The sequence below is a fragment of the Anolis sagrei genome, chromosome 5 (genome assembly GCF_037176765.1).
Source record: "Anolis sagrei isolate rAnoSag1 chromosome 5, rAnoSag1.mat, whole genome shotgun sequence".
Taxonomy (NCBI): Eukaryota; Metazoa; Chordata; class Lepidosauria; order Squamata; family Dactyloidae; genus Anolis; species Anolis sagrei.
Window position 1 is genome coordinate 183,021,139 of NC_090025.1, and position 144,179 is coordinate 183,165,317.

General features: G+C 41.0%; 3 protein-coding genes across 3 annotated transcripts in view; 1 reads left to right on the top strand and 2 right to left on the bottom strand.

Moving 5' to 3' along the window:
- Window positions 1–9,532: 9,532 nt before the first annotated feature.
- Window positions 9,533–69,958, bottom strand: LOC132775663 (1-phosphatidylinositol 4,5-bisphosphate phosphodiesterase zeta-1-like). The gene is made up of 14 exons (XM_067468515.1): window positions 69,836–69,958; window positions 67,900–68,001; window positions 62,917–63,075; window positions 60,232–60,463; window positions 46,293–46,494; window positions 43,595–43,739; window positions 40,907–41,059; window positions 35,916–36,119; window positions 33,351–33,507; window positions 30,750–30,866; window positions 27,967–28,139; window positions 22,736–22,868; window positions 17,749–17,898; window positions 9,533–9,621 (listed from the first exon to the last, which is right to left on the bottom strand). Exons 1-14 carry the CDS (start codon window positions 69,956–69,958, stop codon window positions 9,533–9,535), a joined length of 2,139 nt encoding a protein of 712 aa, XP_067324616.1.
- A 2,548-nt stretch (window positions 69,959–72,506) lies between these two features.
- On the top strand, window positions 72,507–75,855 carry CAPZA3 (capping actin protein of muscle Z-line subunit alpha 3). Its single transcript, XM_060779695.2, has 2 exons — window positions 72,507–72,516; window positions 75,011–75,855. The coding sequence occupies exons 1-2, from the start codon at window positions 72,507–72,509 to the stop codon at window positions 75,853–75,855; spliced, it is 855 nt and encodes a 284-aa protein (XP_060635678.2).
- Window positions 75,856–92,734: 16,879 nt separating this feature from the next.
- LOC132775662 (1-phosphatidylinositol 4,5-bisphosphate phosphodiesterase zeta-1) overlaps window positions 92,735–144,179 on the bottom strand; it is a 60,241-nt gene continuing 8,796 nt past the window's right edge. The window contains exons 3-10 of the mRNA XM_060776410.2: window positions 140,616–140,768; window positions 129,223–129,450; window positions 126,621–126,777; window positions 124,103–124,219; window positions 110,600–110,772; window positions 103,902–104,034; window positions 98,708–98,857; window positions 92,735–92,820 (exon numbers count right to left, since the gene is read on the bottom strand). Of these exons, the coding sequence (XP_060632393.2) occupies window positions 92,735–92,820; window positions 98,708–98,857; window positions 103,902–104,034; window positions 110,600–110,772; window positions 124,103–124,219; window positions 126,621–126,777; window positions 129,223–129,450; window positions 140,616–140,768 (1,197 nt within the window). The remainder of the gene's footprint in view (window positions 92,821–98,707; window positions 98,858–103,901; window positions 104,035–110,599; window positions 110,773–124,102; window positions 124,220–126,620; window positions 126,778–129,222; window positions 129,451–140,615; window positions 140,769–144,179) is intronic.

Consider the following 144,179-nt stretch of genomic DNA (forward strand, 5'->3'; position numbering starts at 1 on the left):
GCTCCTAAAGAAGATATTCCTACAGAAAACGGTGAGTGAAATTGACAGGCTATGCAAATTTTCCCAGGACAGGTATTACTGGAGTTTCAAGATCTGGTAGAATTGTAGAGAGAAATCCAAGTTTCAAATGGAAACATTGACCTGAGAAAGGCATTTGCCCAGAATAGTTTTTGTATTACTGCTCTCAGAAGTTAGCATTCTGTTAATGAAGTTGTTGTATTGTCAAAGGCTTTCATGGCCAGAATCACTGGGTTGTTGTAGGTTTTTCTGGGCTATACGGCCATGTTCTGGAGGCATTTTCTCCTCCAAAAAATGCCTCCAGAACATGGCCAAATAGTCTAGAAAAACCTACAACAACCCAGAAGTTGTTTTTGTTTACCTTCAGATCATTTTGACTTATAGTGACTCAAAAGTGATCCCATCAAGGGGCTAATAATAATAATAATAATAATAATAATAATAATAATCTTTATTTATACCCTGCCACCATCTCCCCAAAGGGGACTCAGGGCGGCTAACATGAGGCCAAGCCCAAAGATACAATACAGCAAAATAAAATACAAAATACAGAACAACAAAAATTACATCAAAATAAAATACATACAGTAGGAAAATAAAATAAATGAAGCAAAATAACACAATGAGAAATCAAAACACATGGGCGGGCCAAATCCACAAGATAAAATGATCAAACCCTGGATGAGGTAGGGGTAGAAAAGGTGTATTTGAGAGGACCCCAAAAAGGATGAACAGTGGGGTTAGGCCTTCAGTTTAGGATGGGGGAAAGTGCAATATAAGGACAATGGTCACTCTCCAAAGGCACATCAGAATGGTCACTCTCCAAATGCACATCAAAAGAGCCAAGTTTTCAGATCTTTCTTAAAGGCTGCTAGGGTGGGGGCTTGTCTAATCTCACCAGGTAGCGGGTTCCAAAGTTGGGGGGCCACAGCGGAGAAGACTAAGAGTATATGACTCATCTAGTGTGACCTAGTGGGTTTCTATGACTAGGTGAGAAAAAAATCCTGATCTCCAGAGTTGTAGTTCAACTCTCAAATGACTACACCATGTTGACTCTCAGTCAGTGATATACAACACACATTTAAGTGTGGCTTACTGCATGCATGTCTCTTTCTGGACAGGATACAGGAGGATTATTTCTCATTCTTTGTGACTCATCCAAAACTTCCCACAGCAAGTAAAGTCTCTGAGCAACAAGGAGAACATTGGGAGGCACTCAGTGTCCTGCTCTGTCCTTCTAAAGGCATGTTTAGATTATAAATTATGTGCAAAGGGGAGAAAGCCATTCTGGCTATGTATTGTGGACTTCATAAACCATTTTTTTTCTTGCTGGCAATCACAAACAATTCCGGACACTCAAACTCACAGATATCTGCAGAATCTCCTACTGTAACATCCTGCTCTGACCTTCTTATAGAAGATATTGCAATTCTCCTTCTGAACCACAACCCTTCAGTATTTGAAATTCAGACCAGTACTTCTTAACTTTTTCCATTTACACCCCAGGCTGACCTATGGGGAGAAGAAGATGCAGTCGGTAAATGTGACTGATCTAGACTCGAGGCTGGGTCAGATGGACTTGACCCAGAACTGAGACTAGATCAAAACCAATATGCCGAGCCCATCTTTAGCATCATATGACTTTACAGAAAAGGAGGCAAGTTGAAAGAATGTGCTAAAAAAGGTCCCATATCTTGGGAACTGTCTGGTCTGCCTTCCGCTTCCGTGTCTTTTGCTGATCCCCTGGTATCTAAAGATATAGAGATAAAGATCCAGGAGTAAAAGGATGAGACCTTGTTATAAACCAAAATGCATTTCTTCTTGTTTCTCTTTTTTTGCAAGGAGGAAATGAGTAAAAGTCCATGTCATTAAATCATAGAGATGAAATTAATATTCATATTTTATTCAGTTCCTATATAAGAAGCAGTATATTTTGTGCAGCAAGCACTGTGTTTTCTAGGTCCTGAAAGAATATTAATAACTAAGTTGAGAAATTAGTTTGCTGACAGTTGGAAAACCCCACTCGAAATAATAACCTGCCAGCAAAATCCTAGATGATTATAATTGGTCTTGGTTTGTGTATGGGGACAAATGCATGCCAAATGCATATCTAGTGTCACCATATTTTCCACCAATCAATATATGGCTCAAGGTGGAAAGGCTACAAGAGTTAAATTGTTAGCTGAAGGGTGGTAGGGGAGATGTTGTGATATCCAGATGTGGAACATCTATATGATACAGTGTATTGTGCAATCATGGCCACAGAAAGATAATAAATATACAATGAAAATATTTTGCTTCCACATCAAAATAGCCTTCTGGTTTCAGAGTTGTTTGCCATTTGTGCCCCAATGTTTCACCAATTTCATAAAGGCCAAAATCCTTGTCTACACAAGCCTATAAACCCATGATCACCATATGTTTGACCTTGACTGGCCTCACAACTTTCTCTCCCTTTCAGTGAGTATTATCAGGTAAAGCCCCACATTAATAAGAGTTGGGGGGCCCTTCCATACAGCCATATAACCCAGAATATCTAGGTAGATAATCCACAATATCTGCTTTGAATTGGGTTGTCTGGGTCCACACTGCCATATAATCTAGTTAAACATGGATTTTATACAGCTGTGTGAAAGGTGTCTTAGATGCTCCAGTATTGCCCTGAAACTGTAGAGCAATCTCATCATTCTAGTGCAGTGTGGACAGCAGAATCTCATCCGACTCAGGCCAATCTATTGTCCACACAGGCCACCACTGCCATCCCCATTTCCCTGCACTCATCATGGGGCATATTTATTTATTGACTTACTTACTAACTATATATATATCCTGCCCTTCTCACCCCAAAGAGAACTCAGAGCAGCTTACAAATTGGTAAGATTTCAATGCCATATAAGCAAACATGTACAAGCATATACATTAAAACATGAAAATAAAAAAGCATTAAAAGGTAATTATTAAAACCACATAAATCCAAAGTCATAGTACAGGAGCCATTCAATCGTGATTGCACCTCTTTCATATCCACATATTGCACTGAATTACTCTGCTTGGTTCCACAGCCAAGTTTTTAATTTCAAAAAGCCAGGAGGGAGGGAGCTGATCTGATTTCACTGGGGAGAGAGTTCCCTAGCCAAGGGGCCATCACTGAGAAGGCTCTGTCTCTCATCTTCACCAATTGTGATTGCGAAGGAGGTGTGTTTGAGAGCAGGGCCTCCCCAGAAGATCTTAACCTCTGAGGTGGTTCATAGAGGGAGATGTATTCTGACAGGTAATCTGGGCCAAAACCATTTAGAGCTTTATAGGCTAAAGCAGCACTTTGAATAGTGCTCAGTAGCAGACTGGCAGCCAGTGGAGCTGGCGTTACAGGGAGGTTGTGTGCTCCCTGTTTCCTGCTCAGGTGAGAAATCTGGCTGCCGTCCATTGGACCACTTGAAGCTTCCGAACAGTCTTCAAAGGCAACCCCACGTAGAGCACATTGCAGTAGTCTATTCAGGATGCAACTAGGGCATGGGCCACCATGGTCAAGTCTGGCTTCTCAAGGTATGGGTGCAACTGGTGCACAAGTTTTAATTGTGCAAAAGCTACCCTGGCTACTACTAAGACCTGGGGTTTCAGGCTCAGTGATGAATCCAGGAGAATTCCCAAGCTCCAAACCTGTGTCTTCAGGATGAGTGTAACCCAATCCAGCACAGGCTGTAACCCTATACCCTGTTTGGCCTTTCAACTGACCAGGAGTACTTCTGTCTTGTCTGGATTCAGTTTCAATTTCTTTGCCCTCACCCAAATAGTCACAGCTGCCAAGCACCAGTTCAGAACCTGAAAAGCCTCCTTAGCAGCAGGTGGAAAGGAGTGATAGAGTTGGATATCATCTGTGTACAGATGACGCTGAACTTCAATACTCCAGATCAAGCCCATGTCATCACTGCCTCCATTGTCGGATGGCCTACAGAGATCCATGGGCTCCAGGCCATTGTAGGCATTGTGTTGTTATCAGCAGAATAGCTCACATGATCAGGGAGGAGGAGGAGGACCTGGATTAACCAGCAATGTTGCTAAGCCCTAGTCCAGATTTCCATGGAACTCAAGAATGTTTTAGAGGGCTGTTCACATCAAGCGATCCTATATAAAAAGCAGCTGCACTTGATAAGCACTATCATCTTTTCATGCACTTGGTGTGCAGAGAGGAAATCTTTTTTTTTATTAGCAAGATTAGATTTCTTTGTGTGCTTTTCAAGTCATTACAGATCCCATTTGGTAGCTGCATGTGTTCCTGTCCGCAAGCTCCAAGGATCTGTTCTGCCTTTGATTATCAAAATCAAAATGATTTGGATGATGACAGTGGCACTGTTATTGTTCAGAAACAATGTCCAGTTAAATCCAGAAAAGCCCTGCCCACTGGAGAATGGTGCAATTTTAATGTTGCCATAGGCAATTGAATTATTTGTTCATTGGAACGTTCCTCTCCCCCGCTTTTCCCCCCTCATAAACTCTTCTCCCATATTAACTAACTCATTCCTCTTAGACAATATAAGTGTACAGGAGGCTAATAACAGCACATAGCAAACTGCTAATCATGAGGAAATTATAATGAGTTTTTCTCATGGTCCATTGTCATCTAGTTATCTTCATGGAATTACTACCCTCCATTTGCACAATGTTCCCATTAGCATGGGTGCAGAAAAGGCCTAGGTTATGTGTATCTTCTGTAGCATGCAATTGCAGTGGAGGTGAAGGATCATAAACAGATTACAAGTTTTGAGGTGGAATTCTTCATGTGCTACTTAGTTACAGAACTATGTTGGCTGCATTGCTAAGTAGCCTCTCCTGGCCCAACTTCCCAACCACATCCTAACTTATTGATCAGCAGTCACTGTGAGCGATGATCTGTTCTCTAATTGATCAAGATGCAACAGACTGATGTTTTTACCTTTATGAGTGATTTCCATTAGGTCAGTCAAAGGTAGAATCCCTTTCTTCCTCACACTGAGATCATTTGTGGCAGCCAGATTATTCACCGGAGCACCATACAGGGAGCACACCACCCCCCTGCTATGTCAGCTCCACTGGCTGCTGGTCCACTTTCGAATACAATTCAAAGTGCTGGTCTTGGTCTATAAAACCCTGTATGGTTCTGGCCCAGCTTACTTGTCCAAACATATCTCCCTCTATGTTCCACCTCGAAGTTTAAGACCTACTGGGGAGACCCTGCTCTCGGTCCTACCGGCCTTGCAAACATGTCTGGTGGGGATGAGGGACAGAGCCTTCTCAATGGTGTCCCCCCACTTGTGGAATTCCCTCCCCAGTGAGATTAGATCAGCGTCCTCCCTCCTTTCCTTTAGGAAAAAACTAAAATTGTGGTTTTGGAACCAGGCTTTCGGCAAGTGAGCACAGCAGCACCAAGGACTTCGAACTGGACCATACAACTGTTATGATCATTGGAAACGGCTATGTGATGTAATTGGAAATGGCTATGTGATGTGATTATTTAACTAATGTTACTGTTTTTAATTTTGTATATATTCGTGGTTTTATATTGTTGTCTATTTATATTGTGGCATTGAATTGTTGCCTATGTTAGCCGCTCTGAGTCCCCCTTCCCCGGGAATTGAGAAGGGTGGGGTAGAAATGCTTTAAATAAATAAATAATGGAGTGAAAATATCCTGCCTATTGCTGCAAACTAATTGGCAGGAGAACAGACCTCCTATCACTCATAGCAGCTACTGTCTGGTATATTAAAAATGGAGGACTTTTCATGATCCATACTATTGAATACATAGGGATCATGAATAAGATTAAGTTATGGGAATGCACAACTCTAAGATATGCACTTGTAACTGTGAGCGTGAATTCCAACCATGTGACATTAACATTATTTTGTATTAGTTGGGTGATTCAGGACCAGAACAACAAATCCTGTCTGGATTTAGAGGAAATATCCAAATTACAGGAATTTTCTTTTTTGTTCTTGCCCCAACATAAAATGTGCATGTTCTGAGAACTGTGGAAGCTAGAGAAATAGTGGTTTGCATTATCATTATCATCATGATCATTATCATTATCATTATCCATCATGAAGGGTACTTTGATGGTGCTTTTTCTACATGGTAATGGGTTGGAATAGATGGCTCATGTGGTCTCTTCCAATTCTATTATTCAATGATTCTATGATCATCATGGATAATCCCTTGTCATGAAGGATAATTTTTAAACCAACATTTTAAAGCCACACACAAACAAAATACAAATTAGTATATGCCTTTCCTTAGGAGATCTTAAAAGGCTGTGGAAGTCTTGCTTCACCTTTGAATGTTCCTCTACCATCAATCCAGGATCATTAAGTTTGCTTTGAGATGGCTGACTTTTGGGACTACCTAGAGAATTTCTAAGAGTACTCATAAACAAAGCCTTGTTGGGTCATATAGCACAAAGCTGGCAGCACTATGATATAAAACATGGCTTAGGACAAGAAATAGACTTCATATCAAGCTGAGTTCTTTGCACTGACAGAATAACTGGCATTCTCTTCCTCCTTGGTCCTGTCTGGAAGGCAAAGCAACCATATAGCCAGGGGAAATCAACCTCTCGGTCAGTGATGGAAGTAATGAGAGGCTACTTGAGGAAAAACCTTCATACGCCTCCACATTTCTGAGAACCTTGTGCCATCTTTATTATTTCATTTTTTCCCCCCAAAAAAACCCCATCTTGGCTGTAAAAATGCACACATGGAGAATATGATCATCAAGGCCAAAATGATGATTATGGGTTTGGGAGAATTATTTTTCCCTCCTAACAATAAAGAACACTTGGCATCCCACTTTGGCTGTTATTCAAACTTCCTGTCCTTAATGCTCAATAAATATTGATTTTGGATGCTTCTCTGTATACTCAGTGCTTTTTTTCTCTCTTCAAATTGTTGCCTTAATGTTTACTGGAGATAAATATAGACATTTGATTTCGAATAGCACTGTGACCCAACACAGTTATGTGATGTTACTGCTCTGTTGAGCTTGGATGGCTATTTCAAACCCAAAATGAAATATCCAAATAAATTAAATACAGCAATTATTTTTATGAGGGAAGGAGGTAAGGTGCTCAAATATATTGTACTTGTAAATATGCTGCTACATACACATTCCACAACAGCTTCAAAATTAACTGAATTACCATCTTGGCAGGGGATTGGACTGGATGGCCCATGAGGTCTCTTCCAACTCTATGATTCTATGATTCTATGATTCTATCTCTATCTTTCTTATAAGATGGTCTAACTTATATCACATTGATTTCAATGGATCAACAATAAGGAAAACTAAGGGTCTATCTATATGTGCTACAAATACTGAATCAGGCCAAAGGTTCCTCCTGGGTGTCCAGGTGATGTCCAGGACTTCCAGCCCCTGATGCAGAGTAAAAATGTTAATCCAGTTTCACATTGCATTAAGAGAAGATTGAGAATGCTCCTGAGCGTTTCTGAAATTTGGGAGAAGTCCTGTATTTTGAGGCTGGTGTAAACAACTGGCCAGTTCTAAATTCAACTACCCCAACTGTTCACACAACCAGTGATGCCATCCTATTTTTTTCCATGCTCCGTGGAGCAGGAGAAGAAAGAAGGCACTTCTCTTTTTTCATTGTTTGTCACTGCACTTTTTTCATTATTTGTCACTGCACAGAGAGGTACTGGCCATTGGCATGTGCTTTTTGCTGATGTTAGCAAAGGTGTTTGTGCAGTGGAAAAACAAATAGGGAAGGGGGGAATCTCCCTCCACTCCCACCCCTACTTTTTCTAAATCAAAAAAGGGTCTTTGTGGACACTGGCAAAGGTACCCAACAGTGGTCAGAAATTCTCTAGAAATCTGTAGTGGTGGCTGTTGTAGTGACAAACAACCAAAGCTTGACTGTCCGGCAGGGCAAAACTGAGTTCAACCCAACTGAATAGCTGGGACTCTATCTCACCGCCATAGTGGGATAGAAGTGGGCAGCATGGCCACTCCTGGACCAGTCTGGATGATCCAGATGAGTCCCAGCTTTAGTAGCCTATACAGATGGGTCTTATGTTTTGCTATAGGTCAGTGGTTCTCAACCTGGGGTCCCCAGATGTTTTTGACCTACAACTCCCAGGAATCCCAGCCAGTTTACCAGTTGTTAGGATTTCTGGGAGTTGAAGGCCAAAAACATCTGGGGACCCCAGGTTGAGAACCATTGCTATAGGTCAACATTTTCTCCATTAAATAAAATATTTAAAATCCTATAAGATACATAATCAGTCTGCCTCTCCAACCATCCAAACATCTAATTCCATCCCAATCCAAATTCAGGCACTGGATACATGTTGCAAAAAAACCCCAGTGTTCTTAGAAACTGTGGAGTAAACGGGGTTTTAAAAATGCATTAAAGCTCTCAGGCATCTAAAAGTCATATTTTCACTTCAATGAATGTACATTCAAACAGGACTCTGATCAAGATAAGGACAAAACTTTTTTTAGGTGTGAATTCAGCCTGTCAAATTTTCTAAGCCATTGGAAGCTAAAATACGTTGACAGTTTTGATTCCATTCTTTTGCCATTGGCTCTCCCTCCACTGAATGTGGTGCCTCTCAAGAATTTGTGTTCAATTGAATTTGGCTTTCAAGATGAAACAGATTTCCCACCTACATTACATTGAAGGAAGTTCTTGCTTGAGTGGAACAGGAGGACTGATATTATATGCAGTATGTTGTTTTCATGACCCATTGTAAACTGAAATACAGAGCAGTAGCCACCACATCTTTGTGAGTGTGTGTATGCACCTTCACATCACCTTTCGACCTCTGATGACACACTGTAAATTCCATGAGGTTTTCTTAGACAAGGCATCTTTAGAGGTGGCTTTGCTAGTTCCCTCCTGAAATATAGACCACAATACCTAGTGTTTGTTCGTGATTGCCTATCTAAGTACTAACCAGGACTGTCCCTGCTTAGCTTCCAAGATCAGACAGGATAGTGCCTTTATGATATTTAGACTCTCACCACATCTTACTATGCAATCATTCTGAGAACCAGAAAATATATTTCCTTAGAAAGAAAGGATGAGTTTCCAAAAAAATAAGTTCCATATATAGGGTAGTGAGCACAATGGTCAGCAAAACCTTCTTCTTTCTTCTCAGCATTTGCTTGTGACTACATAGGGAAAAAGCAAGGCCCCCATTATTGTTCTTGTTTTATGTGTTCAAATAAATTCCAACTTATAGCAACCCTGTTCTTACTAGGCTAGTTTGGTTCAGACAAGTTTGCCATTGCCCTTCTTTGAGGCTGGCAAAGTGTGAGTGAATTGGGATTCAAACCCTGGTCTTGAATATTGGAACCCAAATGCAATTCAATAACTCAAGTAGACGATCCCATTAACTTCTGTGAAACAATGGCAAACATTTAGCATGAGGAAAATGCTAAATGCTGGAGGAAAAACTTCACTTGCTCTTCTATTTTGATGATGGTTACTTTATTGGTACATGCAGCTGGGGGAGCAGCAGTGATATTACTGTTCAATGTACCAGGCGTACACAAAGAGTGAGGCAGGCTTGAGGGAGACCCCAAGTTTGGAGACAAGTGGAACATGGCGATAACCTAGAAACAAATCAACAGGAAAGAAAGAGTTAAAATGAATTGAATGTAACAGAAGAAACCAGGGCTAGGTAGAGTTGGATTGGAGCACTGAAAAGTTACATTTTGGAGAGTATAACTCCCAGAATTCCCCAGTTAGTGTGGTCACTCCAACAAAAAAAAACACACATTTTTAAAGTTCTACCCAGCATGTATAGATAGATTTCTGAAGCAGTTTGCAGATTTGTAGCCAATCTTTGGTCCAGACAGCAAAGTGGATTTGTAGTATCTATAGAGTTGACATCAATGTGATACCACTTTAAGTCTTGTGACTCCATCCTCTCAATTGGATGTGTTCATTAATAGTCTTTATTAGAGAGATCTAGTTCATAGCGAAGGTTGCTATTGTGCCTTCCAATTGAATTTGACTCTAGGATAGCTCTCTCTTTTGAGTTATTCTTGGCAAGATTTCTTCAAATTCCCTTAGGTCTAAGGCTGAGAGAGTGTGATTCCCAAGGTCATCCAATGATTTGAGAGGAAATTCAAACGCTGGTCTCCTAGAGCAGTGGTTCTCAACCAGTGGGTCCCCAAGTGTTTTGGCCTTCAACTCCTAGAAATCCTAACAGCTGGTAAATGGGCTGGGATTTCTTGGAGTTGTAGACCAAAACACCTGGGGATCCACAGGTTGAGATCCATTGTCCTAGAGTCTTAGACCAACAATCAAACCGCTACACCATGTTAGCTCCCAGCCTGGGCACACCCAATGGAACAGTGGAATTTAACTCTGTTTTAACTCTCAATTCAATCATAAATAGGTCTACTCTAGCCAATAGACAGTAGATCACTATATGCCATAAGCATTGTCTAGAAAATGAATGTTAGGGGGGGGGGGTTTGGACTACACTTCTCAATCTTCTCATCCCAGTTTGGACAGTAGCCAAGGAGCTGAGGGACAAGATTTTCCAAGCTGTGGCCCTAGATAATGTGCATCCAAAATGTGCAGATGCACAGAAGTTAGTCTGCAAAAATTCCAACAAACTGAGAAGGACAGACAGATCAAGTGAGGCTGGCAAGAATACCAGCAAAGCAGAGGAAATTGCTCTGACAATGCTTAGCTCATTTCGATTCTCTGAACAAAAAGTCAGGGATGCAAAGGGACACTAAGTTGACAATCTTCACAAAGCGCCTTTAGAACAGAGTGGTGATTCTAATTTAGATTAGCTGTGGAGGTATTCCTTATGCATTAAAAAGCCGTGGTGTTCAGAACACCTATTACAAATTGCGGAACAGAAAAATGATTCATTCTCATAAAAGCAGAATGAGAAGACTTTAAAGGCCCCAACTAAATCCTGTGCATAATTGCATGGAAGAGTCTGTAAATGAGAAGTTTGCTTTACTTGGAAGCAAGTGGGAGCAGAGAGGTGAAGGAAGGTCCAAAGTCGTAACTCATTCACCAGTTCTCTGTTCTAAATAAAATATTGTTGTTGTTGTTCATTCGTTCAGTCGCCTCCGACTCTTTGTGACCTCATGGCCCAGCCCACGCCAGAGCTCCCTGTCGGCTGTCACCACCCCCAGCTCCTTCAAGGTCAGTCCAGTCACTTCAAGGATGCCATCCATCCATCTTGCCCTTGGTCGGCCCCTCTTCCTTTTATCTTCCACTTTCCCCAGCATAATTGTCTTCTCTAGGCTTTGCTGTCTCCTCATGATGTGGCCAAAGTACTTCAACTTTGTCTCTAGTATCCTTCCCTCCAATGAGCAGTCGGGCTTTATTTCCTGGAGGATGGACTGGTTGGATCTTCTCGCAGTCCAAGGCACTCTCAGAACTTTCCTCCAACACCACAGTTCAAAAGCATCTATCTTCCTTCGCTCAGCCTTCCCTAAGGTCCAGCTCTCACATCCGTAGGTTACTACAGGGAATACCATGGCTTTGACTAGGCGGATCTTTGTTGCCAGTGTGATGTCTCTACTCTTTACGATTTTATTGAGACTGGACATTGCTCTCCTCCCAAGAAGGAAGCGTCTTCTGATTTCCTGACCACAGTCTGCATCTGCAGTAATCTTTGCGCCTAGAAATACAAAGTCTGTCACGGCCTCCACATTTTCTCCCTCTATTTTCCAGTTGTCAATCATTCTTGTTGCCATAATCTTGGTTTTTTTGCCGTTTAGCTGCAATCCAGCTTTTGCGCTTTCTTCTTTCACCTTGATTAGAAGGCTCCTTAGCTCCTCCTCGCTTTCGGCCATCAGAGTGGTGTCATATTACACACAAATAAACACACACACACCGTGACCTGTCCTTTGATTTTTTTATATATATGAATCTGTGCGGTTTCAGCTTTTAAAAACAAATCAAAACTTTAAAAAATTACTTTAGAGAGGTTACAGTTACTGGAAACTCCCTGCCAGTCTGACCACTGGTCAGATTGTCTGGGGAAATTAAATATATGTAATACAAACAAGTAACTTTTCCAAACTCTGAGACAGATGGGTACATAATATGCTCATTATGAATTACTACTCTGCTTCATGGAGAGTTTTTGGCACATAGTCTGGTTCTTAAATACTTTCTGTTTTGTGTGTCTTGAAGTCATGACCCTAATATGAACCTATAACGGGGTTTTCTGGGGCTGAGAGGGTGTGACTCACCCAAGGTCGCCTGGAACCAAACCCTGGTCTTCAGAATCATAGTCCAATAGTCAAACCACTACACCAAGCTGGTTCCCATATTAGGTTTCTAGGGGTCCTTTCAAATGGCACAATTATCGCACAATAATTTCAAAATATGTAATCTTGACTTGCTCCATCCTATTGATTTACAGTTTAAGGATAGATATTTAGAATTCTTAGCCAGGGATATCTGATGCATCTGCAAATGAGATGTCATCTACCATACATTGATTCCTAACAGGAACCATTCTCCCTGGTATCCTTAGGTAGAGATGGTTGACTGGAGTACAGAAGTTTTCACAAAGATACATAATGAACAGCAAGAAGGAAAATGTGCTGCTTCAGCAAAATCATACCCTCCATCATTTCATAGCTGTGTAAACCAGAACTCATGTAGCCAAACAACATCAGAGTACAGTCAAGGTGGCAAACGTTATTAATGAGGAACATACAAGCTAGAAGAGATGGCAAAACTTTGCTCTTGCCTAAGCCTACTGAGAAGACTTTTTGTGTGAGCCTAGTCACTTTGCAGCAGTTTGTATTCTGTAGCAGCTGGTGGCTTTCAGCTCAGTGAATCCCTTCTGGGTTTTAATCCAAACTTTACATGTTGGAGATATGGTTCTACATCTTGGATGGCTCTGTTAAAGTTCAAACTGCAATAAAGAATGAATCCACTGATCCATTGATATGAAAGACAGTAGATTAGAGATAATAGAAGCAAGATTTGATTTAGACATCCATAAGAAGGAGAAACATGTTTCTTTTTGTGCTTTGACAAACAGAGGGGAAATTAATTTGATTTAGTCTTTCTGGAAAATCATGCTTGCCTGCCATTTAGTTGGATTGCGGCCATCCTATTGGTAAATTTAAGCATATTTTTTTATTTGTGTCTGTACAGATATTGATGAATAGGGACCTTTCTCTTCTGCAATAACATTTTCAGATATAGTATGACAGCACACAGGCTTTCCCATCTCATTGCAGCCTAAATATTTCATAATGGTTCATGCAGTGTGAAAAACAACTTAATAAATTCTATGGATATTTTATTGTGTTTGTATGTAATATTAAACTCATACTAATATTTTATAAACTGAGTTTTATGCCTTTGTACGTTTATTGCTACGTGCGTAAACACACACACACAATTTGAGTGACTTCTTTCACATAAATTCCTGAAGTCTCCTGAAATAATTCTTATTTGTTAAAGTACTGCTTTCATCTAATCTAACATTTTAGCTGTTTTAATTCCTCTGAACAATCAAGGTATTTGTTATAGGAACATAGGAAAGATTACTTTACTAGATGCTTGCATTACAATCACAAATAGTAGGATAAGGGGGTATTTTGGTCTTTGTAGAAATTCCATTCTCTTCTTACCTCTGCAACATCAGAAAGAGCCCCCAGAACTCACTATTTTATTGTGAAAGCCCCTCCTTGTGGACATTATATTACTGTTGAAGAGTGGGAAGGGAAAAGAGAAGGCTCTGGTTATGTTCCCATAGGCAGATGCAAACCAATGCCACCACTGGCTGAGACCTTAGGAGGATCCCTGCAAATCTTGGGGGAAGATGTTTCCAGGAACATGGCTAGATGCTTTCCCAGTTCCCTTTGAAATAGAATGGCCAAGGCTGGAAACAAAACAGTGGGTTTTGGAGGTTATAACAGGTGAGCCAAAGGATAGTTCTGCATGTGGAACTGCTATACTATACTCAACAATGTAGGATCTTGGTCACTGAGTTCAATTGGTCAAGATCCTACAGTGTTAAATGTAGCATAATACTTCCACTGTTGTCAACCCTTGCTTCCCAATATTGTGAACTGTGATTGGCAGTGCCTCTCCAGGATTTCAGGCAGAATTATTTGCCATCTCTCCCCAAATATGCATTTTACATCCAGGTAAACCCAATCCAAACTTGCTTAGCTTACAAAAGTAGACAGAATTAGGTAGGTTCAGGGTGTGATGATGATATCTGTATAACATTCAGCCCAGAGAAATGCTGCTTTTAGGAAATACAGCTTCTGGAAGCTTTTGCCTATTGATTGGGGATACTTGGAATTTTAATCCAAAACAAAAAACAAAAAAAACCACAAACCAATTTTCCTAGGCTATAATTTTGCCTGATCCAGAACTTTGCCAGCCCTTCTTTGAGCTCCAAGTGAGTATTTCTTGCAACACAGATGTAGAACTCTTTGCAAAGGCAATACCTGAACATATGCTCAGAGCAAGAGGAAAAACAACAAACAGTAGGACTGCTGCATGAAGATGGTGAAAGGCTATTAATAGGGGCTGAGGAAAAGACAGAGTTGTCTAACACCCTCTTCATCTCAGTGTTCTCTCCAAAGAAAAACAGAGTAAACCTGGTCAAAACAGAGGAAATGATCCAGCAAGAGGACTGCAGCCTGGAATAATAATGAGGTAGAAAGGGAGAATCTATCTATTCTAGATGAATTCAAATCTCCAGACCAAATGAATTACATCCCAAGGTTCTTAAGAACTCTGCAGATGAAATCACAGGAACATTGTCGAGAGTCTGAAAATGGCTGAAGAATAGGGGAGATCTCAGCAGTCTGGAGTACAGCAAATGTTGGACCCATCTTCAGAAAGGGGAGAAGGAGGCCCCAAATAATTAGCTTGACATTAACTTGACATCAATGCCAGAAAAGATTCTACAGCAGATCATTAAACATATAGTCTGTTTGGTCTATCATGTGACTTCAGTATGTGGTCCATTTCAAGGGTTGGAATGATGATTTCAGCTCAAAACTTCCTTTTGCGTTTGATCCAAATAGGTATATTTTTTAGCAGAGATCCTCAATTATTTGTCCTGAAAATTATTTGGGCTTCATCTACCAGAACTTCAACCAAGAAGATCAATGATTCAGAGAGCTGAAGCCCTATATATGTGGGGGATCAAAGGTTGTGAACTGCTGAAATGGAATTGTAGCTACTAGCTACCTTAAAGAACATCTAACACATTTTCATTAATGAATATTTGGGGCACAGAAGTCTGACATGATGCACCGAAATGCAGAAGTGTTTATACATCCCATATTGCGTCTGCATTTACTCTGTGGCGTTATGGGACCCTTTCATGCTACAAGGTTACAGTGCTAGATCCCATTTTTGTTGCCATGGCTCCATTCTATGAAATCATGGGATTTATACTTTGGTGAGAAACTAGAGCCCTTGGACAAAGAAATTTAAGAGTCCATCTCAAAACTGCAAGTCCTATAGGATACATCCTTGACAGTTAAGTTGGCATCATACAACTATAATTCTATAGTGTGAATGGACCAATGATATACACAGTTATATTGAAGAGTTACATGTGGTCATATTGAAAACACATATTTAAATATAGCAATCTTTTGATGACATTATCATGATGCATGAACCCTAATATCACAGCCCCATCCCCCCAATTAGGATTCAACTGAATGGCTGCACAAAGTCATTCAGCTGAAGGAAGAAAAGACCAGAATCCTAGTCTCACAGTTCCCCTCATCATGATCCTATTGAATAGCTGCATAAAGCCAAACATGTATCATAAAATTCCTGTAGGCTCCCTATAGATACCCAGTTGGATGTGCATATACTTCTAATATGTATATTCCCTCACTACCCTTAAAAGAGTTGGAGGCATCTTTCATGCACTGTTCATACAGTTGAATGCAAAGTTAAATGCATAGCCCATGTGTCTGACTACAATTAGTCTCCCCCATATATTTTAATGAAAACTTGGGGGTTTTTTTAGAATTTCCTGCATGACTATTTCATATTTCATTCCTGTAGAGATACCAGTGGGGATACCATCTGGGCATTTATTTACATTAGTGTACATAATTAGATGATCTAGACTGCAAAGTGATCGGAGGAAGGCATTAAACTTAACAGTGGGAATCAGTGAATGCATTTGCAAACAAAGAGACACTGTGTACTGATTGTATGCAAGCATATTTGTAACATAACTAGGACTTATAACTCTTTCTGCTCCAAAAAATCACCTACAACCCATGCATTCAATGAGAAGGACTTGCAGAAACATTATAGAAATGTTATTACATAGCACATGTAAGGAACTAGTCAATAGTTCCCAAACTGTGGCCCTTGGAGTGTTTACATTTTAATTCCCATAAGTCCCAACTTGGGAATTCAAGTCTAAAACACCTGACCAAAGCATGTGGACAAGGTAGGAAATCAACCATTACAAGCCAGCAGTCAATGGGCCTCTACTAATGCTAGACTCATCAGTAGTGGATTAGACTTGGTCTGGTGGGTCTCAGGTTATGCAGGAGTAGATCTTACTTTTCATTGTCCAGACTGATCATACTATAACGGCAATATTATAACTATTCATTTCTAAATGGCAGGAGTTGGGGATTTTATGATCAGAATGAAAGAGGGATACTTGGAGGAGGTAATGGTCTTAACTGAAATGTGGGATTTTGTTGATTGTTGTGTTATCATAGTTTTATCTGTTTTGTTCTCCTGGTTGAAAGGTTTTAATGTTTGTATTCTGTTTGTAAGCCGCCTTGGTGTGCATCCACTGACAATGATAACACAACTGCAATGGAATAGTGGGTTTGTGTTATGATAAAGTTCTTTAAATTTCAACCACACTACTTCTTTTGCTTCTTGCCTCCTTGAAATTGTCAGATTACAATGATGGTAGAGAAACTTCGAATGGAAGAATACTTGTGCTGCGGTGAAAAGATTAGAGACTAAGCTATGGTGTGACACCTTGGTTCTGTCTTTTGCCTGCTTTTTTCTCGGCCGTGAGCTAGCAATTTTAGACCTAGGCATACACGGTCCCTGAGAGGTGCTTACTTCATTCCAGATTCACAACAGATTTTCAGAAACACCAGTCTCTGGAATTTTTGGTTATAGTCACCATGCACAATTATATCTAATTGCTGTGGCTCCTTCCTTTGAAATCTTGGGATTTGGTGAAGTACTTAGATTTCCCTGCTCGAAAGCTCCAGGTTGGTAGTTTAAGATGGAGTGAACTCTCTAGCGGAGAGAATGTTAAGCACCTCACCCAACTATAAATCCCAGGATTCCAAAGGATGAAGCCATGGCAGTATTGAATTGATATAATTGTGCACTCTGGCTAAATCTTGTGTTTGCCTGAAAAGCTCTTGGGAGTGAAGAAGATAAGGAAGATCAGGAATGTCTTCTAAGTCAACATTTGCTTTTCCAGTAACAGGTGCTATGTTATCACTGAAGGTTAAGAGTGTGCAAATGCCATAGCAGAGGAGAAATGAATATTTTTGAGGGTGGGGGTGGGTATGAAAAGGCATGAAGGAGGAGTGGAAGGGCACGTTCTCTATTCGTATAGCATCAGATACCAAATTTTGTTGTTACAGATTATAATCTGCCATCCACCTTCTCTGTTTTCACAACAGCAGTCATGGGAGCAGGTCTAGGCAGTTCCTACAGCTGCTAACTCCTATTGTACTTGGTTGCTGCAATGTTGCTCTTACCTTTATTCATGCTCAGAAGTGGTAAAGTAAATTGGCCAAGGAAGTCATTGGAAGTTATTACCATCTGATCCTCTACAACAAAACGTATTAAGGCAAGATCTGGGACCTGGATATTAAATGTGAATGTTTCATTCCATCTTGGATTTAAAGCTGAAACAGAAAAGAGAGTAATACTTATCTGACATGTTTTCAAGGTAGCTTTAAATGTAACCACAAGTAGCGTTTTTGGTTTAAACACACATACACTTGCACTAGCATCCTATTAGTGGCAAGTTCACCTGTGTGTGTCTCTTTCTGTTTCATGCAGATGTTGATATTTCCTTCCTCTTTCCAGTTACCAAAGCCCCTACCCCAGATCTCCTCACTGCAACCCCACTCCTCAGGCCACTCTGTATCTATTGGAAGGAGTAGCCATCAGAGAAGCATCTGGCTACGTCCCTGAAACCAAACACAAAATTATTACATCACCTGCAGAGACCTCCACAGCACTCCAACAGTCTTTAGCAAGACACCTGAAACTGTGGGACCCATATCCATGGTTTCACTTACCTGTGCCCTGGAGGGTGATGTTCTCTCTGGAAATTTTCTAGGACTTCCAAGCAATTATCTACCATACATTGGGACTGGAAGTCAGATAATTGAAGGGTGTTCGATTTGTGGTTTCATATAACTACACTCCAGCCAGGAACATATTCCTCATAGATACAGGAATCTTCCTATAATCATTTTATGTATAGCTACTGGGACTTAGCAAGATGTTTCTTCAACCTCCACCCACCCCCACTGTTATCTGACATAGAATAAGGGGGTTGAATTTTACAATAAATTAAGAATTGAAAGCTATAGCATAGCTCCACAGTTTAAATCTGAGGAATGGGGTGAGCTCCCGCTCTTAGCCCTAGCTCCTCTCAACCTAGCAGTTCAAAAACATGCAGATATGAGTAGATAAATAGGTACCACTTGGGAGGGAAAAGGCAAAAGACACTCCTAGCAGTCTTGCCAGCCACACAACCAGAAGGTAACAATGCAGTTTCCTCTGCTTGAAAATGGAGAAGAACGCCTCCAGAGTCAGAGCTGAGCACCACCTCCAGAAGCCAGAAATGAAATAGGAGAATCCTTTTTCTTTTTCTGCCTTTGTGTGTTTCATGGTATGTGATTGTAAGGCATTGAATGTTTGCCTATGTCTGTTGTAAATGCTATAATCCGCTCTGTGTCCCCTAGGGGAGAAGGGCAGAATATAAATAAAGTGTATTGTTATGATGATTATGATTATTATCACAAATTTTCACTATAGTTGACAGCAATTTACAAAAGAAGGGTGCCTGAGCATCATTTTTTTTTTCTGTATGTGTGTGTGACACATATTGGGAGTTGCAAATAATCACAACTGTGCAGTTTTAAACGACTTTCTCACAACAAAGAGAAAAATGTGAAATTACTCATTCTTGCTTGAAAGAATGAAATTTGTGAAAATGTAATTAGTAAACAGGGAGCCCCCGGTGGCGCAGTGGGTTAAAGCACTGAGTTGCTGAGCTTGTTGATCGAAAGGTCGCAGGTTCGATTCCGGGGAGCGGCGTGAGCTTCCACTGTCAGCCCTAGCTTCTGCCAATCTAGCAGTTCGAAAACATGCAAATGTGAGTAGATCAATAGGTACCGCTCCGGCGGGAAGGTAACGGCGCTCCATGCAGTCATGATGGCCACATGACCTTGGAGGTGTCTACGGACAACGCCGGCTCTTCAGCTTAGAAATGGAGATGAGCACCACACCCCAGAGTCAGACATGACTGGACTTAATGTCAGGGGACTACCTTTACCTTTACCTAATTGGTAAACAAGAACACAGAAAGAAAGGAATGGCTGCTTTTGTTTGTATGGAGTGTTTCTCCACCCATACATTCGTTCTTTTAAAATGGGAGCCCAAAAGAGCAGGAGCATTTCTGGGATGATAACACACTGTGTATGTAATCCAGCAAGAAGTTCTCATCTACATCTGTCGTGTGTTCCAATGGGGATATTCAAAAGAGCCTCCTCCTTAACTTCACTGAGTGAACTCAAGGAATAAGGAAGGTCATAGAAATTACATTTCAGATAATGGATTCTCCTGTGATGCTTCTGTTTAACTAGTTTCCAGAGCAGAATCAACACATTTTAAACTCCCCATTGATCTCATTTGTATTTCCAAAATGTTACGCTAATGTACTGATGCACAAATGCACTTGGGTGTACTGATAAAGTACTAGCCAAAGGAAATTCACATTAGATTTGAAAAATGTGTGCTTGCATCCAGATTAATTTGGCTCCAGTTGTACCAACTTCTGTAGAACACAGCACGGAAAAACTCTCACTGCAATCATACAACTACTTTAAGAGGCAACGTTAGATTTTTTTTATTACATTTATTTTTTATTACAGCTATGTTTCTTTCAGCTGTATTGTTTTTATATTGCTTTCAAATGTGATGTTATTTGTTTTATCTGATGTTTTAATTGTTTAAAGTGTTTTACATGTGTGTTTTAATTGTAATCTTGGGTGTGTCCCTTGTAAGCCAGTCTGAGTCCCCTAGGAGAGATGGTTGGTGGGGTATAAAAATAGTGTATTATTATTATTATTATTATTATTATTATTATTATTATTGGAGCCCCCGGTGGAGCAGTGGGTTAAACCCCTGTGCCGGCAGGACTGAAGACTGACAGGTCGCAGGTTCAAATCTGGGGAGAGGCAGATGAGCTCCCTCTATCAGCCCCAGCTCCTCATGCTGGGACATGAGAGAAGCTTCCCACAAAGATGATAAAAACATCAAATCATCCAGGCGTCCCCTGGGCAACATCCTTGCAGACAGCCAATTCTCTCATACCAGAAGCAACTTTCAGTTTCTCAAGTCGCTCCTGACACGACAAAAATTATTATTATTATTATTATTATTATTATTATTATTATTATTATTACATGCATACATACTGATGGAAAATAAATGCAATTGAATTCATGGAGGCAAGATATGCATTTTCCAATTCAGGAACTGAGTTGTGAATTTATTCTGGGTAAAACAGAAAATAGGAGAAAAGTAATATACCAAAGACTGAACCACGGGATTAAGAGAGATTGAGAGAGAAAAAATATTTCTGCCCCTAGGAGTATCAGAGAAGAACAAATCTACCAAACCCAATATTGCTCTTGTTTTAATGTGTTCTACAGTCACGTTTATTCTGTCTCGTTTCTAACTGGCTTGTGACTTATTGCGGCAGTGAAGGTTGATCTGTATCAAGTTCATAATATAATGTATTTTTTTCAAAATATATAGATTTATGTACACATTTTGAGCTATAGATTATAAGATCATTTTGCCCATTTTTTCACACATACAGTCTTTATCGCAAATTCAGAAAATGATACTTTTTAAGAAGCAAATATCTTTAAACTGATATTCTACTTATGGAATTTGCAAGATCACTCTGAAGTATGAAGGTAATTGATTTTACAGTCTTCTCTAAGCAATTTAAAGAAACTTTAATAGTACAACTTATTGCTCTATTTATTGTTGTATGCGCAGCTCGCTGTGAGTCAGCTGCATTAAGATCACTACTGACCGAAAGGTCATGAGTTTGAAGCCAGCCCGGTTGGAGTGAGCTTCCGACCAAGTTTGTGTAGCTTGCTTTCAACCTTTGCAGCCCAAAAGACAGTTGCATCTGTCAAGTAGGAAATTTAGGTACCGTTTATGCGGGGAGGCAAATTTAACTAATTTACGAGGCCATAAAAATCTCCAGCAAGCATGCAAAGAATGAGGAAGTACTTCATCAGTGTCACAAATGGTCAGTGAAGGGACAGCTCCCCTGGTGGCCAGAATACCCTCAAGAAAAAGCTGGAATGTTAAATTACCTCTGTGTCTGTCTATATATGTTGTGTGTCTATGGCATTGAATGTTTGCCATGTATATGTTCATAGACTTAAACTCACTGGAAGAAACCACAAACACTATCAGTTCAATTTCCTGCCATGCAAGAATATATAACCAAAGCCATTTAGCCTCTGCTTTAAAACCTCCAGAGAAGGAGACTCCATCACATTCAGGGACAGCATATCCCACTGCTGAACACTTCTTATTGTCATAAAAGCTTCCCCTAATTTTCATGTAGAATCCCTTTTCCTATAGTTTGAATCCATTGCTCCATCATTCTGTCTGAGTCTCTAGAGCAGCTGAAAACAAGCTGGCTCTATCTTCATTATGGAATCATTTCAAATATTTCAACATGGCTATCATATCTAATTTTAACTGTTTCTTCTCCAAGCTAAACATACCCAGCCCCCTAGGACGTGACTTTCATAACTTTTATTATGTTGGTCACCCTTCTCTAGACACAGTAAATGTGATGTCAATAACTGGACACCATATTTCAGGTGAAGTCTGATCAAAGCAAAACAGAATCATTACCTCCCTTGATCTTGACACTGGTGCATTGCATTGACTCTTAGCTGTTTCATCACATTGTTGACTCATGTTCAGCTTGTTCAGACTCCTAGATCCCTTTCACATGTATTGTTGTCAAGCCAGGTATTGCTCCTCCTATATCTATACCTTAAATGTTGCCCTTTGAAATACGTTTTGTTATTTTTGGCCTATCTATCTAATCTGTTAAGGGTATTTTGTAGCCTGATCCTATCCTCTGGAATATTAGCTATCTGTCCCAATTTGATGTTATCTGCAAATGGGATAAGCTTGACCTCTATTCCAAATCATTGATAAAGGTGATGAATAGCACTTGGCCCAGAACAGAATCCAATGGTGCCCCACTGGTCACTTCTCTTCCAGGATGAGGTGAATCCATTGAGCCTAGCCAATTCACTTAACAGTAGCATTGTCTTGTCTAGCTCCTATTTTACTAACCTATCTGCAAGGATGTCTTGGGGGATCTTGTCAAAGGCCTTGTTGAAATCAAGATATGCTACTCCACAGCATGGAGTTATTGAATTGCTTTTCAGTTGAACTTACCATTGTTCTTTATAACAGAAGTCTGCTGTTTTGCCATGTCTGCGGCAACACCATGGATTTCGATTTTGACTAGAGGATCAGCCTTATTACTCTTGGAAAGGTTACTCGGAGGCAGCTGATAACCACTGATAACCTGCATAAAGAAAACCACATTTCACTACAAATTTATAGCTCATATTTATGAAACTCAACATCTCATTTCCAGGTTCACATAATACACCAAATGATTGTTCCCCACTGGACAACCGGGCCCAGTTTTTTATTTCTTTTCTGCATACATCACAGCACTCTGTGGCACTTTAATGTTTAAATTTCTATTACTTTCACTGTTATGACCATTAGCTTCACTAAGAAGATTTCTATAACATTGGTTCCTATAAAGTTCAGTTTCACTCTCAATGGAAACATCAGGAGTTCTCCACTAACTGCCACAGAAAAAGGGAGACCATTTATAATGATATATTATACATATAGACTTTAAAAAGAACATACTTTACCACAACCATAAAAATTGAAATGTTATAAAATAAATCACAGAATCATAAAATGTATAGTTGCAAGAGACCACGTGGGCCATCTAGTCCAATCCCCCTGCCATGCAGGAAAAGCACATTCAAAGTACCCCTGATAGATGGCCATCCAGCCTCTGTTTAAAAGCCTCCAAGGAAGGAGCTTCTACCACACTCTAGGGCAGAGAATTCCACTGCTAAACAGCACTCACAGTCAGAAAGTTCTTCCTAATGTTCAGGTGGAATCTCCTTTCCTGTAATTTGAACCCATTGCTCCAAGTCCTGGTCTCCAGAGCAGCAAAAAACAAGCTTGCTCCCTCCTCCGTATGACATCCTTTCACATATTTATACATGGCTGTCATGTCTCCCCTCAAACTTCTCTTCTGCAGGCTGAACATACCCAGGTCTTTAAGATGTTCCTCATACGGCATGGTCTCCAGAACTTTGATCATTTCAACCATCTTCCTCTAGACACATTCCAGCTTGTCAATATCTCTTTTAAATTGTATTCCAGGGAGGTCTGACCAAAGCAGAATAGAGGGGTACCATGACTTCCCTCAATCTAGACACTATGCTCCTTCTGATGCAAACCAAAATCTTATTAGGTTTTTTAGCTGCTGCCTCACATTGTTTGCTCATGTTCCACTTGTTATCCATGAAGACTCCAAGATCTTTTTCACATGTACTATTTTCGAGCCAGGCTTCGCCCACTTTGTCTCTTTGTCCTCCTTAGATATCTCCAACAGGATGGTGTCCAGCTGACAGTAAAAAATATCTTTAATGTCTTCTGCTTTCAACTGGATTATCTGTGTCTATACTGCCATATAATCCAGTTCAGTGTGGATTTTATACAGCTGTGTGGAAGAAGCCTAAAATAGGATCCAAGCATTGCCTATTCGACAGCTATGGAAATGTGAAGACAACAGCTTTCTAATCTTCATTGTCCTACACATGCAGAATTGGCTTTATCTCTTTTCTCTTTCTGGAATACAGTTTTTCTTAAACTAACCCAAATCCCTTTTAAAGTTATCAAAGATAGGCTTCATCATCATGTTATGGAACGGATTTCTCCCTGAGTTTACTGGGAGCTGATGTGGTGTACTTGGAGTACAGAGTTTTTCTCCATATCTGAGAAATGAAACCAATAGGGTGATCTTAAACTAATCATTTTCTCTAAGCCTAAGGTATTTTATTGGGGTTCTGTAAAGCTAAAATGCAATAAAAGAAGGAGAGTAATAAGCTTGTGGAGAAAAGGTGATCTGTAAAAAATGAGTCAGATTCTGCATCATGGTTTGTGTTTTCTGATTTTATGAATTCTCAGCAATGTTGCAGAAATGCAATGAAATCCTGGCAGTGGTTCTCAACCTGGGGTCCCCAGATGTTTTTGGCCAACTCCCAGAAATCCTAACAGCTGGTAAACTTGCTGGGATTTCTGGGAGTTGTAGGCCCAAAACATCTGGAGCCCCCAGGTTGAGAACCACTGAATTGGAAGGCAAACATCTTGGCAGCCTCAAAGTGTTCTGGTGAGCACTGGGTGCTTCTAAGGGGCACCAAATTATCCTGATCAGCAACAGGCACTTCTGAGATGCACTGGCATTCCTAGTGCATCTTGGGTATTCCTGTTGCACTCCAACACTTCCTAGTTGTTTGCAGGGTGCACATCAGAAGTACCAAAATGCACCGTCGCCCATTGCACATCAGGGTCATGGCACATCAGTCATTCCATTGCCTATCAATGCACAACGGATGCCCATATATTGCAATTTTATGGCAGCCCATGGGTAAATAGAGGCATTGCCAAACTTCTTGGGGTTTTTTTTTCCCACACATGTAAGCCCAGTTATAGAAATATATAAATCTCATGCTGAATTCCAGCTGTCACTAATAAATAAATAAAAATACCAAGTGAGAACATATTTATTTTTCCATGTCTTAAATCAATGGCTGTCCATCACTTTCAGTGACCAGCCCCCAAACTTTAGACTTATTAAAGGTGAAGGAGAGCTCTTGCTTAGTTTAACAGCACTTAACAAAATGGTGAGCAAAATATTTGTTAGAAGATTAGTACAGATATCAGGAGAGAATGTTGATTTTGTGACTAGATCAGACAGAACACAAGCAAAAGAGAAACCTTCCGAAACACCCCACGATATTGCTGCGTCTATTTAATAACCTGTCAGAAGCGTTTGATAACTATTTGCAGCCACCCAGCCATGGAATTTATAGTATTGGAGGCATTTTTCAACAGCAAAAGTACAACTAGGAAACAACTAGGAAATTTTACAGATAATAAATCAAAGCTGTTTGATTTATTTTTGTCCTAAGAGGCAGTTCTCTAGAACCATCTCTGTACATGAAAATTGCAGCTTGCCCTGAAAGCTTTAATTCAATTTGCCATTATTTTTTATATCCTCACAGTAAATGTTCCAAATTGCATCTGAAGAATAACCTAGGTGTGCTAAGAATAAGATTCACACAAATAGCAGTGTTTAGGACTAGTTGGCTCATATATGAAGTTTGGAAAATTCAAATTAGCTCTTACATGTTACATGATTTGGCTTTTATCCCAAATCAGCAATATCTTTCCCAGATATTTTCCCCCCCCAGCTATGCTCCAAAACCAATTCTTGCGCATTACCAATGTTCCCTAACTAGAGATGTAGTGCTCTTTTTACAATGCGCACCATTTCCTAACTTTGTCACCTGGTTTCAGCACTTTACCCACCGGCCCTATCATTGTAAATGATTTGCACCAGTCCAACTGCCCGAGCTCAGAATTATGCACTACTCAGACCATTGGTCGTCTGTTCAATGATTGTTATACGTTGTATTATGTGTGGTTTATTTTATATTGTTTGAAATTGTTTTTATAAATTTTGCTGTGTTATATTTTAACCATATTGAATTTGGGCTTATCCCCACGTAAACTGCTCAGAGTCCCTTCAGGGAGATGGAAGCAGGGTAGAAAAATAAAGTTCTTATTTTACTGACACAAAACCACAGTATGATATAGCAAACGAGATATATATGCTGATTTCAGGTCACAAAATCACAAATCGAACACTTCCCAAGTGTTTAGGACTGTGTGATGTATCTTTGAATGACACAGGGAGATAGGGCAAGCACTAGGGGAAGAGAGAGAGGAGAGAATTATGAGTGCTCCAGTAGCTTTTGGTCTCGCACTGAGGCAACATAAAGACAAGACAATTGAGTTTAAGTCCAGTGGTTCACTGCAGTTCTTTACAACATCAAGAAAACACCCCACCTTTGGTTTACATAATAAATGGTAATTTGGTATGTCAAAATACACAAAGATTCCATTTATTTGATGAATCTACTACACTTAAGGATTGAGATAAGGTTGCATGAAGGGATCAGTGTCCCAATCCTCGGCATGCGAGTGCAGAGAAGAACAAACCACCGACCACCTGCTGCAATGCACCCTGAGCCCTGCCACATGCACAATGGAGGACCTTCCTGCGGCAACACCAGAGGCACTCCAAGTGGCCAGATACTGGTCAAAGGACATTTAACCAACTACCAAATTTGCAAAATCTGTGTGTTTTTTTCTTTTTTTCTTTTTTTTTCTTTTTCTTTTTAATCTGTGTGTTTGTTTCGCTCTGTTAGAATTATAATACAATGGTATGGTTGCTGATATTTATTTATTGTGTCATCCGCAACCAGAACACTGTACCACATTTCTAACAGAATAAAGCAAACAAACAGATAAAAAACACACACACATTTTGCAAACTTGGTAGTTGATTAAATGTCCTTTGACCAGTATCTGGCCACTTGGAGTGCCTCTGGTGTTGCCGCAAGAAGGTCCTCCCTTGTGCATGTAGCAGGGCTCAGGGTGTATTGCAGCAGATGGTCAGTGGTTTGCTCTTCTCCACACTCGCATGTCATGGATTCAACTTTGTAGCCCCATTTCTTTAGATTGGCTCTGCATCTTGTGGTGCCAGAGCCCAGTCTGTTCAGTGCCTTCCAAGTCGCCCAGTCTTCTGTGTGCCCAGGGGGGAGTCTCTCATCTGGTATCACCCACGGATTGAGGTGCTGGGTTTGAACCTGCCACTTTTGAACTCTCGCTTGCTGAGGTGTTCCAGCAAGTGTCTCTGTAGACCTAAGAAAACTATTTCTTGATTTAAGTCGCATGCCCAGTGTGAAACACATCTCACCACACTAAAACAGTGGATGTGGCTCTTAATGAGACATGCCGCATTATCACAGGGTGTCTGCGCCCTACACCACTGGAGAAATTACACTGTTTAGCCGGTATTGCACCACCTGACATCCGCCGGGAAGTAGCAGCCAATAGTGAAAGGACCAAGGCAGAGACATCTTCAGCCCATCCCTTGTTTGGGCATCAGCCAGCACACCAACGACTTAAATCAAGAAATGGTTGCTGATGACACAATAAATAAATAGTGTCCCAATCCATCACAGCCATACAGATGAATGCTAACTGGAATATAATCTATAATTAACTTGGAAAGTATAAAACTGACAAGGGGGCTTTAAATAACTGCTTTTGAGAAGTTCAGAATTTTGACAGTGTTGGACTAGGAATCTGGAATAACTAGTTTCAAATCTTCCCAGGAAGGCAATGGCAAATCCTCTCTGAATAAATCTTGCCACAAATTGAAGTTGACTTGAAGAAATGTAACAAATCAACCATTAAAAATAAATGCCCAGTTAAAAATTTCAACAAAATCATCTTACCTTTATTGTCAATGTAACTGGGTTATATTTCCCAGTTACCTGGAATGGGTCAAAACATGCATCTCTCTTCCTCAAGAATTCTGGCTTTAAGATATAACCACAGCCACCATTGTCCATAAACTTTCCAATTAGAAGGTCCATTTGAGTTCCAGGTGTCTGGAAATTCAAGGCCACTGCAGAGTGGGAGGAAAAACATATCTTCAGGATGTTTTGCCATGGGCAGGGAAAAGCATGTCACAGAAGTAGAAGCTGATTTTCTTTGCCTCACCTCCCTGACCCGCTCTACTATGTAGCATGAACAACATTATTGAAAATATTGGGTGCAAAGTTATCTTCAGACTAGGGTGTATATAAAACATTTTTGTGATGAGACTTGGGTCCTATCTTTAAGATACCTAATTATAAGTGTATGTGCAAATACAGGGATTCCAAAATTTTACACAACAGGATTCCAATTCAAAACCCTTCTTGTCCCAACCATTTCAGATAAGGGATATTAATTTAACCTGGAATAATTCTGATACATTTTCACTTCTCTTTCTGCAACTATTTTAACTGTATTTCTTTTCTAAGCTAGCATGTGCACCAATTCTGGGGAAAGATCAGGATAGAAATAAAATCATTATCATCAGCATCAAATTGTGTCATGGTGGTGCATGGCTGCCATGTCTATGTGGCAAAAGAATCCATTTCAAGGTTTTTTGGGCTATATGGCCATGTTCTAGAAGCATTTTCTCCTGACCTTTCACCTGCATCTATGGCAGGCATCCTCACAAGACCTCACAGACCTCACAACCTCTGAGGACGTTTGTCATAGATGCAGGCAAAACGTCAGGAGAGAATGCTTCTAGAACATGGCTATATAGCCCAAAAAACCTACATCAACCCAGTGATTCCGGCCATGAAAGCCTTCAACAATAAATCCATCTCAAGTTTTAGTCTGAACCATAGAGGAGCTATCCAAAGTATCAAACCTATTTTGGAAGTAGGGTTCAGCTTGGATTTCTTCTTGAAAGTTCAGAGAAAAACCCAGAATGCATTTATTATTCAACAGCCATGGAAACCACCAGCCACCACTAAGTTTCATGGAGGACAAGACATCTTCCATCACTTCAAAGAAGAGGCTTTCTTGTTGTTCCTGTAGGACACGTTCAGAGACTGGCAACATGAATAGAGCTTTGGCTATTTATATCTCAAAAGGAATGACTCTCTGGCTCAGAGCCTTTTTTACAGAAAAAAATATCATAGAAATATAGTTACTGCTTTCACACGTCACCCATTCAGTTCTGGCTGCTGTAGTGACATTTATAAAGCATCCAATTTTCTGCCATGAAGGCTGCACGAACTCAGAGTGGCACTCAATTAATGAACCTTTCATTCCATGGAAATGTCCACTGCCAACAATGCATGCAGTCAAAGCTTGGTGGTGCCAAGAAGTTAATATCACAAAATAGATCAATTTGTCTTTTGTTATATGTTATATGTAGATGCTTTTAGGGAGGACTGAATGTAAAAGCAGTGACTGTCGCACATTGCTTGAAGAGGACACAATTAGTTTTCCTCTTCTCCACCCACCTCTGTCACATCCAGACTTGCTCTTAGAAGATGAAACAAATTATGTGAGTTTGTGTAAGTGTTTGTTGCTATCTTTCTCACAGTCTTAAGCAAAAATATAGAAATAAACTTTTCAGTAATGTGCGAAAGAAAGAGCACCAGAAATCTGTTTGAAATGAAGTGCAATGAGGATTTGTGGAAGAAGCCATGGCTTCACATTCCATCAACAGTATATGCAGTGGCCCAACAAGGACAAAGGATGTAACTTTCCCCCACTCACAAATACGCAACCCCAAATGTCTCCATTTTCCACTGAAGTCTCTTTCACAATGGCGATAGGAGGTGATGGATGTTACTTACTGATACCACTTTGAGAAGGACAGCAGAGAACAATGGAGCTATTTGGAAGTAACACAAGGTTCTAGGGTCTTTGTAAAGGTGGGGTATTTTGTGTATTTTCCTGCATTTGGAGAACTTTCTGCCAGAGGTTACCAAAGACTTGTTATGGAGGACCTGAAAATTTCTAGAGTGGATGCCTAGAGAGTCTTCCAAAGTGACTGTATGATAACTTCCAGAGGAAGTTATTCATTCCAGTAGGATTCACTATTATTCACAGTTTCTTGTTTCCACTGTAAGTTTAGGAATGGATATAGGGGCTATACTGTAATATCTTCTAGTCCAGGCATGAGCAAACTTCAGCAGTCCAGTTGCTTTGAACTTCAGCTCCCACAATTCCTAACAGCCTGCTGGCTGTTAGGAATTGTTGGATTTGAAGTCCAAAACATCTGGAGGGCCAAAGTATGTCCATGCCTGTTCTAGTCTCAGAGTAAATCTGGATTCCAAGGATATCATGAGGCAAATCTTCCTCTGTTCCAGCTCAACATATGCATTGTTTTCGAGGAACAAATTTTTATCTGTTGGTCCAAGATGAGAAGTTATTAAATCCAAATCTGTGCTGCTCCACATGTGGAGATTTTGGTCCCAAAAGGTGCCAAGTCCAGACAAAAAGGTGGAAAACAAGTTATTGTTGGCTAACAGTGGAATATTAAGCACTAATAAATGTATCACACCAGGGCTTGGAAAATTTCATTTTAAAGCAAAGGAATGCATATCCTCAGAAGCACTCTTTTTCAATTCGTGTAACATTTATTCATATGGATTTGGTACCTTTTGGATACTAACTCCACATATGCAAACATAGGATACAATGTGATATGAAGGAGACCTACCTAGCTGGCACCCAACGTTCCAGAATTCTTGTGGGTCATAATTTGAAGAGTCTGTCCTGGTTCCTTTGGGGTAGATTCTTGTGAGGAAGTGGAGGGTGTGCAACACAAAATCAGGGGCTGAAAAGAGATATTTCCAACATCATATTACAGATCGAATCATGGTTGATGTGCACAAAAGGTTTTAAATGTATATGCATTTGTTCCCACACAGTGAGTCAGAGTGAAATGTACAGAAGAAGAAAAACAACAGTTCTGTGTGATTTATACCATCTTTGTTTGATGAAGAAACCAGTGCAGTTCGTAAGCTTGTGTGATATTTTTCTGTATTTTGGTTGGCCACTAGAATAATCAGTCTTTTGTGCATTTTGTATTTTCTTGTATTTTGCTGCATGACCAATATTACTATTCCTCAGCAGAGGTCCAAAGTTAAAACTTTCAACATCTCATTGATTTCAGCACGAAGGTTAAACGTACTGAATTCTCTGCCACTGAAATAAATAACTGAAAGATTTAGAGGATTTGCAAAGTTTGCCTGTTAGTATAAATTCACAATTCTGGCTGAACAATACAACTTTATATGTAATGTTTACTGAAAATGTTTACAGAACTCTATTTTGCTTACCTTTTATAATTAATATATGGGTGAAGATGGACAAAGGGCTGGCTTGGTCGTAAGGCAGAGTGATCCAAAAAGATGGCTCCAAAGTATTGGAGAAGAAACCTTGCTATGTGGCATCTAAGGCAGTGGTTCTCAAGCTGTGGGTTCCCAGGTGTTTAGGCCTTCAACTCCCAGAAATCTTAACAGCTGCTAAACTGGCTGGGATCTCTGGAAGTTGTAGGCCAAAACACTTGGGGACCCACAGGTTGAGAACCACTGATCTAAGGTAACCTGATGCCTCCATAGGCAGTGGAGAGTCTACAGCCAGTTTCGTAGGCTTCCAGGCCTGTAGCGAGGGGGTGGTTTTAGGGGTTCAACCCCCCCCCCCCCGAAATGTTTCAGATTTTTTTTTAAAAAAAAACTGGTTTACTCATGAATTTTAACTGGTTAACCAAATCCCCATGCTAAGTCTATGAGATGCAAAAAATTAAGAGTCCCTCCAGAACTGTAAGCACTATCTCAAGTAAATATTGACAATTTATTCACACTGTCATTACTTGCAGCAATAGCCGATGTAGTGAAGCAACCAAGTTGGAGGTGTGTGTGTTGAATGCTCTCATTAAGGAGGCCAGACTTGGTGGAGGTGGTTGACAGGTTGCTCTGCCCCCTGCTGTGCTCTTTGCTTCGGCATGAGTTAGGAGGCAGGTTTCAACTCCCCCCCCCCCCGAAATTTTCAACCCTCCCCAAAATTTTCACCCAACCCAAATTTCACCCCCCCCCCCCCCCTGAAATTGTCAACCCTCCCCGAAATTTTTTTCTGGCTACGGCCCTGTAGGCTTTGCTTGTGAATTGGAAGGTGGAACTTGCTCTTTGACAGATTCTGGCAACTGGACTGATTGATAACTGGGGAATAGAGGGAGAAAACGTGGGGGCAGTAAGAGACTTTGTATTTCTAGGTGCAAAGATTACTGCAGATGTAGACTGCAGCCAGGAAATCAGAAGACGTTTACTTCTTGGGAGGAGAGCAATGACCAATCTCGACAAAACAGTGAAGAATAGAGAGACATCACACTGGCAACGAAGATCCACATAGTTAAAGCAATGGTACTCCCGTAGCAACTTATGGATGTGAGAACTGGACCATAAGCAAGGCTGAGCAAAGGAAGACAGATACTTTTGAACTGTGGTGTTGGAGGAAAATTCTGAGAGTGCCTTGGACCGTGAGAAGATCCAACCAGTCCATCCTCCAGGAAATAAAGCCTGTCTGCTCATTAGAGGGAAGGATATTAGAGGCAAAGATGAAGTACTTTGGCCACATCATGAGAAGACAGGAAAGAGTAGAGAAGACAATGATGCTGGGGCTGACCAAGGGCTGACCAAGGGCAAATTCACCACATTTGTAAGTTTATGTTTTGATTATTCATGGATGCCATATGTTTTCTTTCAGAATATCTAGGTCCTCCTGAGTGGTTCTATCGACAACATCTCCCTAAGGCTGATCATAGAATTATGCTGGAAGACCTAGAGATTTTGAGAGAGGTGCTTTCTCAAGTAAAAAATATAGTGAGTTTTTTTTCATACTTTTTCCAGTTTAATAGGAGTCTTGCATCTCAAAACCCTTTAAAAGTTGAGAGCCTGTATTCTTCATTTATTAGACTTGGCTATTTAATTTTATTATGTACAACTATGGTTGATACTTGAGGTATTATGTCCTTACTAGGGCCTGAATTCTTCTTTATGTCTCAGGTTTGGATCTTGCAATGAGAGCCCAAAACAGTCCTAATCTCGCAAAATCTCTTCAGCAAGGTCTGTACATGCATTGACTGAGTGTAAGTTCAATATGTGTTCAGATCATGGCCAATGAGAGCTTAACTCCTTTGTGGAAAACCTGACCATTTGATAAGAAATTGTGTAGACTGTAAGGGTATAAACCTTGTCAGGTTTTCTGATACACAAGAAAAACGGAAATGTTCTATCCAAAGAGATCAAGTTGTTTAAGTTACCTCTCCTTTTTATGAGCTTTTGGCCTTTCACCTCTCCAATAGAATTATTTTGGTAAAATTTCTGCTTCTCCTTCGAATCTTCAAAGCTGGAAAACTTTCGGGATGCGGTGTAAATGATAAGTTCTGACAGCATCATGGCCACTTTTACCTTGTGCTCCTGAGAACAAAGTTGAACAAGTTACAGTTCTGCAAAGTGTCAAGGGCAAGAGGACTTTCCTTCAGTCCTTTGTACTACAGAATAAGCTGAAGATCTTGACACTAATGAAAAGATCCCCCATGCCTGCATTAAGGGTTTTTAAATAAAGTGATGCTGGATCATCACTTTACTATCTGTATTGCCATTGCCACTTCTACATAAACGCAGAGCATGATGTGAGCTCCTGATTGTCACAAGCATCTGTGTTGGCTTTAGCAGTGATGCCTATGGAATCCCTTTCTTCCTCGTTATGTGGGCACATCTGTTGGTGTCAGCAATGGGCACCTGCAATAACCAGGAGCTCACATGGACCTCTGTGGCTATTTTGGGGGTAGTGATGAAAGGGATACAAGTGTGATCCATTTCCTTTTCACTGCATTGAAGTGTGCAGGTAAAAGGGGGTGGCAGCAGTGTTCCATGTGGACATAGGACCAATCTAAATCAGATCCGATTCTGTAGTCCCCAATACCCTGAATCCATTGATCAACTTTACTTAACATGGGGCTAAATTAGATTAACCCCGTTTATTCCAGTTTACTGGAAGTGCCAAAATGTTTTAGGGACAACCACAAGCAAACTTAGGACAAAGCTTATAACACTTCTGGAGAGGCCAGACCAGTGGTTTTCAAATGTTGGTTCTAAGATGTCTCACGCCTTGATTTCCAGAAGTTCCAGTCAGCTTGCTCAACACTCAGGAATTCTGGGAACTGAAGTCCCAAATATCTGGTGAACTGAAGTCTGGGAAACATTGGGCTAGACTGATTCCCCTTGAACTGTGTGTTTTGAGGGGGGGGGGGGGGTGGCAGCTGGCAAAGACTTTATTTATTTATTTATTTATTTATTTATTTACAGTATTTATATTCTGCCCTTCTCACCCCGCAGGGGACTCAGGGCAGATTACAGTGTACACATATATGGCAAACATTCAATGCCAATTTGACATACAACATATACAGACATACACAGAGGCTATTTAACTTTTTCTGGCCGCCAGGGGAGCTGTCACTTTCATCATCCATCTGCGACACTGATGAAGTACTTTCGCATTCCCCGCATGCTTTTTGCTGGAGTGCTTTGCTGGAGTCTTTTTTATGGCCTCATAAATTAGTTAATTTAGCCTCCCCACACAAGGTGGTACCTAATTTTCCTACTTGACAGATGCAACTGTCTTTCAGGTTGCAAAGGTTGACAACAGGCTACACAATTGGTTGGAAGCCCACTCCAACCCGGGCTGGCTTCGAACTCATGACCTTTGGTCAGAGGGATCTTAATGCAGCTGACACTCAGCCAGCTGCGCCACAATCCCGGTCTTGACATTTCTTTGGGAATGGATTGTTCATTGGGATAGGCCTTTTAACATTCCATATCTTTGCCTTTTTAATGGTCTTGCATGTAGATATATGTAAATCATAGAATCATAGAGTTGGAAGAGATCACATAAGTCATCTAATCCAACCCCCTGCCATGAAGAAAGAGCACATTCACAGTATCCCTGGCAGACAGCCATCCAGATTCTGTTTAAAAGTTTCCAAGGAAGGAGCTTCCACATGCTCCAATAGTTCCACAGTTGAACAGCTCATAGGGTCAGGAAATTCTTCCTAATGTTCAAGTGGAATTTCCTTTCCTGTAATTTGAACCCAATGATAGTTGAACTGGATAGATAGATAGATAGATAGATAGATAGATAGATAGATCTAGATAGAATATATAGAGAGAGAGGAGGGGGGAGAGGGAGAGGGAGAGAGAGACAGAGAGACAGAGACAGAGATTGGGACTGAGAGTATATTTTTAGTTCTGTGAAAAATCCAAACAAGCAAATATTGAATTGCCATTTTGGTATATCATTGCATAGCAAATTTGAGTCTCTCTTGATTTTGGGATCCATGGGACTTCTGGAACCAAAGCCCAGTAGATACCAAGTGTTCACCATAGTACTAGTACTAATGTTGATGTAAAATAAGAATCAAAGATGTTAAATCTATTTAACATCTGCATTAGATATTGCTCACAGGCATTTGATTTTTGTCCCCGTATCTCTGAAATTCTATACAAAACCGATGCTTGAAATAGGTTTTATCTATCTCAGCCATTTTGTTGTGAGTAGGTTGTATTGAAACCAGTGATAGGACTTAGCCTAAGCTATTGCATCTTGTCTGTTTGCCTTCCTGCTTAGTTTCAGGGCTCATACCAGCTTCATATCACACCTGGCAGAATATAATTGGGCTGGTATTTTAGTCCTATTCAACAGTAGCAGTAGCAGTACTAGTACCAGAAACATCCAATGTTGAGAAAACTCACTAATCTGTTTTTGCTTAAAAAAATATTGCATGCAAGGGGAAACAATGTAGGTGCCTTGGAGCTCCATTTACCTTTTCCTTCTTGCCCTTTTTAGGAGGTTTCTGAGCAAGTTTCTTTAGCAATTGCTCAGATGCTTCGTCGTCCTCCTCATCTGATCCGGAGGTATCTTCCGCATCTCCCGTTTCTCCCTCTCCCTTACAACCACCCCTCCATCGAAGAGTATCTTCCAAGGTGCCAACTTTTTTATTCTTTATCAAGACCTTCAATTTCAGTTGCTGCAGCAAAAAAGATGCATAACAAACATTCAACATGATGAACATTATGGCAAACTCCTCTCCCAAGTCATTAATTTCACCTTCAACGCCAGGTTTGTTTTTTTAACATGGAAACTAAATAGGTATATTCCATAACTAGGAAAATTAAAGCCTGAATCCTGTTTGTTGGTCACAAGGAGACATAATGTATTTATTGCTGAATGTGTCAACTTATAGATAAATACAATTAATTAAATGGGTCTATTCTAGTCAGGACTAACAATAGAATTTAGATCTATATCTCTTCTGCAAATGCCATTTAGATATCAACATCCAAGCCACCAATTGCATTTATGTCAGCAAACACTGACCACATATATATATAAGGAAGGAAAAGAATTCTCTGGTCATTTATCAGGTACAGCCTGCAGAAAGTTCCTCACCCAGATAAGACATAACTGGGTGTTTATTGTATATATCCATAGTTTCCAATCTTTGGTCTTCCAGTTGTTTTGGACTTCTATGAATGATTATTGAGAGAGTTAGCACCTTTACCTTTGCAAAGTTGGGTTATGATTGGGGGGGTTGGAATTTAGTTCTTTACCTACATCAGGACCATAAATCTATTAAGCAAATTAAAGCAGATCAAGCCAGTGTGGAACACATCTCACCACGTTAAAACAGTGGATGTGGCTATTAATGAGACATGCTGTATAATCACAGTACATCTATGCCCTTGACCACTAGAGAAATTATACTATTTAGCCGGTATTGCACCACCTGACATCTGCCAGGAAGTAGCAGCCAATAATGAAAGGACCAAGACAGTGACATATCTGGCCTATCCCCTGTTCAGATACCAGCCAGCACACCGGCTTAAATCAATAAATAGTTTTCTAAGATCTACAGAGATACTCACAGGAACACCTCAGCAAGCAAGAGTCCAAAAGTGGCAGGCTAAAACCCAGAACCGCAAGCCACGGCTGATACCGAATGAGAGACTCCGATACCGAATGAGAAGACTGGGTAACTTGGAAAGTGCTGAACAGACTGCGCTCTGGCACCACGAGTTGCAAAGCCAACCTTAAGAAATGGGGCCACAAAGTGGAGTCCACAACATGCAAGCGTGGAGAAGTGCAAACCACAGACCACCTATTACAATGCAGTCTGAGCCCTGCCACATGCATAATGGAGAACCTTCTTATAGCAATACCAGAGGCACCCCAAGTGGCCAGCTACTGGTCAAAGGACATTTAGTATAGTGCCAAGTTTTTAAACTTTGTGTTTTTTAAATTCATTACAACTGTACCCTCAGTCCGCTTCTGATACAATAAATAATAAAGGCATACTCCCAAAAGCTGGATTTGAGATGTTGGAATTATTTGATTTGATTGATGTTTGGAGACTCAGAATAGGATCAGAGACAGAATTTACCTTTTATTCCCATATTCATAACTCATTTGCAAGATTAGATTTTTTTTTTTTTGTTACAAAATCATTAACAAGATTGATATCAAAGTTAGTCCCTGAGTTTTGTCAGGTTATAATCCAATAGTGGTGATTATAATGAGAACAAATCTGCAACATGGAGATTAAACTTCACTATTGCAAAATGAAAACAATAGAGAATTCATAAAACAAAAAATCAAGGAATATTTCAAAATAAACAAAGATAAAGGGACAGATTTACAAATCATAGGGAATGCTTTAAAAACTTATATCACAGGATACTTGATTCTCATAAATGCTATCAAGAACAAGAAAAAAACAAGAAATATTTCAGAAATTCGTGAAAAACTTGAAGGCTCAAGAAAAAATGATGTGCAAAAAAATAATGGATGTAAAACTTAGCAACAGTATTCTCACTACAAAATCAAATTGTGACTTTGATGACAGATGAAGTTGCCAAGCAGATGAAATGGATGAAAGTTCACAATTTTGAATCTGCCAATGAAGTGGGAAGATGCTTGGCACATAAATTAAGGAAGGATGTTGCCAGGAGAATGATAACGAAGATTAAAGGAAAATTGAGAGAAATAACATCAAATTGTCAACTAACACAAGCATTTTCAATATACTTTGTAAAATTGTACAAATGTACAAACTGTGAAATACTTGAAACAGAATAAAACAATGGAACTGATATAAAGTCAACAGAAAATTTTGAATGCACAGACAGAGGAAGCTCAACTGCTGACCTGTCAATCAGTAATTCTGCCGGCACAAGGTTTACCCCACTGCGCCATCAGGCGCTCCACTTACCAAGATAAAAAAACAAACAAATGGAGAATAAATGTTGGATATGTAAGAGAGAAAAAAAGGACTTTTTTCACATGTAGTGGACCTGTCATCAAGCCCATGCATATTGGAAAGCTGTTAAGGAAACAATCCAAAATAAATTTACAATAGAGTATACAGTTTCCACCAGATATATTTTTGTTTTAATGTCATCAACAAGGAAAATATTGTTTTATTTCAAAACACTATTACCACTTCTCAAATAATTTATCCCAGATACTGGAAAGAAAATATTATTCCATCTGTAAATTGTGAGGGCCCACTTATCCCCCTACCAGCCCCAGAGATTACTTCGGTCCGAGGACCAAAATTTGCTTGAAATCCCCAACATCCGGACTTATCATCTGTCCTCTACTTGGCAGAGAGCCTTCTCGATTGTGGCCCCTTATTTATGGAATGCCTTGCCAGTTGAAACCCAAACCATCCGAGAACTACTTGCTTTTCGGAAAGCCTGTAAAACCTTTCTTTTCTGACAAGCTTTCTATGGGTGAATAACTCGGGACTATGTCAGTTCTCATTTTTATTGTATTTTAAAGTTGGTTGTATTGTTTTAATCTACTGCTGTAAACTGCTCCGAGCCAAACTGGGAGTGGCAGTATACAAGTCAAATAAATAAATAAATAAAATGAATAGTTTACCAAACCGCTATGAGAAATGTTGGTGAATTATCATTAGCTTTAAAATATAACATTGTACACAACAAACACTTATATTGTATGCATATTTTTACAAATTTTTAAAATTAAAAATTAAATAATACACTTTCATCTCCATTGTGGCAGAGAAAGTGTCCTGCAATGCGTCCCCTCCACTTCCAGAGGAATGGGGGCAAGGCCAAGCCAGCATCATCTGTTGGCACTTGGCAGGGCCCCATCCAGAAGAAGACAAGGGGGCCAAAAATGCCAATTTATTTCTATACCGCTTTTCTCAGCCCTCAGGCAACAATGTGATGAGGTAGTAAGTAACAGGCAATAGCAAACATCCTCCTTTGAATAAATCTTGCCAAGATCACTCTAAGATAGTGCCATCAAATGTCATGGTCAACTGGAAGGCATATAGCTAGAATAAACAACAACACAATCTGTAAATAACCTCACAGAGACTGACATTGTGACCTTTAGCATGCTGTTGCATGACTTAAGCTGTGCACTTCTCTACTGAGATGCATAATTTGCAAGCAACTGCACTGCATATTTTCCTACCTGTTGTGTATAATCTTGATGTGCACTTGACAGGCTCTTGCTAGGTTGTTGCAAGTAATTAATTGGGATGTACATTTTGGACACTTTGCATGAAACAGGGTTGTACATATTGTAGATACTGCAAGCTGTTTTATGAAGCTGATCTGTGTAATTTTCAGGGTGAGCTCTTTTTGTGCTCTGAGAGAATATCAGCATTAAGAACAAGTATGCCTCTCGCTCCAGCCATGCCTACTGGCCTTGTTGATCCCCACCCACACTGTCCCCATTGATGGAATGACCCCCCCCCCCCTCCCGCTTCTTCTCAGAAGAGTGCTTTGAGCATTGGACTATGACTCTGGAGATCAGGGTTTGAATCCACACTAACCATGGAAACCCACTGGGTGATCTTGGACAAATCACAACCTCTTAGCCTTGGAAGAAATCAAAAGCAAAGCCCTTCTGAACTAATCTTGCCAAGAAAAACATGTCATAGGTTAGCTGTGAACTGGAAACAACACAAGAACAAACACAACAGCCACATTCTCAAATTTATGTTCACAATGTTTGCCATTCTTTATGAATAAGGCCATAATAGATTCACAGAGTTGGAAGAGACCTTGAGGGCCATCCAGTCCAACCCTTTGCCAAGAAGAAGGAAAATCACAGGATGATCTTTTCCAAATATATGTTTGCTAATAGTTGATTTAAAGGAGTATCTATGACTTGAGATATTTTGAAAATATGTTGCACATTTGTAGTGATCCCCCCCTAAAAAAAAGAGAATAATATTCCTAGTCAAACAGGCACTTTGTCAGCATAGGTGACTGTGACAGCCAAGAACTCTCTTGAAGCTTGGAATTATGGGCCTACACAATTATTCCGCTACACTATGAGCAAAGGGAAAATGGGGTGGCATTGGTGGCCATGTGAACAGCAGTCAGTCCACATAGGACCTTGCTGTTTTTTCACACTGTGCCCAAACAGTGAGGCTGCTCCACAGATTCGCCCACAAACTGGAATATTTCCTTAGCAAGATGCTAAAGCAGTTTAACCTGGTTTACCCTTCAATAGGAAGAGGGGCCGACCAAGGGTAAGATGGATGGCAGCCTTGAAGTGATTGGACTGACCTTGAAGGAACTGGAGGTGGTGACGGCCGACAGGGAGCTCTGGCGTGGGCTAGTCCATGAGGTCACGAAGAGTCGGAGGCGACTGAACGAATGAACAACAAACCCTTCAATAGTGACTGAAAGTCTCTGGATATCATATAAACCAGAAGCAACTTCTCAATCGGTGCAGGGTGTTGAGCTGGTGTAGACAAATCCAAAGTACCTCTGGGGAGGGTAGATGAGTCGGCATAGTATCATCAAGTGTTGAAACACAGAGTGTATCTCCAAACATGTGTAGCATGTGAGCTGCCATTCTCTCCTGTTGTTTAGGACTACAGTGGTTCTCCAAAGATACGATAATGGGATAATCTGATGCCTGAAATATAAAAAAATAATATTATAAAGAGGATTTGCACCCTCTGATTCATACCTACACATACATGACACCATGATATTAAAAAACAGCACCGTTGTTGGTAAGTTTTTATGTGTTTAGTACATATAGTGAACTGTGTTGATAAAACTTTTATAGAGAGATCTATACATCATATGAGCTCAGAAAAAAATGTATTTGATAGGGAGGACTTGAAAGGTGTTTTTAACCTTTTAAAGTTTACAAAAGGAGCTCAATAACTTATTTAACAACACATAGCTAGATGGGCTCTGGTTGACAGCCGAGTCTGGCCAGGAAAATAATATGTCTTGATATTTGTATATTAGCATATTATAATGTTATGCTAACATTTTTATATTAAGCCACTTTGAGTGAAGTCCAACCCCCTGCCAAGAAGCATGAAATTCACATTCAAAGTACCCCCGAGAGATGACAATTCAGCCTCTGTTTAAAATACTCCAAAGAAGGAGCCTCCACCACAGTCTGGGGCAGAGAGTTCCACTGCTGAACGGCTCTCACAGTTAGGGAGTTCTTCCTAATGTTCAGGTGGAATATCTTTTCTTGTAGTTTGAAGCCATTGTTCCATGTCTCCAGGATAGCAGAAAACAAGCTTGCTCATAGGGAGGACTATGACTTCTCCTCATGTATTTATACGTGGCCATCATGTCTCCTCTCAGACTTCTCTTCTGCAAACTAAACATGCCCAGCTATTTCAGCCGCTCCTCATAGGGCTTGTTCTCCAGACCCTTGATCATTTTAGTCACCCTCCTCTGGACACATTCCAGCTTGTCAACAGCTCTCTTCAATTGTGGTGTCCAGAATTGGACACAGTATTCCAGGTGCAGTCTGATAAAGGCAGAATAGTGGGGTAGCATGACTTCCCTGGATCTAGACACTAGACTCCTATTTATGCAGGCTAAAATCCCATTGGCTTTTTAAGATGCTGCATGACATTGTTGATTCGTGTTTAACTTGTTGTACATGAGGACTCCAAGATCTTTTTCACACGTACCTCTATCAAGCCAGGCATTCCCCATTCTGTATCTTTACATTTCATTTTTTTCTGCCTAAGTGGAGTATCTTGCATTTGTCACTGTTGAACTTCATTTTGTTAGTTTTGGCCCATCTCTCCAATCTATTCAGATCGCTTTGAATTCTGCTCTTGTCTTCTGGCGTTTTGACTCTCCCTCCCAATTTGGTGTTGCCTGCAAACTTGATGATCATACCTTCTAACCGTTTATCTAAGTCAGGGGTCCTCAAACTATGGCCCGAGGGCCGAATACGGCCCTCCAAGGTCATTTACCCGGCCCTCACTCAGGGTCAACCTAAGTTTGAAACGACTTGAAAGCAAACAACAACAACCATCCTATCTCATCAGCCAAAAGCAGGCCCACACTTCCCATTGAAATACTAATAAGTTTATATTTGTTAAAATTGTTCTTCATTTGAATTATTGTATTGTTTTTAAGTGTTTTTGCACTACAAATAAGATATGTGCAGTGCGCATAGGAATACATTCATGCTTTTTTCAAATTATGACCTGGCCCTCTGTTTAAAAAGTTTGAGGATCCCTGATCTAAGTCATTAATAATGATGTTGAACAGGACCAGGATGGAACCCTGCTTACAGCACTCCACTCGTCACTTCTTTCCAGAATGAAGCGGAGCCCACCCACTTTAAAGCAGATAATGTGGGATTCTATACAGCTGTGTGAAAGGGGTCTCAGTTTACCCCACAATGATCTATAAGTGACCGCACAGCTACTGGGGATTATTGGGTCCATGTAGATGAGTCCTCAGAATGCTTAGACAGGGTTGGTTTCTTTACTATTCTACTAAAGAATTCGACTCAGCATTCAAAGCTGCCATTGCTAACTGGGCCAAAACAGTTTTTGCACAAGAACTTTTTTCAACAATCACTTTTATCCTAATCCGCCTTACTATATAACATATCCACCAACATTTCCTAGATGAAAACTGAGAGATTTGTGGACGAACATTATCAGAGAATGGTGAAGACAGCAAACATCATTAATGAGGAACAGCATACAAGGTAGGAGAGGCTGCAGAATTTGCTTCATCCTGAGTCTATTGAGAAGGGTGAAATTCTCGGGGGGGGGGGAGGGAGGACACCATATGCAGCAATTATAGCAGTGAATGATGGAGGAAAATGAAAAGAAGAGAGATTTTAAAAAGCAGCTGAAATATGAGACAGCAAAGTAAAAGGGCTACCCTGCCAAATCAGGACAGTTGGTGGATATGCTATGATTGCATCCAAAGTCTGACTGCCTGGTTATTAAGTTGGCCACTCAAGTCCATTCTTTAAAGATCTTGAAGATCAGCAGACCACTTGATATTTCTGTTTGGCAAGTTAGCACCCAAGACACTGCATTATATTGTGTGAGACAAAATGTCTCCATAACATTTCATGCTGATAGCGGTGGTGGTGATGGTGGTTGCTGCTGGTCAAATATACACCCTGTATTTCCAAACAACCCTCAAAAGTGCTCACACTTACCTCAAAGGCATGCTTGTGAACCACACTGATGACATTCCTGAAGGTGATCTTGCTGGTCAAGGTATGTCCATGGTACACAATGGGCTCACCATCTGGCCCATCCCAGCAGTCAATTTCTACACAGCGGCATCCCCTCTTCAGGGAACTTTAAAAGTGAAAAAATGGAATTTACTACTCCAAATACTACTACTTTAATGTAAAGAGATCTGTGTCTTGCTTGTTAGAATCATAGAACCATAGGATTGGAAGAGACCACACAAGCCATCCAGTACAACCCCCTGTTATGCAGGAAAAAGCACAATCAAATCTCTCATGAAAGATGGCCAAAAGCCTCCAAGGAAGGAGGGTCTACCACACTCTGAAAAATAGAGTTCTACTGTTGAACGCCTTTTACAATCAAGAGGTTCTTCCTAATGTTCAGGTGGAATTTCCATTCCTGTAATTTGAACCCATTGCTCTCAGAGCGCTTCCAGACAGGACTTACCCTTTCCAAACACCCAGGCTTTCCTGGAGGCTGTCCCCATTCCAGCATGGTAACTTGTGTGCTAGAATCCTCCCCCCAACAAAGCCTTAAAAATTTAGAAATCATTACCAGGTCACCAGAAGAAGGAGAAGGAGAAGGAGAAGGAGAAGGAGAAGGAGAAGGAGAAGGAGAAGGAGAAGGAGAAGAAGGAGAAGAAGGAGGAGAAGAAGGAGAAGAAGAAGAAGAACTACTTTATTTCCAATCCATCCTCTCTCCCTGAAGAGCCTCAGGGTGGCTTACAAAGATATACCAGGAGGAAGGGGAGAGGAGCAATTCTATCACGCTCCCCTGCCTCTTGGCTCATCATTTTGGCAATCTGGTAAGGTCAAAGACTTTCATGGCCAGAATCACTGGGTTGTTGTGAGTTTTGCTGGCTGTATGGTCATGTTCCAGAAGCAGTATCTCCTGATGTTTCACCTGTATCTAAGGCAGGCATCCTCAGAGATTGTGAGATTTGTTGCAAACTAGGAAAATGGGCATTATATATCTATGGAATGTCCAGGGTGGGAGAAAAAACTCTTGTCTGTTTGAGGTAGGTGTGAATGTTCCAATTGGCCACCTTGATTAGCATTTAATGGCCTAGCAGTTTCAATTTTGGCCTGGGGTGAACGCACAAGCTAGGACAGGCTGCAGCAGTTTGCTTTTGCCTGAGCCAACCTGGAAGTGCAAGATTCTTTTCCTTCTCTCCTTCCCACTGGATTGATTGTGTTCAAGCTATTTTAACTGAAGTAAATTGAAGACAAAGACTAAAAGTGGAAGTAAAGACTAAAAAGTGGAAGGAACAGAGAATCGGGGATATTTGAAAAGAAGCTTTGAAATGGGACAGCAGAGGACTGCCTCTGCCAAACTAGAACAGTTGGGGAATGTGTTGCAAACATAGTTTCTTTTCCACTCTGGCAGTTCTTTTCTACTCTGGCAATTCCATCTATCTGATATTGACAATTTCTACCAGTTTGGTTTAACATTCAAACCCCATACCAAGGAATACTGTGTTGGGAATGCACTTATTTGTGATTAGCAGCAGTGGTGAGCAGCTTTTTCAGGGAAATGACAATTGGCAGCAACACTTACGTTTGCAAACAAACAAACAGTGCCAAATGCCTTATCTCTTTTTACCAATTTGCAGCAAGACAAGGGGATATGGAGAAGAGGGAAGAGCAAAAGGAGGTGGATCAGGGCTTAGAAATGCGGCTGGGGAATATTAGAGAAAGGTGAAAATAGAAGTTAAAGCTTGGTGCTACTGGCTGGGGAGGATACGGAGTTGAGCAAGAGAACAGAGCAGAGCAAGGAGGACTTGAGCAGCCACAATTTTTAATATCTTTGGGGGGAGTGATGTCTCGGAACCAATCTCTGCCAATACCACTGGGCCGCTGTACCTAATTTTAGTTGAATCCATTATATTTCAGAAAGATTGCTTTCTTTCTGGCACTGATACTTTTTTATTTCACAGATCTTAATATTGAGGTTTTTAACCCTGCACCATCCTAAACCAAATATCAAGAAGGCAATAGGAAATATCCAACAGGCCAAGAAAAAATAAATCAGTTAAGACAAATTATAAGGAGTTAGAATCACTCAATGATTCTATAGAATTCAATAGAATTTAATTATTTTCATGTCTCCTTATTGATCTCCTACAGTGTCATCGAGGTTTGGACAGAAAGAGCATCCCACTGAATTGTTTCTTCAGTTAATCTAAAGCAGTGGTTCTCAACCTGGGGTCCCCAGATGGTTTTGGCCTACAACTCACAGAAATCCCATTCAGTTACCAGCTGTTAGGATTTCTGGGAGTTGAAGGCCAAAAACATCTGGGGACCCCAGGTTGAGAACCACTGATCTAAAGCAACTTCTCCCATAGCATTATTTAACTTTTCTTTATCTAACCCTACAGAATTAAGCATCCATTAAAAATTATAAACAGAAAATGTATCATTCACATCAGGAGCTTGAGAGCATGGTTACATTAAGTCTTCCAGTCCTCCAACCAGAATGGCCATTGGCCATAGAAGTATATTTCAGATTTGGTTGACCTGTTGCTTTTAAAAAATATACTCATTTTTTTTTCTAAATCACATAAAACATTTGTTTCTTTGTTTTTTAAAAAAATATAGAAAAAACAACAAAAGCCATGTTGTACTGTCTACCCCATCCCATACCCCAGAGAGATATACATACTTGGCATAGCCCCATAGATGGCTGGGCCCTATAAGCTGGTCTTGTATCAAGTAGGTATTGTGTGATGATGATATGTAATAATCACACAGTGGGCGGCTCATATCTTGGTAAACAGTTTTGTTCTCTTTTTTGAATATGCTGCACTCTTCTGAAAGCATGTATCGTATGAAGCCTTCAAAGGTCATCTCCTTTCGTTTTCTCGCTAAAACAGGGAAATTTTAAAAAGGTGTTATAGCATTCTGCTTTTGAGGTGAACCTTTTCCTTTCTTGGTTGGGGAAGCTGTAATGAAAGAGTTGAGAAATACCCATTCGAATATAACTTTGACCCATCTTTCTCAACTAAACATCTTCAAAGATTGTCCCTAAGTTGAGGAAAAATGCTGTTTTCTGTGTCAAAAATGCTGTTCGGCATAAAATTTGCACATGTCAATTTTATGCAGAACACATTCTCAGTCATAGATTTTTCTGTGCAAACAATAACATTTTCAAGCACAAGGATTAATATTTCTGCACTGAAATATTATTTCCCACGCAGAAAACACTAAATCACCACATGTATTTATTTTTCCGCACAACCAGTCCCAAACTGCAAAATTTCTCATCCATCCAGAATTCTTCACATCAAGTTTTTTTGGCATTTGAAAAACAAAGTGTTTGACCATTTTCCAAATATTATAATATTCTTTCCATCCTTTCCATTCTATGACAAGGTTGGGACATTTGATGTGCAGATGCTGGTAGATCACTGGCTCAATTGCTGAGCATTGGCTTAAGTTTACGATTTTGTTATTGTTGCTGTTCACAGACAGGAACATTTTAAAAAACCACTCTTCTCCCTTTCACATTACCCATTTTTATAATAGATGTCCAGATCTGGTACCAAGCATGGTAGAAGAGGGATTTTGTCACTCCAGAAAAATAATATTTCTACGGGGTTTTTGTTTGTTTTGTTTTGTTTTGATGAGAGAAACCATACAGGTCTGGTCTTGTGGCATATTTTTGCTGACTTTGCAAACCAAATGTGACAAATTTAAAAGCAGAATTTCTGAAGTGATATAAACTTTGTAATGTAAACTTTGAAGTTCTCAATCAGACCATTTTTTTGCCATATCATTGTTGTATTCTCCTTTTCAATATTCCCTTTCCCACCCCATTTCTAATCTATTTCCAGAGCAAAAAAATATATGATTATTTGCCTAATAATGTCTGCCTTTCAGATCTCCCCATTTCCCAGCTTTAAAAAAAAGATGATAATTATTCTATAAAATGCCACCATAAATGAATAGCATAGTAGCAGGAACTTTACAATACAACACTATTGTTCTTTTATCTATCCAGATAATAATTGCTAGTACTCTATAGCTTGCTAATCATTAAAGTTGAGTTCCTTTTCTCTAAAGCTCTCTTTCCAACATTTCACTTTAGTCAGTGTTAATTTTCTCCCATACTTACTTTTAAGCCTTTTGGGCTCTTCTTTTTATGTTCATGATGGTATCTTGTCACGTTCCAGTCCTTCCTTTCTTCTCTGCTTATATCTGCCTATGTCTCAGAACTTTTGTTCTGTCAGACATTGCCACCCCTTTCCTTTTTGCCTTCCTGAACCTATTTCACACTTCTCTTTTCTTTAGTGAGAGCTGTATCAGCATTTATTCTTTTACCTCCTGAAAATTGCATGGGTCATATTCTTGAATATACTTAAGCCCCAATGAAATAGGGCATACCTGTGAGACTGTAGCTCAGTTAACGAAGCATGTCTTTTACTGAGCATGGTTTGCTATTAGAGACACAAATATCATCAAAATAAGGAGAGTTTCCTCCACCACAGAAAAGAAGAGAACACGTTTTAGAAAAATATTACCCAAAACTTACAATATTCTCATGTAAAATGAAACAACACACTCAGGTATGCCTGATATAAATATCCAAAACCACTTTGAACCTTTAAGAGATCACTTGAAAGCTTCTTCTTCGTCTGTCCAGGGAAGATTGTTTTTTTTTCTTTCAATAACCTCCACATTTCATATCATTTTCATTTTGGGATGCTGACCTATATATACTGTACAATCAGCCCATCAAATTTGATGGACTGGATGACCCTTGTGGTCTCTTCCAACTCTAACGGTTCTATGATTTCCAGGTTTCACTTTGAAGATTTGACATTTATGGATATACTACTCATCCCCTGCCATGTTTGTTTTGGCCCAGTCTGTGTATATGTGCTTTTGTGTGTTTATATGTGTATGTGTGTGTATCTGTATATATGTGGTTTTGTTCATGCGTTGTAATATATTATTTATTTTTTGCTTTTAAGTCCATTCTGTTGTGTTTTTCAGTGTTTCTATGAGTGATGGTCACTCGTTGGCCTGATAGGTGTAGTGTATCCAAATTTGGTGTCAATTCGCCCAGTGGTTTTTGAGTTATGTTAATCCCACAAACAAAAATTACATTTTTATTTATATAGATTATCCATTCATCTGAGCTGCTCTCTGGCAAAGAAGCCCCACGTGTCTACCTGAACAAAGCCTAGGATTCCAAAGAATGGATCTGTAGTAGATAAAAGCGGGATTAAATTGCTACAGTTGTACAGTGTGGATACATCCTAACTTCCATATATCTGTATATGTTAGTAAATTCATATTATATGCAACATTGCTATCTAAATCTGCAGTGTTAAACATACCCATATTTACTTGAGTATACTATGCCAAAGAATGTAATGCACACCTCAATTGTGAAAGTGCAGGATCTACAGCTAAGTGGCAGGAATGATTGGATCCCCAATCTGGCGCTCTTCCTCCTTCTCCAGGTGCTATGGAGCCCTGAGGCTGCCGCCACTGCTGAAAATGACCTTGCACTCCTGACTCCCCATCCAGCCTCTGGGTTCCAGGTTCTTCCAGGCATTTTCACACAGGTGGGTTTATGTGTGTGATTCTAACACACCATCAAATCTAATGTGCACCTCAATTATGACAACATAATTTAACCAAAAAAGGTAAACATTTGACTTGAGCCAATATGGTCCCTAAGACCTACTGTGTTCCCTATAAATACATCTTAGATTGGCAGGCTCACCTATGTATCTTTTTTCTATATTACTTTTTATTACTTCCTCATATTGTGAAGCTTCATCCCCAGACTATGTTTTGTAAACCAAAATGCAACACCCCCTGCCCCCAATTTTTAATCTTATGCTATTATTTCCATTCTATTGCCATTTCCATTCCGCCCCCACCAGCAATTCCTTTTGATTCATGTCTATTTAAGCTGCTTTAGACAGAAACCTGTTTATCTGACCCTTTTGTAAAGAGCTTAGTATATTTCTGGTGCTGTATAAGTACGTGGTAATAATAATGCCATATGTCACATTGAACATTCAAGGCTATTATCCAGAATTCCACCCAATTGCAATTATTTGTTTATTCTATAAATATCATTCAAGTACCGAGAAAACAGACTTGCTTCCAACACCATTAGCCACTTAGAAAGCAATGCCTAGAGGTTGGAAGGCACACTGAAACCAGGCAATAAAAAGTATCTGAGCACTTGAAAAACTTTAAAATAACCTATTTTCTTTTTGCACGATAGATAGATAGATAGATAGATAGATAGATAGATAGATACAGATAGATAGATAGATAGATAGATAGATAGATAGATAGATAGATAGATAGATAGATAGATAGATAGAGATCCCTAGTATGTTTCTAACAGCACTGTCTTGGGAGTTTGGATGTTTAAGGAATATATGTTCTACCTCATGCATTTATTTGACTATAATCTCCATTGTGAACCAATATGTGCTTTGTGATCTGCTAAGGCCTTTTCTCTGTCTCATTACATTCAGAAGTGCATCTGCTGAGAATATGGAAAAGGGCCTTCTCAAACTCTTGAACTCTCTTCTCAGAAAAAAATAGACTTTCACCTTTCCTTGTTCTCTTTCCATCAACTTCCAGTAAAGCTCCCCATATTAGATTCCTGTTTCCCTAGAAAACCATTGTTTGACAGATAGACGTAGGAAATGTGGTCATCTCTGCCTTCAAGATCCATATTGACCAAGGAGAGGGGATGTCAGACCCTTCGGATATTTTCGAACTACAGTTTCCATCAGAGAATGGTAAGCAATACTATGGATTCCAATTCATCCACATCTAGACGACTATCCATTCCCTGTCCCTGATACATGCAACACAGTTATACAGCAGCTTTTAATAGCTTGGAACAAGGTGGATCCAAAAGAGTAGGACTGGGATTCAAATTTAGGGTGTGTCTACACTATAGAATTAGTGGTTTAACTGTCATGGCTCCATGCTACAAAGTCTTGGAGTTTATAGTTAAAATATGTACATACCAATATCTGTATTTCCAGAATTCCATTTTCTCCTTCTTTGTTCCACACTTACCTTTGAGAGGACACCTGACAGCATCAAGTAAAAACAGCACCTTTAATGTAAATTGCCTTTCCAAAGAATATCAGTTACAGGAGAAGAATATAGTGTGATTATCTCCAACATACACAAAAATGCACATTATATGCAAGCATATGTAACAGAAAAGAAAATGTGTTTTCTGGGCAACTGTCATCCCAGTTCTCTCACTTTACTCTGTAAACCCAGTAGGACAAAGATCTGTCCTCTGGTACTCTTAAGAGCATATATACTGATGAGGAAGGAGGAAAGAAGATTAAAATGTAAATTTGGGCCAGAGGAACCATGGACTGTGTATGTATGGGCTGAATCCAGTGCTACTGTCCAGACGACCTCCACTCGAGTGCATGGCTATCGCTTACCACGTCAGTGATGTTACAACAGGATGCCTGCATGACCAACAAAAAGAAGAGGGTGGGTCTCCCCTTCTTCTTGCCTGCCACACAGGCATCCGTCCAGACATCACATATGTAATACATGATGGTGATTATTATTTAGAATTATATTTATGTCCTGCTTTTCTTTCTTAGTCGAGACCCAAAGTGGTGCACAACATTAAAAACAACGCAATTTGAGATCTGCAACATATAAGTATTAAAATTAAATTAAAGCTACAATCGTTTTCAAAAAGTCAGTTAAAATCACTTATAACAAGTAAAATCTTAAAATATTTAAAACAGTATAAAGCGCCTCCATCCAGTCCAACCTTCTGCCATGCAGAAAAAGTACAAAGTAACCCTGACAGTTGACAATCCAGCCTCTGTTAAAAAGCCTCCAAAGAAGGAGCTTTCACCACACTCCATGGCAGAGAGTTCCACTGTTGAACAGGAAGTTCAACAGTGGAAGTTCTTCCTGGCTCCTTCTTTAAAACTGCTTTAAAAACCTGTCTGAAAAAAGGAGTTAGCCTGCTGACAGAAGGACAAGGGGGAATGCGCCATTCTAGCTTCCTGAGGGGCTGGATCTACACTGCCCCATATTCCAGGATCTGATCCCAGATTATTTGTTTTAAACTGGATGATATGAGTCTACACTGCCAGATAATCTGGGATACTCAGATAATCTGGGATCAGATCCTGGGATACAAGGCAGTGTAGATTCAGCCTAGGAAGAGAATTACAGAGCCTAGGGGAGCCACAAATCTGGTGGTAATCTGGTGGCTATGTTCTCATACAATTATAGAACCATAGAATGAAGATAAAACAAGGACCATCAAATCCAGCCCTTTGCCATGCAGGAAAATACAATCAAAGCACTCAAGAGAAGGAAGATACAGCACACTCTCAGGCAGCATATTCCATGGCCAAACAACTCTTACCATCAGAAAGTTCTTCCTAATGTTTAGGTGGCATCTTCCTTGCTGAAATTTGAATCTACTGCTCCATATAGTCACTAGATCAGGTAAAACAAACTTGCCCCCCTCCTCAGTGTGCTATCCTTTCAAATATTTAAGCATGGCTATCATGTCCCCACTCAATCTTTTCCCCAAGCCAAACTTGTATGTAGTTGGGAGGGAGAAGAATTGGTGATGACACCATCATGGGGACCTGATTTAGGTGTCCAGGTTGTCCAAAGCCCTGCAATATTCCAGAATTTCAAGCGAATTCTGTAGTATCTCCTAATGTTACCTAAAGCAAATTCAGATTAAAGCCATAAAATCTGGTATTCTCACTAGAAGTCATTGTGTTCTGAAGACTGCCAGTGGTGCACCCACAGTGAGTCCAGCCCTTTGACCCGTGTAGACAAGGAGAAGTTGTTCTTGAACTATGTTTTCAAGTTTTCTCAGCATGGAAAGTGATAAAAGTTGCTCAGTTTTTACTACTAGCAGTAGTAAACACTATGGCCCTTTATTACCCTGCATGCTGAGAAATCTTCAAAACATCAATGCCGTACACCAGAAGATAGCAAATGTTAGAAAGAACCCAACAGATATCCTGTTAAGAGGAGGAAAAAGACAATCTCATTAGGCTTTTTGAACATTGAAGGTCAACAACCTATGAATTCCACATAGGCTTCCTCGCAGTTTAGAGACATTTTTACCCCTTTGGTGTGTTTCTATTAACTGATGTTCAGGCAAGAGAAATAACTGCCTTTTAAACATAAAGCAGAAAGTAGCTTTCTCTTAATCCTTAAGGTAGTAATGATTCTCACCTTTGAACTTGTATTATCACACATAAAAACTTCCTGTACAAAAAATTGCCTTTTTGTGAAAGAAGGAAAGTCAATATGATAAAGGTGGGAAATTAGCACTATATATTTCTGCTTCCCTTTTTAGCAACTTTATTATTTTTCTCCCTATTAAATTAGGTCAGTAATACAGCACCACTAGCCGGACACGTTAGCTAAATAACGTATGCCTCTTCCCTGCCTGCTTTAGTGAGGGAAAACTTAATTTTGTACTTGAACCACAACATGGTTTAGACATATTTGGACAGAAATAATAACTACTTCAAGTGAATATCGAAACAAGATCACAGGTTGAGACATACAATCATCTTACCACTCAGTACTACTTTTAGTGGGGCTTATTTCCTAGGGAAAATGGAGCCTACAGCTATAATCTAGTATATTTGCACCTTGCTATAATGTTTGTTAAATACAGTGAGATTAATTTCTAACTTCTTAGGATAGGACTGTACTGAATTCACAATTTCCTTGAAGTAATCTCTATTGAACATCGTGGAATGGGCTTCCAAATACTTATGGGTAGGATTGTGTATTTAATCCTATTTTGGAGAGCATCTACATTGCAGAATGACTCCGTTTTACTCCACTTTAACTGCAATGGCTCAATGGTATGAAATCATGGCAGTTTTACAAGGTCTTTAGCCTTCTCTGCCAAAGAAACCTGTTGTGACTCACCAAATTTCTAATCCCAGCATTCCATGGCAATGAGTAGTTAAAGTGCCATCAAATTACATTCATTCTACCAGCATACAATACAGATGGGATTGCTGAGTTCTTTGCAAAATGAGAATACCAGTAGAGAGGCCATAGTAGCAAGAGAATGCCATGGTAGCACAGCATTAAAACTGTTAGCTGTAGGAAAAGCTGCTGACCAGAGAGTTAGTAGTTCGAAGCCACGAGTCAGGGTGAGCTCCTGACTGTCAGGCCTAGGTTCTGCCTACCTATGAGTTCGAAAGCTTGCAATGTGAGTAGATCAATAGGCACCATCTCAGCAGGAAGATAAAAGGGCAAGTTGGTCAAGATGCACCCCATTAATATATGCAGACATGCCAGCAAAAAGATTGAAGATGTTTTAGAACAGCAGGCTCCTCAGCATGGAAAATGGAACAAGAGTACCTCCCTATGGCTGGAGTTGAGCATTGCCTCCAGGTGTCAGAGATGAAAAAGGGAAAGGCCTTTACCTTATTTGTGTCTTGTATGTTGCTGTTTGTTGTGTAAAAGGCATTTAATATTTGCCTTATGTGTATACTGTAATCTGTTCTTAGTTCCTCCAGGGAGATAAAGCAGAATATAAATAAATTGTGTTGTTGTTGTTGTTACAGTAGGCCCTCCACTTTCAAAGGGGTTAGTGACACCCATGAAAGTGGAAAGACCATAAATTAAAAATTGCTGTGAAGAAACACTTCTCCAAGAATCTCTCAGGCTGGATCTTCTCTGCCCTATATCCCAGGATCTGATCCCAGCTTATCTGCTTTGAACTGGATTATATGAGTCTACACTACCAAATAATATGGGATAAGCAATCAGTTCCTAAGATAAAGGTCAGTGTGGAAGGGGCCTCAGTCTTCAGGGGTGATTCTATGGCCAATGGCTGCTGGAAGTTGGTCAAGATGCACACTGGAGGGCCATACGTTTCTACAGAGAACATATCAAAGCTGCAAATCATCAAATCCGCAAATCTCACAAATGTGGAGAGCTTGCTATATTTCCCTATAGATGCCCGTATGTGTTTAATATTCCCATATCAGTGGTTCCCAACCTCATTTTGACCAGAGACCACTTTGACCAGGGACCACTCTCCAACATTACTACCAAAAGGGTTAAGAATCGGTTTTTGGTCAACTTTAGATTCATTTTGGGTATTTGAGGTGATGATTCAGAAAATTGTGTTGGATAGACCACATCAGCTCTAGTTTCTGATACAGAACATATGTCATCCAGTAGTCACCATCTCATTGCCCACAGAAAATCATATTTAATAATCTAGAGCTGATGTGGTAGTAGTAATCTTTCGTGGGTAGTCAGCCTCTCCCCTCCCAACATCCCTGTTGCTTCGGCACTATAAGAGGGTTTTGAGAGACCAGTTGCTCTTGTTGCCATGTGGTTTCAAGGCAACGCTGTAGTAATGGTGAGGCTGCGGATCATATTTTTGTTCTTGCAGACCACTGGTGGTCTACGAACCACAGGTTGGGAACCACTGTCCTCTATGGATCCAATCTACACTGAAGAAAGATTAATGAGACTAAACTGTTACATCTAGTTTCATGGTGATCCCAATATATCCAAATTGAATATGTGGGGTATCTATGCTGTGTAGAATGAAAGCAGCTTGACACCACTTGGCTCTTTGTTATGGATTTATGGAAATTGTAGTTTTACAGGTATTTACTAAGCTTTCTTTGTTATATAGTGTTGGTACCTCACTGAACTACAGCTCGCAGGATTCCATAGCATTGAGCCACAGCAGTTAAAGTGGTGTCAAACTGCATCCATTCTACAATGTAGATGCATCCCGAGACACCACGGTGAATGTAACACTTTAGCACATGAGCTGAGTCCCGGTTCTCTTATATGTGTTTTTCTTTTACTGACTAGAAGCACCTCTGCCGTTTCTGGATTAAGCATCAATTTGTTCACCTTCATCCAGCCCACAGTTAGTTGCAGATGGCAGTTACGGATTAGTGTGAATCGCCAGGTGTAATTGCAATATACCCCATAATCATTGGGAAAGCGTTTATTTCAGCAGCTGTACATCACCTGTACACTGTGATTGCTGCCTGCTACCCGGGGCCTTACACAAGGTGTAAATGCAAGAAAATAAATGTAACAATCTTCGAAGCTATAGGATACAAAGTATAGCTCTAAAGTCTTTGGTGTGGGTCTAAATTTGGGTTTAAACACCTTGTACCAGGTGGCCTAATATGATTTTGGAGCATATCATAAATCATAGCATGGAGCTCTGAATGTAAGAAGTAGCTCTTGACCATTGTTTAACTGATCATGGATTCTGGTAGAATATTTAATATCTACAGAAAGCTGCTCATTCAAGCAGCAGTTTGTGAATTGAAAGAACTAAAAACATGAGAGAACAGATTTTATCACAAGCCATCTGGCCCCGAAACTGTACTTCTGGTGATGTACATCAGCAATTTAAGTCTCACACCCCAGTGGTTTCCCAACTGTTGGATACCAAGCACAGCAATCAGGGGCACAATGTGAAAATCATGTTGTCTTTCTGTTTTCTTTCCTATTTTTGTCTGTTTTCTTTCATGTAAGCTCCTGAATTGGCAAACAGAGCACGGAGAACTCTGATGCAACACTCAGTCAGAAAAAAATGATATTTTTTAAAAGCATAGGGACTGATTTTGAAAAGAAAAAGAGACCCAATATAACAAGTAATAATTAGAGAAAGGAATGTGCTAATCCATAGGGGAAAACACATAAAACAACAATAAAGGTATTTTGTAAATTGTATAAGGAATATGATCATTCTGAATTAAATAGGTAGAATCTTTTATATACTAAATGTTAGCACTGCTCTCTATAAATGTCCTTGTATGTATGTATGTATGTATATACATATGTATGTACCACAGGCTGTTTCTAGATGAACTGGTGCACTGTGATGTCAATTAGGCCTGGGTAACAACGGAAAAATTTGTTTCTAAAATCGATTCGTTTTTTGGGGGGTTTTGCGTTTCGATATTTAAAAGAATTCCGAAATTTTCCTTTAAAAAAGTTCGATATTTACGAAATTTCGTAAATGGTAAAAAAATTACAAAACAATAACGAAACAATAACGAATCAATTCGTTAATGGCAGCCGCGATCGTGCAATACGCTAAAAAAACTTCTGAAGCTTCCCTCTCTGTTGGTGTGATATTATAATTTTTTTTCACTAATTAAACAAAAAACAACTATAAAACTTGCCCCAGACATGCAGAAATAATAACGAAACGACCTCAAACCAATAACGAAACGAATACATAACGAAATACGAAGCATTTACGAAACGAATTGAAAAATTCGTTTCGTTTTTAAGTTGCTCCAGAATGGTTTGTTATCGCTTCGTTAACAAAAAAATAACGAATTTTTAACGAATTATGAATTAACGAAACGAAACCGCCCAGCCCTAATGTCAATGGATTGGCTGTTGCTAGGTGAAGTGGCCCTGTGTGATGTAACTGGGAGAAAAATATGACATCTATGAGGAAAAAGAAGGGAGAGGGAGGAAGGGGAGAGGGGAGGGGAGGGGAGAGGGAAAGGGAAGGGAAAGAGAAGGGAAGGGAATGGGAAGGGAAGCAAAGGAAGGGAAAGGAAGCGGAGAGAAAGGAAGCGAAGGGAAAGGAAGCAAATGGAAAGGAAGAGAAAGGAAAGGAAGAGAAAGGAAAGGGGAAAAAGTATGAGTTGACGGGAGAAAGGAAATAAGGCAAAGAAAGGAAGGGGTGAAGGAAAAGAAGGAAATTAAGAAAAATGAAAAAACAAGATGGTAGGAAGGTATGGAAAGAAAGAAAGAAAGAAAGAAAGAAAGAAAGAAAGAAAGAAAGAAAGAAAGAGAGCAGAAAGAGCCACAAAGAGAGACCTTCCACTGTTGCCAAGGTGTTGCCATGAAGGCATTGTGAGGTAGTCCTTCTCAAGAGCTGGAGAAGGGAGAAAGCAGGTAGGCAGCAATTTCAAAGAAAGAAAGAAAGAAAGAAAGAAAGAAAGAAAGAAAGAAAGAAAGAAAGAAAGGGGAGAGGAGAGGAAAGGAAAGGAAAGGAAAGGAAAGGAAAAAGGAAGGAAGGAAGGAAGGAAGGAAGGAAGGAAGGAAAGAAACGACACCTGGACAACACTGGGTTCCATAAGCTCAAGTAACAAAGTTTGAGATGACCATATTCAAAATAATGTTATTTGCTGGTTTTAACATACAGGAAACCTATTTGTGTGTTTCATACATGTTCCATGAAAAAACACATATAATAGTCTTTTAAAAAAATTCATAATAGGATAGTATCATTATCAGGGTAGCCTAAATGTTTTTAAATAGTGACCTATAGTTCTCCAAAACAAAAAGCTGAAGATACTCTAGTTGGCGTCAAAAAATATACCATGTTTTATTAGTATTAAACAGTTTTGAGTCAAAGCATTTCTAGGTTATGTGATGTTGTGTATGTGCAATATCATAAAGGACTGGAAGAATGTTATTATTGGGATTGAACTATCAATAGTTAAAAATGAAATGTTGTATCTCAAATTGTGCTTGACAAAAGAAAGTTTTTCGCATATGATATATAACACTGAATTATATTCAGAACCTGTTAGGGCTGTTTTGCAAAAAGCGCAAACATACCCACTATTTCACAGAATGCTGAAAAAGCACAAATGTCATTCAAACTAATGAGGACTGCGACAACATTGGTAAAATCAGAGCATAAATACATACTATACTTACAATAGCTGATTGTGATTTAAATAGAAAACAAAATGAAAATAATGTGAATTACTACAGAAAAATAATTAACTTACTCTTTATTATTTAAGACATAAATTGTACATCATAGAAAATAACAAGAATATTCATTCAACATACAGCACGGTCTTATATATGTTCATTCACAGTTATGTCCCATTTAACTCAATAGACTGGCACAAGGTCACTAATAATCAAGTTTGCACTTTTGCTTACACTGTTGTGCTAATCCGTGCACAAATTGTTTGTTTGTTTGTTTGTTTACCACATTTGTACCCTGCCCTTCTCAACCCCGAGGGGAATTCAGAGCAGCTTCACACATCGGCAACAATTCAATATCATAAAAACAACATACAATTAAATAAACATTTACATTAAAAAACAAAGAATTGAAACATTTAAAACAATGACATCAATTATTAATTGATTCCAAGGTTACATTCCAAGGTTACATTCCATTCTTACATTCCAAGGTTGTAATCCAGAGTCATATTCCAGTTGTCACTCCACAGATTCTACAATCATTTATTGCACTGCAGTTATTGTCCAAAAGCTTGGACCCACAGCCATGTTTTTAGTTTCTTTCTGAAGGCTAGGAGGAAAGAAGCTGATCAAATATCACTGAGGAGGGAGTTTCACAGCCAAGGGGCCACCACTGAGAAGGCCCTGTCCACCATCCTCACCAACCATACCTGCGAAGGAGATGGGATGAAAGCAGGGCCTCCCCAGATTATATTACTCTCTGAGATGGTTCATAAAAGGAGATACATTCAGACAGGTAAGCTGAGCTTTATAGGCTTTTTAGAGCTTTATAGGCTAAAGCCAGCACTTTGAATTGTGCTCAGTAGCAGACTAGCAGCCTGTGGAGCTGACGCAACAGGGAGTTCTGTGCTCCCTATACGACGCTCCAGTGAGGAATCTGGCTGCATCCCGAAGGACCACTTGAAGCTTCTGAACAGTCTTCAAGGGCAATCCCACACAGCACCTTGCAGTAATCTATTTGGGATGTAATAAGAGTGTGTCATCCTTGTGGGAGGCTTCTCTCATGTCCCCGCATGAGGAGCTGGAGCTGATAGAGGGAGCTCATCCGCCTCTCCCCGGATTCGAACCTGCAACCTGTCGGTCTTCAGTCCTGCCAGCACAGGGCTTTAACCCACTGTGCCACCGGGGGCTCCTTATAATATTTATTTATAATATAAACGAAGCATACCTGAATGAGAAATGAAACATACAAGACATCTTGAGGATGGGATCCAAGTCTAAACATGAGACTTCAGTCCCATCTCCACGACATTCCATTATATAAAGGAAAGTATTCCAAAATCTGGGGGGGGGGGGATCCAAAATACAGAACACTTTTGGTCCAAAGCATTTAAGATACAGGATACTCAACCTGTACAGTTCAGTCACATCCTGTATAAGGTTCAATAATATTTCAATAAAGAAATATACAACCCATTGTCTTGTTTATTTTTTAGGTGGTGCATCCCTTTAATGTGAAAAACATAACAGAATGAATTGACACAATTTGATTTTATACAGACATGCATAATAACATGCATTATACAGACTGCTTCAGAATTACAACTAATAAAATACATTACTGCAATGCTTATTTTACAATAACATTGGTCTTCTAATAGAAGTAATCATTACAGCACACACAAATGGGTCTTGAATGCATTTTTCCCTCTTGTTTTCAGGTTGAATGTCCATAACCAACCACAAATCTAGAACATTTATAGGCTTGTTTCACACAATATATCATTTTTTTCAAAGAACCATTACATAAAGTTACAATGATGTATACATTCACTTAAAATTCATTCATTATTTCAAAGTAAACACAAAGTTGTGGTACCAAATTAAAACTATCAGTGTACCTTCTTCAATGGGTTCGTATCTACTAATGAGAGAGCCAGCTCTTCGTTCATCAGCCTTCATTTCAAACTGTTCCTTTTTTAGAAAGTCCACAAAATTGGCCGCTGATAGGACTTTTTTGTTTTGCGAGTAACTGTTGAAGAGTTCGCTAAGTTCGGGCCTGTGCAAAATCGTTCGGTAAATGGCGCGGAAATCTTCCATGGTGATGAGTCCCTTTTTCTGACTGTCATTTTTCTAAATTAAAAGAAAACATTTCGCAAGATGGTAAGCCTTCTCTGCAAAAAAAAGTGCTGATGCCTCACCAAACGACAGATCCCACGGATTCATAGAATTGAGCCATGACAGTTAAAGTAGCATCAAGCTGCATTATAACTAGACAGTGAAGATGATGCACCTTGGGATGCTGTTTTGTTCATTTGATATAGCTGGCTTGTGCAAACAGTCAGGCTGTCCCTTGTCTCTCACCTCCCCAGTATGCAAATTATTGGATTAATAGCTATAATTAATGGAGCTATGCATTCTATTTGAGTCTGGCAAGGCTGAGAAGAAAACTCATATTGCCAAATCTGCCATCTGACTAAACTTATTTCATGCCAGTTCTCTATTGTTTATGTATTGTAGGCATAGCCAAACGATATCCATCTGAATAGGAAAACAGTCAGTTACCAGCACCATACAAAACTATGTGTTTCAGGAGCCTCCAAAATTCTCAGTTTCTGAGAGAAAAGGGGCTAGTACAGGGGTGCCAAACTTTTTTCACCAAGCCTTATGTTGTCTTCAAAGCAATGGTTCTCAACCTGTGGTCCATGGACCACCACTGGGCCCCAAGAACTAAAATATGGCCCACAGCCTCACCATTACTACACTATTGCAACAAGAGTGACTGGTCTCATGAAACCTTATAGTGCTGAGGCAATGGGATGTCGGGAGGGGAGAGGCTGACTACATATGAAAGGCACGACAACAAGCCTCCTGACTGCTGCTTCTCCTCCCCAAGCAGAGCCATTCCTTATGGCACCTGCAATTTTCTGAATCAGCACCTCAAATAACCAAATCTAAAGTTGCCCAAAACTAGTTTGTAACCTTTGTAACCAACCATATTGGAGAGTGGTTCCTGGTCAAAAAAAAAAGGTTGGGAACCACTGCTTCAAACTGTCAGTTGTATTTGCAAGTCTGTATATAAATGTAACTTTGTCATCCTGGTATTGAAAGCCCTGCAAGATGTGGTGGGTTTGATTTGTCCCCATCCCTGGTATTTGACACATGTAGCCCAGTGCCAAAGTTTTTGAATCATTTCACTTTGTAAGAGATTGACTGATTCACTCCAACTGTAGTTTGCTCCTGAGAGGAAAACACCACAAAAGTGCACTCTGCTTGTAGATAAAATATAGAAATTGAACAGTAAAACATTTCACAAGATGCAACTGGCCTTTGAGCAGTAATCCCCAAATCTCATTTAGAAAAAAATTCTTTCGCAACCCCACAGAGGTTTCGAGTAAACACAAAGAAATCCGAAAAAATTGGTTCTCCACTGTCCTGAAAGGCTCCTTCCACACAGCTGTATTAAATGCACATTTAACTGGATTATATGGCAGTGTGAATTGAGATAATCCAGTTCAAAGAAGACACTATGGATTATCTACATTGATATTCTGGGTTATATGGCTGTGTGGAAGGACCTCCAGTCTAGTGATCACTTAAGTGTTAGACACATTCATCCATTCCTTGTCTATTTGAATCTTTATAATCCATACTTCAATTTAAAAGCCAAAAAATGTGATGCAGCAGCTTAAAAAGCCAATGGGATTTTGGCCACCATAAATAGGAGTATAGTGTCTAGATCCAGGGAAGTCATGCTACCCCTCTATTCTGCCTTGGTCAGACCACACCTGGAATCACACTGTGTTCGATTTTGGGCACCGCAAATGAAGGGAGATGTTGACAAGCTGGAAGGTGTGCAAAGGAGAGTGACTAAAAAGATCACAAGTCTGGAGAACAAGCCCTATGAGGAGTGGCTTAAAGAGCTGGGAATGTTCAGCCTGCAGAAGAGAAGGCTGAGAGGAGACATGGCAGCCATGTATAAATATATGAGATGAAGTCATAGGGAGGAGGGAGCAAGTTTGTTTTCTGCTGCCCTGGAGATTAGGACACAGAACAATGGCTTCAAACTATAGGAAAGAAGTTTCCACCCGAACATTAGGAAGAACTTCCTAACTGTGAGAGCCATTCAGCAGTGGAACTCTCTGCCTCGGAGTGTGGTGGAGGCTCCTTCTTTGGAAGCTTTTAAGCAGAGGCTGGGTGGCCATCTGTCGGGGATGCTTTGGATGAAATGTTCCTGCTTCTTGGCAGGAGGTTGGACTGGATGACCCATGAGGTCTCTTCCAATTCTATGATTCTATTGAAAGACTCCCTGGGCAGCAAATAAATATTTAATTTGCCTTACATTCAGAATAAGACATGACATATAAGGAAATGGGAATGCAGGGGGAGAAGGGATTAGGTCCAATAGCTGCTGATTCCTCCCCTCCCTTATTGCTTGTGAATTTTTGCTACTGGGGTACAAACCTCCTCTGGAAAAAAATGAAAAGTATTACTCAAAAGGTTATGTGCATTAGACATACTATACATTTATCTTGGTTACAAATTCTACTCTGTATTTGGAAGGAATCAAGGGACTTTTTCCTCACCTTAAACACTTTTTTCACATGAATGTAGTCATAGCTGATTTCCATCTTATTGAAGAGTTTCAAGACCTTATCTAGATTAATCTTGCCATCCCTAAATTCATCAAAGATGATGTCCATGAACCACGTAAAGGAAAGCGAATTAAGGAAACCTTCAAGACACTGTGGCAGTCTTCAGGCAGCATTTGCCATAAAGGAAATCTTATGAATTAAGGGGGTTTGGGTATTGGATTGCTGTGAGTTTTCTGGGCTGTATGGCCATGTTCCAGAAGAATTTCTCCTGACATTTTGCCCACATCTATGGCAGGCATCCTCAGAGGTTGTGAGTCTGTTGGAAACTAGGCAAGTGAGGTTTATATATCTGTGAAATAATGTCCAGGGTGGGAGATAGAACTCTTGTCTGTTTGAGGCAAGTGTGAATGCTGCAATTGATCTCCTTGATTAGCTGTTGACAGCTTGTTTAATTTATGTTGCACTGTGGGTTGTATGCTGTACTTGTGTGTGTTTGTCAAATGATTTTGATATGCCCAATGGGCTAATCAATAAAACATACCATTATTAGCATTGAAAAGCTTTTCAGCTTCAAAGCTTGGCTGCTTCCTGCCAGGGGAAATCTTTGCTGGGGTGTGTGTGATTAGCTGGCCCTGATAGTTTCTTGTCTGGAATTCCTCTGTTTTTGAGTGTTGTTCTTTCTTTACTGTTCTGATTGTAGCGGGGTTTTATTGCTGGTTGCCAGATTTTGTTCATTTTCATTGTTTCCTCCTTTCTGTAAAGATGCAGATGAAACATCAGAAGAGAATGCTGCTGGAACATGGCCATACAGCCTGGAAAACACACAACAACCCAGTGATTCCGGCAATGAAAGCCTTCGGCAACACAGAGATACACACCTATTGGATGCTTTAATACCATTTGGCACCACTTTAGCTTCCATGTCTCAATGTAATGGAATCCGGGGAATTGTAGTTTTGCAAGGACTTCAGCGTCTTCTGCCAAAGGGTGTTGTTGCCTTTCCAAACTACCACCCACATGATTCTGTAGCATTGAGCCAGTGAAGTTAAAGTGGTGTCATTTGTTGGAGAGGTAGAGTATCTTAACCATGTGCTATTCTTACACCATTGCATTAAGTTCCTGGTACATTTCCAAAGTGCTTCCAAGCGACGTTTCTTTTCCACTCTGGGAAGCAGGAGACACACTTATTATTTGATGTTGCTATTTTTTTGTGTGTGTCAGAAGTGACTTGAGAAACTGCAAGTTGTTTCTGGTGTGAGAGAATTGGCTGTCTGCAAGGACGTTCCTCTGGGGATGCCCAGATGTTTGATGTTTTACCACCTTTGTGGGAGGCTTCTCTCATGTTCCTGCATGTGGAGCTGGAGCTGTCAGAGAGAGCTCATCCATGCTCTCCCTGGATTTTAAACTATAACCTGTCAGTCTTCAGTCTTGCCAGCTCAAGGGTTACTAATGATGCCTATCATCATATTTAATGGGGGTTTTTTTGGGGGGGGGGGGGACGGGACTTTAACTCCCAGAAACCTCAGCCAATTTGGCCAAAGATTCTGTGAGATGAAGCCCAAAAAATCACTGGTTTGCTGTGAGTTTTCTGGGCCAAATGGCCATGTTCCAGAAGCATTCTCTTCTAACATTTTGACCATATCTATGGCAGGCATCCTTAGAGATTATGAGGTCTGTTGGAAACTAGGAAAGTGAGGTTTATATATCTGTGAAATGTCCAGAGTAGGAGAAAGAACTCTTGTCTCTTGTCTGTTGGAGGCAAGTGTGAATGTTGCAATTGACCAGCTTGATTAGCATTAAATAGCCTTGCAGCTTCAAAGCATGGCTGATATAGTACAATATAGTAATATATAATATTGATATTGTACTATACTAACAATATAATATATTATGTATGTATGTATGAATATATATATATATATATATATATATATATCTTGTAAGCTGCTCTGAGTCCACTTTGGGGTGAGAAGGCCGGCATATAAATGTTGTAAATAAATAAATAAATAGAAATTGGGAATTTCTGACAGAAAACTATCAAGGTGCACTAACACCTCCCAACAAAGGATCCCCTGGGCCAGGCCTGTAGCCAGGATTTCGTTTCGGGGGGGGGGGGGCTAAAAAAATTTCAGGGGGGGTTTCGGGGGGGGCTGAGTTTCGGGGGGGGGGGGCTGAGTCTGAGTGAAAGAGGGTCTAGCCTAGCAAAACTTTTGTATCATTACCCCAATACCCCCATGCTGCAAGGTCGTCCAATGCTCATCAAGGCAGCCAATTGCAACGTTCACACTTGCCTCAGAGTTATTTCTCCCACCCTGGACACTCCACAGATATATAAACCTCCAAACAGACCTCACAACCTAAGAGGGTGCCTGCCATAGATGTGGGCGAAACGTCAGGAGAGAGTGCTTCTGGAACATGGCCTTGCATCCTGGAAAACTCACAGCAACCCAAAGATGCACATTTATGATTTAATGTTGCTCATGATGCCAATCATCCCAATTGGGCGGGCAGGGGGGCTTGCTGTGTTGCAATACACTTCCTGCATTGCAATCACTGGTGGGGTGTTTGGGCAAGGGTTTCTCCCTAGACGCCCCAACCCTCTTTTGCAATAAGGATATTTGTTCTCCATGATGGTGCTGTTAGGGTGTCGGTCTCATCCGCGTGTTCCTTACTGCGATGGTCTCTGCAGCTCCCACCGCGGCATAGCTCCCCCGCCTCCTCTCTCGCCCCCGAGATTGATGCTCCCCCCTCCCTTCCCTTGCCCCCCCGGAGCGTGCGCCCCTTCGGACCTCCGCGCGCCCAAAGGCGCCTGCGCGGGACTCCTCTCCTCCCCCCTCCCATCAGGGACCCCCCCTGACGTCATAATCCCCGCTGGCGGGGCAAGCAAAGAGGAGGCGGATGCTCCTCTCCTCTTCCTCGCTGGCATCCGAGCATCACCGGCGGCGTCACAGGCAACCCGGTTGCCATGGAAACCCCTCCGCCATCCCTCACGCCTCCTCTCTTTCCAAAGGCTGCATGCATCTACACTGCAGAATGGCGTGGAAGCATGGAGTTGCCCTTTGGGGAGGCACCAGCACTCTCTCACAGACTTATTTATTTATTGTGTCATCAGCAACCAGACCATTGTATTACATTTCTAACAGAACAAAACAAACAAGCAGATTTTGCAAACTTGTTAGTTGATTAAATGTCCTTTGACCAGTATCTAGCCACTTGGAGTGCCCCTGGTGCCGCAAGAAGGTCCTCCATTGTGCATGTGGCGGGGCTCAGGTTGCATTGCAGCAGGTGGTCAGTGGTTTGCTCTTCTCCACACTCGCATGTCGTGGACTCCACTTTGTAGCCCCATTTCTTAAGATTGGCTCTGCATCTCGTGGTGCCAGAGCACAGTCTGTTCAGCGCCTTCCAAGTCGCCCAATCTTCTGTGTGCCCGGGGGGAGTCTCTCATCTGGTATCTCCCACGGATTGAGGTGCTGGGTTTGGGCCTGCCACTTTTGGACTCTCGCTTGCTGAGGTGTTCCAGCGAGTGTCTCTGTAGATCTAAGAAAACTATTTCTTGATTTAAGTCGTTGACGTGCTGGCTGATACCCAAACAAGGGATGAGCTGGAGATGTCACTGCCTTGGTCCTTTCACTATTGGCTGCTACTTCCCGGCGGATGTCAGGTGGTGCAATTTCTCCATTGGTGTGGGGCGCAGACACCCTGTGATAATGCGGCATGTCTCATTAAGAGCCACATTTATTTATTTATTTATTTATTTACTTGTATAACGCAGTTTCTCAGCCTAACAGGCGACTCAACGCGGTTTACAACTGTTTTAGTGTGGTGAGATGTGAGATGTGTTCCACACTGGGCATGCGTACTCAGCAGCAGAGTAGCATAGACTGTCTCACAGACTGTAGACCAGGCATGGGCAAGCTTGGACCGTCCAGGTGTTTTGGACTCCAGTTTAAGCGCCTGAGAGGGAAAAGGAACCTGTGGCTGTTAGGAATGGTGGGAGTTAAGTCCAAAACACCTGGACAGCCCAAGTTAGCCTATGCCTGCTTTATTTATTTATTTCATATCAAAAGCATTGCATAAATTAGTATAAAACTGATTAAAAATAGAAGGAGCGCAGGCAGCTAAATATCTTTTGACCAAAAACGGGCAACAGCAATGGCATTGTCTGTAGCAGTGTTTCTCAACCTGGGGGTCGGGTTGAGAAACACTGCTACAGAGGGGTCGCCAAAGACCATCAGGATAAACAGTATTTTCTGCTGGTAATGGGAGGTCTGTGTGGGAAGTCTGGCCCAATTCTGTCGTTGGTGGGGTTCTGATTGTAGGTGAACTATAAATCCCAGCAATTACAACTCCCAAATGTCAAGGTCTGTTTCCCCCAAACTCCCAACAGTGTTCACATTTGGGCATATTGAGTATTCGTGCCAAGTTTAGTCCAGATCTATCATTGTTTGAGTCCACAGTGCTTTCTGGAGATAGGTGAACTACAACTCCCAAACTCAAGGCCAATGCTCACCTAACCCTTTCATTATTTTTTACTGGTCATGGGCATTCTGTGTGCCAAGTTTGGGTCAATTCCATCTCTGGTGGAGTTCAGAATGTTCTTTGATTGTAGGTGAACTATAAATCCCAGCAACTACAACTCTCAAGGTCCAGAGAATGAAAATGCATCCTGCCTATCAGATATTTACATGACAATTCATAACAGTAGCAAAATTCCAGTTATGAAGTAGCAACGAAAATAATTTTAGGGTTGGGGGTCATCACAACATGAAGGGGTCACGGCGTTAGGAAGGTTGAGAACCACTGGTCTGTAGCCTCCAACAGTTCTTCCTCTGTACATAAGGCAGGACATAGTGGACAAGCATACAGATGCGGAGTTGTCTGTTCTGCTCCACAAGGATTATTTTAGGTAGTGCCATTTTGCCAGGTTGTCTTTTGATCTGCCCACTCCACTTCTGAGTCTGTTCAGGGACTTACAAGTTTCCCATTCTTGCTTTGCCCCTGGAGGAAGACCCTTGTGGGCGGCCATCCAGTTGGAATTTCCTGTTTTAGCTGCCCGGAGACATACCCTTGCTGTTGCTGGAGGGACACCAAGAAGAGTTTTAGTTCTCATAAAGCTTTTCCTTGATATGAGTCTACTGGGAGGAGGGTACTGTAAATACTGTGTTAGTATTTGTACTGTATTGTTGAAGGCTTTCATGGCTGGAATCACTGGGTTGTTGTAGGTTTTTCGGGCTATATGGCCATGTTCTAGAAGCATTCTCTCCTGACATTTTGCCATAGATGCAGGTGAAACGTCAGGAGAGAATGCTTCTAGAATATGGCCATAGAGCCTGAAAAACCTGCAACAACCCAGTATTTGTACTGTTTGTTGTATTGCTGCAACTGAAGAAAGAAAAGCCTTCTAGTTGGAAAGAACAGCTTTGTGTCTGTGTTGTTCTTGTTCCTGATAAGACCACTTTACAGAAATAAGGTATTTGGCTCCCTAATATGATCAAAGACTGCCTTCTGCTTGTAGATCACCGAATTTCAAGCTGTTTTGAACCCCTGGCAGGGGTCCAGAGAAGAGTGACTATAAAATGGCACAAGATCTGAAAGCCAAGCCCTATGAGGAGCATCTTAGTGAGTTGGAAATGCATAACCAGGAGAAGGTGGAGAGTTGACATCATAGCCATGTTTAAATATGTGAAAGCATATCGTATTGAAGATGGAGCGAGTTTGTTTTCTGCAGTTTCAGAGACTAGGACATGGAGCAAAATACAGGCAGCCCTCAAGTTATCAACAAGATAGGTTCTGCAGGTTTTTTCGTAAGTTGAATTTGTTTGTAAGTCATACAAGGTACATTTTGAAGTGTGTGTGTGTGTGCGCGTGTGTATTATCTATCTATCTAGGTAAAGGTAAAGGTTTCACCTTGACGTTAAGTCTAGTTGTGTCCAACTCTGGGGGTTGGTGCTTATCTCTATTTCTAAGCAGAAGAGCAGACATCTCCAAGGTCATGTGGCCGGTATGACTGCATGGAGTGCTGTTACCTTCCCACTGGAGTGGTACCTATCGATCTACTCACATTTACATGTTTTTGAATTGCTGGGTTGGCAGAAGCTGGGGCTAACAGTGGGAGCTCACTCTGCTCCCCTGATTTGAACTTTTGACCTTTCGGTCAGCAAGTTCAGCAGCTTAGCAGTTTATCCCTTTCAGTCAACAAATTTAGCAGCTCAGCAGTTTAACCCACTGCGCCACCCGGGGCTCCAGCATTAATTCTACAAAATAACAGTATAGATATAGCCTGGAGGCCCCAGTGGCACAGTGGGTTAAACCACTGAACTGCTGAACTTGCTGATCAAAAGGTCTCAGGTTTGAATCCAGGGGAGCAGGGGAGCTCCCGCTGTTAGTCCCAGCTTCTGCCAATCTAGCAGTTCAAAAACATGCAAATATGAGTAGATCAAGCATCCTCAAACTGCTGCCCTCCAGGTGTTTGGGACTTCAACTCCCAGAATTCCTGACAATTGAACAAGCTTGCTAAGGGTTTCTGGGATTGTAGGCCAAAACAGCTGGAGGGCTGCAGTTTGAGGGTGCCTGGAGTAGATCAATAGGTACCGTTTCTGTGGGAAGGTAACAGCGCTCCATGCAGTCATGCCAGCCACATGACCTTGGAGGTGTCTACGGACAACATTGGCTCTTCAGCTTAGAAATGGAGATGAGCACCACATCCCCATAGTCAGATACAACTAGACTTATTGTCAGGGGAAAACCTTTACCTTTTACCTAGATATAGCCTAAGATATATAATTAATCAAGCATGCACACATCTAATACCCAACCCTTGTTTAACTCTTGGGTTGCAGAGAATTGTTACCCTAAGGGGCATCTACTAAATCAGGCATGGGCAAACTTCTAGATAGAGTTATTATATTGCCATTTTCCCAAATTCGACATCCTGGAGGTTGTGCTCGATTCCAGCCACGGGGGTGCTGTTGCTCCATCCTCTATGATGAAGGGCCTTGATCACAGACTTCCTCTTTCTTTTGATCACCGGCATTTTTCTGGCATTTCTTTTATGGTACTGTAAAATACTTCCCTGCTTAAGCAGTGCCTAAAATCTCTACTCACAACTCACAGCTGTTTTTTGAACTGCTTAAAGGTAAAGATTTTCACCTGACATCAAGCCCAGTTGTGTCCAACTCTAGGGGTTGGTGCCCATCTCCATTTCTAAGCCAAAGAGCTGGTGCTGTCCATAAACTCCTCCATGGTCATGTGGCCGACATGACTGCATGGAGTGCTGTTACATTCCCACTAGAGTGGTACCTATTGATCTACTTACATGCATGTTTTCAAACTGCTAGGTGGGCAGAAGTAGGGGCTAACAGTGGGAGCTTACCCCACTCCTCCAGATTCAAACCTGAGACCTTCTGATCAGCAAGTTCAGCAGTTCAGCACTAACCCATTGCGCCACCCAGGGCTCCAACCGCTTAGGTGGACAGTAAGCTGGGCTGAAGGTCAGGTGCTCACCCCACCCTGGACTTCGAATTGCTATCCTTCCAATTTGTAAGATCTATTGCTGCTGATGATTAACCAGCTGTGCTAAAGTTTTTGGCTTTCTTTAGTGTTGTTTTAGTTCACTCTTTTCTGTATGTCTTGGCTATCTGGTGATGAATAGGCCACAACTATGACAATCATGAATGTATGGAAAAGGTATGATCTGCATCAGTGGAGGAGTCAAAGTACAGAAATCAAACATCTTTAGGGTATTTATTAGGACATTTTATTGTCTTGTAAAGTTTCATCTGGTGAATTATCTTGGGGAAGCTTTGTCTTGAACGGTAGTATAAAAATTACTTTTTAAAGAACATAGATATTGCCATGTCTAATAAAATGACTTCATTAATTGGTCTGATGCCCTTTTAAAACCATCTCAGGATTGTGTTTATCATCCACTTCTTGTTGCAATAAATTCCTTAAATCGCCTGTTGACTTACAGCAAGCCCATTAATTTCAAAGAGCTTTCTTAGGCAAGGATAACTCAGAAACAGTTTTGCCAGTTCCTTCCTCTGAAATCTAGCCCACAGCAACTTATATTCATTGGCAATATCCCAGTGAGTGTGTGAGAGAGAGGGGTGTGTGTGTGTTGTTGCTGCTGTTGTAAATTTACTGTTTGTGCAGTAACCCCAATACTATGGGGCTGTCTCACCTTTCCAGTCAATCACAGCATAATAAATATGCATAATCTTTAGGCGATGTCAAAATTTCCGAGCTCAAAACTCTCAAATGATAAATTGCTGCCTGCTGATATTTTTAGAATGTCACGAGGTTTTTTCAACTGTTGCTGTTTACATGCCTCATTGTTTAGGATTATTTGCAATTTATTGAGACATGTAAGATGTCTTGAATATGATTTATTCTAGAATAGTAGGGAATAGGTTTATAGAATCATATAGTTGGAAGAGACCTCATGGTCCGTCAAGCCAATCCTTCTGTTCAGTGGAGGATCTCCAACTAAAGCATCCACAACAGGGAAGTAGCTAGGCTTTTTCTTAAGACATCCAGAGAAGACATCTCCCATGAACTCTTTAGGCCAGGCATGGACAAACTTGAGCCCTCCAGGTGTTTTGAACTTCAACTCCCACAATTCCTAACAGTCTTGGGCCCCTTCCTTTTCCCCCTGAGCCACTTAGGCAGGAACAGGAAAAGGAAAATGGAAAAGGAAGGGGCTGAGGCTGTTAGGAATTTGTGGGAGTTGAATTGCAAAACACCTGAAGGTCCAAAGTTTCCCCATGCCTGCTTTAGGCAGTTGGTTCAATGGCTGAATCGTGTGTCTCACTATCAAGAAAATAGAGTATACTTCTCCTACTGTTACATTTTGGTCCCTATTTTCCTATCTACCTACCTACTTCAATATATATATTTCCAAAATTTTAAACACTCCAATATTACTGAGATCTACAGAGAACTTCATCATTAGTCCTGTTTGTTAAACTTTTGTTTGCTGGGGCTAGCTGTGAATGTTTCAGCTGATCACCTTGATTTGCATTCAATGGCTTGGAAGCGCCTGGGGGGAATCTTTTGTTGAGAGTGATTTCATGTGCCTGTTTGTTTCCCCTCTGTTGTTTTGCTGCTGTAATTTTTGAGTTTTTTAATACTGGTAGCCAGATTTTGTTCATTTTCATGGTTTCTTCCTTTCTGTTGAAATTGTCCACATGCTTGTGGATTTCAATGGCTTCTCTGTGTAGTCTGACATGGTGGTTGTGAGAGTGGTCCAGCACTTCTGTGTTCTCAAATAATATGCTGTGTCCAGGTTGGTTCATCAGGTGCTCTGCTATGGCTGAGTGCAGGTCCCATTTTTCCTAGTTCCAACAGACCTCATTACCTCTGAGGATGCTTGCCATAGATGCAGGCGAAACGTCAGGAGAAAAATTGCCTCCAGAACATGGCCATATAGCCCGGAAAAACCTACAACAACCCATGTTTTTATATGATTGGTGATTTTTGATCCCCCTTTGTGACCTCTGTGTTGTTGACATCATAGGAGAGATGGTCATATTTTCATTTGAGACACAGGCTCAACTGACAGCTGCAAGAAGACGCTGACCATGAAAAAATGTATTATTTGCAAATTGAATAATTTTCAAAGGATAAATCCAAATAGTAGTCTGAACAGACTAGAATCAATAGGAATTGCATGAACGTTGGCTTTCATTCAGAAATTGGTTCAGTAGCTTGGAATAGCAATTAGATTAGGACTAAGAGCTGATTGTTGACTCATCCAAAGGAAAAGCTTATATATTGCTAAGTGTGCACAGCCTTGTAATAAAAAGAAAGACAGAAAGTAGACCATAGTGAAAAAGTTAGCCACTGGTCAAATTTTAGTAAAATACACCTAGATTATTGGTTACATTCTTTCAAAGAAGATTAGACCTTATTAAGATCCAAGAAGTGGAATCTGAAAGAAAATCTGGCAGTGCATTGTGTTTCTGCTTCATTGTTCAGCCATGTCATCCATTCCATGCCTCATACCACATTTCCATTTCTCTTTTCCAGCTGAGAATCAAGAAACATTCCACAGCTTTTGAAATTATTCTTCAAAGTCCTTGTGAACAAATAACTTCTTTGTTCTTATTCCCAAATATTTTTTCCACTTTAACAAACCTTGGTGCTCCTCCAAGCCTGCTGGGATCTATTTCTTTTTTTCTTAACACTGTATTTGTCATACTGTAATATCAGAGTTCTGTGTCAGTACGTATCGAGATGACATTTCTTCTGATCCGAAGATGGAACACATATTTGGGATATCTCTTAACTTAGCACATATTCTCACTTTGTGTATTTTAAACATATCCAGGAACAAAGATTCTCGTTTTAGAAAGTTTAAGGTCAATGCAGCCCAACCAATTTCCAAGTGCATACACTATTTTGACCAAAGGAACCCACTACAAATATATCCAGTCAAAGGTCTGATAACTTGACTATCATACCTAGCTCCAGCAGACAAGAGTCCTTTCTCCCACCCTGGTCATTCCACAGATATATAAACCCGTTTTCCTACTTCCAACAGACCTCACTACCTCTGTGGATGCTTGCCATATATGCAGGCGAAACGTCAGAAGAAATGCCTCTAGAACATGGCCATATAGCCTGAAAAAACCTACAACAACCCAACTTGACTATCATTTGTTTACGTCCTCACCATACTTATTAGTTTGCTATCAAACTGATTTATAACTGGATAGATGTATTATACCCAATTGAGCCACTATGCTGGAGTGAATTTCTAATTCACACTTAAATTCTAAATTCTAACATAAGAGACAATTGGGAAGATCCAGATTATAGCTTTTGATTAATCCAAGCATCACTCTCTCTCTCTCTCTCTCTCTCTCTCTCTCTCTCTCTCTCTGTGTGTGTGTGTGTGTGTGTGAGAGAGAGAGAGAGAGAGAGAGAGCGCATGCATAAAGTTAAAATAGAGTAGAACTAGAAATTGTGTCCTTAAATCTGAACTTAAGCCATCAGAAAGTCAGATACAGTATATTAAAATTACAGATGTGGTCAGTAATTGGTAATAAAGAAACCATTAGCATGGCATTCCAATTAATGTATGTTACAGCAGGCTTATAATCAAGACACCTATAGGACTGTGATAGCAGGTTAAAAGCAATCCCATTCAGCCTCAGTCAAATATACTGTACTTTCTATTTAAAATATGAGGGAAAATATTTTTGAAATGTATTTTGTATGCATCATTATTTTCACTTCTGTAGCCAAAGTTTTTTTTTTATTCTCTGTGGAAATTATTACCAGCCTGTTTTTTAAAAACAAAACAAATTAAAGTTTTGATATTTTACTCCTATCTCAGTTACTTGGAAGTATTTGACTTTGAATAACCTAGAATGTATGTCTGACCTCCTGATGGCACAGTGGATTAAGCCACTAAGCTGCTAAACTTGCTGACCAAAAGGTCACTGCTCTTTCTGTTAGCTCCAGCTTCTCCCCGGTTTAAAAACATGCAAGTAGATCAATAGGTACCACTTCAGCAGGAAGGTAATGGCACTCCATGCAGTCATGCTGGCCACATGACCTAGGCGTTGTTTACAACGCTGGCTCTTTGGCTTAGAAATGGAGATGAGCACCACCCACAGAGATGGACATGATTAGACTCAATGTTAAGGGGAAACTTTTACCTTTTTATGTCTGATTATACAAACAAACTTTGATTTATTCTACATTGTCCCTAGTGCCTGTATTTCTGATTGACATTGACCAATAGACGTATTGTTAAACCATTACATTTTAACATTTTGGCAATCAGTCGAAGTTTCCTCCCTTTTTAATAGTCATATCTGATGTTATGTGATAGCTTTTTGAGACTTCTGCTTTTTTAAAAAGAGTGAGCATTCTGGATTTAAATTAGCTGCCAGATTGCCAAGATCTGCCTTTTCTTTAGAAAGTCCAGATTAACCTTGAGATGTGAAGGTTAGAAAAAAAGGGAAGTAAATGTGATAGGTTATTTGAAAGGTGTTAAAAGAACAAGCAATCGTGTATGTATATTTAAAATGCTGTGATGCTTAAAAAGTACTTCTGGTTCTATTTTTATCTCCAGCGTTTCAAAGGCAGGCCATGGTGTCTGAAGCAGATGAGTTACCCAAAGAAGAGAAAATCAGTTTCATCTGCGGTTTGCTGCTCCAGGTTCCCCCAGGGGAATTTAGGAATGTTTTTGAAGACCTCCGCATCCTGATTGGTGACGATCATCTCATGAGGCAGGAGGCTGCTCAGGTGTCTGCGCATCACACCAGGAATAACTTCACACCTGTGAGCATCAGGGGAGAGGATTCTCTAGTGACACGACACAATGATCTGGGAGGAAATCGCTTCTTTGATCCACAGATCAAGCTTTCGTTCAGATTTGATCACTTGAGCGGAAGAGCTGATAAGATCTTGATCTATCATGACTTCAAAAGAGATACGGCAGAGTTATGGAGAGAAACCCTAAATGTTACTTTAGAGTCTTATGTGAAGAAACATTTGCTTTCTGGGATCTGTCGTGTTTACCAGAAAACCCTCAGAGGAACCCCGTTCTTCGTGATCTGTATTGAAGGCCATCAATATAAGAAGTTTTGGAATGCTTTTTGGAAATCAGAATGGATTCTTCCTGTTACTCCCCCTAGTACTCACGTCACAGGAAGTATTGTTGTACAGATACACTATTTCAAAAAATCTAACCTCCACTTTACAGCAACCGATGGTGGTAGCCATTCCATGTATTTAATTAACCGTGCCCAGTTTGCCATAGATTTTGAGAAGTTCATTGAACGTGAGCATAGCAAATTTCAGACTGGTTTGGTTGAAAGCCTCCAAGACTTGTCTGATGAAGTGTGGCAAACATTGCGTAGACAGCTCCCAGTCACTCGTACAGCAATCCAGTGGAATAAACTGCTGACTTATTAAAGAAGAGCATTGAAGGCGCCTGGAAGTGATGTACCGTTAAGCTTGCTGAACAGCCTTATGTGGATGAAATATTGGACAAATAAAACAACAATCACACAGTACATTCACCTTGATTTATTGACTGATGGTTTATGGGAATGTGAAGCCCCTCAGCACAATGAATAACATCCAGGTCAGCTGTTATGTCTGGGCCACAGTCTATTTTCATTTTATTTCATTCTTTGCATAAAGAGCAAAACACTAGGACTGTTTGCAAAAGAAAAGAGATTATTCCTTTCCTGTGACAATAAAAATAAATTTCAAAAAGGCTGCAACTTTCAGGCACAATGAAACAGAAGAAAGTCCCAAGATGCATATAAATATCTTTTGATACAATTTTCTTTTAAACACATTTTTGAGGCTCTTCTTTAAGGAATTTTAGTTCTTTACACATGGATAAGAATTCTTTCCATATTCTTAGATTTCTAAATATTCTTCTGCCCTTCTTGAATTACCAGTTATCATGGGCAGTTTCTATCTTCTATTTAAAGAATAGAAAATTATTAATTTCATTTGGTTTATACTTTTTTTTCAAATGTCAATTAAATGCAACCTATTTCCCTAGAAATGTGTCTTGAAGTGGGGTGGAGTGCACAAAACTATGGGGTAGCATCATATATGCCAATGTGAGTATTTGTAAGAACTGTCGCACGCCGGCCGGGCCTGAAGCCACAATGACCACAGCATCACACAAGAGTCCAAACTAAAGGCAAACAGTTTATTGCAAAAAAGCACACAAAAGATATATAACGAAAAAGCAGGAATAAGGAGTTAAGGTGTAAAATCCAAATAGTCAACAATCAATTGTCTCTTGGAAATCCAAAAGCAGTTTAGTCCAAGGAGGATAGTCCCAAAATACAAAGGCAGTTTAAATCCATAAGCAAAATTTGAACCAGAATATAAAACAAGAATATGAAGAACTCCCAGAGGCATGAAACAAGAACCGAAGGCACTCAGACCAGTACTTGAAAGCCACGTTGCCTGAACTGAAGAGCATCATCCCCATTAGCTTTTAATAACCAGACATGAAAGCATTACATCTACCCTGGAATTTCTGCTTCCCACAAAATCGTGTTGATCTATGAAGCTGGCTACCTGTCCGAATCTGAAAGCATGCTTCCTTGCTTAGATCAGTAGAACGAGCTGTATTTCCATGAGAATTCCTCATCAATTCATCTTTGCTAGATTCCTTATCTGGAGAAGATGACTGTAACTCCTTTCCCTGGTCTTGAGGTTCAGAGGCAGTTATATTCTCGGACCCTGCATCTGTGCTGGCCTCTCTAAAAAGTTTCACTTTCCTGACCTGCCTGAGAAGGAATCCCAGAGCTTGCATCAGAATGAATCCCAAGAAAACCCACAATCTCAGCTGACTCTAAGTCACCAGTGAACCCATCAGCCCCTGAGTGCTGTGATTGCTACTGAGCTACAACAACTGCAGAAAATTTTATCACATACTGGTTGGTATAATGCATTTCCCCTTGTATGTTCAAAGGCGAGATCGCAGGCATTAATTGACTACAGTGACTGCCATCATATGCTCCTATTCATCTGGAACCAGAAAAGCCACTTCCACTCATGTCCAGGAGTGGGAGAGGTGACAGATCCTCCTCCTCCTTCCCTGCCATACAAGGGCAAGTGGCTGGCTCCTGGCCATTGCTAATCAGTGGCAAGGCAGAAAACACTATGTATGAGAGACTTCATTTGCCTTTGCACATCTGGTGGGGAGGAGACGTCATTGCCTTCTGGATCAGCAATATAACTATGCTGACAAAGAGTTGCCTCCTGCACTCTGATCTCAGTCCATATGTACATTTCAAAACATGTATAGATTCAGTATGCCTTATCCAAAATGCTTGGGATCAAAAACATTCTGTATTTTTTATTGTTACTATTTAATTTTATTTGGAATAGTCTTGTATTATTTGTTCTCTACTTGTGTTATGTCTGAGACTGGAGAAAGACTGAGGATCTGTGAAATGGTGGAACTCCACTCATAGTTCTCTGCACAAATCCATGCCTCCTGCCATTCCACAAACCTTCAGTTTCTCTTTTTGTCACCAACTGCCTTCTACCTTTGAGGTGGAAACTGTGGCTCTCCTGCTTGTTGGTCTCTCAGAACCACAGTCTCTCTCTTTTTGGCCACAGGCACAGCCACCATCTCAAAGGTGGGAGAAGGCAGCTGATGGCAAAATAAAAGACCGAGGCTCTGAGAAATTGAGGAACGAGAACATTGCAGCTATGTGTGGCAGAAGTGGGCAGCAAGTGGGATACATTTTCAGGTTTTGGAAGTTTTCAGATTTTCAGTTTCCAAATAAGAGAAGCTCATCACATCCATGGCTTAATCAAGATAAAAATTCATACATTAGAGAAAAGAGATAAAATACAGGGGAAAACATATTATCTGAGAAATGAGATTGCTTTTAGAAAACTGAATGAGAACAAATTTGAAGGCTATTCAGATCATCATTGCTATTGCATGTGATGATTTACCTGTGTTGGCTGGATGTAGCATTCATTAATTGTGCTGTGTCTGGAAATACATACTTTGATAGCTCATACTTATATGCATGAATCAATAAAATTAAAATAGGGCAGTTCGGTGTAGTCTTGACTTGCCTACAGGGATGCCAGCCAGATACATTTGTTACAGTCTCTTTGGGATCTGGGATGTCACATTTTTTCTTGCAGAGAACAAAATATGTACACTCTGTGAATGCTAATATGGTAAATATGGTAATAAATAGTATTTATTTCAGACACACTTTATGGAAGCTTTTAAAATTGTATTGGTTATATGCAAAGAACAATACAAACCTGTATGCACAAAAGTTAAGGATGTCCACATTATTGTGGCATGATGTAACAAAGCACATCCCACTTTCTAATCCTATTGGAATAGAAGGTTGGAAACACAACACCAAGCAGGGCTCTTCTATGGAGATTATAAAGCTTAGGTTCAGGATCTCATTAGTAGAATATAATTCCATTCATGCAACTGAGATCAACCGGGAGGGCCTTTGCACAATTAAGACTCGTGCTCCAACTGCTACCATACCTCGGGAAGGCGGATCTGGCCAAGGTGGTCCATGCCTTAGTCACCTCTAGACTGGATTACTGCAATGCACTCTATGTGGGGCTGCCCTTGAAAACAGCCCAGAAATTTCAGATGATCCAACGGGCGGCAGCCAGATTGTTAACTGGGGCTCCTCACAGGGAGCGGTCATCCCTCCTGTTCAAGGAGCTCCACTGGCTGCCATTCATTTACCGGACCCAATTCAAAGTGCAGGTTCTTACCTACAAAGCCCTGAACGGTTTGGGGCCTGCCTACCTGTGTGACCGCATCTCTATATATGAACCCACACGATCTCTCCGTTCATCTGGAGAGGCCCTGCTCTTGATTCCGCCAGCATCGCAGATGCGATTGGTGGGGACGAGAGAGAGGGCCTTTTTGGTGGTGGCCCCTCGACTCTGGAACTCCCTCCCTAAGGACATCAGGCTGGCCCCAACCCTGGTAGTCTTTAGGAGGAGCTTGAAGACGTGGTTGTTCCAGTGTGCCTTCCCAGATTAATGATCCCATAGCACTTTGTCCCTCTAAAGCACTTTACATTTTTTAGGTCTGCTCATATGTCTCTCCACAAACGCCATTATCACCTGTTCGTCTATGTTCAGCACTATTTCCAATTTTAATTTTACATTTGGCCTTCCCATAGTTTTAATTGTATGTTGTCTTATTGATAATGTTATATGTTTATGTTTTATTTTAATTACTTGTATTGTTGTGATTATTGCTTGTATTGTTATGTTCGGGCTCGGCCTCATGTAAGCCACACCGAGTCCCTTGGGGAGATGGTAGCGGGGTACAAATAAAGTGTTATTATTATTATTATTACCTCTTTGGAAGGGATTGAAGGCTTTTCATAGAGTGCATACTATGCTTTGCAGTACAGTAAGATCTCATAGCCATGAGAAATAAATACATTTGCAGCTGGACTGCAATTACCTAAAATATAACAGCATGCTATTAAATTACCAGACTGATGATGGATTCCAAATCCCAGCATACCTCAGCATAGGTTATGCAGATCAGAACTATTGGGACTTGCAGTTCCACATCTTCTGAATAACTTTGTGATTCCCACCTAGAATTAAAACAAATATGTGAGCATGAGCAAGTGAATGCTTATTGTGTGCCTTCAAGTCATTTCTGACTTATGGTGATCCTAAGGAGAACCTGTCATGGGATTTTCTGGGACTTGTCCAAGGTCATCCAGAGGGTATACACAGCCAAGCAAGGAACTGAACCCTCATCTCCAGAGTCACAGTCCAACAATCAAATTGCTACCGCATACTTGTACTACAAAAAGAAAAGAAGGAGATGAAATATAAAATAAATTTCTCTATTGAAAAAAAAAATACCAGTAGAGATGTCTTATATTGTAGCAGTTTCTCCCTGGCATGCTGGTTTTCTATGCATGGAGAGTTCATTATTGCTTATGGATACACAAGCTCCCATTGGCAATCTGATACGGTATAGTTCAGACTCAAGTTCACTACTGTTGTTAAGAGCCGGACCATTGTCATAAAGTTTTCATTTTCATAAAAAGCTGAGGCACAATTGTGGGAGCCATTAACATTCAACTGAACAATGTCCAGTTAGGCACAGAATAGCGATACCCATAGGGGAACTGTAATAGGAACATTATCTTAGACAATTGAATTATTTATTCATTAAGATTCCTTTTCCCGGTTCCCCACTGGTACTTCTTCTGCTTTTACTGAAGTGTTTGCCTTAGAGAATCTGTGCATAAGGGAAGTCACTAAGTGCATAGAGCAGGCCACTAATCACAGGGATATTATAATGAGTTTTTCATGGTCCATTGTCATTTCGTTATCTTCATGGAATTACAACTTTCTATTTGCAAATCGTTCCCATTAGTGTGAACATTTAAAAGACATATGTATATATTTTGCAGCACACAATTTCCAAAGTGGTAACACTGCTTATACAATTGGCAGCATTTCTTGTTCTGTGAAAGGGTTGAATTTGGAGACACCACATCAGGCTAAAGTACCATATTTCTATAGGATATCATTGAGAAGTACATGGGCATAGTAGTTTGAGTGTTGTGCTAAGACTTCAGAAGACCAGGGCTCAATTTCCCACGCACTGGGGAAAACCTACCGGATGACATTTGGCACGTTACACTCTCAGCTTCAGAGGAAGGCAATGGAAGAAACGCCTTCTGAATTTATCTTGCTGAGAAAATTCTATTACAAGGGTAATTTTTGGGTTGCATTAAGAAAAAGCATGAAGGCACACAGTTACAGAGGAATTCAAGACATAGGAAGAAATGTTCTTTATTAGATTACAAGTGCATATATTCCTGAATTATATCAGCCATAAAACTGAACTTATTGATTTCAACACTATGTTGTTCCCCATCATTTGCTGTTCGTGGATTTATTTATTTTTATTTATTTACTATATTTGTATCCTACCTTTCTCTACCTCGAAGGGGACTCAAGGCGGCTTTACATATGGCAACTATTCAATGCCTTTAAACGACAAACAGTTAAAATACATTAAGTTAAAAAATTAAAATTAAATGCACATTAAAAACATATAAGACATTACAATCACTATTACAAATCACGCCATCCACAATCGTAATCTGGGGCTCTTCCCAAAGTCATTGCACATAATTGAATACCTATTATTGCACTGCAGTTAATCTCTAAAGGCTTGAACCCTGAAGGCCAGGAGGGAGGGAGCTGCTTTATTATCACTGGGGAGGGAGTTCACAGCTGAGGGGCCACCATTGAAAAGACCCTGTCTCTTGTCCCCACCAGTCACACCTGCGAAGGAGGCAGGACCAAAAGTAGTGCCTCCCTAGAAGATCTTAAACTCTGAGATGGTTCATAGGAGGAGATGCATTTAGACAGGTAAGCTGGGCCAGAACCATTTAAGATTTGTTATGTTTGAACACTGAATTCCTATTCAGCTTGCATAATTAATATATATTTATAGCCGTATCTTTTAAAAGTGTCTATAATCACATTTTATAGACATCTACATCCAGAAGAACCATTAGGCCAACAGGAGGCCAACAATTAATTTGTCCCATAACTATAGTTTCTCTCTGTGGACCTTCATGTGCATTTTTAGTGTGGTGCCTGGGTATAAAAGGATGTTACATTGAAGTAAAGTAGAGATAAAACTTTGGAACTGGAGAAGTTCATTGTCTTTTTTTCCCATGACATGCTATTCTAAAGTCCATTTGGAACACAATAGATATACCCTATAAAATACATGTATTCTCTTCAATAGGATGCTCAAAATATGTGTGGTCCTTCTCCTATCATTTGAGTCTGTATAATAACATACAGTTACTACAACATCTTTTCAGAAGTGGTGACAACTCTGTGGCCAGCTTTCCCTTCAACGGTTGTCTAAAGAGTTGTGGACAGCTTTTTTAGTTCTTTTAGTTCTTGCTTGCTTAGGCCCAACACCCAGTGCCTTCAGGCAGCAAGCAAGAACATTGATGCCCTTGGACAACCAAGTATTTTGCTTATGTAGAGACACAAACAAAAAGTTCTTGAGCTGAGTGGCTTGAGCAAAACCTTACCACCTCCTCTCTACACACATGCTCCTAAAAGTCAAAACAACTGATCAATGATTCACCTAATAACAGAAGCTGGATTTGCAATATAAGAGAGCGAGTAGGGACATTGTGTGAGGTCACGGATTATCACCTGAAAAGCCACATTTACCAATAAGTAACCTGTTCTTCATTGTAGTCTTAGTGCCTGACATAACTGAGTAACAGTGAAGGTGGGCAGATGAAGCTAAAATCAAAGACAGTACCCTTACATAAAATGCATCCCCATATGCTCTGAAATTAAGGCAACTGCAGCTCCTCTATATAGTTCAGGAACTAATATGACTTTGGACCAAGCTGAAGATGCAGCCACTGTGGATATTAATGATATACACAGATATACATAGATATGGGGCTACAAAGTGGAGTCCATGACATGTGAGTGTGGAGAAGAGCAAACCACAGACCACTTACTACAATGCAGTCTGAGCCCTGCCACATGCACCATGGAGGTCCTTCTGAGAAACTGGCATAATGAAACAGGTGATTCTAACTGGAAACAGGCAAAGATGTATCTGAAAGCCTATGGTGGGGCAATAAAGGCAGCAAATCAGACATTTCTCACCAGTACCATTGAATCAGCACATAACTGATCAACGGAGCTGTTTTAGATGGTTAGGAATCTAGTACAATCTGGTTCAAAAGAAAATGTAACCAATGCAACCAGATGTTGTAAAGAACTTGCTCATCATTTTTCAGATAAGATCTCTTTGATTTAGTCTGACTTAGGCACCACAGATGATACAGCTCCAATTGAGGTAACCTTGGTGCCTGCTTGTCCAGTGCTGATGGATACTTCTCAATTTGTGCAATCTACAGATGGGGACAGGATTCTGGGAGAAAAGACAGCCAGTGTTCTAGGCTTTGCCCTTCTTGGTTCATTAAATAGGACAGAATTCTGAATTTTGACTTGCAAGTATAATTTTATTCTGCAGATAAATACAAAAACCATAATTTAGCCTGGAAGTCATAACAGAGGATTGCCTTTTCCAGCCAGCCAAAATGCAATAGTTTCAAGATACACAAATCAGACTTAAGGAGCTTACCGCTTATAAAGCTGTTGGAACTGAGGCATAATTGTGAGGTAGGAAGAGAAACAGAATTCAGATAAAGTACAATATATTTTGCAGTGCCAAAAATGGATGGCAACATCTACCATTCTGATCCATGCTGGAACAGAGCCACACATTACCTTTGGAAATGGAATGCTCCCTGATGAAGAAAAGAAAACCTTCTTGAGCAAAGACATTAATATACTTCTTCTATAATGGAGGGAAGGATACTAGAGACAAAGTTGAAGTACTTTGGCCACATCATGAGGAGACAGCAAAGCCTAGAGAAGACAATTATGCTGAGGAAAGTGGAAGGCAAAAGGAAGAGGGGCTGACCAAGGGCAAGATGGATGGATGGCATCCTTGAAGTGACTGGACTGACCTTGAAGGAGCTGGGGGTGGTGCCAGCTGACAGGGAGCTCTGGCGTGGGCTGGTCCATGAGGTCACGAAGAGTTGGAGACGGCTGAACGAATGAACAATAACAACAATGCTAAAAATATCTGTCTGCATGCAAATACAAAATACATACAGGACATTCAGGTTTTACAGGAATCTGCCTGAGCTGAAGTTTAAACACTTTGGCTTTAAAAATCAAAATGGGCCCCACTCTACCTCAGTACTGGATCCACTCAAATTAGCAGACATTTAAATAGCCTATAAATACTAGTTCCTCGGGATCCAGAATAGTAATCATAAGAAATATTTATTTATATCCCGCTTTTCTCCCTAATGGGACCCAAAGTGGCTCACAACATAATACAATACAAATCAAAGTGCATCTATATAAATGTAATGTTCATTTGTGAGATTAACAGAATTCAAAAACCACTGGGTGAATTCATTGACTCCAAATTTGGGCACAATACACGTATCAGGTCAACGAGTGACCATCACTCATAAAAAAACTGAAAAACACTCATAAAAACAGCAAAAGAAACTTAAAGAGCCAAAAAATTAAAAAAAATACATTACAACGCATGCACAAGCCACGTTTATATACGCAAACACACATATACACACACAAAATACATATACACAGCAATGTATGCCAGGGGATGGCTAGCTTAACATAAAATAGAAAAATATCACACAAAGCATAATAATGTCCAGAAGTAAGATATAAATAAATATTAAGCATTAAAAACATTTAAAATCAATTACAATTATTGTGGAGACTCATCAATTAAAAAGTATATTTCGCTAAGCTGAGTGCAAATTGACTTTGTTGTCATTAGCAATTGAATTTATTCATCAAAAGCTTGCTTGAACAGGTAGGTTTTCAACTGGTTCTTGAAAGATAACAGGGAAGGGGCAGTTTTAATCTAAATGGGGAGGGTGTTCCAAAGGGCCGGGGTGGCTCCCAAAAAGGTCTTCTCATTGCCGCCAACCATATTTGTGATGCCGGCAGCAGTGAGAAAGGGGTCTCTCTGGAAAATGTTAATGATTGGGCAGGATGGTAAGAGGCAATGCGGTCAGATAGGTAAGATGAGCCTGAACCATTTAAATGTCAAACCCAGCACCTTGAATTGGGCTCAGAAACCTATTGGTAGACAGTGTCAGTTGTAGGTGTAGGTGCTATGTAGGTGCTGAAACAGCGGGATGGTGTGCTTTCTGGGTCCAGTACCTGCCAACAGAGGCGGCCCTAGGTAATTTTCAACGGTAAGCAAACAGTATTTTGGCACACACACCCCCAACCAATCACGGATATATATTTTTTGTTCGTCGTGGGAATTCTGTGTGCCATATTTGGTTCAATTCCATCATTAGTGGAGTTCAGAATGCTCTTTGATTGTAGGTGAACTCTACATCTCAGTAACTACAACTTGCATATGTCACGACCTCAAGAGTGCCCCTGGGCAAAATCAACTATACTTCAAATGCTTACTTTGCGTAATGGGTTGAGCCGCCCTTGCCTGCCAATAAACTAGCTGCAGATCTTTAAACTAGTTGGAATTTTCAGGCACCTTTCAAAGTCAGCCCTACATACAGTCCATTACAGTAGTGTAAATGGGATGTAACTAAAGCGTGGACCACCATGGCCAAGTCTGACTTCTCAAGATACAGTTGTAGCTGGCACACAAGCTTTAATTGTACAAAGGTCCTCCTGGCTACTGCCAAACCCTGTGCCACCAGGCTTAGCGATGAGTCCAGGAAGACCCCCAGACTGTGGACCTATGTTTTCAGGGGGAGTGTGACTCCATCCAGCACAGACTGCAACTCTATACCCTGATCAATCTTATGACTGACCAAGAGGACCTCTGTCTTGTTGGGATTCGATTTTAATTTGTCCTCATCCAGTCTATAGGTGCATCTACACTGGCCATAAATGGCAATGGTGATCTGGAGTGGGGACTCCGGATCAACATTACCGACATCTGCATGGTCAGTTCAGTGGCTGAATGATGGCTGCATGCTCCTGAAGTGGCCCAGTAGCTGGATAACAGCCACATGCCCCAGCAACACTGGAACTGGTTTGACGCCACTAGACTACCATGCATACTTTACCTCCATGGTACCCACTAGGCACAAAAATAGGGCTGATCACTACTCAGTGCCTTTGTCACTTTGGCAATAGCCAAAGTGACAAAGTGATGTGAAAGTGTCACTTCTGGTTTAAAGAATTTACAGAATTCTTGCTTTTTCTCAAATTATCCACAGCAATAAATTTTGCCAAAAACATGTTTGCATTTTTAAAATTATCCCTGTATTTTACAGTTACCATAGCAGCCCAGTGTATGTTATGATCTATTGATTCCATTTCAATAATTAATGGGATTATTTAGGTTTATACTCAAGCCATTTTTATATCATTGAAAGATAGCTATAAAGTAATGAGGCACAATTCTTAGGTACAAAGATAGATAATTGAATACTAAAGTTAGAACTGTATTTTCCATGTCTACATATGGTTGAAAAGCTGAACAATGAAGAAATATAATAGGAAGATAATCAACTCATTGGAAATGAGATGGGGAAGAGTTCGACTGATACTGTAGACTACTAAAATGACAAACAAATGGGCTCTAGAGCAAAACAGGGCTGGGCCTTCCCTAGAAGCCAAGATGACTAAACTGAAATGCCATATTATGAATGTACCACAAGAAGAAATCACTCAGTAGAAAAGATAATAATGCTTGGCAAGGTGAAAGGCAACTGAAAAAGAGGCTGCACTGCAAATGGGCAGACTCAGTAAAGGAAGCCACGACACTGAGTTTGCAAGACCTGATCAGAACTGTTGATGATGGGTCTTTTATTCATGAGGTCACCATAATTCAAAATTAATTTGATCGCAGTTGACAACAACAATGTGAAATGTTCCTAAAACAGAGGGAGGAGGATGTTCTTTGTTTCTATCATTGTAGGATACATGCCTTTTGAAAGAGTGAAGGGGGAATACAAGATTGGATGACCGAGGAGGACTAGTGCTCTAGCCTACTAAGCAAGCTGGTAGAAGATTTAAATAGAGTAGTACACAATCTGGGATCAAGGAGTGGATCCATCACAACATAAGTGCCTCAAATTCATGGCAGCTCTTTTTGGGTTATTATCTGTTTCTTGTCTCTGCAATTCAATATACATTGATTGTAGGATTCTTGAAAACAATAAACACTTTCCTCGCTGTCTTCAATTGTAAAAGCAGGCATTTCCCCCAAGAGGCATTGCGTTTTGTGAAAACTTCAAACTAATATTTCTGCAGTGAAAGACATCTAATTTCAAGACACACAGAAGCAAAATTTCAAGACACAGAGAAGCACATGAAAGACATTAAATAGAAGACTAAAATGACAAGGGACTCATTTGCTGAAGATAATCAACCATAATAGATAAACCAAACTTTTTAGAAGTATCCCTAAAATGTCACTGCAACCAAATGCTCTCCTTATTCTTTTCTACGTGTGCCTTAAGCAATATTTCTTATCCTTATTTCTTTTGATTTTGAGCTATAAAGGTCTATAGGTTTGGACCCAGGTTATCTGAAAGACCATCAGAGAACCCATTTGAGTTTTAACAGCATTTGTGAGTAGATAAATAGGTACAGCTTTTGTGGGGAGGTAAAAGGCACCCCTGAAGACAAGCAGGTAAGGTGTCCATGGACAACAGATTCCTCAGGCATGGAAAAATGGAACAACAGCACCTCCCCATTGCCGAGTCGAGCACAGCCTCCAGATGCCAGAAATCAGAAAAACAGAGGGAAGCTTTCCCTCTGTCTATGTACTGTTTGTCTTTGTTAATTTGTATAACAGCATTGAATGTTTGCCATATATGCATTCTGTAATCCACCCTGGGTCCCCTTGGGGAGATAGAGTAGAATATAAATAAAGTATATTATTATATTATTTGGAGATACCATCCTCTCTTTCTACCTTCTCATGCTACTTTGGTATGAACAAAATAGAGGGCCTTCTTAGTGGTTACTCTTAAATTTTGGAAGCCCTCTCTAGAAAGGCCAGGGGTAAATAAGTTCCATGCCAGCTGAATGTTGTATAGAAGTGATTTGAGTTAATCCTAGAAAAGGCAGCTTAATGCAGCTTTGAACCACATTAACAAAAGTTGTGGGTTGCCCCAAGTTCTCTGGGTTCATGTAAGCAGTTGGGCTGATTCTGAAATGGAGCCAGCTGCAACTGTTTACATGACTATCTCAAATACTACAGCCTTGGGCTGACTAGAAACACAGAATTTAGACTACTGAAACGTGCTCTACGTGAGGTTGCCTTTGAAGACTGTCCGGAAGCTTCAAATGGTCCAACGATCGGCAGCCACATTGTTAACAGGAGTGGCACTCAAGGAGCATACAACTCCTCTGTTTCGCCAGCACCACTGGCTGCCAGTCTGCTACTGAGCACAATTCAAAGTGCTGGCTTTAGCCTATAAAGCCCTAAACCGTTCTGGCCCAGTTTACCTGTCCAAACGCATATCCCCTTATGAACCATTTAGGACTTTTAAGGTCTTCCTGGGAGGCCCTGCTCTCGATCCCGCCTTCAACACGTGCGGTTGGCAGGGACGAGGGCCTTCTCGGTCGTGACCTTCGACTATGGAACACCTTCCCTAGGGATATGAGGTTGCTCCCCTCTCTCTTTACGTTTTGGAGAAAAGTTAAAGAATGGTTGTTTGAGCAAGCGTTTACAAATGCAGAGTAATTTACATAGGAAACTGAATGACTAGTTGACGGAATTGGACAATATGTTTTTAACAAGGAGACGCTTATGTTGTTGATTTTTATTGCTTCTGCTGTGGTTTTATAATATTTTAATTTGTACTATGATATTTGTTGTAAACTGCCTTGAGTTGCCGATAGGCTGAGAAAGGCAGTATACAAATGCAGTAAATAAATAAATAAACTGTCTCCCCGCAATTCTCATTCTCAGTGGCCACCAGATGCAGTATTTGTTGCTCGTTGCTTAGAGTGATCCTAGCTGAAGCGATGAGGCAACTGGAGAAGGGAAGAGGGAGAAAAGAGGGTAAAACCTCTTCTTCGCCCTCCTATATTACTCTGGAGCCCTGGTCAATGTCACTCCAGACAACAACTGACAAGACACTAGCCATGTAGCACCCACTGGCCACTACAACAATCAGAACAGGAAGGGTGGCTGAAGGGGCATCAGACAAAAGAACTCTTTATTGCACTCAAGTGTATTAATTATGCACAAAATGTATAACTAGATCCACAGTTTCACTTAGAATGAGTGGGCATAGTGTCAAAATATGACAACTGTGTAACTGTGCCTGAAGGGGTATGAAACAAGTATGGCTCTAATCCATAAAAAGCCAGATATTTTCACTAGTAATTAAAATAAAATGGCAATAAAAACATGTAATTTCTGCCCAGTGGTCATCAAACATATGGCATGTCTGGTTCAGAAACAGTAGTGTCATTCAGATGGATTGCACCTGTTTGCCCAACCGGTTGTTAAAAATTGTCTGGGTCATTAAGCTGCTTTCTGTGGAGACAGAAAAAGTTTCACTGTGCCCACCTCCCACTCCAACTGGCACCCACTTTGATTCATTCTCAGCTGCCATCTCTGACAAAAAAAAAAACCCAACAACTTTCTCAGTCAAATGAAGCTGATTTAGAAAACATCTGAGAGAAGTATAGTAACTGTTGATTGGATTCTGTTTTTAAAGGCTGAAAAAACATCTACCTTGTTATTTTATATAGAATTGAGATCCAAATATATAGATTTACCAATTGGAATTGAGAAAGGTCTTCCTCTATTGTGTCTTTAGGCCAATATAATGTAGCTCTTACATGTAGTTCATTGTCCCTGCTGCCCTCTTCAACACCCCTATGTTTCCTTTGACCTTACCATCTGGCCAAATTCTCCCTTTCATGTATTTTAAAACATTCTGTAGAGCATTATGTTTTAAATGCTTGGAACTTCAGGATAATGCCAGGACCTACATATTTTTCTTTACCATGTTGTGATAAGATAGCAAAATCAGGATGGCAAAAAGAAGTGGGTGCAAACATCCGGATGACTGGACACGCTCCTAAATTGTAGGTGGGTAGTGTAAATCTACACTCATGTAGTCACATGGTAGTTGCAACAAACCATCCTTCTATTTAATACTTGATGCTGTGTAATTGGTTGTTTAATTGCCTGCCAGTATGCATTAGAGGCTCTGATAAAAATCCAAGAAAATGGATTTGTATGGCCAGAATCCTGAGGATCAGTTCCAACTAAAACAGGTCCATTGATTTAAATAGTGAATGATGAGTTAACATGTAAATATGTCCAAATGATTCAATGATTATTCTCTAATTTGGACTTTGCTATTGAATTCAGAATGGTTACTCTTCAGATGGTTACAATGAAGGCAGAGAGTAGGCTTGAGCGCAGATATGTTTTTAGCCATTTCCTTTGGTGTCTTCGGCTTCTTCAGAAGGCTGTAATAGCAAGGGCCCAGCCGTCATGATTTTCCATCTGTAATGGGACCATGCAGAAGCCAGTCGCGGCTCCTCCTCCTCTATTTGGTACCACAATTGAATCTTTTTGATTTTTCTTTATTTTCTTGATTCTTTTTCTTTAGTGGGACTGGGAATTGGGGAAGTGTGGGACAAGTAGATGGCATGCACACCAACGCGTTTGGGAGCTTGGAGAGTTCCCTTCCTCTCCTTCAGAATATACTTCTAAAAGATAAAATAGTAATTAAATAATAATAATAACAACAACAACAACTACTACTACTACTACTACTACTACCTAGTTACCTCTCCTTTAGAGTAGAAAGTAGAAACAGCTTTAAGGAAGCAATAACCCGAAGCAGAAAGGAGACTGAAGTGTGCTACTCCAGGCAAGGCCTGCAGTAGAGAAAAAAGAGGGCTTTAAAAAGGAAGACCATGATAGATAGCTCCAGGTCATTGTGCTTCCTTCCTTGGGCCTCCTTAAAATTTATTTATTTATTTATTTATTTATTTATTTATTTTAAAATGCCTTAGAAAGCTGTGCATGCTCCAGGGAGAGAGATCATGCATACCTGGCTGGAACACCTCTCATCTAGAGCAGAAGCAGCTTTAACAAAGCATTAAAACCAGTCTCCTCTACAGAGAGAAGGGACAGGATCGCAGAAAGAGTGGTATCTCAACTCTGATGTTTTAATCCTGGTCTTAATGAAGGATATAAGGACAAACGATGCCTAAAATGACAGGAAGGGGAGCCTAGGAAGCCATTCCCCCATAATGGGCCAGAGAAAGTGCTTTATTTATTTATTATTATTATTTATTTCCTATGTTTATACCCTACCCTTCTCACCCCCCAGGAGGGGACAGGGGGACTCAGGGCAGACTTTTTGATCTCTATTGCTGAAATCCAGACTCACTTCATGGGGGAAAAAGAAAAGGCTACCGGGTAGGGTCCTTCCTTAACTCTGCTGCTGAAACCCAGTCTCCCTTGAAGGGGAAAAAAAGAAAGAAAGAGTCCTAGGAATGGAAACGGGAGCCTCGTAAGTTCCCCATTGCTGCCAATGCACTGGATCTAACCTCATTTATTGACTACGGACCGAAAACAGCTATCCAGCTACCTTCCCCATTCCGGGAGGTACACAAAAATGGATAAGGTCTACCGGTTTCCGGCCAGCAGAAAAAGATCGAGGTTCAGCCAAAATGCACAAGCCTAGCAGAGAGTCTACTGTATTTTTTAGCAATAGCTTCTTATGTGTGTTTTTAATAATTTTGTTTAAACATTTGTGAATCCTGTTTTTAGGGAAAGGGGATATAAAATCCCCTTTATCATAACTTCCTCCTCCTGACCTTACTCAACACCCTATAGCGGGCACATCTTTGATTTAAGAGTAAATCCATTTACAGTTTGTGTGTAAAAAATGAAAACCAGCTATACATGACTGAACACCATGTTGTTTGACCTTGGCCCTGCCTGTAAGTTATAAATTGAAAACTATTTCCTTAAGGAACTGTTTTATCTTACTAGCTTTGGAAAGTATACCACAGAGGCATTGTACAAACAGATTCTTGTAAAACAAAACAAAAACAAAAACCTAGTAGCCATTTGTCCTAAATGGCACTGATTATGCACATTGCCAAGCCTATTTCTAAAGATGTAGAAGAAAGAAAACCACATCTGTTTCAATATTTCCCAAATTATACATATCTCATTCTGCAAGTCAATAAAAATGTATCTCATGTTAAATCACCTCTTATTATCTGTTTGCATGCATGTCTTCTGCCTCTGAGCAATTTGGCACAGCTTTGAAAACTGGAGAGGTCTGGGATGTTTGAAGGACTGCAGACTTAACATTTTGTGCATCATAAAAACACTTAATTAACAAATAGAATTCACTGCGGTAAGATGTGAAGATGGTAATTGGTTTGCATACTTTTAAAATATCTATAGGCCTACCAGCTGTTATTTGCCATGCTAGCTAAACAACATTTAGGAATGCTGCCACCGTCATGAACCATGTTTGTGAGTTCTGAAGCATCTTTCTGGCAGTTACTCAAAACAGAAGGGATGCACTCTATTATTTAGCAACGCCTTATATTGCTTCTGTATTTACCAAACAGTACTGACATGCATAACTAAAATAATTTAGAACACTAAGTCACTTGTATTATTCCATCATGGTTTTTACTGAGGAAAAAACAGCTGGGGAGACACTGTTGGCAATCATTATTAGTTAAAATACCAGACATGTACAAAGAGAGAAGCAGGTCGCAGACTGACACCAAGTTTGGACAGCAGTGGAACCTGGCGATAACCTGCAAATACAATAGAAAAGGAATAAGTGTGTTGCAAGACAAGATTCTCATATGAATCAAGATAGAGGTAATCTGTGTTTTGCCATTTTACAGTCACTAAAAAAAATTAAATGTTCAAATTTGAGAGTGCAACTGGCAATAGTATCATGGAAAATATTGAAAGCTAGTGTAGGGCAGTGGAATGAGCAAAAAAGGAGGGATCTAGCAAATCTATAGAAATAAAAATGTAATGTTCATTTGTGGGATTAACAGAACTCAAAAACCACTGGATGAATTGACACCAAATTTGGACACAAGACACCTAACAACCCAATGTATGTCCTTCACTCAAAAAAATGATTTTGTCATTTGGGAGTTGTAGTTGCTGGGATTTATAGTTCACTTACAATCAAAGAACATTCTGAACCCCACCAACAATGGAATTGAACCAGTCTTGGCACACAGAACTCCCATGACCAACAGAAAATACTGAAAGGGTTTGGTGGGCAGGGTCCTTTGGTTTTGGAGTTGTAGTTCACCTACATTCAAAGATGATTGTGGACTCAAACAATGATGGATCTGGACCAAACTCTACAATATTCAATATGCCCAAATGTGAACACTGGTGGAGTTTGTGGAAAATATAATCTTGAGATTTGGGAGTTGTAGTTGCTGGGATTTGTAGTTCACCTACAATCAGAGAGCATTCTGAACCCCACCAATGATAGAATTGGGCCAAACCTCTCACACAGAACCCCGATGTGGGCCACAGCAACGTGTGGCAGGAGACAGCTAGTAGCCCATAAAATCTACTCAGTGACATTGGACAAGTCAAAGGCCCTTTCTACACTGCCATATAAAATCCAGATTGCATCCTCTGAACTGGATTATGTGGCAGTGTAGACACATAATGTGGATTATCTGCTTTCATAATCTGGATTGTATGGCAGTGTAGAAGGAGCCAAACGCTCTTCAGACTTGGAAGAAACCAAGGGAAAACCAGCTTTGAACAAATCTTGCAAAGAAAACCCTGTGATAGGTCATCATATATCAGACAGGAGTTGAAGGCACACCACCACAACAACAACGATGGAAATACCTTAGGAGATATTGAAGCAAGGAGGCAAATTAAGACTAGTATCAGGCCCCAACTACACTGCCATATAAAATGCAGATTATCAGCTTTGAACTGGATTATATAGTAGAGCAGAGTCATATAATCCACTTCAAAACAGATGTGGATTTTCTGCTTTGATAATCTGGATTATGTAGCAGTGTAGAAGGGGCCTCAGTTGTAACTTGCCTGTGAAAAGCCAAACACTTTGACACAAAATATTAGGTCCCTTCTACACTGCCATTTCATTCAGATTATCAAAGCAGATAATCCACATTATCTGCTTTGAAGTGGTTTATATGAGTCTACCCTGCCATATAATCTAGTTCAAAGCAGATAATCTGAACTTTATATGCCAATGTAGAAAGGGCCTGAGTGGGGCAAAATTTGGTCTCCACTCTGACGTTGTGTACAAACGCAACCACGAAGATTGTCTCTGGAGATTGGGGAAAGTCCTCACACATTAATCTTGTCCAACATTGTTGCAAAAATACTAAGAATCTTTCCCATTCTGATCCATCCCAGTGATGTACATTTGATAGTAGCTTAACATGCCTTAATAGTCTTAAATTCATCAAAATTGTCCTCTTCATATAGTTTGTCTTAGCAGACAGTTGTATTATATAATATTTGACAAAACCCTTTTAATTAGTAACACCCCCCCCCCCCCCAAAAAAAAACATCAACAAGTAAACACATAAAACAACTGAACATTATTCCCTATCTGGCTTTGCTATGTGATTTTTTCTTCTCAGGGGAAGAAAAATGTCCAGGATATTAAAATTAATGCCTAGTAAACTATTTGGGGGGGGGGGGTATCTAAATACACTAGCAGAGGCATGATGATATATTAGAGCAGTGATTCCCAAAGTAAGCGTTACCGCCCCCTGGTGGGCGCTGCAGTGATCCAGGAAGGGGGGGGGCGGTAATGGCCACAGGTGCATTTGGGGGCAATGAATAACTGTAAGGGGACAGTAAAAGCATAAAAGAAAGAAGAGAAGATTTAGTAAAATTGATTTTCAGGTGGTAGGCCAAAAGAGTTTGGGAACCACTGAATTAGAGGAAAGGCTGCAAATAGTTTTCCTGCAAATAAAAAAAAAACCTTCAAGTTTATTTCAACTCCAGGTAGAGCTAGGAAATATATGAATCTGAATCTCCAGAGAACTGCTGCCAGTCAGTGTAGACCTGGAGACCCAGCCTTTGGGTCTCCAGGTGTTTTGGACATCAGCTCCCAGAAATCCCAGCTAGCTTACCAGCTGTTAGAAACTGTGGAAGGTGAAGTCCAAAACACCTGGTGGCCCAAAGGTTGGGAACCACTGATGTAGACAATACTGAGCTAGCTAAACCTATGACCTGACTCAGGGCTTATTTATTTACACTAGCCATAAACCTTGGACTCACCTCAAAAGGAAGACTGGCTGTCTACATGACACATAACTATTTCCAGTAAGTCAGCCATAGCAGAGCACCTGATGAACCAACGTGGACACAGCATATTATTCGAGAACACAGAAATGCTGGATCACTCCAACAACCACCATGTCAGACTACACAGAGAAGCCAGTGAAATCCACAAGCATGTGGACAATTTAAACAGAAAGGAGGAAACCATGAAAATGAACAAAATCTGGCTACCAGTATTAAAAAACTCTAAAATTAGAACAGCACAACAACAGAGAGGAAACAAACAAGGACATCTAATCACCTCTCAACAAAAGATTGCTCCAGGCACTGCCAGGCAATCAAATGCTAATCAAGGTGGTCAGTTGAAACATTCACACCTAGCTCCTACAGACAAGAGTCCTTTGTCTCCCCCTGGCCATTCCACAGATATATAAACCCTTTTTCCTAGTTCCAACAGACCTCACTATCTCTGAGGATGCTTGCCATAGATGCAGATGAAACATCAGGAGAAATGCCTCTAGAACATGGCCATATAGCCCGAAAAAACCTACAACAACCCAACTTTGTCCACATTCAGAAGTTTGTTGGAAAGCCTGGAATATTCTGTATCTTTGGGGCAATCTGAACGGTTGGGCCAGGTCTGATTTGGCCCAGTCTGTTGTCCAGATGCGCAGGAAAAGAAGATGGATTTGGTTCATATCACCAATGCTAGTTGGCCACAGAGCTCCATGTGAGCCTCTGGCCATCATGGGCACCTCTGTTGGCCTTGCAATGGGATGCCTCACAACAACCAGCATGAAACTACTTAAATCCTCTTATGCATAACTTCAGCAATAATAACTTTAAGGGAGACTTGACACAAAGGTTACCCACATCTACTTGCCTCCTGCTGAGCCAGACCATTAATATTCTCCCCCCCTCCCCCACCCCTTAAACAAAATCATGCAAACAGAGTTGCCTCTGGAAAGGAACATTTCCTTCTCTCTCCCATTACAGTAAAATTGCTGCCCTGGCAAGAACTATGAGCAATTCAGATGAGAAGCAGCCCAAAATCATACCTAGCAATCACTGGGCTTGCAACAGCAGCCACTGCTTTCAGGCTAATCAGAGTGACTACAAACAAAGCACCAACACTTCCATCTCAAAACAGATTACAAGAACTATAGTACAATTGAACATGACCCAAAAGCAAACAAGAAACCAGTGCTAAACTGGTTTAGTGAAACTATGAGGATGTATATTGTGTAATAAAATCCCTATAGGGGAAAAAAACAAATTGAATAGCTTGTAAAGATGTGCATTCATCTTTTTAAATTTGCATCAAAAATTGGGGGAGCTCAAATATTTAAAAACTGTGAAAAATCACCATAATAATCCTGTCGGAAAATTAATATTTAGCAACTGAAACTGGATTTTTAAAGGGAATCTGGACATGAGGATGGAAAGCATCAACACTGGAACTTTGAAGGTATCCAAAGGTTTACTTTGTTCTTGCTGACAAGTTGGAAGACTTAATGAGGTTTTTGGCTCCCTTCCTCCCCCATAGGGTTTAATTCTAATTTTTATTAAGAAAAGGTCTTCTGTTCCTCTCAACAGGAAAGAATTAGTTCAGACAGGCTTTGGGGTATCATCACCTATCAGTCAATCAACCTTTATTTATATCCCGCCCCATCTCCCCATGGGGATTGAGGGCAGCTTATAACATAAAAGGCACCCATTCAATGCCACAAAAATACACAATAAATTTAAAAAATATAGATAAATAGGATAAACATTCAATCATAACCAAAACAGTTGGTATCTGTTTTGGAGAAGGGCATTATCTAAAAACCATTTCTTCTTATCGCCTTTTGGACACATTGGTTGACTTTGAATCATAGAGTTGGAAGAGACCTCATGGGCCATCCAGTCCAACCTCTTACCAAGAAGCAGGAAAACTGCATTCAAAGCATCTCTTACAGATGGCCATCCAGCCTATGTTTAAAACACTCCAAAGAAGGAACCTCCACCAGAGTCCTGGGCAGAGAGTTTCACTGCTGAACAACTCTCGCAGTTAGGAAGTTCTTCCTCATGTTCAGATGGAATCTCCTCTCTTGTAGTTTGAAGCCATTTTTTCACGTCCTAGTCTCCAGGGCAGCAGAAAACAAGCTTGCTCCCTCCTCCCTGTGGCTTCCTCTCACATATTTATACATGGCTATCATGTCTCCTCTCAGCCTTCTCTTCTTCTAGCTAAACATGCCCAGGTATTTAAGCTGCTCCTCATAGGGCTTGTTCTCCAGACCCTTGATCATTTTAGTTGCCCTCTTCTGGACACATTCCAGCTGGTCAACATATCCCTTCAATTGTGGTGTCCAGAATTGGACATAGTATTACAGGTGTGGTTGAACAAGGCAGAATAGAGGGGGAGCATGACATCTCTGGATCTAGACATTATACTCCTACTGATGCAGGCCAAAATCCAATTGGCTTTTTTTGAAGTATCTCCCAGCACCATAGGGTTGCAGGCTAATAAGGCTATGGCAGGGGCGGCTCAACCCATTACACAAAGTAAGCATTCGCAGTATAGTTGATTTTGCCCAGGGGCGCTCTTGGGGGAAATAGACCTTGGCATATGCGAGTTGTAGTTTCTGGGATGTATAGTTCACCTAAAATCAAAGAGCATTCTGAACTCCACCAATTATGGAATTGAACCAAATATGGCACACAGAACTCCCACGACGAACAGAATATATATATCAATGATTGGTTGGGGGGGGGGGCAAAATACTGTTTGCTTACTGTTGAAAATTACCTAGGGCCGCTTCTGGGCTATGGTGGTATCTACACAGTCTAAAGCATCTCTGGAGGGTGCCAGATCAGGAATAGTTGGCCTTAGTAATATTAGTAATATAGCAACACTCAATACTGACATCAGAAATCTTGAGATATGGTATTATTTATCATAGGCTGGATCTACACTGCCATATAATGTAGTTTCAGAAGGAAGATTAACTGCATTTAATTGAATGATATGAATCTACACTGCTATTTAATCCAATTCAATGCAGTTAATCTGCCTTCTGAAACTGCATCATATGCAGTGTAGATCCAGTCTATGATAAATAATCCCATATTTGAAGAATTCTGATACCAGCATTGAAAGTAGCAATATTACTTAGGCCACCTATTCCTGATCTGGCATCCTCCAGAGATGCTTTTGACTACAAAGCAAGTCCAGATAACACGGTCAATGGTCAAAGCAAATGAGAGGACTAGTTTAGGGAAAGTGCAATATACCCTAGCAGTACACACTTTAAAACGTATGGCCTTAATCCTCCCATGCTTCCCCATAAGAGGAAAATACATTGATAGAGATGCAAGAGGGCTCTTATGATTTAAGCATTTCAATACCTTTATTCATGCTCAAAAGTGGCAAAGTGTACTGGCCAAGGAAGCCATTGGCTGTGAGAGAAAGCTGGTCTTCTACAACAAATCTCACTAAGGCAAGCTCTGGAACTTGGATATTAAATGTGAATGTTTCATTCCACTTAGGACACAAAGCTAAAAAAGAGAAAGAAAGCAATATAAAACAAGCAATAATCTCTTCAATGACTTTCACCTGGTTTGTTAACTGCAGGAATACAGGGCTAAAATGTTCTCACGCGCGCAAGAAAAATGCTAGCTAAGCAAAAGCTCTCACTACATAATTTCTACTCTTAGAATAATTAGGTTTAGTTATAATAAAGGCTTCTTAGTGTCCTATTAAAATGTCTTGGGCATTTTTATATGAAAATCTGACATGACATAAGGATGCTCTTAGGCCCCTTCCACACAGCTGAATAAAATCCTACATTTTCTACTTTGAACTGGAATATATGGCAGTGTGGACTCAGATAACGCAGGGCCCTTCCACACAGCCCTATATCCCAGAATAGCAAGGTGGGAAATCTCACATTATCTGAATGTGGACTCAGATAACCCAGTTCAAAGCAGATATTGTGGGATTTTCTGCCTTGATATTCAGGGACATAGGGCTGTGTGGAAGAGCTCCAAGTTCAAAGCAGATAATACAGTTCAAAGCCTTCCACATAGCCATATAACTCATCGATATATATCAAAGCAGATTATCCACAATATCTGCTTTGAACTGGGTTATCTGAGTCCTCACTGCCGTATAACCCAGTTCAAAGCACATAATAACACTTTATTTATATTCCGCCCTTCTCACCCTGAAGAGGACTCAGGGCAGATCACAGTACACATACATGACAAACATTCAATGCCATTTGTATAGACATTACACAGACAAACATAATAGAAGGAGGTGTAATGTTTGCAATGCCATGGATGGTTGGGCTTGAGTCCACGGGGTGTTGTCGCTCCATCCTCTATGACAAAAAGCTACCAGGACTTCCTCATTTCAGCATTTTCTGATCTTCTTTTCTTTATGGCATTGTAAAACACTCCCCCCACTTTTAGAGGTACCTAATTTCTCTAGCTAAAGCTGTTTTTGAACTGCTTAGGTAAACATTGAGCAGGGCTGACAGTCGGCCGCTCACACCGACCCGGGGCTTCGAATTTGCAACCTTTCGGTTGATATATCTTATAGTTGCTGATGATTTACCAGCTGTGCTAAACTTCCAGCCCAGATAAGGTGGGATTTTATACAGCTGTATGGAAGGGGCCATTGTGGGATTTTCTGACTTGAAATTCTGTATTACATGGCTGTGTGGAAGGGCTCTCAAAGAATGGCTGGGATCTTTATAGTTAGTTCCATCTAGAGAAGACCTCTTCAATTAATGGTTGAATGATGAATGAATCCCATGGATTCATTCTCTATTCTAGAGGGGAATAAGTCTACTGTAAGCAGAATTTAACAGTATACAACCCAAAGGGCAGAAATCCACCATTGCATGGACATATCTCCTCTAACCTACCTTACCATAGTGCAAAACTATCTGATGAGAAGCTCATACTCTCAGGGCCTTTCCACACAGCCATATAACCCAGAATATCAAGACAGAAAATCCCATAATATTTGCCTTAAACTGGGTTATCTGAGTCCATACTGCCCTATATCCCACTTCAAAGCAGATTGTGTGGGATTTTATTCAGCTGTGTGGAAGGGACCTCAGTTGCAATTTTCTCTCAGAGTCACTGCTACTCAGCATGAATAACAGAGGAGGAATAACAAAAGGAAGAGTGGCTAGGTGAGGTCTCTAGTGATCACAGAATGAGACCTGATCAGAAAGTACACTTCCCAGATCTCCCTGTAGTCCTAGGACAGATTTTCAAAAGGTTATATTTTATGTGATACGTTTGACAAATTCACTTCATGTCTTTGGTAAAGAGTTCTGCCTGGGTAAATGAGCATTAGACTCTGAAAGCCTACAGGTTGAAGGACAGAGGAAAAATTGTCAAAACAAATACATTTGGCCCTTTGTATCCATGGGTTGGTTACAGAACTTTCATGGATATCCAAATCCATTAACAGTCAAGTTCCATTGTATACAATGAAGTGGTAAAATGCCATCCGTTGTACAAAAACAACTCAAACAAATGTGGGAGAGAGTTTATGGCCCCTTCCACAGAGCTTTATAAAATAACAATAATAATAATATACTTTATTTATATTCTGCCCTCTCCCCCCAAGGGGACTCAGGGCAGATCACAGAACACATACATGGCAAACATTCAATGCCATTGAAACAGACAGGAGAAACAGTCAGACAGAGGTATGTTGTGTTGGCATCCAAATTCGACGCCCTGGAGGTTGTGCTCAATTCTGGCCACAGGGGGCACTTTTTTTGTCGTGTCAGGAGTGATTTGAGAAACTGCAAGTCGCTTCTGGTGTGAGAGAATTGGCCATCTGCAAGGACGTTGCCCAGGGGATGCCTGGATGATTTGATGTTTTATCATCCTTGTGGGAGGCTTCTCTCATATCCCCGCATGAGGAGCTGATAGAGGGAGCTCATTCGCCTCTCCCCGGATTCGAACCTGCGTCCTTCAGTCCTGCCGGCACAGGGGTTTAACCCACTGCGCCACCGGGGGCTCCTGTCACTCCTGTCACAGGGGGCACTGTAACTCCATCACAGACCTCCTTCTTCCCTTTGGTCACCGGCATGGCTGGTATTTCTGGTATTTCCTTTTATGGTGCCATAAAATACCTCCCTTGCTTTAAGCAGTACCTAATTTCGATACTTACAGCTCTTGAGCTGTTTTCGAACTGCTTAGGTGGACAGTAAGCTGGGCTGACAACCGGGTGCTCACTCCAACCTGGGCTTCGAACTGGCAACCTTTCCCACATTACCTACTTTGAACAGGGTTTTATGGTAGTGTGGACTCAGACAATCCAGTTCAAAGCAGATATTTATTTATCTATTATTTATTTACTGTATATTTTTACCACCTTCTCAGCCCACAGGCGACTCAAGGCAGTTTCAAGGGCAAAATTAAATGCTCACAATACCATAAATACAATTAAAAACATCAACATATAATAAAAACCATAACAACATCAATAAAACATAAGTCATTAGTGTCTCCTTGTTAAAAACATTGTCCGGTTCCATCTTGTGGATTATCTGCCTTGATATTCTGGGTTATATGGCTGTGTGGAAGGGCCCAAAGTGAAACTACAGCAAAGCATGCCAACACAACAACACAATGTTCAGCACATGAAGAAATCAAGATTGGCTTTTAATTCCCCCCACCCGAATATTTTTGAGTGGTGGTCGGTAGAACCCATGAATACAGAAGGATGATGGTGGTAAGTAGATTAATAAAATGTAAAAATGCTAAATTTCTATATGAATTCATCTCATCTTCAATCATTAGTTCATGCTATCCGAGCTATGAAACTTTCAGAAAGACAGCTCCTAAGAAATCACCAAAAGGCAGTGTGCAGCTAGCTATGCCATAATTTTCTCCTTAAATGAATTCTTTATAAAAAAAAGAAAATATGAAAAGGTTGATACACGGGAGATAGCAATGTCTGGTGCTTGTGTTGTCCCACAAAATCATAGTTCAAGCCCCTGTTCTATAGCATAAAGTGGCAAAAGGCCAAGGAGCTCTGAAGTGATTATAGATGAAAGTGGGCACACATGAAAGACCTGAGGGCCATTTTCAGGTTCTTCTATGACACAACATTTTAGTCTATTCTGGGAACCCTTCTGAGAGGTGGGCAGGATAGAAATAGTGATGCCAAAATCATTACAGTATTTCAGCTGAAATGGATTTTGCAAGTTCTTTAGAAGTGTTGCACAGGAGCCTTCCTGGACTGGATGTAGCGCGTGAGAATTTCTACTTCACCTTAGTTAAATGGTTCTTCATATAACCAAGGCTCAGTTAAGGGGAAATCTATAAAATGGCAGTATATTAACACCTGTGATCCAAGTTTACAACCTGTTGGTCTCCCTAATTATTGAGCTTGAAGCACCATCATTCCCTTAGAATCATAGAATCATAGAGTTGGAAGAGACCCCATGGGCCATCCAGTCCAACCCCCTGCCAAGAAGCAGGAAAATCACATTCAACGCACTCCCGACAGATGGCCATCCAGCCTCTGTTTAAAAGCCTCCAAAGAAGGAGCTTCCACCATAGTCCAGGGCAGGGAGTTCCACTGCTGAACGGCTCCCACAGTCAGAAAGTTCTACCTAATGTTCAAATGGAATCTCCTTTCTTGTAGTTTGAAGCCATTGTTCCACATCCTAGTCTCCAGGGCAGCAGAAAACAAGTTCGCATCCTCCTCCCTCTGACTTCCTCTCATATTTTTACACATGGCTATCATGACTCCTCTCAACCTTCTCTTCTTCAGGCTAAACATGCCCAGCTCTTTAATCCACTCCTCATAGGGCTTATTCTCCGGCCCCCTGATCGTTTTAGTCGCTCTCCTCTGGACACATTTCTGCTTGTCAATATCTCTCTTCAGTTGTGGTGCCCAGAATTGTCCAAAATTGGACACAGTGTTCCAGAATAGTGTGTCCAAGCCAGAATAGTGGGGTAGCATGACTTCCTTGGATCTAGACACTATACTCCTATTGATTTTTTTTGCCGCCACATCACATTGTTGGCTCATGTTTAACTTGTTGTCCACAAGAACTCCAAGATCTTTTTGACCCATCTCTCTAATCTGTTAAAATCATTTTGCATTCTGCTCCTATCTTCTGGAGTATTGGTTATCCCTCCTTATTTAATGTCTCCTTTCCTTTGTTCTTCTTTTTCTCCTTCCCCTTTGTGTCATTTCAAGTTGCAATACATCTGCTTCTCAGTGTGATTAAAAGATTATGTATGCTGGGATGGGAGACTATATAATACTATATAGAAATGTAGAAATATGCATTAATACATGTTTGGCAAAGGCTGAGTTATACTGTTTAAACAAAATATGAAGAAAATCAATAAAATCAAATGTAAAAAATAATAATATTACTAACGTTTCTGTGCCATTCTTGCTTTACTCAATGATGTTTGCATTACTGCCTCTCTATAAAATGTATCTTGCTGTTTCTCTACATTGGTAGAACTGCCAAATAACCTATGAAAGTTAATGAACTGAATTCTTAATTATTGAGACTTTAAGCAATCTATATATTGTGGTACTCACCATTGCCTTTAACCACACAACTGTGTTGTTTTGCCTGGTCTTCTGGAACGCCATATATTTCTATTACAACAAGGGGGTTGGCTTTATTAGTCCTTGAGAGACTGCTGGGTGGCAACTGATGACCACTTATAAGCTGCATAAACAAACACAATACAGGAAATTTAACCAAGGTATCAAAAATCATTGGTTGTTATCATGGTAACAGTTAAAAAAAAGATCAGGGAAGCCTATAAGGTAAAGGTAAAGGTTTCCCCTTGACATTACATCTAGTTGAGTCCAACTCTGGGAGATGCTGCTCATCTCCATTTCTAAGAACCAGTGTTATTCATAGACGCCTCCAAGGTCTTGTGGCCAGCATGACTGAATGGAGTGCCATTACCTTCCTGCCAAAGAGGTACCTATTGATCTCCACACATTTGCATGTTTTCAGATTGCTAGGTTGGCAAAAACTGGGCCTACCAATGGGAGCTCACCCTGTTCCGCGGATTCAAACCACCAACTTTTCGGTCAACAAATTCAGCAGCTTACCAGTTTAACCTGCTGCATCACCACAGCCCCTGTTATTATGGTAACCATTGAAAAATGGTCAGGGAAGCCTATCATACAGTTACTAAAATGTTACACTAGCACTATTTGCTCAGTACTATCAAGAGAAAGCATTCAATGGCTGCCTCATTATGGAGGTGACCATGAATTTTTGAACACTAGTTCAATGGAGTATAAGCCCTAGAAGGTTGTAGTAAAGGTAAGCCTTTCCCCTTGACATTAAGTCTAATTGTGTCAGACTCTGGGAGTTGGTTCTCATCTCCATTTCGAAGCCGAAGAGCCCACATTGTCTGTAGATGCCTCCAAAGTCATGTGGCTGGCATGACTGCGTGGAGCAGTGTTACCTTCCCACTGGAGCGGTACTGATTGATCTACTCACATTTGCATGTTTTTGAACTGCTAGGTTGGCAGAAGTTGGGGCTAACAGCGGGAGCTCACCCTGCTCTCTGGATTCGAACAGCTGACCTTTCGGTCAGCAAGTTCAGCAGCCCAGCAGTTTAACCCACTGCATCACCAGGGCTGTATTATTACACTAATAAGGCTTCAAATGTGGCCCGGCTAATGTATTGTTGAAGGCTTTCATGGCTGGAATCACTGGGTTGTAGTAGGGTTTTTCCAGCCATGTTCTAAAGGCATTCTCTCCTGACGTTTTGCCTGCATCTATGGCAAGCATCCTCAGAGGTATCACCTAGAACATGGCCATATAGCCCAAAAAAAACCTACAACAACCGAGCCCTGCTAATGTTCTGATGTGTGCTGTCCAAAAACCATTTCTTGGTAAGAATGGAATCAGAACAAAGTTGGTCACTTGGTGACAAAAATGGCTACCAAAACTATGAACACAATGAAGGTGTGAAATAACTGTGATCTCCATTAGCAGAGGAACTTCAAAATATGAACAGGGGAGAATAGTGCCTTTAAGTCAATAAATTGCTGCTTCGCACTGCAAAAGGCGAATGCTAACAACAGACTAAACATGAATAGAATCAGATTTCCATATATTTTAGCAAGCATCTTTGAAATGACAACAAAGGCATTTTCAATTTGGTTTTGTTCAGGTCTAAATTACAGCTTTGTGGAAGGCACCTATTTGTTTTTGTTTTTAATTAAAGCAGATGTGAATAAGAATGGGCTGCTATTTGGAGCAAGAGAAAGAGACCGCTCCTTTTCTCTCAGCTTCTCTTTTAGTGGAGAATGGCCCAAATTTCTTTTCCACCTACAACCTATTCCTTATTTTGATTATGTGGAAGAGTAATTGGGACAAGCAATTTTGAGATGGGGAGAGGAACCACTAGAAGAGAATGAAATAAACAGTTGCTAATTCATCATTGCCACATTCCAGAATACAGTTCTCATTACCATGAGGTTTGGTCCTCAATTTTTATTGTTTTACATGGGACGTTTATTATATTCTAAATTCCAGTAACTCTACTGCCCATTCTACACAAGGATATATCCTTTCAGACCCAGGCCCCTTCTATACTGCCATATAAAATCCAAGTTATCTGCTTTGAACTGGATTATATGGCAGTGTAGACTCAGATAATCCAGTTCAAAGCAAATAATGTGGATTATCTGCCTTGATATTCTGGATTATATGGCAGTGTAAAGGGCCCTATAACTAGCTGAAGCACAGTCCATATCTCCCAACTGATGGCCTAATATATCTATATATATTTAACTAGTTGTCCCTTGCCACACGTTGCTGTGGCCCAGTCTGGGAAATAAAGTAATGAGGAGTTGTTGGTTCCTAATATACGTGATGCTTGTGGGTAAACAGAATTTCTTGCTGTTTCTTTGTCAGTGTTAATGTGGAGAGTGTCCAGTTTGCCCACCCTGGAACATGCAACATATCATTGTCCTTCTTTAAGGGTCCCTTTCAAATCTATGATACTATATCTGTGTGTGAGAGAATAATATCTATCTATCTATCTATCTATATCTATCTATCTATCTATCTATCTATCTATCTATCTATCTATCTATGGCTGGATGGCTCTTTGTCAGGAGGACTTGCCCTGATGAAGGGAGTTGGACTGGATGGCCATGGGGGTTCTGTGTGGGAAGTTTGCCCCAATTCTGTTGTTTGTGGGTTCAGAATGTTCTTTGATTGTAGGTGAACTATGAATCCCAGTGACTACAACTCCCAAATGTCAAGGTCTATTTTCCCCAAACTCCATCTGTGTTCATATTTGGCCGTATTGAGTGCTTGTGCCAAGTTTGGTCCAGATTCATCATTGTTTGAGTCCACAGTGCTCTCTGGATGTAGGTGAACTACAACTCCCAAACTCAAGGTCAATGCCCATCAAACCCTTCCAGTATTTTCTGGTGGTCATGGGAGTTCTGTGTTCCAAATTTGGTTCAATTCCATCACTGATGGAGTTCAGAATGCTCTTTGATTGTAGGTCAACTATAAATCCCAGCAACAACAACTCCCAAATGACAAAATCATAATTTTTTGAGTGATGATCACTCCTTGTGTTGTGAGGTGTTTTGTTGTCAAGTTTGGAGTGATTTCGTTCATTGGTTCTTTTGTTTTTAAGGAACTCATTATGCACAGAGCATTTATATATATATATAATATGGTCTTGTAGGTATTCTTGAAATATTTAAAGCTAGTTCTGCAACATTTTTAAACTAGTAAGTATTATTAAACATGCACTGCAGATGTGGAACTGGGGCCCCTTCTAAATTGTCATATAACCCAGATTATCAGAGCAGGTAATCCATATTATCTACTTTGAAATGTATTATATGAGTGTACACTGCCATATAATCAAGTTCAAAGCAGATACCTTGGATTTTATATGACAGTGCAGAAGGGGCCTGAGTCTGAAAGGACATATCCTTGTTTAAGGGAACTTAGTAGGTTTATCACAGAAGTAACAATTGAACAAGATCAGTTTCCATAGAGTAACCACCAGTTACTCTAAATTAAAGGGTTCGAAGTCTGGTGAACTTAACAAAGTTGGTATCTACTATTTTATAGCATCTGTTTCATAATATCTGCCCCTGAATCATACAATCAATCAATCAAAATATTTATTTCGGTCATTGACCAGCACAGGAAATAGTGTCACATTTCCAGACAAACCTGGCATGTTTGGTACATTAAAAATATAAATATAACTACTAAAATCACAATATGGGTGAGGGAGAAGAAGGGGGAACAGGGTAAAAACATACAATGCCCAGATCCATCACCAAATTGTAGATTCAGGAAAGAAGATTACTGGACACACAGTTGACTTTTGGAATCATACAAATCAGTAGCTATGGATCAGAGAAATGGTTCAAATGTAGATGAAAAATGTATTTAATTCATAAATGCAAATTAATATTTCAGCTATTTTTGAATTCCTCATTTGAGGAAGGATAAACCTATCAGGAGAAATTTTGTAATTTAATCAATACACAAAGCTACCCAACTGTCACATGTTTTCAAACACTGGGCAAAATGCACATTATGTAACCAGATATAAAACAACAGCAGTGGCATTTAATAGCCTGTCCAATGTCTGTGATGACTAAATAGTATTTGCTGGAAGCTAGTCTCAGCATCTGTGGTACTCAAAGTATTTATTTCTAACAGCAAGCAGAGAAAAGTGCAAGGATATATTGCAGATAATAAATCAAGCCGGTGTGATTTATTTTAGTTCTCACTGGCAATTTTCTAGTACCGCTGCTATACGTGAGCATTGTAGCTTGAACTAAAAGGTCTAACTCTCCAAGGTTTCGCATACAAATAATATTTATAGGTTATAAATGAAAAATAAGCTAGTTGATCTTGGCATCAAGAAAACAATAAATGATGAGAGAAACCATCCTGTCCTCTGGAAACTATGATACAAGATTCAGACCTCATTACTAAATTGAATACATACTCTTAGCTGCCTACTCCTCCACAGGTTCAAGCAGTATTCTTTGGAAAGTACCAAGCCAGAGACAGTTATAGTTAATGATGTGGTAAACTGAAAATGAATGGACTACATGAACATCTTATCCTCTCTTCCATGGAGATTTCAATGCTATTCTAGCATCACAACTAAGGATGGATCCACACTTAGGATCTGATCCCCGATTACCTGCTTTGAACTGGATTATATTTGGAGCCCCCAGTGGCGCAGTGGGTTAAACCCCTGTGCCGGCAGGACTGAAGACCGATAGGTCGCAGGTTCGAATCCGGGGAGAGGCGGATGAGCTCCCTCTATCAGCTCCAGCTCCTCATGTGGGGACATGAAAGAAGCCTCCCACAAGGATGATATAAACATCAAATCATCCGGGCGTCCCCTGGGCAACGTCCTTGCAGACGGCCAATTCTCTCACACCAGAAGTGACTTGCAGTTTCTCAAGTCGCTCCTGACACGACAAAAAAAACCTAGATTATGTGAATCTACACTGCCAGGCCCTTCCATACAGCCCTATATCCCAGAATATCAAGGCAGAAAAATCCCACACTACTTTCCAAAGAATATTGCTTGAACCTGTGGAGGAAAAGACAGCTAAGAGTGTGTGCTCAATTTAGTAATGAGGTCTGAATCTTGTATCATATTTTCCAAAGGACAGGATGGTTTCTCTCATCTGCTTTGATAGTGCTTTGATATCTGCTTTGAGGAGGAGCTGAGGAGCCTTCTAATCAAGGTGAAAGAAGAAAGTGCAAAAGCTGGGTTGCAGTTAAACATCAAAAAAACCAAGATCCTGGCAACAGGACTGATTGATAACTGGGAAATAGAGGGAGAACACGTGGAGGCCGTGACAGACTTTGTATTTCTAGGTGCAAAGATGACTGCAGACGCAGACTGCAGCCAGGAAATCAGGAGACGTTTACTTCTTGGGAGGAGAGGAATGACCCATCTTGATACAATAGTGAAGAATAGAGACATCACACTGGCAACGAAGATCCACATAGTTAAAGCAATGGTATTCCTCGTAGTAACCTACGGATGCGAGAGCTGGATCTTAGGGAAGCCTGAGCGAAGGAAGATAGATGCTTTTGAACTGTGGTGCTGGAGGAAAGTTCTGAGAGTGCCTTGGACTGCGAGAAGATCCAACCAGTCCATACTTCAGGAAATAAAGCCCAACTGCTCATTGGAGGGAAGGATATTAGAGACAAAGATGAAGTATTCTGGCCACATAATGAGAAGACAAGAAAGCTTAGAGAAGACAATTATGCTGTGGAAAATGGAAGGAAAAAGGAAGAGGGGCCGACCAAGGGCAAGATGGATGGATGGTATCCTTGAAGGACTGACCTTGAAGGAGCTGGGGGTGGTGACGGCCGACAGGGAGCTCTGGCGTGGGCTGGTCCATGAGGTCATGAAGAGTTGGAAGCAACTGAACAAATGAACAACAACAACAACTGCTTTGAACTGGGATATCTGAGTCCGCACTGCCATATATTCCAGTTCAAAGCAGATAATGTGGGGATAATGTGGAAGGGGCCCAAATAATCTAGGTCGGATAATCTGATAATCTTGGATCGGATTCTGGGATAAGGGCAGTCTAGATTCAGCCTCAGAAAACCAATGAATTTCACATCTCATAAAGATTTGGAACATTTCATAGGCTTTTCCTTAACCCCTCCTTATTATCCAACATTTTCGCTTATCCAACGTCCTGTCGGACCGTTTATGTTGAATAAGTGAGACTCTACCATACAATCAAAGCAAATGCTGCAAGATGCTTAGCAAAAGTAAACATTTCTTTAACTTACTCCTAAAATTTAATAAGATAGGCACATCGTTTCACAATCAACTGATTAGTTGACTCAGGTCCTTCTCAAACATAATTCGAGTGCTGTTTTTCTTAATGTAATGTTAATATACTCATCAAGATTATGGCCAAGCATATGAAACAGTCTTTGATATTTCACAATTGAACTTATAAAGATGAATTGGATCTTGTTTAGAACTCAGAAAGTTGCTAATTATGCATTTATACACATATTTCTTTCAGAAGTTGGTGATTTTGCATAAATAATAATATAGGAACTCTTCTGGTTAAATTATACCAGTAAGTTATTAAGCACAAGTGAATTGAAATGTTTTGCAAGCACAGGGGATGTAGACATTAAGAAAACATCTATGTAAATATTTGTAAAAATTAAATGTTTTCATAAATGAGCCAAAAAAGCATTTTCAACAAATCGAACTGACCTTTATTGTAAGAACAACTGGTACACGATTTGTAGCAAGAGCATAGGGTGAAAACTCTGTGTCCATCATTCTGAGATACTCTGGCTTTAGAATATATCCAGAACCACCATTGTCTAAAAATTTCCCAGTTTGAAGATCCATTTGTAGTCCAGGTGTTTGGAAATTTAATGCCACTGTATTTAAAAAAAAGCAGTATATGTAATTAAAGGACAATGTGAGATTACAATGTACAGTAGAGTCTCGCTTATCCAATGTAAACAGGCTGGCATAACGCTGGATAAGCAAAAATGTTGGATAAAAAAGGAGGAAATAAGAAAAATCCATTAAAGGTCAAATTACATTATGATTTTATAAATTAAGTGCCAAAACATCATGTTTTACAACAAAGTGACAGAAAAAGTAGTTCAATACACGGTAATGTTACGTAGTAATTACTATATTTGCGAATTTTGCACCAAAACATCGTAATGTATTGAAACAGCTGTGGATCTGGGCAGGAGGCAGACATGTTGGATAATGCAGAACATTGGATGAGCGAAGGTTGGATAAGCGAGACTCTACTGTACATTATCCAACCTTTAAGTTGCTTTTGTATATTCAGAGTCAAACATCAGATTTTGATAATGGTCATATACATTCAGGTAGCTTGTAAGTCATTTACTTAGTAGAATTTCCAGTATTTAATGAAATTATTATTATTATTATTATTATTATTATTATTATATTACCCCACCACCATCTCCCCAATGGGGACTCGGGGCAGCTAACATGAGGCCGAGCCCAAAAATAATAATACGAGATAAGATACAAAACAACAGAAAATTAAACACAATAAAATACATAATGTAACAAAAGAAAATAGACAATACAGAATGACAAAATAAAATCAATCACATAGGGCGGGCCCAATTAGGGATAAACCAACCAATGCTGCAGTGGAGCAAAATTAGTATGGCATCATAATGATTTGACTTAAAGCAACTTTTTCTTCTTCTTCCTTCAAGGTTAAAGTTGGTTTGGAAGATTGCAAGACAAACATATTATGGCTTGTGATAAATAGGGTTTAGTAAAATAATTTATAATTTTTAAAACCTAAAAAAAAAATATTTAACTAGAGGCAACAGTGAGGTAAAGTGGGGATATGGCTAGATCTCCTCATTCAAAGTCCAATTCAGGTCCTTTCCACTGCCCTTTATCTCAGGATTGGATCCCAAATTATCTGATTTAATGTATTGTCAAAGGCTTTAATGGCCAGAATCATTGGATCGTTGTGAGTTTTCCAGGCTGTATGGCCATGTTCCAGAAACATTCTCTCTTGACCTTTCGCCTGAATCTATGGCAGGCATCCTCAGAGGTTGTGAGGTCTGCTGGAAACTTGGAAAATGGGGTTTATATATCTCTGGGATGTCCACGGTGGGAGAAAGTGAAACTGCTAGGCCATTCAATGCTAATCAAAGTGACCAATTGAAATATTCACACCTACTTCAAACAGACAAGAGCAGTTTTTCTCATCCTGGGCATTCCATAGATATATAAACCCCATTTTTCTAGTTTCCAACGGACCTCACAACCTCTGAGGATGCCTGCCATAGATGCAGGTGAAGCATCAGGAGAGAATGCCACTTTACCATGGCCATACAGCCCAGAAAACTCACAATAACCTATCTCATTTAAACTGGATTATATTAGTTCCCACTGCCAAATATTCTGAGATAAAAAGATAATTTGGGATCAGATCCTGGGATCTAGGGGTGGTGTGCAAGGGGTCTCAGGGCTCTTTCACACAACCAAATAATTCAGAATATCAAGGGAGATAACCCACAATATCTGCTTTCAACTGGATTATCTTTGTCCACACTGCCATATAATCCAGTTCAATGTGGATTTAATACAGCTCTGTGGAAGGGGGCTCAGTGAGCAAGATCTGGGCCTGATTCAATCTGTGTTGATTCAAATCAAGGCCATTTCCAACCAGACTCCAAAACGGAAATTCAGATCTGGGATGCTGAATCACACGTCCTTCCTCACTAATTTGCCCTGAGAACAAAAAGAACCCTGTGTTTTCTCATTTTTCAGACATCTCCATAACATTTGGGGATATGGTAAGCCCTACAGAGAGACTATGTCAAGCAAGTAACTCGAGCAATATTTGTGCTAGTCATCTGTAAATGTAGCAATTAAACAAAACCCCAGTTCTTAAAAGCTGCTGTTGACTGATCATCTTGGCAGTTCATTTCATGCTATATTTGTTCTGGTGCTGTCCCCCAGAGCATCCATCAGCTAAAGTTTAACTAGGATATATGCTAATGATAATGAAATGGCAGTGTATTTGAAGAGTGGCTTCTTTCATCAGTTGCTTTCTGAAATAATAAAAAAGGCAGCACATTAAATTGAGTGGTGCAGCACTAAAAAAACACACCCAGAGCATGAAGAAACAACACTTTATTGCAGCAACGGATGAAATCCCTAATGACCCCCTGGTCCTTCTCAAGGCATATGATGATTTGTGCTTCCACTGGAAACTTCTCTCTCCGCCCTATATATAATTGATTATATAACTTCAGTGACCTCACATAATCCTGCCAATAAAGAAGATTAACTGGAGAGTGCTGGTAGGATTGTCAGCCTAGATTCCACAAGGAAGCTGTAGTGAACAAAGTCTATCTCCCATGTTTCCCATTCTGCATTGCATGTCTTTGGAACTTCCTTATCTGGTTGTGCTGGAGGTATTCTGTTGTTCCCTCCACTTATTTGGGGAATTTCCCACTTATCTCTGGATCTCCCCAAGGCAATTTGTGTGTCTGTTCTGCTTGGAAATGGAAGTGAGCCATTGCATTCTAATCCACAGTTCACACAAACCAGTCTGAGTCAGCTTAATACACTTATTTGGGATTAGGACCAATATGTTGCCCAGTCTCAAAGATAAAGGTTAAGTTGTTAACTGTTTTTACACTGTTGCATTGAATTTTTGCTGTTCTTATTGGTTGTGAACCGCTGTGAGTCGCCTTCGGGCTGAGAACAGCGGTATATAAGTAAAGTAAATAAAGTAAATAAATAAATAAATAAAACTGTATAATATGGAAAGCAAACTACTTTCGGCTCCCTTCAACTCCTCTTCTTGTCTGTGGCCTTATCATCACCTTTGTGTAAAAAGGCTGTTTTTTCTATTCATAGGGTTTTTAATTTTTAGACTTATTCTCTATTTGAGAGATGGAAACAGGTCACAAATTTCTTAATGTCAGTTACATCTGCAAGGTCCTATGCTCCCAAAATAGGAATGATAAAAAGGAGTAAAGTGTTTCTTTTTGTTTTTCACAGACCACACACTGACTTCATAAAATGGAATTATCATCAGATCACTCTCCCCAGTAAGTTATTCACCATAGCTATTGGTCATGATGACAATATAGCTGGCAACATAAATAATTTTGGCAGGGACAGTCCCAATTCATTGTTTGTTATTGCACATTTTCAGTTGCTTTTATGGACCTTATCACACACACACACACGCCTTTTCAGCAAGTGCTCCAATGTGCCAATGCTTCTCCCACCACATGGTAGAAATGTCACCTAACCAGAGCAGAAGTATGCTGGCTCCATTGGAGTCAGCACAACACGGGACCCTTCCCATGTTGACAAGGAAGCATCCTAAAATGCTTCCACATCAGTGGGAGTGGAGCCTCAGCTAGAAGTTGAGGGATGTGTGATGGGTTGTGTGCCCTCAACTGGCCTCCTAGGCCTCTTAAATTGTTAAGTGTGGTGAGATCCTAAAAGGTCCCAGTTTTTCTCTCCTTCCAATTTCCGCCTTTATTCTCAGTTTACTTCAATTGGTACAAACTAATTTCAAAGTCCAAGGAGTTTACATTTGGTTGACTCAGCAAGGAAGAGAAGAGATGGGGGGGGGGAGCCTTACCCTTCCCAACAGACTCAAGCCAAATAAAACTGCTTCCTCTTCTCCTAACTTGTGTGTTCTTCCTCATCAATAACTTTTGGCATCGTAACCTGATTCTTATATTGCTTGGACACATGTGTCCCAGTTTTCATCTGCAAAATCTTGGAGAGTATGCCATGAACAGGCTTTTCAGGCTACAGATTTGCCCCGTCACTGAATTCATGCAATGGGACACACATCAGGAAAGACTTACATTATGGCCAACTTTGTAGCCGACACAGATCAGTGTCATTGTTAACAACTCATTGTAAGCCTTTCTCCTATTGTGAACAGACTAGTAGCGGTACAGCAAAGACTGCATAATCTCAGCTGCTTCTGCTACCTGCCCACTCTGGAGAAAAGATTGTTAAGATAGCCGGTTCTTTTACCATGTAGGCTAGTAGTTACTCAAGTGCCCCCAGGACATAGTACACACGGTATGAAAGTATCTATTCATAACTCATTTTGATTGCTTTGGTTTCTGAAGTATTATATGGAATTCCTAATGGATTAAAGTTTTGAATTAAATACCAAGCACTGATAACAGTCATCAATCCCTTAGTGAATCTAAAATGTTAAAGGAAAAGACAGATATACTACTGCAGTTTATGCATGAATGAAATAACTGATATTAAAATGTGACTTAAAATGTATGCAAGGCATTGTGTAAGTTGGGTGGAAAGAACCATTCTTTGCGATTATACACAGGAAAATCTGAGTTTGGAAGTGGATTAAAAGGAGTGCCTACACAATGGCTTCAGGAACGGGCTTGAGCTTGAATGGTGGCTACAGTATCCACTGTTTGCAGATTGGAACTGAACCCGGGATTTTTTTTTCTTATCTACTCCACTGATTAACATATCCATATCCATCCCAGATTAATGCTACACCATGTCAAGGCACAGGAAATGAGAAGTAAGGGGTGAAAAGCTAGAGTCCCATGAGAATTATGTGGTTTCCTCTCTCAAGGAGGCTTGTTTGCTTTCTGGCCAGCTGTGTTTCAGTATGGTTGTTTAAAGTGTGTCATTGCTATGGTTGTCCTGACAAGCGCTCTGCATTTTTCAGTCTCGGATTTGAGTCCTGTATAGGATATACTTTGATCAGCTGCAGCAGATTTTTTGTTTAGTCAGGATTTTCCTGTTAGGTTTTTTTAAGATGTGTGCTGCAGCATGCAGCAGCCTCAAACTGCATTATAGTTCCTGTGTAGAACCACCCTCTGTTTACTCAACTCCTGGAACGATTCCATCAGTGGAAAAATCCTGCAAATCTTTTGAGAAGACAGGTGGACAAATGTCAACATGCTAGAAGAAGCAAAAACCACTAGCACTGAAGTGATGCTCCTATGCCATCAACTCTACTGGACTGGCCATGTTGTCCAAATGCTTGATCACCGACTCCCAAAGAAGTAACTATATTCCCAGCTTAAGAATGGGAAATGGAATGCTGGTGGGCAGGAAAAGAGATTTAAAGATGGACTTGAAAGTCAACCTTAAAAACTGTGGCAGGGACACAGAGAACTGGGAAGCCCCTGCCCTTAAACGCTCTAACTGGAGGTCAGATGTGACTAGCAGTGCTGCAGAATTCGAAGAAGCACGAATGGATTGCCAAAGGGAGAAACATGCCAAGAGGAAGGCACGTCAAGCCAACTCTGACTGTAACCACCTTCCACCTGGAAACTGATGTCCTTATTGTGGAAGAACATGCAGATCATAGGGCTCCACAGCCACATATGGGCCCACCACCAAGACATTACACTTGGAAGACCATGATCCTCAGACTACAAGGGATGACCTAAGTAAGTAAGTAAGTAGACAAGTACTTCAAATTTAGTAATAAAGTACTGGTCTTTATTTTGAACACGAAACTATCAGAATTTCCTCTTGTCAAAGGCTCAGAAGACCTTCTGTTGTTCTGCTGCCATAGTTCTGGAAATAAAGCAGCACGCTACCTGGAAGAGCATATTGTAATTCATGAGAAAAGACAGCCTTGTAATCATTCCTCAAAATAAAATCTTTCCACATCTAGAACTCTGGTATTTCTTGCTTTCAAAATTCACCAGTCAGCCCAGAAAAGCAGGTAGAAAATAAGGCAATATGTTTTGCCAAAGAGAAATGTAGGCCTGTTATCCTCACCAATAATTCAGAAGAGCTTATATTCTCTCTTCATATAAGATAAATGGAGGTTTACTGGCTGAATCTGCAGTCCAGTCTAACATTTTATGTAAAGGAAAAACATGTGATGTTTATTATTGGGACGGAGGGGGAACCTTCCCTTGTTTTCATCATTTGAGTTCTGAATTCTAAACCAACTGTCTCTACTTACTGATATTCAACTGAAATGCCAGGACTCACAGGTAGGTTACTACAATTATCTTTCTTTGCCTAGCTTTTCAAAGAGAAATACAAAGAAAGTACAATTAGACAGGTTTTCCTGTATCTTTAATTGTATTGCAGAACGAGGAATGTCATCAGGTAAAACCAGCTGCAATCATTGACATTAAATCTTCTGTAAAAAGGGTTTGGACAAGAACAAGATGAGATAAAAACCATTGGTATAAAATGAATTTTATCGGCAATCAATAAATGCAACAGTATTTCACAGTAAAGAAAGGAAAACCTCATTTTTTAAACTAAGGAGGATGCTTATTCCACACAATGACTTCAAGCTTATTATGTCTCCTAACATGTGCATACTTCCCAACCTTGGGGCAAAGTCGAAGATGGTACGATGGAAAGAATTATGTTTAGAAGCAGCTACAGCAGCTAGACCAAGAAGTGGGGAGAAATGTACTGATTTCCCACAAGAAAATGTTTTATCTTCTTTTTATCTTTGTTTACACCAGTAGTTCCCAACCTGTGGTCTGTGGACCACCAGTGGTCCACAAGAACTAAAATATGGTCAGGGCCTCACCGTTACTACACCGTTGGAACAAGAGCAACTGGTCTCATGAAACCTTCTTATAGTGCCAAGGCTGATTATCTGTGGGCGAGCAGATGGCAGCTACTGGATGGTATACGTTCTCTATCAGAAACTAGAGCTGAAGTGGTCTATCCAGTGCAATTTTCTGAATCAGCACCCGAAATAATCAAACCGAATCTAAATTTGACCAAAAACTGATTCGTCACCCTTTTGGTACTTATGTTGGAGAGTGGTCTCTGGTCAAAAAGAGGTTGGGAACCACTGGTTTACTCCATACTGGGATGAACAGGTCAACCAAGCCTAGCTACGTGATGGCTATTAAATGTGCAAAATAACCTCTTCTTTTTTCTCTCTCCTCCTTTTCTAGGCTTTGCAGGAGGCTCCGCAAGAGTTGTGCAGGCACTCATGATAATCTCCTCTAATGACAACTCTCACATCCACTACAACCAGAAAAACCACTCCACTGCAAAAAGCATTCTTAAAATTATTATAAATCATTCATTGCCCATTACCCAATTACCATTCCCTAAAAACACATTCTTACAAGGATACGTTACAGGAGAGGAAGGCTGCTGGGTAGGAAGGATTCCATTGAACAATTATATATAAAAGAAGTCTAAACTGGAGTTTTACTGAAATGGGCACATCATTTGATATTCACACTTCTGCCTAACAGAACAGCCTGAAAGAGCCTAGGGAAATGCTTTTAATATAATCTACGATGCATTGTGTTTTTGACAGCACAATGCCTTTAGTCGGTTTCATTATTCTCTGTTGTTAAAATAGGCCTTTAATACATTAATTACAGATATACGATAGTAAAATCTTTAAAACTGTCAGGAATGCTCAGGGGATGGTTTCATACCTGAAATTGTTTTGTTTCATCTTACCTAAACTGAATTTGAAGATCGCCGTGTCCTCTAAAATCAGTGCCCATTATCTTGTGGCTTTATTTTCAAAATTAATAATGAAATAGTGATGAATTATTCTGGGTTTCTTGGCAATTTGCTAAAGATTTAAAAAGCATTATCTCCTCTTGCTCAGGGATGGAAGGTTCCCATCTATAGTTTCATTACATAGCTGCCTGTAAACATGACTGGGGACACAGGAGGCCAGGGTAACTGGGCAAAATGCTGGCATTTAATTAAGTTCTAATTCTATTGGTCACGGTGGTCCACGCTTTGGTTACATCCCGTTTCGATTACTCCAACGCTCTCTACGTGGGGTTGCCTATGAAGACTGCCCGGAAGCTCCAACTAGTCCAACGTGCGGCAGCCAGAATGCTAACACGAGCAGGGTACAGGAAGCATACTACTCCTCTGTTGCGCCAGCTCCACTGGCTGCCAATTAGCTTCTGAGCACAATTTAAAGTGCTGGTGTTAACCTATAAAGCCCTAAACGACACCGGCCCAGTATTCTCCCCTATGAACCATCTAGGTTGTTAAGATCATCTGGAGGGGCCCTGCTCTTGGTTCCACCGGCCTCTCAGGCGCGTCTGGTGGGGACGAGGGACAGGGCCTTCTCGGTGGTGGCCCCTCGACTCTGGAACTCCCACTGGAGATCAGAACTGCCTCCTCCATTCTGTCGTTCAGAAAACGGGTGAAAACCTGGCTATGGGGTTTGGCTTTCGACGAGTGAATCAATATTTCTGTGATCGGATAGATGACGATGAATGATGGACAACGAATTCACTATGACGACTGACCATTGTTATTATGTGATTGCATTTTGCTATTATAACGTTTTAATTGAATTATGTTATATGATGTTTTTAATGATTGTTTTGTGATTTTATTGTTGGAAACCGGCCCGAGTCCCCTGATAGAGGGGAGAAGACCAGTATACAAAATTGCTAAATAAAATAAATAATAAATAATTGTGTTGTGGGCCTAGATCTAGTAGGAAAGCATATTTAAAGCTTCCTTCTTATAACCTCCTTTCCTAAGATTGGTTTTGTAAGCTCTGTATCGAATCTTTGAATACTTAAATAGATATATAGTTAAGAATAAACTAAAAGTCCATGTAGACCCAGAATAGATCTCTACAGTCACTTATGGACCCATTACCAAGACTCTACTCTTGGAAGACAACATTACTTGGCCATGATTGATCACCGATGATGATGATTTGGAAATAAATGTGCCTTCGACCTTCATGTTGGAGGGGAACCTCCTATTATGACTGCTTTGTTTACAATCAAGTAGCATGTACCATTCAATGTCTCCATATATGTGCTAATTTTAAAATTTTAATCTTTTACATCTGGCCCGGCCATAGGTTTTTAAATTTTGTTATTGCCTATATGTGAGTTATATTAATTGTATTGTTTTATTTGCTTACTGCTTTGTTGTTTTACTGATGTGTTGTTGGGCTTGGCCTCATGTAAGCTGCCCCAAGTCCCCTTGGGGAGATGGTGGCAGGGTATAAATAAAGTTGTTGTTATTATTATTATTATTATTGCAAAATGGTGGGTTGTAGTTAGACTGAATAATATTTCGGGCTTGTCTACTCTAACCAGGAAACCTGAACTCATCTTAAATCTACTGCTGGCTCCCTCTACTCCTGGTGAGTATCCTGGATTTCCTGACTTTAACTTTACTTTGTCCCACATTAGGAAAAGTTGGGGGGATATTTAGGAATTTTACAGGAAATTGGAGTATCCCAGTGCTTTGCAGGAGTCTGGATTGGGTCCATTTCAACCCAATCCCTTTACCAGACACCATCACTCTTTCCTTGCATTGATTGGCACAGTGGAAGGGGATGGCTCATGCTCATGTTGCCACTGCCACTCCCTACTCTCTATGGATCTACCTCCTCTTTCTTGCTAATCTTGCAGGTGCCTGGCTCAGCAAATGCAAACAAATTGGCCAGGTACTCACAGAGCTCCACTGGCCAACAGGGAGAAGTGGTGGCAATATAGATGACATGTGATGGTCACAGTCCCAACCCAACTGCACTGTCTGGATATTGGTCCTAGATGCAGCTCAGAATGAGACTGCTCCAGGGCAGATATACACCAGAGTAACCTGCCCCATGTAGATGTAGCCTTAGGGTAAAACACTAAAGGTAAAGGTAAAGGTAAAGGTTTCCCCTTGGCATTGAGTCTAGTGGTGCTCATCTCCATTTCTAAGATGAAGAGCCGGCATTGTCCATAGACACCTCCAAGGCCAAGTGGCCAGCAGGACTGCATGGAAGGCCATTATCTTCCCGCAGAAGTGGTATCTACTGATCTACTCAAATTTGCATGTTTTCGAACTGCTAGGTTGGCAGAAGCTGGACCTAACAGCGGGAGCTTACCCTGCTCCTCGGATTCGAACTGCCAACTTTTGGTCAGCAAGTTCAGCAGCTCAGCAGTTTAACCCACTGTGGCATCATTGGGCCCCTAAGAACACTACTTTGAATAAAACTCACTTGCGGATACCTGAAATCTCCACAAGTGAACGCTCAGTATGATTATGTCTGAGTACTACCTGAAATATCAAACTTAATATAACATTTCCATAAATTATTTTAGTAAAATGTTTTGATATCTATGATGGTACAAAATTTATTATTGTCTAATCATCATCATCTTTATTTATATTCCATCCTATCTCTCCAAAGGGACTCAGGGCAGCTTCCAACAAAAAATGGCAAACATTCAATGCTATAGCACATTATCACATAATACATTAAACAAAGACAACATAAATAATCCCGCTTAATCTCAAAAGTAAAAAAAAGCCTTAGTTGAGAAAAAAAGAGCCCAGACAACAAGTAACAGCATGAATGTCATTAGTTTCCCATTCTTTAATTATCCCCTGCCTGGGAAAATAGCAGCAGCAGCATCTTGTAAACAATAAAACACCAGTTTAATCCATTTACATGCATGGTTTTTGAAAATTTTGCCTTGGAAAGGGGAGATGAACTTTTGCTTTCCCAGGCTCAAAGCTCCTGGGGATCCTCAAATTTTGGGATTGTTTTTTTTTTTCACTGGGAGTAAATATTCCCCTAAGAAACCATGAGGCATGACTTGGTCATGAAAAACAGTAAAATTGATTCACGGCCCTCTGTATAAAAGGAAATCCAGTATGGTGGGGGCTTGAAAACTATTGTACTGGTGACATGGCACTTCCCCTGAAATGTTCTGCTGCAAAGCAAACCAAAAAGAATTTCACTACGCCTATTTCAAGCTACCCTTTGAGGCAGTATGCCTTTAATCTCCGGGCAAAGTAGGACATGAGTGGGAGACTTGTGTTCTCCCAAGGGTTGCAGGTTCTTTATACAACTACAGCAAAGTTGCTCAAGGGATTGTGTTGAATATTATTCCACTGTGGGAACAGTTGGGTAACTCTTTCCTCGTGCACTATTTCGCAATTAAACCCACCTATCTCTTATAATGCATCTATTTGCTGATTGAGATAATATATGAATATCATATTCGTACCTGTAAGTTTTACCCCATGAGACGAGAAACAATGAAAAAGAAAGAATTGTGATTGGAAAAGGGATTAAAAGATCCAGTTTCTCCTCCTTCAGCATGGCTGCTTTCAAAAAAAAAATCTGAGGCATTGATTCACAGATATTCTAAAAGTAGTTGTAGTTTGAACTCACAGTGAAAATGGAGAAGTAAAATAATAATAACATAATAATAATAATAATAATAATAATAATAATAATACATTTTATGTCTTAACTTCCTCTTTTCAAGGCTCAATGAGCAGTAGGTAAAGGTTTCCCCTGACATTAAGTATAGTCATATCCGACTCTGAGGAGTGGTGCTCATCTCCACTTCTAAGCAAAAAAGCCGGCTTTGTCCATAGAAACCTCCAAGGTCATGTGACCAGCATGACTGCATGGAGTGCCATTACCTTCCTGCCAAGGCAGTACCAATTGATCTACTCACATTTGCATGTTTTTGAACTACTAGGTTAGCAAAAGCTGGGCCAAACAGCGAGAGCTCACCCCGCTCCCAGGATTCAAACCGCCAACCTTTCGGTCAGCAAGTTTAGCAGCTCAGTGGTTTAACCCATTGTGCCATAACATAATTAAAATACATAGATAAAAACATAAATCCATTAGAACACATAAACTAAAAGACAAAAGATTAAAACATATTGTCCTTAGGTAGTCACTGTGTCTGAGGTTGTAAGGCAACTTCAAGAATGTGTACTCTCAACCACCTATGTGGAAAATTTCTCTAAATGCAATTAAACCTTTTTGTTAAGATGAGGTTATTGGATGAGTCGCTACTGTTCCTATGAATAGACTGAAATTAGGTAGCAAGCACAGGGCTACTGAATGGGCTATTTCAGAGGTGAATTAGGTCACAGCTTTGGATTCATAGAATCAGAGTTGGAAGAGACCTTGTGGGCCATCCAGTAAAACTCCCTGCCAAGAAGCAGGAAAATCACATTCAAAGTACCCCCTGACAAATGGCCATCCAACCTCTGCTTAAAAGCCTCCAAAGAAGGAGTCTCCACCATACGCTGGGGCAGAGAGTTCCACTGCTGAACAGCTCTCACAGTTAGGAAGTTCTTCCTCTTGTTCAGATGGAATCTCCTTTCCTGTAGTTTGAAGCCATTGTTCTGCATCCTAGTCTCCAGGGCAGCAGAAAACAAGCTTGCTCCCTCTGCTCTATGACTTCCCCTCAGATATTTATGCATGGCCCTCATCATGTCTCCTCTCAGCCTGCGCTTCTGCAGGCTAAACATGCCCAGCTCTTTAAGCCGCTCCTAAATTCATTCTCACAATGCTTGTGCTGCTAATCCTTATGTGCCATCAGTTTACAGTGAAATAAGTCATTTAAACTGAAGTGATTCACCATACAGAGAAGTCTAGCAAAAACAACACCTCCTCGTATCTTGACCAGAAGGAACTGATAAGGCTTTTAATGTCATGGCATTTTCACCAAGTTATTATCTACAACCCTATTTAGAATTGCTCTGTGTGTTCGCTTCTTTTGAATCACATCATCTGCAGTGCTAGCCAAAGGCTATGTCAAACAGTTTAAATATATACAAAGCATACAAGATACAAAACATACAAATATCACCCAATGATTCTAGGAAGAGTAACAAGCTTATATAAAGACTACCAACAATCCAAAACTATAGTTCAATTTCTAAGCTACCAAGAAGAAAACCAAATTAATTCTTGGAGTCTCCAAGAACAATTTTAACTCTCTCTTCCTAATCTATTTTGCAGCCAAAGCAAAAAGGGCTGCTATATGTGTTGCATAACCACTGATACTGATAAAAAGAAATTGTGAAAGTTCTACAAGAGCGTTCTCGCTTCCATACATTTTCCAAGGTTTCTAAAATATCTCTCTTGGGTCGCTATACAAGGGACATTTAGCATGTAGCAGACAATGTCTTCCACCCAACATTGGCCAGAAATTGTGTTGTTGGTTTCTTAAAATAAATAAATAAATAAACAGCATCTTAAGATATGTCTAGAAATGCATCTGGCATTGCTTTTAATCACAGTTTGGCCCTTTTCTTTGTATTCTGAGTTGATCATAATTGTGCAAGAACCATGAACTGAAAACACTTTCTTCAGCAAATTGTTTGCACAGTTGAAAACACATTTAACAAAACACAAAACAACATGCGATATATTGGGTGGTGGAGAGGGAGGGATGTTATAAGTAACTACCATCATAAATCACTTACCCAACTGGCATCCGACATTCCAGAACTCCTGAGGATTATAATTGGAGGAGGTGGTTCGTGTTCCCTTGGGGTATATTCTTGTAAGAAATCGGGATGTATGTTGAATAAATTCATCGGCTACAAAAAGACATTTTCAAAACATGTTACTGATTTCTGTTGTTACAGGCCTTGAAGTGATCATATCAAATGGGGGTGAGGGGGGAATTGGCAAAATTTCATCAGAAACTTGCCACTGTGTTCCTCTAAGGCCATGAGGGTATGATGCGCCCAAGGTCACACAGTGTACCTGTCTGAACATATCTCCTTCTACGTTCCACCTAGGAATTTAAGATCTTCTGGAGAGGCCCTGCTCTCGGCCCTGCCCGTCACAAACGCTGCTGGTGGGGATGAGGGACAGGGCCTTCTCGGTAGTAGCCCCCCGCCTGTGGAATTCACTCCCCGGGGGACTTAGGTCATCTTCATCCCTCCTCTCCTTTAGAAGGAAATTAAAAATGTGAATGTGGGACCAGGCCTTTGGGTAATCTTGCAGACTTGACGAGGACAATGATGACAATAGCTATTGAAACAGATTATGGACAAGCTGAATGGAGTCTCTAATTACAGAATGCAGCAAGACAACGGCCACCAGACTGGCTCTCTTGTCTATTAGATTTCATTGTATTAATTCAATGTTTTTAACTATTTATAAATACTGTTTTTGTTGTGAAATTTATTGTGTTTAATTGTAGGCATCGAATATGTGCTGGCTGAAAGCCGCCCTGAGGTCGTGTCCCCCTCCCCCACCCCGGGGGGGGGGGGGGGTGAGAAGGGTGGGGTAGAAATATCTGAAATAAATAAATAAAAATTTTAATGGCTGAGTAGGGATTTGAATTCTGTTACTGAAATCTGTTATTGATACAAACATGAAAATAATGTATCTGATTGAAGACAAGTGTCTGGGTGCATGCACTATGGATGTTTTAAATCAGTGGTTCCCATCCTTTTTCTGACCAGGGACCACTTGAGCAGGGACCGCTCTCCATTAGTATCAAAATGGCTATGAATCAGTTTTTGGTCAACTTTAGATTCGGTTTGGTTATTTCGGGTGCTGATTCAGAAAATTGCATTGGATCGACCACATCAGCTCTAGTTTCTGATACACAACAGATGCCATCCAGTAGTCACCATCTGCTCGCCCACAGAAAACCATATTTAATAATTTAGAGCCAATGTGGTCTATCCAATGCATTTTTTTGAATCAGTACCCCAAATAACCCCAGGAACGGGCCTAAAAATGAAGACATCAAAGCGCCCCCACTTCCAGATGCCACATGGAATGGCTCTGCTCAGGGGAAGGGAAGAGTAGAAGGAGCACTATTCAGGAAGCTTGTTGTTGTGCCTTTCGTGGGTAGTCAGCCTCTCCTATCCCAATATTCCCATTTCCTTGGCACTATAAGAGGATTTCATGAGACTAGTCACTCTTGCTGCAACGGTGTAATAACGGTGAGGCCACGGACCATATTTTAGTTCTTAGGACCACTGGTGGTCTATGGACCACAGGTTGGGAACCACTGTTTTAAATAATCTGATCATCTACTATCAGTAGTAGGTAAGGTCTCAGAAAGCTGACTCACAACAGCCTGACAGTAACAAAATCAAAGAAACATATAGTGCATCTTTTCTATCTGTGGGCTTCTGATTTAACCAAGTAGGGATTCAAATATGCAACATAATGTCCAACACAAGTAGAGTAGTATATACTGTATTTTTGATTCTGGAGAAGTCAGAGGGAAATGCAAGGTTGGAGAGAGATATGAATGGACAGAGACTAAGGATCTGTGTTAACTGTAGGCACTTGGTGCAAATATGTGATTCCCACCATTTCACTCACAGATCCTTCCATCTTTCCCCAACCTCATGACTCTCACTGTAGAAATAGTATATATGGATCAAAAGTTGACCACGGGATTATTACTTTAATCAGCACTCCATATCATCTTCTCTGGTTTGGTGATTCTTACAATCAAAGCTATCCCTGATTAAACTGCATTTTATATAGTTTGCTCCTGAACTCATTTTGAAAACCTTGAAATACAATATCAATTAGAAATATACAAAAGGCATTTTATCTCAGATTGGCAATGGGTAGACAATGCCAAAAACAAATTAGTTGGATGCAAAGTTGTTGTGGGGAGCAGAAAGGGAAAGTCAATTTCATACTCTGAACTAATTTCAGCTATATTTAAACTTGGCTCAAGAATAGAGCAAAGTTAGTTGCTTTTGTTTTAAAGCGAACTTCCTTTTATTTACTTTCAATGTATCCTATACTACTCAGTATATGAAAAATGCACTCATTAGCAACCCATTAACACAAACCTTTAGCCACAGAACTCGTGGTAAGTGCTGAATCAGCAACTGAAACATTTACCACCTGCCACACTCATAACAATCTGCCTCATAAAGTTTACTGGCAGTTCTGATGACTTAAGCAAGGGAAAATAGCTTAAGTCCATTACCTGACTGAATTCCAAAGAATTACCTTGCAGTTTTTCCAGTTTTCGGGCTTTTGCCTCTCCGATTGAATTATTTTCATAAAAAAGTTGCTTTTCTCTGGAGTCTTCAAAGCTTACAAACTTTCGAGATTTAGCATAAATCACAAGGTCGGACAGTGCCAGAGCCATCTTTATTTTCTTCATCTAGAAAAAATATGAAAGACCACTGAAAAGATTATGAATTATCTTACAAATCAGTAACAGGAGCATTGTCTAGCTAAGACTCTCATGGGGAAAGACCTGGAAACCACGACCTAGGAAGAGTGGCTTAGGGCTCTGGATATGATAGCCATGTATAAGTATGTGAGAGGAAGTCATAGGGAAGAGGGAGCAAGCATGTTTTCTGCTGCCCTGGAGACTAGGACATGGAACAATGGCTTCAAACTACAAGAAAGGAGATTCCATCTGAACATTTGGAAGAACTTCCTGACTGTGAGAGCTGTTCAGCAGTGGAACTCTCTGTCCTGGAGTGTGTTAGAGGCTCCTTCTTTGGAAGCTTTTAGAGGCTGGATGGCCATCTGTCAGGGGTGCTTTGAATGCAATTTTCCTGCTTCTTGACAGGGGGTTGGACTGGATGGCCCATGTTTAGCCTGCCGAAGTGAAGCTGAAGAGGTGACATGAGAGCCCTGTTTAAATATTTGCAAGTATGTCATATTGTTTTCTAGGTCTCTAGAGACTAAGACCAAGAGCAAGTGATTCATGCTACAGAAAGAGATTTCACCTTAACATTAGGAGAAACTGCCCGATGCCGTGAGCTGTTTAACAATGGAATATGCTGCATTGGAATGTGGTGGAATCTCTTTATGTGAAGTTTTTGAAACTTAGGCTGGATGGCCATATGTTAGGAGTGTTTTGACTGTGTATGACTGCATGAATCAGAGAAACTATTCCAATGCAAGTTTCTATTATTCTTCTGATGGAGAGTGACAACTGCTATTTATTTTACTTCTAAGTAGAGCACATGGAAAAGCTGATGTAATATCTTACTCAAATAATAGTTTCAAGTTCTCATGACCATGAATGAAAAGGAAATCCTGAATAATTCACCAACTGTTGTCAACTATTCAAAGCTTGGCACATGTACTTTTTGAGTCCTGTGAAACCTGTTCCAATTTCAGTGTAAACTCTGTGAAACCCCAGTGGACAGCTGTGCAGACTGTATTAGGAGCAGAACTAAGACAACTGAAAAAATCTTGCACAGAGAACAAAGAAGCAAATAGAGCCGCTAGAACGAATAATAAGCAGACTTTGAATCAACAACTGTTTCTAATCATGTTTCATCTTTACTTTGATTCAAATACCCCAGAAGAATAGGCATGGCTCACTCCCGTTTAATTCTCAAAAGTGTTGTGGCTCAAGAGAGAAGGATCTTGGCTTGAGACCTTGATTTTTCCTTAGTTCCCCATCAGAGAAGACCACCAAGAGCTATGGAGAGAATGAGGACCTAGTTCCTGGACACCCAGTTCAGCTACAAAGCAATCCTGAAGCAGGCCCCCATTGAGGAAGAGCCCTGGGAGATATTAAAGCCATCATTCTCTGGCCACAGAGAGGTAGATCTAGTAATTTAAGGTCTAGCTAAGAACAGCCAGTAACCTAGGAAAATTGCTATCCATTACATAACCCAGAAAAATTGCCATCCAGAATAGCCTAGGGATTCACAGGAAGAGTGGCACTCTCAAACCAGGACTGTGGGCACTGGGACTATGGCGCAGCTGGTTGGGAGTCAGCTGCATTAAGATCACTACTGACCAAAAGGTCATAAGTTCGAATCCAGCCCAGATCAGAGCTTCTGATCATTGTGTGTAGCTTGCTGTCAACCTTTGCAGCCCGAAAGACAGTTGCATCTGTCAAGTAGGAAATTTAGGTACTGCTTATGCAAGGAGGCTACTTTAACTAATTTACAACACCATAAAATCTCCAGCAAGCAAGCAAAGAATGAGGAAGTACTCCATCAGTGTCTCAAATGGACGGTTAAGCAACAGCTCCCCTGGTGGCCAGAATACCCTCATGGAAGCTTGAAAGTTAAATAGCCTCTGTGTGTCTGTCTATATATGTTGTGTGTCTATGGCATTGAATGTTTGCCATGTATATGTACATTGTAATCCGCCCTGAGTCCCCTGCATGGTGAGGAGGGCAGAATATAAATACTGTAAAAAAATAAAAATTATTCTCCACATCATGAGGAGACAGGAAAACTTAGAGGAGACAATTATGCTGGAGAAAGTGGAAGGAAAAAGGAAGAGGGTCCAACCAAGGGCAAGATGGATGGATGGGATCCTTGAAGTGACTGGATTGACCTTGAAGGAGCTGGGGGTGGTGACGGTCGACAGGGAGCTCTGGTCCATGAGGTCATGAAGAGTTGGAAACGACTGAACGAATGAACAGCAAAAATAAATAAATAAATAAATGAAATGTGTAAGTTCATTAGATTCCAGAACATATTCCTATCAGGGAGGTTGGTTTTCATAGCAGAGATATGTGACCCACCTTCCCTTCTTCTGCCAGGCATCCTCACAAAGAGGGAAGGACGCAAAAGGACTGCAGCCAAAAAAGAAAGAAAGACCCCACAGAATGACAGATCAAACTCACTTGTTGCTTTTTTCGAGGTGAGCCTGGACCTTTCCAACGTGATTGTCTTTTCTTAAGCAGGGGCTGCTTGGGGTGGACAGGGACATCATCTTCCTCCTCCCCTTCGTCACTTGATTCCTCCTCTTCAAATTCTCCTGTCTGGCCATGGCTGTCAGTGCCCCTCCTTGCAAGTGTTTCTTCAAGTGTTCCAAGTTTCTTATTTTTTATCACTATTTTGAATTTCAGCGCCTTGGGAAATAAATGTGATAGTGTTAAGTATCATAAATCACATAAACTATATGTTGAAAGATTGCTTCAAGAACAGCGAAACCTAAACACTAAACAGGACAGGGACATCCAGTCTCCAGTAGAATTATTCTACACCAGGGCTGCTCTGCCTGACAGAACAAAGTTCTTTACGACATTACTTGTTCATCCTGTATCAAGAGACTAATAATGTTGTCCAGCTAGAAGTCTCCTATATTGGTGAACTATGTTCCTTAGTTACATGATAATCCCTTGAATTAATAGGTTTGGCTCTATTTCAGCGGTATAGAATCTCAGAATAGAATCAGAGGGAGAATCTACACTGACTTGTAATCCCAGGGCTGATCTGCCATAGCGTACATTGGATCAGAGTTGATCCAGGGACCCTTTGGATTAAGTAGTCAGTGAAGATGTGCCCATAGAAGTTGGAAGAGACCACAAGGGTCATCCACGTCCGACCGACCCCCTGCCCATGAATCAAAGCAATGCATCTATATGTGGTGTTTATATACAATTGATGCATCATTCAAACTCTGGCAATTACTAAAATCCTGGCAAATCTCTTGAGGAATGTCTGGACAGGGACAAATGTCAGGGACAACACCAGCATTGAAGCGATGAGTCCTCCAGCATCACATCTGCTGGACCGCACCATGTTGTCCGGATGCCCGACCACCATCTCCCAAAGCAGTTGCTCTACTCTGAACTCAAGAACTGAAAATGAAATGTTGGAGGACAGAAAAAGAGATTTAAAGATGGGCTCAGAGCCAAACTTAAAAACTCTGGCATAGACGCTGAGAACTGGGAAACCCTGGCCCTTGAGCGATCGAGCTGGAGGTCAGCTGTGACCAGCAGTGCTGTAGAATTTGAAGAGGCATGAATGGAGGGCGAAAGAGAGAAACGTGCCAAGAAGAAGGCACATCAACCGGGACTACCTTCCACCTGGAAACCAATGCCCTCACTGTGGGAGAACATGGAGATCAAGAATAGGGCTACACAGCCACCTATGAACCCACCGCCAGTACACTGATCTTGGAAGACAATCCTACTCAGACAATGAGGGATTGCCTAAGTAAGTAAGCAAGTACAAAAGTCAGCTGCATAATAGAGAAAGAGACCACAACCAATATAGCACATGATTTATCATTATTTATTGTATTGATATGAAAGATTATTGTAATCATTCAATGCCTATAAATTGTCTAGCCTTCTAGAATTAAAATTGCAATACAGTACAGAGATCTAAAAACACAATGGCAAACACTTATTTACTTATTTGTTTATTTATTTATTTGCAACATTTCTACCCTGCCTTTCTCCATCCCAGAGGGAACTCAAGGCGGCTTACACTTAGGCAACTATTCAATGCCTTCTAAAACAATGTACAGTTAAAATAAACACTTAAATAGAATTATAAAATATATTAAAACATTTAGCCTTCACTCTTAACCATGTTATCCAAAGTCATAGTCTGGACCATTCCATTGAATATAATTCCAATTTTAGATATTGCATAGGATCTTCAAAGGCTTGATCAAAAAGCCATGCTTTTACTTTCCTATGGAAAGTCAGGAAGGAGGAGGCTAATCTAATATCCCTAAGGACGGAATTCCACAGCTGAGGGGCCACTACTGCGAAGGCCCTGTTTCTCCTCCCTGCCAGTCGAACTTGAAAAGGAGGCAGGACCAAGAGCAGGGTCTCAACTCCAATATGGTTCATAGGGAGAGATCCGTTTGGACAGATAAGCTGAGTAATCACAATGATACAATAAAGAGCCAACTTCAAAAAATACAGTAAAAATGGAGTTAAAACCAGCTAAGAATAAGTCAATAATTAAAAATATGACAATATCCTAAAATATGCTAAATACTGTGTTTCAATTTAAATGACTTTTGCATGAGACAAATTTCCTTGGAAAAGTGAAGCCATCACCAAGAAAGTCCTTTCTCCATCAGCCACCCTGCAGGCTTCAAGAATGGTAGGACATTCAGAATGGCATCTTCACAAGTGCCCTTAGTAAACCCAGAGTACACCCACACTGCTCTTTCACAACAGCTTAATCCATCTTTAACTGTCATGGCTCCATCTTTCAGAAATCTTGGGATATGTTATTTGTTGAGCTGCTTGCAATTTTCTCCTAGATGACTCACGTTTACACCTTGTGGAATTGTAGCACAAGAGGGACTTCTAAGAACCCAGTGGTATCAACTGTCATTTAAATCAACAGGACCAGCATTCTGCACAGTTTAAACGTGCAAGTCTGGCAGTTTTATTTATATGGGTTAAAAGAGCTATTTCTTTCAGCTACTGTGTGCCATTAAAATCTACACGGGAGTACAATGTAAGAATTTTTATGAATAGAATTTAATCATACAGATGCTCAGCATACTGCTTTTAACTGCAAAAAGGAGTACAAATGAATGAATAGAGAATTATAGATATAAAACTAAGCTCCTGGGAAATAATGCCATCTTATATGTACTGCTCAAGTTCAGGTGGAAAGAGATATGTGTAACTCTAAATGCACTGTATTACTCAAGACATTCGTGTAAATTGATTTGCTATGTATGAGGACTTGGGAAGGAGGGAATTCCAGTCATTGTAGATTAAAGTTATCTGCCCCCTCCTGCTCTCCCTTTTTCTCTTTGGTTAGAGGAGCAGAACTGGTGCTTTTCTCTTTGTTTCTTATTTCATACCTCATCCAAAACCAAATTTCATCAAAAATTTGACAATTTTTTTTGGTCAAAGATGTACACTGATATGATCAATTTGAATTAGAGTTATCTGTATGCCTCGACTCGAACGAACCTCTGGCACATAACCTCTAATGAAAAAAAAATGCCTCAAACAGGCTTTCTCAGGGTAAAACCTTTATCAGCCAAGCCTACAGTTACTGTGGGCAGCAACACAATTCCCAGCAGTTCCAAATAATTATTCTTCAGACAACTTTAGAAGGAGATTTTACATTGCTATGGTAATGGACAAAATGTGGCTCACGTACGACTTGATTAACTACTGCAATGCACAAAACAATTTACACTGGAGCAGTAATACTCTGCACTTGCCTCAGAAGTGGCCGTATATTCCGTGCCTGATCTGCAGCAGTGAGGGGGAACCCGCACAGTCCAGCCGGCCTGAAACTGGTTTGCCCTCCTGGATTGTCATATAATCTTCCCCATCACCACTGCCATTGCTATATGGTTCCTGATCTCCAGGAAAGCTCCTGGTCATTACAGGCACCCTGTGCTGAGATCAACAAACGTGTATGCATAACCAGAGAGGAGGAGGGGACCCATTCTTTCCCCTGCACTTGTAAGCATTGGGAAAATGGTAGGTTACATACCTGTGACCATCTTTCTTCGAGTGGTGCTCTGCGAATTCACACTTGTGGAGAGACTGTGCCTGCGCGGGCTCCAACGGAAACTTCTACATTTTTAAAACTTTCAAGTTTTGGCGGTAACCCCGCCCAGCCCCGGCAGGGGATAAAAGGGCGCCCCGCGCACACCGATCCAATTCCTACGCCGCCACAGTAGCGAGAAATTGGAGGTTTGCATAGAGGGGAGGCTGGGCGGGTTAATGTGAATTCGCAGAGCACCACTCGAAGAAAGATGGTCACAGGTATGTAACCTACCATTTTTCTTCGTGGTCTCTGCGAATGCACACTTGTGGAGACTAGCAAGCTCAGGTCCCAGAGGCAGGAAGAATGCAAACCGACTAGTCAAGCCAAGGGCCAAACAATTTTATTAAGTGCAAACAGTTACCAAACAAGAGATTGTAATCACTTCCGAAGAAGGGCACAGTGCATAAAACTTATGGGAGTACGTGATCCTCCCGGTCACATGAGGGTGACCAATTAACAGTGAAAAACACTCAATAAATGAGGGCATTCTTGAACAATAAAAACATTTTCCATGACCCTTGAAATAAACCACATGGTGATTGCTGAAGACACTCATTGCAATGAGGGCACATTAAGTAGTTACACAAAACAGTTTGTCAACAAGTGCAAAACACATTAGCAAGGCAAAAGGTGTCGATATCGACACAAACACTACCCGTGGTGAGCCTCATTAGGCTATAGTGCAAGGCTGCCTGTGCCTTAGGCAATAAGGCATCAAATGTAAAGGTGCAATTATATTCACTGGTACCGGTAAACAGTAAAATTCAAGCAAAACATGGTAAATAACCTTCACAACAATGTACGGTACCGAGGAAGCTCTCGGTATCGATCAGCACCAGGAAAAAACTTTGCAAGTTTTAGGAGGGACAGGATCCCAAAATCGCCCTCCCAAAGGCCATGTCAGGTGTACACCTGGTATTCAGTCTATAATGTGAGACAAATGTCTGAGGATTCTTCCAAATGGCCGCTTTACAAATAGCGTCCAAGGGAATCCCCTTAAGGAAGGCCGTCGATGCCGCCATAGCCCTGGTTGACCGAGCCCGGACAACCGACGGGGTTTGCTGTCGAGCAAGTTGGTAACAAAGCTCAATTGTCGAAGTGATCCAATGGGACAGGCGTTGTGCCGTGATCGGCAGGCCCAACTTTTCTCGGGCATACGCCACAAACAGTCTCTGAGTCTTTCGAGACTGAGCAGTTCTGTCCCTATAACACAGTAAAGCCCTCCGCACATCAAGCATATGAAGTCTTTTTTCCCTCGGGGTAGAGGGGAGCTGACACAACGAGGGAAGGACAATGTCTTCGTTTACATGGAAAGGGGACACAACTTTGGGGAGGAATGACACGTCCGTGCGGAGGACTGCTCTGTCCTCGTGGACAACAAAATATGGTTCGTCCACACGCAGTGCTGTAAGTTCCGAAGGCCTACGGGCCGACGTGATGGCAACAAGAAAAGCCACCTTCCACGACAGAAGTCGAAGGTCAATCGATGCTATCGGTTCAAAAGGCTCCTGTGTGAGCCGAGCCAGCACCAGGTCGAGATCCCAACCCGGAGTCGGGGAGCGAACTGGGGGGTGCAGGTTGTTGAAACCCCGCAGGAAAGACTTCACAGAGCTCTCCTTGAACAAGGAGGCCTCTCCTGTCCGTTGAAGCTGCCAAGAGATAGCTGCCAGGTGGGATTTGAGTGACGACAGCGACAAGCCCCGCTCGGTAAGGTGCAGCAAGAACGAGAGGACTGACGGTATCGACGGCTGATGATCGTCTAGGCCCTTCTCGCAGAGGAAGGCCTGGAAGCAGTTAAGGCACGCTGAGTAGCACCTTTTGGTCGCTGGCTTGAGGGCTGCCTCCAGGATCGGGAGAACTCCTGGGCACAGGGACCTCAAAACTGGATCCTCCACGCCGAAAGATGCAGAGAAGCGAGGTCAGGGTGGAGAAGCTGACCGTCTTCCCGGGAAAGTAGATCCTGCCGAAGTGGAAGGCGTCTCATCCGTCCCTCCGATAGCTGGAGAAGGACCGAGAACCACGGTTGTCGTGGCCATTCCGGCGCAATCAAGATGCAGTTCGTTCGCGCCGACTGGATTCTCTCGATCACCCTCGAGATGAGTGGGAATGGAGGGAAGAGGTAGAGCAGATGCCGGGACCAGTCTAGGAGGAATGCGTCCCCGAGACATCCCGGTACCGTGTTCGGAGCAAGCCGGGCACCGAACTGAGGGAGCTGAGCGTTTTGCGGCGACGCAAAAAGGTCTGCGGTCGGGAGGCCCCAGTCCCTGAAGATCTTGGTCAGTTCATCGGGGTTCAACTTCCACTCGTGGGAGGTCGCTCTGGTTCTGCTGAGTGCGTCGGCCTCGACGTTGACCTCTCCCGGGAGGTGCAAAGCTGTTATCGACACCGACCTGGCCACACACCAGTCCCAAAGTTCCAGCGATAGCTTGAGAAGTTTTCTCGAGCCCGTTCCTCCCTGCTTGTTCACGTAGAAAATTGCTACCATATTGTCCGTGAGGATCTGGACTGACTTCCCCGTGACCAAGAGAGCAAATGCCCTTAAGTCTTTGAAGATCGCCAGCAGTTCCAGGTAGTTTATATGGCACTGCCTTTCCTGTGGAGACCAGAGGTCGTGGACTGAGAGCTCTCCTGTATGGCATCCCCATGCGAACATCGAGGCGTCTGTCGTTATCGTGACAGTCGGGGATTCTGGGTGAAACGGGACGCCCCTGCAGACATGCTGGCGGCTCATCCACCAGTTTAGAGAGTCCTTTACCGACTTCGGTATCAGCATGCGTTTCGTAGCACTGTCCCGCATGGGATTGAAGTGGTCCAAGAACCATCTCTGGAGGGGACGGAAGCGGAGCCTTGCCAATGGTGTCACCATCACCGTGGAGGCCATGTGCCCGAGGAGGACTTGTATCTGTTTCGCCCTGACCACTCGGGATCGGCGCACCTTGAGCGCTTCGGCTCGAAGAGCTCTGAACCTCTCCTCCGGAAGGAAGACTGTCTGGGAGAGAGAATCGAACATGGCGCCGATGAACTTTATGCAGGTGGTGGGCTCGAGGTGGGACTTCTCCTCGTTCAGCTGGAGGCCCAGGTCTTCGAGGAGGGAAAGTGTCTTTGCCACTTGGAGACGCAGAAGGTCTGGGGAGCGTGCTGCCAACAACTAGTCGTCTAGGTACGGGAAAATGCGAATTTTTTCCCTCCTGAGGGCTGCCGCGACCACCGACATGCATTTGGTGAAGGTTCTCGGTGCGGTCACGAGACCGAACGGGAGGACGTTGAAGACGTACGTCTGTCCCGCTACCCTGAAGGCCAGGAAGCGCCTGTGATGCTTTCTGATTGAGAGGTGAAAATAAGCGTCTTGAAGATCCACGGACGCGAAGAAGTCCCCATGCCTGAGGAGCGGAAGGATGGACGATACCGTCACCATCCGAAACTTTTGAGGTTCGATGAAGGTGTTTAAGTCTCTGAGGTCGAGGATGGGGCGGAGGGAGCCGTCCGGCTTTGGGACAGTAAAGTATCTGGAGAAGAAGGCTTGATGGTTTTGAGAGTCCGGGAGCGGGGAAATCGCCCCCTTTAGAAGCAAGGTCTCGGCTTCCGCCAGGATAGCCGAGGACAGTTCGGTGTTGACATTCTGTCCTGTTGGTGGGAGTTCCTCGAACTCCAATGCATAGCCTTCGTCGACAATCTTTAAAACCCATGCATCTGAGGTGATATTTTCCCATGCAGGGAGAAAGTTTGTCAGGCGATCTCCAAACGGTGTCGAGCCGGATGGAAGGAAGAGGGCGGGTACCATCGGGAGGGACATGGGAACAACATCTGTAATGAAAGAGCAAACGGTATCGTCCATTAGGGCGTCAAATGCGGCGCCTAGCTTGGTTGCCCCCAGAGGCCTGATGGGACCGCGAGTGTTGCTGTTGCTGGTGCTGCCTCCTTTGCTGCTGGGGTTGCTGAGGGTGGGTTTGTTGGGAGGTGTGCAGAGGGCGGGCTGGCTGACGGTACTGTATGGTGCGGTACGGGACCGTGTGTCGGCGTTTGTACTGGAACCATCTGGTCCTCTGCGCCTGGTTCTGATTCTCGATCCCACATTTGGAAGCCAAGGTCTTGAAGTCGTGGTTTGACTTCAGTTTGTCGTCCGTTCCCGCATTGAAGAGCCCCAGGGCGTCGAATGGGAGATCTTCGATCACCTGCCTCGATGATGTAGAGAGGCCCGAAGATCTGAGCCATGCATGCCTTCTGATTGCCACGGCGTGAGCAATCATCTTGCCCGCGGTGTCTCCCGTGTGTTTGGCCATTTGCATCTGATGATGCGCCAGAGAGTTCGCCTCCTGAGCCAAAGTGGAGAGGGCAGAACGGTCCTCCTCAGACATTCTTTGGAAGAGTGGTGTTGCCTTTTCCCAAAGAATCTGTTGATATGCGCCCATACAAGCGCCATAATTGGCCATGCGGGCCAGCAGGAGGGCACCGGAGTACAGTTTTCTGCCCACTGCATCAAACCTCTTGCCCTCACGGTCGGACGGCGCCGACGATTGCCTTCCGAATCCCTGAGCCGCCTTCACGACCACCGAGTTAGGGTCGGGATGGTGTTTCAGCCACTCCAATCCCTCATCGTCCGTCCTGTACCATGATTCAATTTTCTTAGAGGTTGGAGGGATGGAGGAAGGGGTCTTCCAGGAGCCCTGGATCACTTCAAGGAGGTATGGAAGGAAGGGTAGAAGAGGAGCGGGTGGGGATTCTGCTTGCACCCTTTTAAACACCGGGTCTTGCACAGCCTTGGAAGTCTGCTTGACCTCCAGGCCTAAGGCGTCAGCCATACGAGCCATTTGATCTGCAAAGGCTCGGACATTGTCAGTGGGAGATGGAGGGTCAGCCTCATAGGCGTCGTTAGTGGGTGATCTCTCGATCCCGAGAGACAACACAGACCCCGAGTGTACCGATCCCGGCAACTCGCCATCTTCTTCCTCGTCATCAGCCACCAGGGATTGAGGGGGAGGGGATGAGGAGACATCCCGACTCGAACGCTGGACCAGGATCGCTGGAGGGGCTTTTGAGGCCGAAGCCTGAGTGGCACAGGCCAAGGCCAGTCTCATAGTCTGTCTGCCCCTTTCCGGAGTCTCCAGCACTGGAGAAGTCTCCTGTCTTGCCGTCACAGTTGTCAAAGTCGTGACCGACGGGAAAAGCTCCTGTCTGGCTGTCACATGTCGAGTTGGTGCCTCGATCACCGTGTCCACCGAGATCACCGGGGACTCAGGCTGTTCTGACGGCAGTTCTGGAAGAGGCTGCGGCTCTTGGGTAGGCTGAGGGATTGGTTGGGGTTCAACCGGTCATACGGGCGATGACCTCGCCGACGAGGTGGCCGAGGAGGCGGTGGTCTGCTTCCGGGAAGAAGAAGACGACGAGGATGGAGGCGGCATCGTCTTCTTCTTCTTGGCCGGTGGTTGAGCTGTCTTTGATACCGACTTGCCCGGAGTGGGTGGGACGGAGGAAGAAGAGGAAGCACGCCGAGACTCCTCTTGAGACCGGCGAAAGGCAATGCGAACCGCCGTGGAAGATGGCGGGGTCGCCGATGTCGACCTCGTGGACCTGATCGATCTCACTGACGCCACAGAGCTGGCCGAAGAGTGCCGGATGCGTACAGTCTCGGTCGTGACTGTACATGGAGCCTTCTGCTTTGTAGGCTTTGCAGCCTTAGGAGCTGTTGACACCGAGGCCTTGGAGGTTGTCGACATAGCTGCTCTCGGCCTCTTCTGTGCAGCCTTCTTCGCCCTGGTCTGGCGAGGCTCGGCCTCCGCCGAGGGATCGACAGGTTTTGATGTCGATGGTGCCTTCGACGCCGAAGTCGAAGTCGAAGTTGAAGGCCTGGATACCGCGGCAGACGTCGACGCCGAATCCGATGTTGAAGGTGCCGGAGCCAACGTCTGCTGGTAGAGCAGGTATCGAAGCCGATGGACCCGATTCTTATGGGACTGTGCCGTCAAAGATTGACAATGACGACACAAAGAAGTGATATGTGCCTCGCCGAGACACAAAAGACAAAGAGCGTGCTTGTCCGAATCAGGGATCTTCCTCGGACAATTCGCGCATCTTTTGAAGCGAGTTGTTGACATAATACAGTCAAACAACTCGAAGAAAGTCTGAGAATCGCAATCCAATCGAAGTTCCGAAGCGAGCCGTGCGGCGGAAAAACAGGAATTGGATCGGTGTGCGCGGGGCGCCCTTTTATCCCCTGCCGGGGCTGGGCGGGTTTACCGCCAAAACTTGAAAGTTTTAAAAATGTAGAAGTTTCCGTTGGAGCCCGCGCAGGCGCAGTCTCTCCACAAGTGTGCATTCGCAGAGACCACAAAGAAAAAGTGTGGTTAGTGGGGACAAGAGACAGGGCTTTCTCAGTGGTGGCCCCTCAGCTGTGGAACTCCCTCTCTAGTGATATTCGATCAGCCCCCCTGGCCTTAAAAAAAAAACTAAAAACGAGATGTGAGACCAAGCATTTGGATAACAATCTTTCGGTGCAAAAAGGGAATATGGCATAGTGCAAAGACAATTGGAACAGCCTTGGACTAGGATATTGGTTTTAATGTTTCATATACTTTTAGTGGTTGGTTTGTAATGTATAGGTTTATTTTGTTGGATGTATGTTTTGTATAGCATCAAACTGTTGCCTATACATACGTGAGTCCCCTTCGGGGTGAGAAGGATAGGATGATAATAATAACAGTCGCATTGAGGAAAAACAACAAGAAAAATTCAGCTTTTATCAAGATCTCAAAATTGAATTGCAAAGGCTCTGGCATTAACTAGTACAGGTGGTCCCAGTGGTGATTGGCACACTGGATGTTGTGCCGAAAGATCTCAGCCGGCATTTGGAAACAATAAACATTGAAAAAATTATGATCTGTCAACTGCAAAAGGCCACCTTACTTGGATCTGCATGTATCATTCAAAAATACATCATATAGTCCCAGACGCTTGGGAAGTGTTCGACTTGTGATTTTGTGCTACGAAATCCAGCATATAGATCTTGTTTGCTGTGACATACTGTGTTTTTGTGTCAGTAAAATAATAATAATAAGAAGAAGAAGAAGAAGAAGAAGAACAAGAACAAGAACAACAAGAAGAAGAAGGTGGCAGTGATCCATGTGGAAAGTAGACCAGTCCACATCAGACCTAGTCATGCTGTCCACACTGTTCCCAAAGTGCAGAACTGCTACAGAAATTGGCCTAAACTTCAGAACAGTTCCTAATATTCCTTAGTTTGAGGGTTAAACCACTTTAATCAGGTTTATCCCACAAAAAGAACCAAACGTCCCTGAACATCTTGGAGACATCCAAAGGCAACTTCTTGACATCTCTGGGTTTTTGGGCTCGTGCAGACAAGCCCTGGGAAAGTAAGACAACAAGGGTTTAATTGTTACTATTCCTGTTAAACTGTGACAGCTGGAAGATATGTATTTTCTGGTGTTGCAGTTCTGAAGTAGAAACAAATAATTAAATGCACATGTATTATATTGCCATGCTTCTAGTATACTATACAATCATTATATGGTATAAAGTTATCTTGCTTTAAGTGTTTTACACATACTTTTCCTTCTTAGGGACTTACCTAACAACAAATACCAGTTTGTGGTACAATAACTCTAAACTGAGAAGAATGCATGCCACATGCAATGTGTGGAGTGGAATGATAAATATCCAAGGAAAAAACCATGCCAACCACAACAGTGTCTTCCCAATTATCTTTTACAAGAAAGGACCTTATTGTTGTTACCTCAGGAGAGGGCAACTCGGTTGGCACCTTATCATCAATTGTAGATGCAACCAACTTGTCACCTAGGATACTTGTCAGATAATCTGCGATTACTTCCTGCTGTTTAGGGCTGCAGTGATTTTCCAAAGACAGGAGCAGAGGGTAATCAGAGACCTGAAAATACAATTCAAAGCAATTAGGATTCCTTGTTTCACAAGTAAAAAAAAAACATATAAAAGTAGAAAAAGATTTGAAGAGGTATACGATGTTATCCACAATAAAGCTATTAATAACAACATCAGCAAGTCACAGTGCTCCTGAATCCCTGCTTTTCCACTATAAGACTAAATTTAAAATAGCAATACAATCTCCAACTATAGATATCCAGTTAGTACAGAGGGCTGCTGCCCAGGTGGTGCCAGGTGCATCAAGGACCAAACGTATGATGCCAAGGTTACTGGATCGCAGGGCCTGGCTTTGGATTTCCAGTTTTAATGGGCCATAACCAGGCATGACACATGAGTGAAAATTCTCCAGTTTTGGTGGGCTCCGCTACATGCAAAAGGAAAGGTAAAAGGTAAAGGTAAAGGTTTCCCTTGATATTAAGTCTAGTCAAGTCCAACTCTGGGTGGTGGTGCTTATTTACATTTCTAAGTCAAAGAGCCGGCATTGTCCATAGATGCCTCCTAGGTCATGTGGTTCACATGACTGCATGGAGCGCCGTTAACTTCCTGTCGGAAAATTCTCCAGTTTTGGTGGGCTCCGCTACATGCAAAAGGAAAGGTAAAAGGTAAAGGTTTCCCTTGATATAAAGTCTAGTCGAGTCCAACTCTGGGGGTTGTGCTCATTTACATTTCTAAGTCAAAGAGCCGGCATTGTCCATAGATGCCTCCTAGGTCATGTGGCTTGCATGACTGCATTGAGTGCTGTTACCTTCCTGTCGAAGCGGTACCTATTGATCTACTCACATTTGCATGTTTTCAAACTGCTAGGTTAGCAGAAGCTGGGGCTAACAGCGGGAACTCACCCTGTGCTGTGGATTCAAACTGCTGACCTTCCAGTCAGCAAGTTGTGCAGCTTAGCAGTTTAACCCGCCTCACCATCGCGGCCCAAAGGAAAGGACTCTGTGTAAATTCCCAGCTCAATTGGTAAATTTACTGTATTTTCAAGGACTAATTTGTTGCTGTCACTTGCAAAAGAAGTTTCCATATTTATTTAACTGACTTCTTCCTTTTCTCCAAGTTATTTTACTACCAGGGCTTACCCTCTGTCTCGCATCCATCTTCTGGCTAAAAACAAGTCGGTTAGGTGAAATGTTTCTTATCCTACCTCCCTAAATAAGTGAGAGAGAATAACCCTCTCATTTCAACATGATCTGGGGCTCTCTTTGAAATAGGAAAATATGGTATCCCCCTCCCCTCGCACTTCAAATGATTGAACAATATCTGATCAACAGTGGTTGGTATTTAAAGCCTAACAGTGAGTGACATTGAACAGGTCAAGTTTGTTAGGTTTTGACTTTGAATCCCCAAAGTCGAGACAATCCTGAACTAGCAACCCTATATGACTCCCATTCTGAAATCGTTGCATTAACTACTAAAGAAGCCTCAGCCCCAGTGGAAGAGACTTAAGACTGACCCAGTGGCAACACATATGTGATTCAAGATTAGCTAGGAAAGCTCAGGCAGCAGTGCATGGCAGCTGATTATTAGCCTTGAGGGCCACAACAATGAAGAGACCTTCTCATTGGTGGTATCCTCCTCTGTCAGAGAGTTAGTCGACCGTCACACTGTCATCTTTCAGGCTGCAATACCTGTTAAACACATTCAAGTCTGTGGAAGCTTTGTGGAAATAATGCAATGGATTAATTTATCTCTGGTGTTGGTATATACAGCTTTGATGTTGTTATAGAAAATATTTGTAATTTATCTTTTCAGATAGTTTTGTGTTTTTTAAACTTGTTGTTTTAGATAACTGTAATATATCAATAGTTTTGCCATAAGACCAATGGCCCTCAATTTTTATGAGGGAGGGCAGGATATAAATCAAATAGATATAAATATATAAGTAGCTATAGCTTTTTCTTTGTTACTTTTGCACTTCTCTGCATCCCCTATTGACACTGATAGATAGAGCATAGATCTGCAAGTAAGAAAGAAACAACCCGTTCTTCCTCCTTCCCTCTTTCATTCTTAATATTCTTGCACCAGAGGGCTGAAGAAGAGTAAAGAAAGGAATATATATATATATGTATTTGTGCAAATAGTACTATTCTGTGATTTATGCAATGGAAGGGAGGTTTTTTTATTCTATATAAAAAGGAGTGGAAGAGCAGCCCTAAGGGAAAGAGACTGCCGAATTCTTGGCTCTGCTACATTTTCTCAACAAGGGAGAAAAGAACAGAGGAAAGAAAACATTTTAGCCTGACAGAATCCCATTCTCTATGAAGTAGTGAGAGCCACAGCAGAAAGAAGGGGAAGCTATTCCCACTACTACCAGAGACCTTTTAAAAAGAGAAAGAAAGGTCATTTGGGGAAAGGGCTGCAGCCTAGGGGTAATTGTTTCATTAGAATTTCCATGTAACTTCCCAAATGGTTTGTAGACAATGAGAGAAACTGTGCCAGTGTCTATCATTTTATTTGAAAAAGCTTGGAGAGTTTGTAGCAATCAGATGAGTGCAGAAAACATCTTTGTTTCTCCAGTAATGGGTAGAAACAGAAAGAGGAATTGTCGAAGGCTTTCATGGCTGGAATCACTGGGTTGTTGTAGGTTTTTCCGGGCTATATGGCCATGTTCTGGAGGCAATTTTTCTCCTGACGTTTCGCCTGCATCTGTGGCAAGCATCCTCAAGGAGGATGCTTGCCATAGATGCAGGCGAAACGTCAGGAGAAAAATTGCCTCCAGAACATGGCCATATAGCCCGGAAAAACCTACAACAACACAGAAAGAGGAATGTTGCACAAGGTTCTAGCATTTATAATGGTAGTTCTTCAATGGTTGGTTTTGTTTTGATATCCAAATTACATTTTTGCTATCCAAGACTATTTGATATTAATTCCCACCTTCAGCTGCAACTTTTCATTCCATTGTTCTGTTTCTTTAAATTAAAAAAAAACCTCCCACATGCATGTGGGTATTGATTGTTGAGGCTCACAAAATGCCCACTTATATTGTGATATAGGTTGTGCTGTTTGGATGTCAGGCGGGGTCAAGATGGATGGTGGAAAAGGTTAATGCAATTCTCTTCAATCTCTTCTCTATATTTTCCAAAAAAACTTACATATATGATATCATAGCGCATCAGTGAAAAAGTAAAATAGCAATTTTGCACTATTTCCCTTACATACGGATTCTATGCAATTCTATGAAAAACAGCAAGAAAAGTGAAAAGCACAGGAACACACTCCAAACTTAAGAGAAATATGGCGATGCACTTCAAGGCTGGGAACCACCTCTGTACTTAACACACACTCCACTCCGAGGTAAAATGCCAAAGCAGTTTATTGAAGGATATATATGAAAAGCAATTCAGCAGAAAGTATTATAAAAACAAAGTCCAAATATCAAGAATAATCCACAGAAATC

What these genes read in the sequence shown, in the direction of transcription:
- LOC132775663 (XM_067468515.1), bottom strand. Translation starts at nt 69,958, where the DNA reads ATGCCGGTGATCAAAAGAAAGAGGAAGTCTGTGATCAAGGCCCTTCAT. An exon ending in AAAGCAAGAATGGGAAACTT is followed by an intron (nt 63,076 to 67,899) that starts GTAAGTCCCTGA and finishes AGACTGCCACAG; the next exon opens with TGTCTTGAAGGTTTCCTTAA. An exon ending in ATACGAACCCATTGAAGAAG is followed by an intron (nt 46,495 to 60,231) that starts GTACACTGATAG and finishes TCCCTGTTTTAG; the next exon opens with CGAGAAAACGAAAGGAGATG.